This window comes from Diceros bicornis, chromosome 31 (genome assembly GCF_020826845.1).
Source record: "Diceros bicornis minor isolate mBicDic1 chromosome 31, mDicBic1.mat.cur, whole genome shotgun sequence".
NCBI lineage: Eukaryota > Metazoa > Chordata > Mammalia > Perissodactyla > Rhinocerotidae > Diceros > Diceros bicornis.
Window position 1 is genome coordinate 12,876,765 of NC_080770.1, and position 144,179 is coordinate 13,020,943.

A 144,179-nucleotide genomic window follows, 5' to 3' on the forward strand; every position below is an offset into this window, starting at 1 on the left:
ACCATTCTCCTTTTATCTCTAGTGTATTCCACATCTCTCTCTCTCGCCTGTATTGTTCCCATTGGCTTTTAAACATGCCCATGTTTCTCCCATTTCAAAAACAAAACAGCCAAAATACAAATAAAAACTGCTTGATGTACCATCCTTGTCCTGCTCTTACCCCATTGCAAATGAGTTTAATGTACTGTATGTAATGTATGAAGATAGTCTGTAAATAGCAAAGCTTTGTAGATATCCAAGAGGCAAGGTGTTTGATGATATTAATGTACAATATAATGTGGCCCCCAACAAGGGCAATTGGGAATTTTCTTTCTGAACAGAAAGGGGAGGAGGGGACTCTAGTGACTCAGACAGTAAGGGAACTCTAGAGACTTGAACACTCTGCAGATCATCATCAAAGAAATTTTATCCATCTGCTTTGCAGTGTTTGGTCCGATTTTCTGCTCTACAACTAATATCAAACCAAAATGAAATAAAAATATACCAAAAAGAGGCTTATGTTCCTAGTAACGTTTTATTGAGGAAGGGGTAACATTAACAGGAAATTTTGTAACGTTTAGAGCGTTGCAGAGTCATTTTTAGTCCTCTGGTCCTTCACCTTTGCTGATGTGTGGTGGTGGTGTGTAGGAAGACAGTGACTTAGAGATACATACAGTTATCATTAATGACAAACTAAGAACAAATCTCAAACACAGCCTTTAAAGATTGGCAATTGTCATAGACAGTAGAGGCCAGCTTCTCAAGAAGTTTCTGCAGAGTAGTTTCACCCCATGAGACTGGATAATGCTCCTTTTTCTTTTAATAGTTAGTGGCATTAGCTGAGTGGCCGTCAATCCTGGGAGGAGCTGAGGAAGACCATGGTGGCAAGGGACTGGTTGCATACACATTTGGAATAGCCAGGACAGACTGGAAAGGGTGAATAAAACAAGCAGTATTGTTACTACAATCTTATTCAGTCTCTCCCTGGTCCAGTCAATGTCAAGGACAAAGAGCACTCTGGTAAGCCCAAGTGGGTCTTAGCTGACATTTAAGTCCGTATTTCTCTACCACATATTCCGATTATTTACGGAGAAGAGGCCCAACTCACCCAGCTGGTGTTGATGATTGCGTGGCTGGCAAAAAATGCTGTGGTACAAGCTATGCAGAACTCCAAGAGAGAGAAGATAATCAGCATGCCTCAAATTCCGGTCCCAAAAACCTGAAATCAGAAATAAACACATGAAATTTTGGCTAATCAGGAAGGTGTCACACAGGCGTCAAAAAGTTACTGACTCATCAAATGTGCTCTTGCTCAGGCTCAACTTGCTCCGTGATTATTGGTCTATTATCATCAAATGCTTTTTTCAGGGAAATGTGAATTAATTTTGGCCTTTCTTTAAAATTCTGGAAGACTTTCCTCTTTGCCAGTAGACTGTTTTATTTAGAATCATTAAAAAGGAGGTACAAAGAATTAAAAATAGAAATACCCTATGATCCAGCTATCCCACTACTGGGAATCTATCCAATGAACCTGAAATCAACAATCTAAAGAGGCCTATGCACTCCTTTGTTCATTGCAGCATTATTCACTATAGCCAAGAAGTGGAAGCAACCTAAATGTCGCTTGACTGATGATTGGATCAAGAAGATGTGGTATATATATACAACAGAATACTACTCAGCCATAAAAAAAGACAAAATCGTCCCATTTGCAACAATGTGGATGGGCCTGGAGGGTATTATGTTAAGTGAAATAAGCCAGAAAGAGAAAGACAAACACTGTATGATCTCACTCATATGTGGAATATAAACCAACACATGGACAGAGAAAGCTGTATTGTGGTTACCAGGGGCAATGGGGGTAGGGGGTGGGCACAAGGGGTGAAGGAGACATATATATGGTGATGGATAAACAAAAATGTACAACCCCAAATTTCACAATGTTATAAACTATTAAAACATCAATTAAAAAAAGGAGGTAGATTTCTTTTTCTTTGCAATGGCTTTCTTGTTTTTATAAAGATGTTACCTGCTCATTAAAAACAAACTCACTAGTCATCCCAAATGCCACTGCATAGAAATAAGCAAAATTAACATTTGATACCTATTATTTTAGATCTTTATGTATAGGAAAAAGGCAAATAGAAAAATGCATGGAGAGAGCGAGAGAGGGGAAAAAGAGAGCAAGAGAAGGAATGAGAGAGAGTGAGCAAGAGAGAAAAGTGATTCTTTAAGAATGGCATAATTTTCTACTCACTATTTTGAAATAAAAATGTTACTTGATTTTAAAAGAATAAAAAGAAGTTACGTCAAATTAAGTTGGCTAAATTAAAAAAAAAAAGTTTATGAAATCCATGAAGAAGTTGAAGTCATTTTAAACCTGCAAGTTTCAATTTTGGACAAATGATTGTTTATTATTTAAAATGAGGTGATTAGCACTCTCATTTTATCTCTCTCTCATCTTACCTCTCCTCTCTTCACCTCCCATTATTTGGTGGTTATGTCAGTTTTCACTCTTTTTGAGTGAAACATTAAAACATTTATGTTTGGTTTTGTAGTTAATCATTTCCCCACTTGTTGAATCTTATAGTCTTAGATGAATATTTAAATGGTTTCATGCTCTTCACTAATCTCTTTACACATCTTCTCCCTGCCTTTCTGAATTCTTGATTTAATTTACCCCATGTAGGGTTGAATATTATTATTATTTTTTTAGCAGCAGTGCCCATGTATTTTGTTGTTGTTTTACTGAGAGCATCTTCTTGTTGCTTTTATACTTGCATGAGAATTTTATTGGATGTGTTATTCTTTTTTTTTTCTTTTGCAGGGGAAGATTCCGCCTAAGCTAACAGCTGTTGCCAATTTTCCTCCTTTTTTTCCCCCTCCAAAGCCCCAGTACATAGTTGTATATAGTTGTAAGTTCTTCTGGTTCTTCTATGTGAGCTGCTGCTACAGCATGGCTACTGACAGACAAGTGGTGTGGTTCCGTGCCTAGGAATGGAACCCAGGCAGCTGAAGCGGAGCACACTGAACTTTAACTGCTAGGCCATCAGGGCTGGCTCAGGATGTGTTATTCTTGAGTCACAATTTCTTTTCATCAAAACGTTATAGACATTACTCTGTTAGCTTCTCTCATTGAATTTTGCTGTGGTAGAGTCTGAGCCACGCTGATTTTTTGCAGCTTATAGGTCATTTGATTTTTCTGCCTAAAACCTTAAAGAGTCCTTTTCTATACCTTATACCTTAACAAGAGTATATATGTATCTCACTTACTTTGCATTTCTTTCTCCTAGTATAGGTTATTCCCTTTCAGTCTACAAATTCAATTATCTCTTATTTCAGTGAATTTTTTTTCAATGTTTCTAAATACTTTTTTTCTGTACCATTTATTGGAGACTAGCTCAGGGAGACCAATTGTTGTTATGTTGGATCAAACTTGCCTATGTTTCATGTTTATCATCTTCTAATTACTTAATATATTTGTCTTTTTCTTCTATAAGACTATGATTACAGTTTTTCTCTCTAACATTTTTATCTGAGTCCATTCTGTTTCTTGCTGTGTGCGATTTTTTAATTATATCTGTAATAGTGGTTTTTGGTACTCCGTTGGTTTCTATAGTGCTGCATTGTTCTTTTTATTTCATTCTATCAGTTTATTTTCTTATTAAGAGTTTCAATAGCATAAAACGCTCATGGGGAATCTTCTATTGATAATTGAGTGATGTTTTCTTCCATATTGGCTTTTTTATCTGTACTACTAGCACGCTATGGTAGAACATGGCTTGACCTGCTACTTGGAAATTCCCTTTTGTTGTTTATAAGTCTCTGTGTTAAATTGGAAAACTCAATTCCTGGAAACCAAGATGCTAGGTCTGGGTCATGTGGTAATCACTGAGTAGTTTTATTGTTTCATAGGACTGGAATTTGGGCTAGATCTTGAGGATATGGCTTCCCAGGCTAGTAAGGGATCAAACCATGAGAATGAGGAAACTCAGTGTTTTCCTGATTTGTGTGACCCACATCTCCATTAAACCAGGGCACAGCTTGTGAGGTAGAAGGAAGGGACACGTATTTGCATCCATTTTATTATCTGATGTCTTCTGTCCTAATTAAATGGATTGTGGCTTCTACTCAAAATGAACAATAGGCAGCTGAGTGTTTCTGCTGATGCGCTAACCCACAGGACTCCTAGGCTTTCGTTCCTCCTTCTTTTCTTTTTTAATTCTATTCCTTCTTTTAATCACTTTAATGTTTTGGGGTAGTTTCCCTGCCATTTATTTTCAACTTTCTCATTCTTAAAGTGAACAACTCTGTGTAGGCCTTATGTTTGTTCAGATACGGGGTAGGTGACTTTTTCTTGATTCCTATTTCCACTTAACTGAGTCCAATTTGTCCTGCTTGTTTCCAGCTACAGTTTGAGGACTAGGTATTGTTTTCTGTCCATTTTTCTGAATGCTAATCGTGCAGCTGTTGCTGTATGGGAGAGAAATAGCTTAGCCGGCACTGAGCACAATTCTTGCTAGTGAATACGGACTTCACTTTCTCTCTCTTCTGAGAAATGCTCTGTACCAAGGCCTGCTCCAAGGTCAGAGGTACATTCTATTCCTGTGGATTTCAGCTCATGTCTCCACATTAGCAAAGTACACTGGAAGGTGTTAACTCTGGTGACCTTTCCTACTTCTCTTGAGGTCCTGGGGTGCTACACGAGGGCTTTTGCCATACAGGATTTGCTTTATCCTTTTTCAGAATTGGCTGCTCTCCATCTAAGTCTTCTTAGCTCTAGACTGGAGAGCATTAGTCTTAGACTTCTCAGTACTTTTTGGTGCCCTTCTTTCCTCAGTTTTGTTTCTAGGGGATAAGAAGCAGGGCTGGGAGCTGTGCTTTCTTCTGCCACCTTGAGACACAGCAGAAATGCTTGTTTCTTTACTTGGATGCCAACTTAAAAGCTGGTTTTTGCCTAATTTTTGTTCTTTTTGTTTGGTATTGTACAGGATAAATTTTGTGTGCTTGCTTCACTCGACCTTATTTACCAAGAAGTGCCCTCATATTCTTGCCTCCTTATAAGCTCTTCTCTACACTTTTCTCTGCTCCTGAGGTAATAGAATCCGTGCTTGGCCTATAAAATGATAACGAATGGGTGATTCTGTTTTGAGAACATTCTGAGGCATGTGCTTCATTTTGCAGTTGCTTCATTCTTTGTGCTTCACTAGTAAAAACTGGAGGTCTTTCTCACTGCCGTTTTCCTCTCATCCCATTCTTACTCAAAATAAAACTATTCAATGACGTTACTGTCTCATTTACAGAGAATTTCAAATATTTGGAAAATAATATCTGGGTATCTTTAAGAGTCTTCCCCATTGTTTACGTGATCAGCAGTGAGCTGGACAAGTAAGGGATGCCCTTCTGCCCTAGTCCATCTGTAGAGGTAACTCTCCCGTTTTGTTCTATAGTCCTAGAGATCACATGACTAGGAGTAGGGCTAGAATAGAAGAAGAGATTTTCCACTATAGCTGCTACACAGTAGTAAGAGGTTAAAAAATAGACCCGCTCTATGAGAGTAGAAAGATGGGAGGCATGTGGTAGATTGTGGGATACTTACCAACGCCCGGTAGTTTTGGTTGGGTATCCCATTGATGTTCACATCTATCAGCAGCAGAATCAGTCCAAATAAGGCAAAGATAGCACTAACAAGATTCATTCCTAGGCTGCCTTTTATCTAATGGAGACAACAGGATAAAATAAATCATATATAGGATAAATGAAATTAAATGAAATAAGAATCAATTAAATTTAATGGTTCTTAATCTTTGAAATCTTGAAAAAAGTTTTGAAGTTGAAATGATTTTTTTCCCTCTGCCCTTCTGGGTAGTTACCAGGAAAACTATTCTGTATGCAGCCTAAATGTAGGGTATTTCTAAAACCTGTAGAAAAATGTAAATAATGCAAAGCAAAAGCTCATCTATTATATTTGTCTAAATGCCTCATGCACAATAACAATTATATTCCCTTTTTAAAACAACAGAAAACTTTTAGTGAGCATTTTTCTGGGACCGGCACTGTGTTAAATTATTTAAACACATTATCTCATTGAATTCTTACAACTGCCGTATGAGGTAGTACTATACAGCATCCAGTTTTATAGATGAAAAAGTATATACACAAAAAAACTTTGCTGATAAATTTAGGAACTTATGAAAACCCTAAAGTCTTTCTAGGGGCTGGATAAAGAACTCCGGATTTAGAATGAGGAACTTGTCAGAATTCTGTGGGTAGAGGTGTATGGGCAGAGTCCAAAACTTTCCGCAGTTTCTACAAGAAATCGTTTTTTAGTTCATTGGCAGATCCCCGGTCTGCTTTTGAAACAGGAGAAAGAAAATGATTTGCGAAGAACTAGAAACAACTAGAGCAGAGGTGGTTTCAATATTGTATTTAATTTAGCACAAGAGGAAAGAATGGAAAAGTGGAAGCATAGAAGCATGTTGCTCATGCTCTCCCAGGCTAGACTAGACTAAAATAAAAGAGCCTGATCCTGATTAACCACTTCTGTTGTAATCCCAAAATAAAATAAAGCATTCTTTCTATGCATCATTTATGGATCTTTTCCTCTAACTGAGATTATCCAAACAAGGGATCCAGATTGGAAAGGAAGAAGTAAAACTGTCACTATTTGCAGATGACATGATTCTATATTTAGAAAACTCTAAAGAATCCACCAAAAAACTATTAGAAATACTCAACAAATATAGTAAAGTTGCAAGGTACAAAATCAACATACAAAAATCAGTTGCATTTCTATACACTAATAGCAAACTAGCAGAAAGAGATATCAAGAATACAGTCCCATGTACAATTGCAACAAAAAGAATAAAATACCTAGGAATAAATTTAACCAAGAGGGTGAAAGACCTATACACTGAAAACTATAAGACATTATTGAAAGAAATCAAAGAAAACATAAAGAAATGGAAAGATATTCCATGCTCTTGGATTGGAAGAATAAACATAGTTAAAATGTCCATATTACCTAAAGCAATCTACAGATTCAATGCAATCCCAATCAGAATCCAAATGATGTTTTTCATGGAAGTAGAATAAAGAATCCTAAAATTTATATGGAACAACAAAAGACTCTGAATAGCCAAGGCAATCCTGAGAAAAAAGAACAAAGTTGGAGGCATCACAATCCCTGACTTCAAAATATTCTACAAAGCTATAGTAATCACGGGCCGGCCCCGTGGCTTAGCGGTTAAGTGCGCGCGCTCCGCTACTGGCGGCCCAGGTTCGGATCCTGGGTGCGCACCGACGCACTGCTTCTCCGGCCATGCTGGGGCCGTGTCCCACATACAGCAACTAGAAGGATGTGCAGCTATGACATACAACTATCTACTGGGGCTTTGGGGGAAAAATAAATGAGTAAAATTATTAAAAAAAAAAAAGCTATAGTAATCAAAACAACATGGTACTGACAGTAAAACAGACACACAGATCGATGGAACAGAATTGAGAGCCCAGAAATAAAACCACACATCTGCGGACAGCTAATCTTTGACAAAGGAGCCAAGAACATACAATGGAGAAAAGGAAAGTCTCTTCAATAAATAGTGCTGGGAAAACTGGACATCCATGTGCAAAAGAATGAAAGTAGATCATTATCTTACACTGTGCACAAAAATTAACTCCAGACGGATCAAAGACTTGAATGTAAGACCTGAAACCATGAAACTCTTCAAAGAAAATATAGGCAGTGCACTCTTTGACATCAGTCTTAGCAGCATCTTTTCGAATTCCATGTCTATTCAGGCATGGGAAATAAAAAATAAACAAATGGAACTACATTAGACTAAAAAGCTTCTGCACGGCAAAGGAAACCATGAACAAAATGAAAAGACAACTCACCAACTGAGAGAAAATATTTGCTAATCATATGTCTAACAAGGGGTTAATTTCTAAAATATATAAAGAACCCATACAACTCCACAACAAAAAAATGAACAACCCAGTCAAAAGAAGGGCAGAGGATATGAACAGACATTTTTCCAAAGAAGATATACAGATGGCCAACAGACACATGAAAAGATGTTCAACATCACTAATTATTAGGGAAATGCAAATCAAAACTACAATGAGATATCACCTCACACTCGTCAGAATGGCTATAATTAACAAGGCAAGAAATAATAAGTGTTGGAGAGGATGTGGAGAAAAGGCAACACTTATTCACTGCTCGTGGGAATGCAAACTGGTGCAGCCACTATGGAAACAGAATGGAGATTTCTCAAAAAATTAAAAACAGAAATACCATATGATCCAGCTATTCCACTTCTGGGTATTTATCCAAAGAACAAGAAGACACTAATTCGAAAAGTTGTATGCATCCATATGTTCCTTGTAGCATTATTCACAATAGCCAAGATGTGGAAACAACCCAAGTGCCCATCAATGGATGAATAGATAAAGAAGATGTGGTATATATAGAATGGAATACTACTTAGCCATTAAAAAGACAAAACCATGGCATTTGCGACAACATGGATGGACCTTGAGGGTATTATGCTAAGCAAAATAAGTCAGACAGAGAAAGACAAATACTGTACAATTTCATTCATATGTGGAAGACAAATAAACACATGGATAAGGAGAACAGATTAGTAGATACTAGAGGAGAAGAGGTGTGGGGAGGGTGAAAGGGGTAAAGGGGTGTATATGTATGGTGATGGATAAAAACTAGACTACTGGTGGTGAGCACAATGCAGTCTATACAGAAATTGAAATATAATACTGTACACCTGGAAATTGCACAGTGTCATAAGCCAATATGATCTCAATAAAATAATTTAAAAAAAGAAAATCAGTCCTGTCTGAAAAAAAAAAAAAGTAGACCAGGAAATTGCAAAAGGTGGAGTGTTGTGGCCTAGAGAATCGCAAGACCTCTCTCAGTGATTATTTTTATAACCTCTTCATGTGTACGGAGCTGGGTGTTTTTAGCGATGATTTAACGAACTGTAAAACAAAAGTCAAATCTGAATAAGAATGAGAGGTACGTGCAAATAAAAAGTAAAAATACAAGGCAAGGCAGAACTGAGAAATGGCAAATGAATAGTAGAGTCTTTGATGCTGAAGTGGCAAGTGGGGGTTTCCTGGCTCTTGGATTCTTCTTTGGAGTTCCCCTAATGCAGTGTGACCCAACTGAACCGGGGGCCTTTAGGATAAAGCTGAACAACCCTATCTTCACTGATTCCCATTCTTGTGAGTTCAAGAGTAAGAATGTGGAGCTCTGCCGTTTCTGAGTGGCAAATTGTGTGGACCATAGGAGGACACACATGCCATGGGGGCAACCAATAAATATTTTGGGAAAAAGTGCTCCCCTTCGCATGTTCTGAATCCACCTTGTCAATTTTCCTCCCTAAGTAAATTAATCTTTAAAGGGGTTTAAAAAGGAGAAACATTCTGACTTACCAGGCCAGGGGAAAATTGCTTGGATGCTGATACGGAGAGAGCGCCAGTAATAATGAACTGTAGAAATAGACAGATTTATTTGTGAAACGATGGGTTCTTTGATTGTTCCTGGGAATTTCTTCCCTTTATATGAAAGGCTGGTCTATTTATATTCATCTAGTTTCCTCCTCAAAAATTCCTTTCATACATCTCAGTTTTTCCGGACAAACTCTCAGAAGTTATGTCCTTTTGAGTTTTTTTTCTTTCTCCTTAGTTTCTTGCATATAAAGATTCTTCTCTTGTAAGCTTTCTTTGTTCTGGTGACTTCTGAGCTCACTGCTCAATCTCTTCTCATGATCAGTTGCATATTGTTAATTATGTTGCCAGTCACCTCCTTTTGCAACTCTCCACCCAACACATAGATTTCCATCTAAAATGTAGCAGGGAACTAAAACTTCGGCTTGTTGATTACTTATCAGAGTAAAGTTTAGGTTATGAGTTTAAGCTGCAAATTAAAATGGAAAACAAAAGCTCTCCTTTATTTATACCCAATCAGACTTGTTATTTCTCTAAAGTCTCCAGCTGATCAGATGTAGGCCTCATCAAAAAATGAGTTGTGCATAGGCTGGGGATATCTATAACTTACAAACTAAGAAGGAGATGTGTTCTAGCAATATACTCACAGAGACGCCGCGCCAGAACGGATATCCGCCGATAAAAGCAAGGGACGCAAAGGCCCCAAAAATGACATTTTTATAAGTGAGGCATATTAAACCCAAAATAATTCCGAAACCGATGTGCATCAATCCAATCACGATCTGGATTGCCTGAAAAAGGAAAACAGGCGTTTTTAAATTGCTTCTTCATTTTCAGGAACTACTGAAACGTTACTGTCATTGCCACTGCTTATTATTGTCAACTCTGCCAAGAGCCATTGGTGTCATTTAGGTAGACCTCTACAGCAGGAGGTGGGCCATTAAGATTCTGATACACACTAGACCTAAGGCCTCAGCGTAAGGCCTTGTTTGAGGTATTTGGGTAGGCTTGCTGAGGCGACCCGAGAAGAGTTCTTCTGCTACTGCTTGAGCGCGCGTTAGCATTACCCGAGAGCCCCTTTAAAGAATCTTAGTAAAAAATGCTTTAATTGTGACTTCGGCAGCTGTCTTTTTCAAATGGACTGATTCTTTGCCTGAGTAATCCTACCTATGGGGAAAGAATCAATGAAGAAAAAACAGTTTATTGGGCATTAACTATATGCTTGATAATGTTCCAAGCACATTACATTTATTGTTTCATGTGCTCCTCCCAACAACTGGATGGAGACTCAGAGACAGAAAGAAGTTAGGTGTCTGTCTTACTTCGTTCAGGCTATAACAAAATACCATAGACAGGGTGGCTTATAAACAACAGAAATTTATTGCCTATGCTTCTGGAGGCTGAGAAATCCAAGATCAAGGTGGCAGCATGGTCGCCTTCTAGTGAGGGACCTCTTCCTGGTTCACAGCCGGCGCCTTCTCACTGTGTCCTCACATGGTGGAAAGGGCTAGGGACCTCTCTGGAGCCTCTTTTTTAAGGCATTAATCTGACTCATCAGGGCTCCACCCTCATGACCTAAGCACCTCCCCAAAGCCCACCTCCTAATACTATCATCTTTGGGAGTTAGGATTTCAACTTACGAATTTTGGGGGGGACACATTCAGGCCATAGCAGTGTCCAAGGTCACACAGTACTGAGGGGCAGATCTGGGAATTTAATGCAGCACATTGACTCCAGAGCCCGTGTCTTAACTATTCCGTATGGCCTCCCCTCAGGCTCAGCTCAGCCCTGCCTCTTCCACGAAGTCTTCTTGGTTATACCAGTCAATTTAAGCTGTCTTCTTTCTTTCTAAATTTCTGTTGTATCTTATGGTATAAATGACACACCTTATTACTTGGTTTTGTACTCATTTATACTCCTTTTTAATTGCAGCTATGCAAAGATTTTCTTTTTGGCCAAGACATATATTCTGAAAGACAAGGGATTCATCTTTGTACCTCTTAGTGCACCTTCCCTCATCCTGGATAAACAGATTTGTGAGAAATAACTGTTGCTAGATTGGACCCGAAATTAATTGCTGCTTCTCAAGTTTACATCTTATGTGTCCGGGAAGACTGCAAATATAAAGATTGCTGTGTTTATTTCTTTAATAAATAGCTACTGAATACAATTAAATTGTATCATAATTAGAAAAAAAAACTCCTAAATAATGCTAAGAGATTAATTTTTTTTTGAATAATGAAGTTCTTTGAGACTCTGTTAAAAGCTATGAGCCTTCTCCTCTGAAAAACCGTTGTCACACATCCATAGATACACACACCACACTTTTGCATGTAACTTCAGAGGTGTCCTGGGCCTCTTGTAGCCAGTCGTGGATCTCAGTTGAAGGACTCCTGCATTAGACATTGTATTTGTTTTTTACTACCTCTTCTCTAGAGCAGCAACTCCATCATCTGGCTACAGACTTCCTGTCCTTATTCTTGCCATCATCTTGATGAGGAGCAGCTAGATCTTGGATTAATATCAGCCTTCTTCTCTCCTAGTGTAACCTTGGCTGTACCACTTACTGATCAAAATGGCCTCTAGGCCAGACTTACTAATTTGGTCATTTAATTCATTCTGGATATTTGGCCACAGACCCGCTTTAAGTTCTGAGTCACTTGGGGTAAATGCTCCAGTTCCTACCACTGAGGCCTCCGCACTGTTGTGAGGACTAGGGGCTGCTAATGGCATAGATACACAATTTTTAGGGAGAGGAAGTAGCTTCTGCCACCTGGGGCTTTTAAAAAACAAAATTACACTTACCACTTTAAAGTACTTTTATTGTGAGCCTTTTCAGTACCAGACAGAATGCTCCAGTGGCTCCCCATTCCACTCAGAGTAAAAGCCAGAGCTTTCTGTCCTCCAGGCCTCACAGGGTCTGGCCCCCACCACCCTTCTGCCCTCCTTCTGGCTACTCCCTTCCTCCCTCATTATATTCTACTTTATTGGTCTCCTCCTGAGTCTTCAAACACATCACACCCTTTTTCCTCTAAGGACTTTTCTGACTGTACCTGGAAGCTCTTGCCCTGATATCTGCATGGCTCGCCCCTCACTTCATGTCTTTTCTCAGATGTCATCTTCTAAGGAAAGCGTACTCGGACCAACTTGAAATTGCTGCCCCCTCACTGTCTGGCACTTCTTATCCTTTTACATTTCTCTATTCTCTCTATATCATTTATCACCTTGTAACACACTATGTACTTTGATTCTTTATTATATGTGTAGTCTGATTTCTGCCACTAGGTTTTAAGCTCCATGAGGGCAGAGATTGTGCCTGTTTTTTTCTCTGCAATATTCCCAACACTTGTATGGGGTTGGCTATGTAGGGTGCTAGTTTGTCCCCTTTGCTCAATGGGAGCAGAGAATGTCCTCTCTGGCAGGAGGAGGATCTGAGGGGCCAGATCCACAGCTTAGATCTGCCTGCTGAAGGGGAACCAATGCTCTTTTTTACTTTCCTAAAACATTGCAACTTGAAATAGGTAGAAACATGGCTAGAAGAGTTTCTGGCAGATAATGGGCACTCAATATCATTTACTGAATGCTCTAGAAGAGAAGCTAGATGTGCACACAGGAGAGGCAGTACAGTTTGGTGGAATTGCAGTACCTGGAAAGCACAGCAAAGGAACTAACAGTTCTGCCTAGGCAAGTGGAGTCTTCATCTTCAAGTAGGGCGTGGTTTACAATGCCTACGTAAACAAGCTTATGAATGTTTAAAGTAACCTTTATAAAAGTAATGTGGCTGTTAAGTCATAACATCTCCATGGGAGCTGGGTGAGAAGCACAGCAGATGGAATGGCCTCTAATTCTTCCACACTGAGTTTCCCCAGACTGCCCGTTTGTAGTTCCTGCTGTTTTTAAGGCAGCCATCAATGTTCATTTTAATGTGAATTCACTTGTCTTCAAATACCAGGCTTGAAACTAATCCAGAGACAGGATTGAGGGTGCCCCAAATGTCCTTTGCAGAAGTGAGATCAAGCTAGAAGTAGTGGTGCTCCCATAATGTCAATGTTACCGAGTCGTCCCACTAGGAAAAGTCCTTTGTTACCTGTTAGATTCTTGCTTGAATCTAAAATAAAATTAACTTAGAGTAAAGTCTGTATGCAGACTAACTATTTCTACCTAAAAGGGATACAGTTTCCAGAGTAACACTCAGAACTTGTTAATGGTTGGATGTATGTCATGAGATCATAAACTTCTCTCCACCTATAACTTATAAGTACAATAAAACCTCTCAAATGCAATATTAAAATTCTAGTAGAAAATAGACTTACCCCTAATGTCTTTCCTTCTTCTTTAAATTTTGAGGTTGCTGGTACTATAGCTGGATTTACCTTTAGTATATTTCCTTGACCCTGCTGACCGTTAGTGTAGATTCCTGGAGAAGTAGTGAAGGGAGGCTGACCACTCTGAGCTTGGTTTCCCGGGTTTATGAAACTCAGAGGTTGTTGAGACCCAGGAGCCATAGAGTTACTTGGTGGGTAAGGATTGGGTATGGTTTCATACACTCTGGGGTGCGTTGTTGGCTTGGATGACATCCTCATGTCCTAAGTATTTCAAAATGTAACAAAATGATAAATTTACCCATAAAAGAAACTAAAGAAAATTTTATGAAATGTCAGTTGTCTATGCAAATATAGGAGAGCAATGAGCACATAATGAGCAGTGACAATTAATATAAACATGATTCTTATTTGACTCTGGAATCCTGTATATGCTATAGTTTGAAGGAAGTGAAAGAGGGGAAGATGGAGGATAAATTTATTTTCCAGTTCCTGTTTGGTTTTGTAAAGTATTTGTATATATTGATCTTCCCTGAGTTCATTGCATCTAAAGGACAACAGAATGAGGGAAGAGACAGTTGTAGGCAGAACATAGTACACTACCCCTTCCCCCAAAGATGTCCACATTCTAATCTAGGAATCTGTGAATATGTTAGATTATGTGGCAAAGGGGATTTAAGGTTGCAAATGGAATTAGGGTTGATAATCAGCTGACCTTAAAACAGGGATATTATCTTGGATTATTTTGGGGGGCCCAGTGTAATCTCAAGGGCCCTTAAAAGTGGAAGAGGGAGGTAGAAGAGAGTCAGAGAAAGAGATGTGTTGATGAAAGTAGGGTCAAAGAGATGCCATGCTGCTGGCTTTGAAGGTGGGGGAAGTGGACCATGAGCCAAGGAATATGGGTGGCCTCTAGAAGCTGGAAAAAACAAGAAAAATAGATTCTTTTCTAGAGCCTCCAGAAAGGAATGCAGTTCTGCCAACACCTTGATCTTTGCTCAATGAAACCAGTGTTGGACTTCGGACCTACAGAACTGTCTGATAATGAATTTGTATTGTTTTAAGCCACTATTTGTGGTACTTCGTTACAGAAACAAATAGAAAACTAATACATGGGCCAAGAATACAATTGGATGGTAAGAAAGGCAGTCCAAGATTTAAAATTATTTGTTAGTACTTTTCCAAGTAGATAATTCACGTATGGCCAGTTAAGTTGATTCTCTTGTTCTTTAAGAAAAATTCTCTTGAGATTCCCTATTAATTTTTGTCCTTCTGGAGGCACAGAGTATCTCAGGTCCCTTGTGGCCCAGGGGAACTAGATATGGACAGCAATCACAATCTTTAAAAAAATCATGACACTTACAAACATTTGTCTTCAGTGCCCTTACATTCTTTTTTTGAGACCTTCTCCCCACACCATTTTCTTGTACATTATGGATATCAAGAAAGTGGGAGTTCTGAATTCCCTCATCCTTGGTATGCAGTATGAATAGCCCACTGGCACATTGCACACTGGTGTTTTAACAGAGACCCTTATTCAGACAATGGCCTCATAGAATCCTGAAATTGCAGAGGAGGAAAGAGCCTTCCCAATTATCCTGTCCCATTCCTCTTGTTTTACAGAGGAGAAGTTGAAGCTGAGACAGGTTAAATGCCTTGATCAAGGTTGCGTAGAAAATGTGTGGCAGAGCCAGAACTAGAAAATTGAGGTCTTGACTGTTGGCGTGGAGTTTCCCACTCCAGCTACGCTGCACCCTCTGGATGGCTGCAGAGCTTGTCTTCTAGGCGGGCCTTGGTGACAGGGTGATGACTCTGCATCTACAACTGCCCAACAGCAGAACTACTGTCTCCTTCAGGTGAGCTATCCGGAGAGCTAGCATTTCATCAAACACTTACTGTAAGCACATTAGGGGCTGTATTGTGTCATGGTTAGGAACATGGACTCAGGGTTAGAGTCCTGGCTCTGACACCAGCTCTTTGTCTTTGGTAAGTTTGTTAACCTTCTGCCTTAGTTTCTTAACTGTAAGATGAGGATATTAAGAGTACCTTCTTTATAGGGTCACTTTGAGTATTAAAAAGTTATTCCATGTAAAGTTTTTTAGAATGGTGCCTGTTAAAAATTGCACAAGTTGACTATATTATTATTGCTATGTTAATTGGGTGAGATATATTATCTCTCTTAGTCTTTACAAACCCGCATGCGGTAGGTACTAATATCATCCCATTTCGCAGTGAGAGAATTGAATCCAGAACCTACACTCATAACCCTTACTCTAAGCTGCTCAGATGCTAGATACAACTGAAAAGGGTTGAAAGCTTAAGAAAAAGGCAGAAAACACATTTTGAAAACATCCGATGACAAAGAGATTGTTTCTTCAGAGTGGAAACATATTTTAATCCACAAAAGGTTACTTTAGAGAAGGAAAAATAAAGTTCTATATCTGTGATTCTTGGAGTGACTCCCTATAGCTCTGAAATAACATTTGAGAATATGAAATGTTTATATCCGTGGATCTGGTTTCTGTGGCCATTTTGTGCTCAACCCTCCCAGTCTGCTCCTTCACGGACTCTGGGGCCTCGAGCAACTTTCTTAGCTAAATGCCTGTTAGTCACTGTGTCTCAGCTGTAAAATGAGACTAATGATGCCATTCAAAGGGGCCGGTGTGAAGATCAGGTAATCCTAATTCCTGTGAAGCTGTTGGAACAGTGCCCAGCATATGGCAAGAACTGCATAAAAGGTGCCTCTCATTCTAAGAGCCCAAAGTCTTCCATCCCAGTTTAAGCAGTGGATGTGGCCATATGAAAAGTTTATAATAGAGATTGAACTTCAGAAGGTCAATGCCGAGATCAAGGAGAAAGGAGATGGGGGCTCCGGTTACAGTAATTAACCAGAACGAGAATTTTCTTTCTTGAAGTTGTTTTTTAAGTATTAGATTAAGCAGTTACTGTATGTAGGTGATCGCATTACCTCTTTCCTTTGCTATTGGTCGTTGTAATTTTTTGTCTCGGTGAGAAATTTGATAAGAAAACTCAAGGCTTTTCATTTATTTATCAACATTTTTTGATTTCATATCTGTTATTTAGTTTCTGGAGTAAGGCCTATGAGTTCCCTATAGAACCCAGATTACTAATACTTTTATAAAGATGATGCTAGTCTCAGATGCGTTTTTACCAGGTCAAGTTCTGGTTTATAAAAATAATTAAAAAGCTGAGCCTGTCTCAGTCCTTTTAGTTTATACCAAAATAACTTAATGTGTAAACAGCTGTGCTGGTTACATAGTTTGGCACAAAGAGAGGGACAGATGCTTGGGGGAATAACTAAGTATCCTGTTGAAATGAGGATTCTCCTGTAAATGATAGCAGAAAAGGGAAACAAATGAATAGACTCTTTCCATAGATCCCATGTATTTGCGTAGTATAATTTTTCTCTTGACCTTTGGTAAAATATTTACTATCAGTTCTCTTTTTTTCTAAAAATTAGAGCAACTACAGTTATTTTTAAGAACACATCAAAAGAACACAAAGAACACATCAAAAAATAGAAGGTCTGATGAGATCAAAAGGACACGAATGTAGCAATAAGAGGAAAGCTCACCAATTTGCTCTTTGATTAGGTAATTTCAAATAAAAATTGGAAAAATTTTCTTTTTTCTAGTTTCTTTCCACCTCCTTTCCACATTAATTCCACTTTTAACATTATAGGGTAAAGATGACTACTATCTTTGAGAAGACATTGTAGCACGTGGTGAAACATAATAGTAAATCATTTGCACGGTATCACCCAGGACATCCACAAATAAAAATACTGACCTAGTGAAAATGAGTGATCTTCCCCACCTGTTTTTGTTTTTGTGATAAAAAAATGCACCTTAATTAAAATGTATTACAAAACCAAGTGCTACGGTATTTCTACCATGCTGTGTGGTCGTGTGGTAACCACATTATCATCAAATTCTCACAATGGGACGTTCCTTTCTCCTTGTTGATTGATATTCATGGAATGGCATACATTTGAACCTCCTATTTCACCTTTCTTAGCATCATCTTTTGATACTTTTTTCTAGAGGTATCTTTTACCTGTTTTATAACAACTGACATTCTCTTTAATTTCTCTCCTGTTTCATTTCTTTCCTGTTCCGTCCCTCTCGTGGTTTCTTTTCCCCACTTATCTACTTGCCTAACAGAGGGTCAGGAGTTGTCTTCATCTCTCCAGCTTAGAGAGTGGAATGCTGCAGAGAACCCACACAGATAGACCAGCCCAACTGCTCGTGCCCATTGACTTTGGTGAAGTAATAGGTAGAGGCGTTTCAGTGGACTTACTCTGTTCCTTCGGCACCTCTCTGCTTTCTCTGTTTCTCTTCTCCAAGCTCTGTGCTGGTCTGAGATATTTACTGGGATATTGTAGGTAGTTTTTACTTCCTTGCTTCTAAGCCAATCCCTCTCCTGTTTTTATTTAATTCCAAAGTCCTTTTATCATTGACTCTCTTCCACCCTAAGTGGTTGTTTGTAAATCTTGGAATATACTGCGCTGTCACACCTCCCTCACTTTTGTACTGGGAAGTCTTTTCTGACACCCCAAACACATAAGTGCTCATTTTCTCCAGCCCTTTTGCACTTTCTGATACTCATTAGTGCAACATCATATTGCATTTTAATGCCTTTTAAATTAGATAAACAAAATTGGAAAATGTAGATAATAAAAAAGGAAAGAAGAGAAAGAAAAAAACCCGTTCATAATCCCACCACCCATACATAATCAATGATAATATTTTCATTTAGATTTTTAATCTTTTGTATGTAAATATGTATTTTACACAGAGACATATATGATTTTGTAAAATCACCAAATTAGGATCATATTGTTACATAATTTGCAACCAGCTTTTTTAGCTTAATTTCTTATAAACACCTTTTATGTCAATAAACATACTTATTGTAATTCTTAATAGTGGCATGCTATTGCATAATTTTGAAGTGTCCTATTACATTCCAGTTATTTATTTTCAGTCCTGTCTCTCAGATCCGAATGAGTGCCTTTGAGGGCAGAGATCCTTGGGGCAGCGGTCGACATCTACCCCTGGCCCCAGCCCTGTGTATTGCACAGTGTCTTGAACGTGGTAAGACTCATTAAAGGTGTGTTAAATGAGTTAGTGAAGTGAATACAGATTCCTTTTCCATCTTTTTTTCCCTTATGTATTGAAGATTTTCTTTCTCTTGTGTTTTACATTTTTATGTATTTCTCTAATATAGAAAAAAAAGCTACTGAAGATTTATTAATGCTGTGAGCTTAAGAAAGTGGCAATTTCTAGAAATAACATTGCTCAAAGGCTGAAGGTAATTAAAGGAATAAGAAATCAGCATTGTTCTAGAAAGGCCACGGACTAATGGTGACTGTCCAGCAAGGTATCACATGATTGACACCATTCATGCTATCCAGACAGCAGAAAGAGAAAGATGAAAACGAATGATTTTTTTAAGCCTAGAATGCCCTCCCCTCTCCTGTTGGCCTTCCAGATCCATCTCCATGCAGTCAATCTTACTTTAATAAAACTTCTGCACTGTTCTCTCTCATTTCTGGTCTCACAGCTGTGGTTGGCATCATTGGTGGTGTGATTCCTCCATGTATTATTTCGATTCTTTTTTCTTCAGCCACGCTCTAACTTCCAAGAAAACAGGAGGTATAGTGTAATTTTATAATCTCTTTTGCATCACTAGCTCGGGAACATGCTTATAAAACTGAGTTTAACATTAATGAAAAGTGACTAATGTTACTAGTTAAACATTGATTTTTGAAATAAAATGCTTACATTATTTTTATAAAGAAAGAGAAAACTTCTCTCTTAAGTCAATATGGAGCTCATTATTCAGAGTTCAGAGTTCTGAAACAAGGGCTTCCAGGGTCTGTAAGTGTTCTAGAAAATTCATTCCCTACCTTTGATGATCTTATCAACTAGCTGAGAGAAAGTTATATCCATGGTGGTATCCTGTGGGGTTGCAATTATAAGACCTATGACTGAAAGGATCCCCAGGGAAGGTATGCAAATTATATCAGTAGATAATAAACTTCCAAATGAACAGAGGATATTTAATAATAGTTGCTATTATTATCATGACAACGTGACTAACAATTATTAAAAACTTGTATTTTGACATGCCTAGTTCTAAGCCTTTTTCGTAGATTAACTTTCTAAACTGAGTCACAGAATGGTTAAGTAACTTGCCCCGGGATCACAGAGCTAGTAAATGCTGAAAATTGAGGCCCCACTGGTACCACTTTTACCTGTGTTGTAACATCTGACTTTCAAAGCTTAACTGGAAAATTGGGCTGCTCTCTGACTAGACTAATTCCTGTAGAAAAGTAAGCATCAACCCTTTAAGCATGCAAATAGTTTCCTTTCAACATTTTTGGATGGGATTCTCTCAATAGGTTCCCTACCTTGTTAAACAGGGTAACTATGTCATAATCCAAATTTCTTTTGTCTATTACTTTCTTGATCACATCCCTCTCTTTCATAGAAGGAAAATAAAATGCTGATGCATGAATTGCTGAGTTTTATTTTATTAATTTTAATTCTCAAATCTAAGACTAACATGCTTTTTTAAAAGAGTTACATCCCTTTTACCAACAAAATAATACCCTCGCTGTTTTTCTATGAATTTTCAGTGGGATTTCAATTATTCTTCTGTAATTTACATCAACTATACTAATTTCTTAGTCAACTCAAAGTACTCCCTCTATTTCTCTAAAAAATGGACAGTGTTGCATTTAATTTTTCTTACAGAATCACTCTTACAAATAAATAGCCCATCTCATTGGCTTTGTATTGTCACTGAATTATTTTAAAAGTACATTGATCCATGCCTACTTGATTTCTCAAAAACTGAACAATTGGAAGAGTGGTATGGCCCTGGAAGAGAGTGCCATGCAGATTCACAAAGTATGCTGTCTTTCTGGTATAGCATCTGAGCAATGCATCCTGGCTGCTATGGTGGCTTTGTACACCTTTGTACACCTGTACAGAAGGTTAGCTGTTTCCTGTTTTCTCCTGTTTGTTCTTGTATACAGATACCTTGTCATGTATTAACAGATAAATTGCTGGTCCATTTATTAAAGTGCACACATCCAAAATCTTCTAGGATTTATATATAAGTAACCGAAGGAACTTATTTGGGAAAAATATTATGGAAGCAAATGATTTGTTCTTTTACGCAGTGAAATTTTAGTGCGTATGCGTGTGTGTATACTTATTACTACTCTATTGTATAATCTTTCTACTTCTAGAAAGTCCATGGAAATAGGACAGATTCTAAACCTCAATCACTAGTGGTCAAAGGATGGTAGTATGTTCAATATTAGGTTAAGATTGGTTTAGAAATAATGTCACATGCCATTTATTGGGCGCTACTGGCTTTATATTAATCTCCTTTATTTAATTCTTACAAAAATCCTGTAATAGATTTAACTGCCATTTTATACATGGGGAAACTGAGTCTTAGCATGAAGAGCAGTCTGATTAAAATCATACAGTTAGGAAGTGGCAAAGGATCTGTGTTCAGGTGTGTCTGAGTTCAAACCCTGTACTGAAGCAGGGCACCTGCAGGGAGCTGAGTCTGACTGAGTCTGTAGGTCAGTATGAGCCAGCCAGGCAGTGGAGGCAGACAGAGGCAGAGTGCACTCATGAGCGAATGCCTGGGGCTTCCATGGTGCAACTTTTCACAAGGCTTGGAAACTGTATTTGTGTGGTGTCTGAGCCTGAGTAGCAGCCTCAGGTGGCAAGCGTAGTACAGAGAAGTAACTGTGACACGATGATGACAGATCTCACCACCAGATGTCCTTCATGGTCAATCTTGGCTTTTTTTTTTTTTTATTTCTTGTATGTTTTGGGCAATTACACTTTTAGTCTTTTTCTGAAATATTAGGAAGTTACTTTGGAACCTTGGAGAGGCAAGAAAACGTGTTCCTCTGCTACTCCCTCGACATTGTGCAACCCTAGAAAGTGACAAATGGTTGGGACTCATAACAATGCTTGTACGGTATGTCTATTTGGGTCAAGTATCTTGAGCGTAAATAAAGTATTTATCTACTGAACGCTGAGGTGAGTAAAAAATGGTTTTTTACCTTCAAAAAGCTCATATCCTCATGAGAGAGTCAGAGGGTGAAAGTCAGTCACATACACAGTTATCATGAAATCCAGTTAGCCCATAAGATAAGAATTTAAAGTGGTTGGTGGGGAAAGGCTTCACAGGAGAAGTCATGCTTGAACCTGCCTTGAGCAGGACTTCCTCTGAGATGAGATGGTCTGTGGGGTCTCTGGGGCGGAGAGGCAATCTTTGGTTTAAAAGTAGCAGCATGGGGCCGGCCCCATGGCTTAGCGGTTAAGTGCGCGCGCTCCGCTAGTGGCGGCCCGGGTTCAGATCCCGGGCGCGCACCGATGCACCGCTTCTCCGGCCATGCTGAGGCCGTGTCCCACATACAGCAACTAGAAGGATGTGCAACTATGACATACAACTATCTACTGGGGCTTTGGGGAAAAAAAAAAAAAGGAGGAGGATTGGCAATAGATGTTAGCTCAGAGCCAGTCTTCCTCAGCAAAAAGAGGAGGATTAGCCTGGATGTTAGCTCAGGGCTGATCTTCCTCACTAAATAAATAAATAAATAAATAAATAAATAAATAAATAAATAAATAAATAAATAAATAGTAGCAGCATGAGAATTTAGTTTGGCCAATACTATGGGCCATTAGTGGCCTCCTCATACTCACTCACTGACTCTTTCACAGGTCCGAGCCCCACCTTTTAAAAAGGATGAGCGTCCTGGTCATGTTTAGTGGTCATCTTTCATATTCTCCCCTGGGGTTGCAAGTGGGAGAAATGGAGCCTCACCCCATCCCCATGTTAGGAAACAGAGGTGGGGGAGTGAGGAGCTTAGGACTGGTGAGCCCGTATCTCCATCACCAGATGGACCTCCTGTTCACTTCCTCTTCCCCCCACAAGTTATTGCTTTCTGGAGTAAGAGGTGAAGAAGGCATGGTGTGGGCCTAATCTCTAGGGGACCCTGAGTTTTCTCCTCCCTGATCCTTCTCTGATTTTACAGGATACCCCCAAACACATCTTAGCTTTTGCATTATTAATGACAGGTTCTTTTTGTGGGTGCCGTCTGTCATAAGATGTTCATATTTTTCAGACAAGCAAAGCAAAAGAGCTTTTGTAGAAAATGATTTTTTCCAAGTGTTGGAAGGTAGAATATTTTAGAGAGAAGAGCTGTCATCTAAGTGTAAAGAAAATAGAGCTAAACAAAGAAGCCACATCTTAGAAATGTTCTATTCAAGACCCCAAGAGTGAATGTTCTATTCATCCAAGAGTGAATATCCAAATGTAAACTACCTATTATTTTTAAAAATATCTCTGCTAGAATTTCTATCAAGAGCCAGCCATATATCTATGTATTTCATTGAATCTGTCACATCATTGTTGGTAAGATGCACCATTATTTTCTATAACGCTAAGAAAGGAAAATACTACCACTGAACCTGTGACACCATGAGATTTTAAAGATGTTATAATGTGAAAAAAAAGTGAATTATAGAATTCATATAAGATGGTCTATCTTTAGATGGAAGACAGAGATTTTCCTCTTTAGTCTTAAGAGAGACAGTAGGAGAAAGGATGAGGAATTCCTGGTTAGGCTGAAGTTTGAGCCCCAGCTGCCCTCTTACTAGCTGTATGACCTTGGGAAGTGACATTTCTTTAAACTCCATTTCTTCACCTGTAAAATGGAATCACACCCATCTCGACTGGGCTGAGGTGAGGAATAATTAATTTACTGGATATAATGCTCCTACCCTAGTGCCTGTCACATGATGTGTATTTAACAAAAGAGTTTCTCTTCCCCCTGTTTAAACCAATATATTTCTTATATTAATTTAAATCAGTTTCCTCTTGTTTCAGTCCTCTGATGGGTAGGCTTGGTTTTACCTTGAGATGCCTTATAAAGAGGAGTCTTAGTTCCAGCAAAGCACTGCTCTTTCTTACCATCGCTGTCTCCGTGCTCTTTGTTCCTGCCCTGCTGGTTGAAATGTAGACTTCAGTGATTCATTACCTGGACTGCTTTGCACCTAGACATAGCAGGATGAGGTCATTTGTCTCCAGATGTCTCGTCTAGTTCTTGGCTTTTCCTCCTTTTGTAAGAAGATGATCCTTTTTGCTTCCATCTTACCCTCTGATTGCCTGTAAAATCTCTTGTGGGCCCTCTTATTCTCTGCTTGGTTGAATGTCCATATATGATCACAAAATGAGCAACTCTTATTTCTTCTATTGTGGAAAGTAGCTTGGTTCAGCAAGGTTTTCCCCATATTCAGTGTCTTCCTCTTAGATAATGCTATAGAAAGTTGTTAAATATTGCCTTCTCATTTTCTCTGATAACATTCTAATCATATCCTGTTTAACTCATTGTATCTTCTCTGTCACCAACTCTATTCTCTTTTTAAATTACCTTTTCAAAGGGATTCACTTTATTTCATTTCTTCACAAATTATGTCATTCACCTTTTTTAAAGGTGCCCCCTCAAAAAAAAAAAAAAAACAAAGAAAGAAAGAAAAGGAGGAAGGAAAAAGGGTGAGGAGGGAGGAGGGAAGACAACTTTATTCCACCCTGTTTGGGGTCTGTGGTTTTGTATGTCTTACGTCTCCACTGTTTTAAATATTTGGTATTATTAATTTAGTAAAAGCATAAACAAAGATAAATCACATTTTAGTGGGTAGAAAATAGGAACAGAAAATAAAAAGAAGAAATTCAATTAATATATTAGAGTGCTATTCCATTTCGCTAGCAATAAGAAATTATCAAGGGGCCGGCCTGGTGGCGTAGCGGTTAAGCGTGCGCGCTCTGCTGTGGCGGCCCGAGGGTTTGCAGGTTTGGATCCCAGGCATGCAGCGACGCACCGCTTCTCAAGCCATGCTGTGGCGGCGTCCCATATAAAGTAGCAGAAGATAGGCACGGATGTTAGCCCAGGGCCAATCTTCCTCAGCAAAAAGAGGAGGATTGGCATTGGGTGTTAGCTCAGGGCTGATCTTCCTCACAAAAAAAAAAGAAAAGAAATTATCAAGACAACATTCTGCTTAATGAATTAATAAAAGATTATGAAAGGGAGAGTGTAATTTATTCAAATTATTCTAAATTTAGTGAGCAAGGTACACCTATCTTTTGGGGGGACTGTACATCTTAACTACAAACTATGTAGAAAAAATTGTCGTGCATGAAAACAAACAAAATATTGAAATCTCTTTGATTCAATATTTCACTGACTTCTAATGTAACTTCTTTAGTAAAGGGATAAAAGAAGAACAAAACTGCGTGCTCGTATTTTAGTAGATAAATCAAAAGACAGGTATGTTGATAGCTAGCTATATATATAGTCATAGTCAACTTCATTGTTCACCAACGGAGTAAACGGGTAAAATAATTTTGACATTTCTAGTGGTGAATTATCATGCAACCATTAAAATGAGAATATGGAAAGATAAAAATACATAACACAAAACCCTATAAATGTTACGTAGAGAAAAGAATATGCCTGTTGATTAATATAAATACAAGTAACATAAACAGAACTGATTTTCATCATCATCATTCAATAAATATTGGTTGAGGACCTACTGTGGGCCTCATATTTTTCAGGTGCCGGAGTTTTAGTGGTAAACACAATAGACAAGTCCCAGATCTCAGAAACTTGTATTCCAGGAAGGATAAACAAACAAATACGTGATAGAAACATCAGGTTGTGACAAGCAAGTGCCAGGCAGAGAATTAGGATGAGGTAGGAGAGAGTGACTAGAGAACGAGGTGAAATTGGGTGGTCAGAAAAGGCCTGTTGGACCACGTTTTATGTTGTTCTTGTTTTTTCCTGTCATTTCTTCAAAGTTTTTGAAATATAGTCTTTATAATTTAGAAGTATATTTCAGAAGCTATTTAAAGTGGTAAACAGTTATCCTAAATTATCTTAATTATTTGGGTTCCATCGAAAGAATTTAAAATTGTGGTCCTCAAACTCATGCACATTAGAATCACGTGAGAATTTTTAAAAATCCTTCTGCCCAATCTGAGCCCTGATCAATTGTTAGAATCTCTGGGCTGGCACTCAGGCGTCAGGAGTCTTAAAAACTACCCAGGTGATTCCAATGTACAGCTATAGCTGAAAACCAGCGGTTTCAAAAATGTCATACATCCTAGCTTCTTTTAATGCTAAAATGCCTGCACAAAACTCAGTTCAACTTAAATATTCTCCTTTCCCCCCCATTCAGTGACACCCTTTTTTCAAATTTGTCTGTCTCAGACCTTTCCTAATTATAGAACTTTCAAGAGGGCTCAGGAAAGAGAAAGTGTTTAAAAGAATCTCTTGCCGTTCCACATTGACAAACAAAAGGTCTGTAAATAATATGTCCTGGACGCAGCTCAGCTTATTATTTTGACAAGCACCTCATTCAAGTTTACTTAAAAGAAACACATTTATGTGTCTGCTTCATTTAATAAGTTTGAATAAAGATTTCTACCATCTTGTGACTTGGATTGTTCCTGTCATAAACTTAGATTCATTGCAGCTGTTTCCTGCAAAACGCAAAAGCGTAACTCTAACAAGTTTCATTTCCTATACAGATAAAAGCACAGAGAGTTGTGGATAGATCTCTGGGTGGGTCTTTTACTGAAGAAGCTGTTGGAAAATGGTGCCAGAGTTATTTACACAATGAGAGCTTTTTGATGCTTTAGGACCAGCCACTTCTCTCTTCCTTGATCTCACCTGGTCCATGGAGTAATATTGCTCTTGTCATGGATACTGCAGCCCACAAATTTGTTTCTACTGTATTGATTGTTGTATGAGAAAATATTGGTTTGAAGATCAGGAGCATTGTAAAAGCTGCTCACAATTGTAAGTTGTTAGAATGTCAGTAAGTTGGAAGTGATACAACTGAACTCTAGCTCTCAAAAGAACTGAAGTGTCCAAACTTTGCAACATCCCCTTGACCACTCACTGGTGACAGCAGGTTAATGCATCTGAATGATATCAACTCCGCAAAGGCAGGAATTTTTGTCTATCTTGTTCACTGCTTGTATCCTCATCACTTAGGACAGTACCAAACACATAGTAGGTGCTCAATAAATATGTGAATTTGCTAAATGAATGTAGTCCTGTACCAGTCTGCGCCTACAGGTTTTAGACCATTCACCATTCTGTGTAATTCCCTGCCCTGCTTCTCACTCACACCACTGAATCATCTCTCTCCTTCCTTTTAACAACCGAACATCCCCAAAGCAGTCTCTGCTCTCACGGCTTGAATGTTTTCATGTCACATTCATTTTTCAGTGAATTGCAGTCTGTCTTCTCTCCTTAATACTTTCCTAAATTTCTCCTAATACTGCCAGTGACCTCTAATTGCTGAATACAGTGGCCTCTGCTCAATCTTCATTCTTTAGGATTTCTCAGCAAGACTGCTCTGCTGCCTTCTTGCCCTTTGAGACACTTGTCCTTCGTTAGCTTCCAAGACAGGACCCTCTCTTAAGTCTGTCTCCTACTTTCTTAGACATCCTCAACTTCATCGTCCCTAATTTCACTTTCTGTGACAGCTAAATGTGGACATTCCTTGCAAAGTATCACTCTCCCCTGGGAACCCATAACTTATCAATTTTAGGTGAACACTTCACGCAATTCCATTTTCAATTCTGTTCTCTCGTCTTATTTTCAAATTTGCATTTCCAGGTATTTGCAGTACATATCATAATGAATCTTCAATCTACAGTGTAAAATTATAGAACTGGTCCAATCTGAGCTCATAATCCAATCCCATGCTTCTCTTTTCTCAGCTTCCCGTGTCTCTCCCTTAGCATCTCCACCATCTGACGTCCTTCCTACCCCCCATCATCCAAACTCAAAGCTGAGAGATGTCTTTGATTTCTTCCTCTTTTTCTTTATATCTAATAAAGTCCTTCACCTCCATTAAGTCCCGTCTACCCCAAAATATCTCTAAAATATACCCCCCCCTTCTTTATAGTCTTTAATTCAGGTCTAGTTTCTTGTTTACTCCTGCTGTCTCACTTATAAACGATTAATTATAATTTCTTACTTCTCTATTCAGACATCTGCAATGATTCCCTAATGCTTATGAATTAAAGTCCAGATGCTGTGGGCATTTAAGACCCTGCATAGTGTGGTCCCAGCCTTTCTCTACTGCCTGAAGTCTAATTACACCTTGATTTAACCATCATCCATCTAGGTGGTTCTGTCATTGCCCCTGAACACAACTGGAAAGTTTCTGCTTTCATCCCGTATAGCTATGGCTTCCCGTACTCTTTCCTTTTTCTCTTTCTATATAATTTCTACCTATTCTCTAAGATTCACCTCAAATCCCTCCTATTCCATGAGATTTTCTTGTGATACTCTGGCTTTCATTCAGCTCACTCCTATCTTGTAATGTTATTGAGCAATTATTTTGTGCCAGTCACTAGGGCATTTTACTGTTATTTAGTCCTTCCTGGCTGTCTTATATCACTGGTTATCTCTTTTTAAATTATTTTTATTGGAATGTAATTCACATACCATAAAACGTATTCTATATTCACAAAGTTGCACTGCTGTGGATCACCACTATATAATTCTAGAATCTTTTCATCACTCCTAAAGGAAACCTGAATTAATTAGCTATCACCCTCCGTTCTCTCCCCCTCACCCCTCCCCACCAGCCTCTGGAGACCACGAATCTACTTTCTGTCTCTATGGATTTGCCTATCATGGGCATTTCATATAAGTGGAATCATACATTATGTGGCTTCTTGTATCTGGCTTCTTGTACTTAACATGATGTTTTCAAGGTTCATCCATATTGTGGCAAGTACCAGTGTATCATTCCTTTTGATGGCTGAACAATGTCTCATTATATTGGTATACCACATTTTCTTTATCTGTTCATCAGTTGATAGACATTTGAGTTGTTTCCAGTTTTTGGCTATTGTGAATAATGCTCCTATGAACACTTGTATACAGGTTTCTGTGTGATCATACACAGATGATCACACAGAAACAGAGATTTTTAATTCTCTTGGGCATATACCTAGTAACGGACTACTGGGTCTTAGAGTAACTTTACATTTAGCTTTCTGAGGAACTGCCAAACAATTTTTTAAAGCAGCAACACCATTTTACATCACCACTAGCAATATATGCGAGTTTCAGTTTCTCCAAATCCTCATCAACTCTGGTTACTTTCTTTTTGATTATAGCCATCCCCGTGGGTGTGATGTAGTATCTCATTGTGGTTTTGATTTGCATTTCCCTAGTGACTAATGACGTTGAGTATCTTTTCATGTGCTTATTGACAATTTGTATATTTTCCTTAGAGAAATATGTATTTAAACTTTGCCAATTTTTAAAATTGGGTTATTTGTCTTTGTATTGTTGAGTGTAAGCTTTGTTTATACATTCTGGATACCGGACTCTTATCTGATATACGATTTGCAATAATTTCTCCCCTTCTGTTGGTTATATTTTCATTTTCTTTATAGTGCCCTTTGAAGCACAAAAGCTTTTAATTTTGATGATGTCCAATTTATTTTTTTCTGTTTCTTTGTGGTTTTGGTGTCATTCCTAAGAAACTAATGTATAATCCGGGGTTATGAAGTTTACACTTATGTTTTCTTCCAAGAATTTTATAGTTTTAGCTCTTACATTTAGGCCTCTGATCCACTTTGAGTTAATTTTTGTATATAGTGTGAGGTAGGTGTCCCATTTGATTCTTTTGCCTGTGGCTATCCAGTTTTCCCACCACAATTTGTTGAAAAGATTATTTTCCTATTGAATTTTCTGGGACCCCACTGATTATCTTTTAACACATATGTTTTTTATCATCTCTAGTTAGGCACTAAGATTTTTGAGGACAGTGGGCTTCTCTTATCTTTAGGTACACTCCTGTGTACTTAACAGTAAGCCTTACCCATAGTAGGTGCCTGATGGATATTTTACTAATTTCTCTCTCTCCAACCAGATAGCAAGTTCTAAGAGGCAGGGACTCTGCTTGGTTTTGCTCACCAGTAGGCTGGGATCAATAAATATTTTTGATTGAATGGATGAATGATTTCCCAATGATTAGTTTGTGTCTTACTTTTGGATTTTGGTTCTCTCGCAGCAGAATGCTTACTAGGTAAAAGTAATTTTCTTACAGCAAGTCACCAAGGGAAGAGGTGAGTGAGGGGCAAATACGACTCCATAGGATAATCCTAAATTAGTTTTGATTTTGCCACCATATGATTCTACCATATTCATTTTTTATTGCTTGGTCCTCTTTAGCTCAGAGTACACAACCAGGTTTTGAGTTAAAGGAAACTCCTTTAAGGATCGCAGACTTAACTTAGGAAAATTTCTGATATGAACCCTCCCCATCAGTGTTTTGGGTTATATACCAAGAATTTAAAATAAATAAAATCCGTAAATGAACATGCTAAATCAATCCGAAGCTACTATTTCTGTGTATTGGAGCTTTGACTATTCTGTTGTCAAAGTGTAATAAAAATTAATTTCTTGGTTTTTAATAGGTGCCATTACTTCCTACTGACAGACTTAGACAAAACTTGAAGTGTGAAGCAACATTTTAAATAAGGAGAAGAGGAAATATGTATCTTGCTCGTGGTTTCAGCAGCTCCAAAAGCAATTTGCAAACAAACAAAGAAAAAAATTGGAAATACCCTAAGTACCCAATTATAGAGAAATGGTGAATTATTCTCTGCTGATTCAATGAAGTGCTAAGTTGCAACTAAAAATAATACTTATGAAAATTATATACCAATAAGGAAAAATATTTATGGTACAATGTTAAGTGCAAAAAGCAGATTATATTATGCAGTGATTGCAACGGGGTAAAATTATGTAAATTACTATGAACTAGGGCGATCAAGCATCCTGGTTTGCCTCTGACTATCTGGGTTTTTCCTACATCTCAGGAAATCCCTCATTTCTGGACAAACTGGGACGGTCAGTCACCCTACCATGAACAGATTGCCAAAGGAATAATTGGGGAGAAAGTTGTGGCAAGGATTTTCATGCTTCTTTAACAGTAGACCTTAACGGTGTTTCATATTATGAGTTATGTGAGGTCAGTAAAAACTAATTATTTGAGATCATATAAATGAATAAAATAAAATTCTTAAGGAAACCATGGGTTTGGAAAGGGTTCGTCATATATATTTCAGAAGTGGAGAAAATAAGACAGAAATAAGATCTTGTCTCTCTTGAATGTTTTCTCGTTAAATTTTTTCCTTGAGTCTACCATTGCCACCATCTCTTCCCTTTCCTCTAGTTCAAGGCAGGAGTGCCTGCCACGTGTTTCAGTCACGTTCTGGAGTGCTGAGAGGGAGGGGTACGTTATTAATGACCTATTCCATGAAAATTTCCCTTGGGTATGTGTGTGTGTAAGAATACACTGCTGTGAGTAGTCGATATCCTCACATTTCATGGTTCAAACCCAGACTGGGGTTATGTGAATATGAATTTAGGGCTACAGGAGCCTCCCTCAGTCTGATGTGACAAGAGCACAGAAGACTGGGGAAATATCATATTGGAAATCATCTGTTGCGACAAGATCACAAATATAGTTTTATTCATTTAAAGCTAATTTTGAGGACTTTACATAGAGAGAGAAATGTCTTACCTCCTTTTTTTCTAATCACAGGAAATATCTTCCATTGGTGGTCCCTAACGAAGTAGAAATATTACAGGGAGTGGAAATTACATTGCCCAAATACCCGCCAGAATCTGGCAGCACTCAACAAGTAGAAAAGGCTCAAATGTGGTTGATGGATTAGAGTGACATCTTCCTAGGTTAACAGGAATCGAGAAGCAGCGTAGCTATTGCCTGAAATTTGGCATTGTAACTAATTATATTATTTTCAAGCATGATCTTCGTTCTGAGAGTGTCTGTGGCACTTGGTGTCTGTATTATATAGGCTAACAGCTAATTATATATTAATGATGTAAGTAGTTTTGCAAATGTTGTGAATGTCTAACCTGATTTCTGACTCTTTTGTGTCTCTCTCAACACCTGTTTCGTGCTGGTCAGAGAACAGGCGCTCAATAGAACCTGTTGACTTGGCTCTAGTAGTTTATGTAGGCAATTTGGATAGGCAATTTGATTATTTCAAACATTACTGATTTTAAAACAGTAAGAAGATCTAGGTATGAAATAAGGCTCTCAAAATTACTAGCTGTGACCATTGACAAATTACCTTTATTTATTTACAAGTTACTTAGACTCTGAATCATTTGTAAAAGAGGGATAGGGATTTTTTTCCTGATCATGGAAGATCAAATGCAATTATTTGATAAAATACTTTGTGAACTGGAAAATATTCTATAAATACAAATGTTGATTATCATTTGAGATTTAGGTACTCATTACGGCATTTTTCTTTCATTCTTTATTCTTTTGCCTAAAGGCTAAAGGTAGGTAGACTTAAGAGCCTAGAGTAGGAGTTAGGGAAGTTAAGACAGATAGAGACATGTCCATGGATAAGCTGTGCTGTTTGTACAAAGAAAGGGTTGAATATTGGCCACTTAGAGCTTCCCTGATGGGATGTGGAGGCTCTAAGAATATGTCGTGGTGTCAGCCCCATAGAAAGACAGATGGAATAGGTTCTTTATTGCACCTCATTATTATTATTATTTACTTTCCTTAAAACAATGGTGCAAAAGGGACTCCACCAAAAATGTAGATGTGGAAGGAATTACAGATAGTTTAGGGATGGCGTGGAGCAGTCATTTATCTTTTTCAAAAGGTGCAGAGTCTCCCTGTTGCAGAGGGAAGAAATGAAAAAAACTACTACTATTGCTATTACTACAAAGCCTTCTCCAAGGAAAAGGCTAGTGAGAAATCACATTCTGCAGCATTTCTTCTGCTTTTATTTAATGTAAGAAAGGTGCTGCAAACAAGAAACATGAGGACAAAATCTGCTGCAGTGGCTGTATTCTCTGAACAAGGGAGAGGGAGCTGTGGCAAGCCCATGCAAAGATCAGAGAGAGAGGTGGAGAATACATGCAGAGTGCCTCAAGAAAGGGGGGTAGATATGTCTCTTGGAAGCTATGAACACTAATGCTTAAAAAAAAAAGGAAGCAGAAAACAGAAAAACTAGTTTAAGGGATGCTATCATTTTCTATTGGTGAGGATTCCTGATCTTGGGGAGGTTCTGGAAACTTTACTTCTGCTTCTTCTTCTTCTTCCTCTTGGACCGGAATAATTTCAATGTCTTCTTCATTCTTTGGTTGGGAAGATACTTCAGTCATCTCAACCACTTCTTCTTTTATTTCTATTGCCGGTTCCTTTTTTTCTTCAGCTGACAGGAGAACTACATTCTAGAACACAAAATTAAACAAACTTTTCTCGACCTTCACCATTGGCACATTTCTCAACAATCTCTACAAATATTTATCAAATATCTCCTAGTTTTTATGCTACTTATGTTATTTCCTATATGCCTCCAAATACCAGGATTGATTTCCCAAGTGCTCAAATCCTTATCAAATCACTTATCAGAACTCATCTTCAATGCCAGCAGATATTTGCCACTTTGCCTGGAATGATCATGCAGTACTTGGGAAAGAACACTGCAGTAATAGAGGAATTTAGATTCTAGTTTTGATTTGCCTTTATTGGATATAATTGGGAAAGTAATTTTCCCTCTAATCCTATTTTCCTCATCTGCAAAATGAAGGAATTAGTGATGATATCTAAATTTTATTCTGAATCTAACATTCTATGGTTCTGAAGCAGTTGGTAATAGCTCTAGCACTGGGATATTCATATCTCCCAATTGTGGAGCCTCTGTGAGCCTATTGTTTTGGAAGAGAGATTAGATGGAAAGTTAGCAGGGAAGGGAATACTGAGAAATGAGATGGAAGAATGAGATGGAGTGGCTTTAATCAGCCTTCAGCCATCCTGCTTTTACACATTGAGTACGGCATGAAATCAAGATAGATGCCTGAAGGCAAGCAGAACTCAACGTTAGTAAGAGGGTGCACATATTATAGAACTGTATCCTCTCTCTAACTTTTAGAGTTATTTCAAATTTCAAGACATTTTTCCCCATTATTGATGTTTTCTGCTTTCTAGAAATATGCTAACAAGATTTTTCATGAAGCTCCCAGTTTCAAAGTCTCATCAGATTACATTCTCTATAAATGATTCTTTGTAGACATGATTTTCCTAGAGGGAGGTGTGGAGAAAGTGGCTACTACTTACAGCTTTGGGTCTGGAGCACAGTTTTTTCCATTCATTCTCAACAACGCCAGCTGTCACAAGTTTCTGGAAGAAGGCGAAGATCAGCATCACTGCAAAAATGCCCTGAAGAACAACAGAAAAATGAGGGTGAAAATGTAAGAATGGCTTAGAGAATATGGTTGGTGCTCAGTAAATGACTGTTGGCTAAAATTAAACGATTGAAAGGTCAATTCTTCCAGTGAGTAATGTCTAACTGTAAGAACTACTGGTATGTTTATAACCCAAACCCTTAGCACACCTCCTGGCACACAACAGTAATTAATGCTTGTTACTAATAGAAAGTAAGACAGTAATAAATAGTTGAAGAATCAATTCTACGTAGGAAAAAATAGTTACTGAGTCCCACATTAAGTTGCATCCAGCTTTGGGTGGTGTGCTGTCACAACCAAGGAAACCTCTCCACACTTGGGAGACACATTTTTTTCCTTTAAACTCTACACTAAAAACTTCTTGAGGCAAAAGACGTTCATAACAACTTAGGTATTTCTTCAAAGTTCATCTTAATAATAATAATAAATATTAATACCATTAATAATAATAATAATAATAAACATTAAAGCAAACACTTATATAGCACTTTCTCTGTACCAAACACTGTTCTAAGTGCTTTGCATATATTAACTCATTTATCCCTCAAAACAGCCCTACGAGATAGGTACTGTTACCTTCCCCATTTTACGGTTGAAGAAATTGAGGCATAGTGAGGTTAAAAGTCTTGCCCAAAGCCACATAAGCGATAAGTAGCAGACACAGACAGTCTAGATCCAGAGTTGATGTTCATAATAAAAATGCCATATTTCCTCCCTGAAAAGAAACCCAATTTCCCACTTACCAAGAACACAGATCGTATGCTGTCACAATATTGATTAGATAGAGAGTTTTTCTCAGAGGGGTTTACTGGTTCACAGTTGTGTATGTTCATATATGGCGTGGGAACTTTAATAAGATTCAGACTCTCCATTTTAAAAAAATGGGAAACTGTAATATTAAATATGTCCATGATCAATAAAATTATTCCAGAAATGGCAGCAAAGAGGCTCAGTGAGTTCATTATCATTTTTGCTTTGACCTGAAATGGAGACATAAAGATTTATTAATTGGGTTTGATTTACATTTGAAGAATATAAGCTAGGAAGGGATTTCAGACCCCATTCCCCTGATTCACAAAGGTCCTACACCTACACCATACTAAAATTCTTCTCTCAGTTATTTTTAGTCTCTTTGTTACTATAAAGTAAAAACCTTCATCTCTCAGTCCTGTTTCTTTCTCGGGCATCCCCATCTCCTTTTATACTATCACGTCCAGTTAGTTCATCAAGAAAAAATTCTAAGAGTGATCCTTAATTCTATATCTTGTATCCTTGCTCTTCTTTTCACTGCCACTGCCACCATCCTAGTAGGCATTCAATAAATATTAGTTGAGTAAATGAAGATAAATAGTATTCAGATTATATCTGTCTGCATAAGAAGTTAGAGAGAAGATAGAGAAGGAGGTTCTTCCACCGCAATGAAGCAGGATGGTATTGTGTATATAGGAAGGGAAAGAGCAGATAGAAACGTCTAGGTCTGTGCCATCAAGTGGAAACAGCAGCAAGAACAACACCACCACCTGTTGACATAGGTTGCAGTCAGCCCCAGTCAACCATCTTTCAAAATACAATTAGGGGTGATGTCTCTGGGTAGCATAGGTAAGAGGATGTCACTGTGAATGTTCTACCTTGCAGGGATGATAAACGATAGAAACAGGAAAATATGTGTGACAAGTATCATAATGGTATGGGATTATTGATGATTATTTTAAGACAAACATATATTTCATCCCTGGCTATATGACCTATAAATGGCAAGTCAGTAGGACTAGCTGCATTTGGAGAATAAAACAACTTGATCTTCGTAAACAGTTTTTGTTCCTCCCAAACCGAGCTTGTCAGACCACCTCTAGAGAGGAGCCATCTCAATCCACTCAGTCCCCTCGCTTCCTTTGGAAGTGACTCAAATTAGTAATAGCTTAGTAAGTATAAAAAAGTTGGAGGAGGAAACTTGCTGGTAAGCTCTTGATCTGTACAGAATTGGGAGCTCTTCCTGGGTGTAAATGCATCCCTAGGGGTTGTATGAACAAGACCCCTCTGTAGCTCTGTATAGCCTCTACAGCACTTCCATATACATTACTCTATTTCATCCTCTCGAACATTTCAAATGATAGAAAGGACTGCTATCTCCATTTTATAGGTGAAAACTCAGAGGTATATGGAGATAAACTGACTTGCTCAAGGTTATAGCTCAAGGTCAACTAGGACTTGAGTCAATCACGGCCTTGATTCGACAGTTTTCCTAAATGGTGGTCTGAGAGAAATGACACAGTTTTCAAAGAGATCTATTAGTCTCACGCAACGTTTAACATTCATAAGACCAGAAGCATGCTCTTCATCGATCTGCCTTCAATTCTGTTTCCATGGACATGTTTCAGATAGTTTTTCATGAATAAAATCACAACAGCGTTATAGAGGATCTTTTGCTTTTTAGGGTTTAGAGAGAACTCAATGCTACTGTGATTCCAAAGGTCTTTAAGGGACCTTGTTTTTAACCGAAAAAATAGATATTTCTCTGATGCATGGGAAAGAAGAACATACGATTACTTGCCAAACTGTTCCTGGGGTTTTTCTCTGCTGCTGCCAGGAGTGATCCAGAAATGATAAACTGTAAAAAGAGAGGTGGTGGGTGGGGAAGGGCATGGGAGAGATGGGAGAAGCAGCAGAGAGGGAGGGAGGGAGAGAAGGAGATCACTTTTTAACATTGAGAACTGGTTGTAAAAAAGCTATCCACACTTTCAGCCGCTTTCACTAAACTATCCAACCATTTTTATCAGATTCAGTCATTTTTCAGTAGTCACATTTCCCCTTTATTCAGACTCAACTACATTCAATCCATACCTTTTATTCAACCAATTAGGGACCTGTGGCTAGGAATATAATAAGACCAAAGAGGCAGAACTCAGATTTCCATGTCAGTTAATACTCACACTGTGAATTTACAAGTTTTATTTTTAGTTCCTTTTTTTTTTTTTTTTTTTTTTTAATTTGTGGAATTGCTCTTAGGAGTTCACAGTGATTTAAATGGCTTTGATGTCAATGCAGAGTGAGTTGATGTAGAAGGAAATACTTGGCTTGAATGTCATAGGCACTGCATTAAAATGTTGGCTGCTACAGGAAGTGATGATGATTATTTCTCATCTTTCTTTCCTACTGTTCAAGCTGTAAACTGGGGGAAACTCTTATTCTAATCTCTCTCTCCTTGTTTTGAAAATTTCAGTCCTGGGCTCGTCTTTGTGTTAGCAACTATGAAAGTGTAATGGTGATATAAACATCACTGCCCCATACCACACCCAGACAAGGTCACAAGCTTGGAAATATGTACACAAAACAGCCATCAGAAGTGCTGCTCTATTGATAAGTGAAAGGAGATTTATTTGGGATGGGACTAATTTTACCATGTATGATAGTAACTAAATAGAATTGTAGGGAAGAAGGACCAGGTGGGAGGAAGTGGGATGCTCCTGCTCCCTCTTGCTTTCTGATACACCATGCTATACAGTCCAGATGTCTTGTGCCCTCCCCCACCCCACACACACACAGATTGTCTTTGGAGAGATACTGCTTTGAACAACCTTTCTTCCCCGTGTAAATCCATGTAGGGCATCTTTCTCTGAATTCACATGAAGCATGACCACTGACTCTCAACCATGGGATTCACGCTCAATTTAGTCAACCTCTCTTTCCACTAAATTACTTTAACCTGATAACCTATTTCCTACCCATATACTTTCCTCAACACATAAATAATCTGGTATATTCCTGTGGAGCAGTTTTTTTTTTTTTTTTGGGAGGAAGATCAGCCCTGAGCTAACATCCATGCTAATCCTCCTCTTTTTTTTTTTGCTGAGGAAGACCGGCTCTGAGCTAACATCTATTGCCAATCCTCCTCCTTTTTTTTTTTTCCCCAAAGCCCCATTAGATAGTTGTATGTCATAGTTGCACATCCTTCTAGTTGCTGTATGTGGGACGCGGCCTCAGCATGGCCGGAGAAGTGGTGTGTCGGTGTGCGCCCGGATCCGAACCCAGGCCGCCAGTAGCTGAGCGCACGCACTTAACTGCTAAGCCACGGGGCTGGCCCCCTGTGGAGCTATTTAACATTTTTGTCTGCATCACTCCCCAAAGGACTGTTAGTTTTTACTTACCATAATGCCGCCCCAGAGAGGGTACCACACAGTTATACAAATGGGTGCATGGACCTTCAAGTGGGTCATCAGGAGGCCGCCTAGGGCAATGTGGAAGAGCCCATTCATAATCTGGACAGCCTGGGGAGAGAACAGGGGCACTGAACTGAAAATCATCACTGATGGATGAACTGAAATCGTCAAGTCAGAAAGCAAAGGTAAGGCTGGAAGCCCTGACTCCTGACCTGGGCTGTGTAAAATACCCAAAGGAAGTGGTGGAGGTACCAGGACCTTCGTCTTGTTCAGATCCATTTTCCCCACCACCTGGGGCATTTCCAAGGCAGATATACCTGGGATGCTGGCATTGAACTGGCAGGAGAGAACCCTAAATATGCAAACTTCAAAATCAAAAGGGGGCAGAAGATCACCTTGATAACTTCTCTGATACATCCTGATTCAGCCCACTGTGTCAGCCATAAAGGACACCTCAGGTTGGATCAAATACCGCCAGGTTGGATTGAATTCTGTACCTCACCTACAGCATCTGCTTGTGTAGGCCAGAGACTCCCTAGGATATGGAATGAAGGACAGCTGACTCACCCCCAAAGCCTTAGATTCCCTCATGAAGAAGCTTTGCGTCGGGCCCACCACAGAAGGCATCCTCCTAGGAAGTCCTTTTTGAGTAGGATGCATGGCAACAGGGCCTTTCACAGTCTCTGCTGGGAAAGCTCCACTCATTGAATTTCTGGGTGTTGTCATTTCTCTCTCAAAACTCCTAAAAATAAAACAAATGATAAAATGAGGAAAGAAAGAACAGGATTTTCAGCAGTCTTTTATCTTGTGCCATGCATCTGAATACTTTTCTCTGTATTCTCTCCATGGCTGTCATTGAGGGTAGACATGGCCTCTTCCTAGTGGTTTTGGCTCTGAGGCCATGCCCACTGCCACGTTCTGAGACCAGATCCAGAGGGGGCATCTCAGGCAAGGACATATAGGCCCAGGGGTCCTTGCTGGTATTCTTGATGGCCATGTTTGGAGAATCCTTTATCTTTGTAGAGAACACCATGCTCATGTATCTGCATGTCCTATTTGTCTCTCATCCCTGGATGCTTTTCTTATGCTTTAATACTGGAAAATGTATTTTGTATTGACTTGTCCTTGTCTCTTTGCTTATCTGCTTTTGTCCATTGTGATGGGCCAGAGGCCCATGACAGATTATGGTAAAGACTGTCCTTGGCATCAGGAGAGGCTGATTCTAGTCTTTCCTCTACCTCTAACTCTGTGACCTTGAATAAATCCCTTCAAGGAGCCTCTCTAAGGTTGTGTGTAAGACCACCATGGCCTCCTGAGTCCGATTGCCTACGTTTATATCATGATTCTTCTATTTGCTGTGAAACTTCAGGCAAGTTCTTTAAATTCTCTGGGCCTCAAGTTCTTCAGCTGTAAAATGGGAATAATAATATTTCTTGTCTCGTAGGGTTGCTGTAAGACTTAAATGGGTTGATGGTCTGTGCCTGGCTGGTGTCTTTTCATTCAGGTGTAGCTCAGATGTCAGCTCCTCAGAGAAGCCTTCCCTGAACCCTCAATCCACAGTGCATCCTCTAAGTTACTCTCTCTCACAACACCCCATTTTATTTGCCTGATGGCACTTATCACTGTGGGCAATTACCTTGATTATTTGCCTGCTGGTTTATTGTCTCTCTGCCCACCAGAACATAAATTCCATCAAAGCAGAGACCTGTTCTCTCTTGTTCAGAGTCTAAAATTATGCCTGGATTTAGTAGTTTCCTAATAAATGTTAATGAAGAAATAAATGTATGTAAATTAGCATCTGTGTCTGAATAATTATTACCTGTTTTTGTTGCTATTCTTTTTTTAATCATAGTTCTTTGTTCTTTTTTTTAATTAAGGCTACATTGGTTTATAACGTTATATAAATTTTAGGTGTACATCCTTATATTTTGACTTCGGTGTAGACTGCATCATGTTCACCACCAAAAGCCTAGTTTCCATCCATCACTGCACACGTGTGCCCCTTTACCCCTTTCACCTACCTACCCCTCACACCCCTTCCCCTCTGGTAACCACCAATCTGTTCTCTGTATTCATGTGTTTGTTTGTTGTTGTTGTTTTATCTTCCACATAAGTGAAATCATACAGTATTTGTCATTCTCCATATGACTTATTTTGCTTAGCATAATACCCCCAAGGTCCATTCATGTTGTCACAAATGGCAAGATTTCATCTTTTTTTATAGCTAAGTAGTATTCCATTGTGTATATATACCACATATTCTTTATCCATTCATCCATCAATGGGCGCTTAGGTCGTTTCTAGGTCCTGGCTGTTGTAAATAATGCTGCAGTGAACATAGGGGTACACATATCTTTTTGAATTAGTGTTTTCATGTTCTTTAGATAAATACCCAGAAGTGGAATAGCTGGATCATATGGTAGTTCTATTTTTAATTTTTTTTGAGGAATCACCATACTGTTTGTTGCTATTCTCATTCTTAGTATTATTACCTGTATGAACGTTAGTTTCGTTTTTTTTCCATCTGAAAAATGAGAACAATACCCCTTTCACAGACATGCTGTGAGAAATAAGTTAACGTGAAAGTGCCTAGTACATAGGAAGAAAGTAGTAAATGCTGTTTGTTCTTAGAATTCATGATTTATTAATTTCTGCAGTTAGACAGTGATTATTATCAAGGTCCTTTCCAGCTCTAACATTTTAAGACTGTTCAACCTTCTTCATCTTGTGCTTCCTTTTGGTATTCATTTGTTCATGTCAGTTACTTCCATGAATTCTATTGGGTCTTTCCTGGGCCCTGGAAATCTCTCTGTAGGGACACATCTTTGATCTTGTCTTTATTGACTTCAAGTCATTCATGTAAGGGGATTTAGAGACCAGAACTGTCTGTCCAGCTCACTTATCTTACTGAAGTCACACAGACCTGAGCACTCGCAAGTATGCTATAAGAGAGGTGTCTGGGAGTCTCCCAGGCCTCACATTTGTACCCACTTGGTAGTTACAAAGAGATTTCACATCTGGCATGTCATTTGAGCCTCGTAGAGTAGACAAGGGATGAATTGTTGGCCCTATTTTGTAGAAAAGGTAACAAGGGCACAGAAAAGTTAGGTAACTTCTTCAAAGTTACATGACTATTAGAGATTTAAGATGAGGATTTGGTCCTATACAGCGAGGTATCCATAGTATCAGGCTGCTTTGTCCCCTGTGGGGAATAGGAATTCAGCCTTTCACTTATGAACCTCTTCCTACTTCTTCAAATAGATGTGCTATATTCAGTTGCAAACAGAAGGTCTGTCTGGGCCACAGGCTGAAGGGAAGAGAGGAAGCTTTCACTGGGTGCTTCACAATTGATTTCGCCCCAGCTCTAGATTATCAGGTGTCATGTGGTCTCGGGGATCTGCTTTGCACCACAGACCACCCCACAAGACCCCCAACAAAATGGAATATATATATATATATATATATATTTTGTGTGTGTGTGTGTGTGAGGATCAGCCCTGTGCTAACATCTGCCAATCCTCCTCTTTTTTTGCTGAGGAAGACTGGCCTTGGGCTAACATCCGTGCCCATCTTCCTCCACTTTACATGGGACGCCGCCACAGCATGGCTTTCTAAGTGGTGCGTCGGTGCACGCCCGGGATCCGAACCGGTGAACCCCGGGCCGCCGCAGCAGAGCGCGTGCACCTAACGGCTTGCGTCACCGGGCCGGGCCGGCCCCCGAAAAGGAATATATTAATACTGCCCACTAAGGAGTTTACAAATGGATTATGGTCACCAGGCAGGATTTTTGGAGCTAGTCAGAACCTCAGAAACCATTGTGTTCATCTGATAAATGAGGAAACTGCGGCCCAGGGATGGGACATGCCTTGTTAAAGCCCTCGCACTTCGTGACAGAGCCAAACCAGAAGGCAGTCACCAGGGCTCTAAGGCTGGTGCTCTTTCTGCTGCACCACAGGCTAGACCAGCTGAGTATAGGTGTTACTGAGCACCTACTATGGGCCAGGGATATTGTGTATCTAGTTCCAACTCTTCCCACAGCTTCCTCATTAAGTAGGCATTTTGTTGTTTGTAAAGATGTGGATATGGAGGTTCAGAGAGGTTAATTAACTTTCCCATGGTAAGTGTGGAATGACACTGCTCTCCAAAGGGCTCATTTTAGTGAGGGCACTCACTAAAGAGTAAAGGTCGTCAATAATCTGGTCAGAAGGAGATGTTTGGACTACCGTTGTTTTAATTTCTCCCTCATCAACTGCTTAAGGCTGTGTCTGTATTATTGATGAGATAAACCTTTTAATAAGCAGGTTCTACTGAGGCTGTGTCTGTAATGACTAATGGCAGTAATGACCATTGGGGGGAAATATTTTACTTCTCTAGTAACATGATGCCTCATTTTGGAAACTATATTTCTACAAAGCCTTCAACAAATATTACTGTAAAGTAGTTCTTTTTAAACACAAACATACCTGTTTCTATATGCTACTTGCATTTTTTATGGAAGTAATGCGTCTAAAATATTTTTTTTAATGCTAGGGCATTGTAGACTGACTGGGTAATGAAAAATTTCATTCTACGGGAATATATAAAACTAGACCACATACTCCTAAGTATAGGATAGATTCCTGCATCTTTGCCTATCATTAAAAATTAAAAAAGAATGTTCACATTGACTTAGTGTCCAACACACAATTATGCTCAAAGACTTGTTGGTACATTAGTAGGCGTACTGACCATATTGAGCAAAATGTGATAGTAATAGGATTTTATTTCCACTAAGCTATATTGAAATCAGGACTCAGTTTATCAGACACTGCCCCATTTTATTACAGCAACTTCTGCAAATCTTTTTTGTTTTTTTAAAAGGCACCACAGTTTCTGTGTCCATCCCCTGAAGAAGAGCTCACACCTTTTATGGGTTTTGGTTTGAGTAATGATTTTTAGGTCCAATAATTCCATCATTTGCTGAGAAGTTCGAAGCTACTTAGCTTTTGTTACCTCAGCTTCCTCCTTTCCCACTCAAAATAGTTTTGCATTTTTATCTTTTTGGGCCTCTTGCACATTTATCTCGGAGGGAGAATGTTCTTACTTCCTTTCCCTCTGCCTATGCTCCTTAGCCCATCTCTTTCCTCTAAGACCTCAGTCCTTCAAAGAAATTGAAGGACTTGCATCTTCAGTCTCTCACTTTTATTTATGGCAGTGTGGAGCAGAAGGGGCTGGTCCCAGCTCTGTTGCTTGCTCCTTTTGTGATCTCTCTATTCAAAGTATTGTTTTGAGAACATGAGATAATTTGCAATGTATAAAGTACTAAACACTCAAAGAACAATTGTTATTACTGGACCTTTTTTATGATTAAAATGTGCTGCAATGTCCCCAATCCCAAAGCCCCTTCCAGTCTAGCAACGTCCCCAGCCACTGCCCAGTCTCTCCTCTCCTTTAGCCACAGCTTTTTTTTTTTTTTAATTTTTTGTTTATTGCAGTAACATTGGTTTATAACATTGTAAAAATTTCAGGTGTACATCATTGTACTTCTATTTCTGCATAGATTACATCATGTTCACCACCAAAATACTAATTACAACCCATCACCACACACATGTACCAAATTATCCCTTTCACCCTCCTCCCTCCCCCCTTCCCCTCTGGTAACCACCTATCCAAGTAGTAGATAATAACAACAATAAACAAACACATAGGGATAGCCACAGCTTCTTAAAAGCTGATCAAATACTACTCAGCCATAAAAAAAAGACAAAATCATCCCATTTGCAACAACATGGATGGACCTTGAAGTATGATGCTAAGCAAAATAAGCCAGACAGAGAAGGACAAATACTGCACGATTTCACTCACATGTGGAAGATAAACACATGGATAAAGAGAACAGATTAGTGGTTACCAGAGGGGAAGGTGGCTGGGGGTGGTGGGCGAAAGGGGTCACGGGGCACATATGTATGGTGATGGATAAAAATTAGACTACTGGTGGCGAATACGATGAAGTCTGTACAGAAATTGATAAATAATAATGTACACCCGAAATTACACAATGTTATAAACTTATGATTTCAATAAAATAATTTAAAAAAAAAAAAAAAAGCTGATCGATCTTTCCACCCTCCTCTTCCCCGTCCTCACCACCCGCTCACTCCTCAATGCTTCAACTATTCTGCCAGAGCCACTCAACTGAAACTGCTCTCTTTAAGGACGGTACAGCAAAGTCAGTGCCTTTCCTCAGGCCTCATCCCTCAGATTGCTTTATTTCTGTTTCCCCTCTCACCCAGGCTGAAAAAGTTGGAACTGTATTTCACTCCAGTTCCTTTATCTCCTACATTCAGTCAATGGCGAAGTCATGTCGTTTCTTCCTTGTAATATATCTTGTCTTGCATATGGACCTTTTTTCTACTTTCAGTGTTACCCGCTGAGTTTGACTCTCATTTCCTCTCCTGGTTTAAGCACAAAAATCTTGCTTTTCTGCCTTCAGTCTTTCTCTTTTCTAATCCATCCTCCACAAGGCCGCTAGATCAGACTCCCTAAATCACTGCTTAAGTCATGCTCCTCCTGAGGCTCAACTTTCTCTGATCCGTCCTTGCCTTTTGGAGAAACCCTGCACCTGGCTCCTCCTGCCCTTCACGGTTCAGCTCCACATAACTTCGGAAGCTCACACCCAACTGTCCCCACCGGAGCCCCTGGTCTGGACGTGCCTCCTGCTTTCTTCTCTAAATCCTCTCCACTTTGAAGGGCTCTTCCTCCCACCTCTTGACTTTCAGATTCCCCATAAGACATTCACATCACCTGAGGCTGTTCCTGCTCTCCTCACCTGATGGCAGGACTTCTTCAAAGCCCACAGCTCTTTGCAGTCCTTACTTGTCACCAGCTGTTTTCTTTCTACGTCATATTGTAACTTCTCTAATGGGGTGTAAATTCCTTAAGGGAATGTTTTACTAGGATTACACAGGGAACCTGTGTTCTCCATACTTTGAGCTCAAAAAACGTTAAACGGAACATTAAACTGAACTGCTGTCTCAGGGCAGGTTTACAAATGCTCGGGATGTCAGACCAAAAGGTGACAATTTTATCTCACCCGATGATCACTGAGATCAAGCCATTTTACAGGAAACAAGGAAAGCGAATCACATTATATACAGGTGTCAGGAAACAATTAGGACAGGGTTAAAATTCACCTTTGTTTCCTTTTATTAGAGCTTCCTCATCTCCAGTGCCCACTCTCACTCTAGGCTTCTGTGATAGATTTGGGGCAGGATATTGTGCTCAATTTGGTGTCCACTAGTACCCTCCAGAAAATGTTAGCAGCCTGTGAGGCTTAACAACATCTAGGAGGATTTATGTTTAGCGGGAAATCTTCGGAGACAAAAGCATTTAAAACAAGAGGAATGGAGTTGTTTTCATTATAGCCATGACTGATTAGTTATTTGGTACCAGGCGGTTCTAAGAGCTTGGGGATTATAGCTCATTTAACCTTCATAATGCAATGGGTATTATCACTATACCCGTTTTATAGATGAGGAAACTGAGGAACGTAGAGGTTTAGTGACTTGCCGAAGTTTATATGGCTTGTAAGCCATATAACCTCAAAGTCAGGTTTGAGCCCAGCAGGTTAGTAACCATGCTTTAATCTACATGCTGCAATCTGCTACTTTTGTGGAATGACTCACAGTTGATTGGCCAGGGTCATTCTTGAGAGAGAGAGTGGTTAAGGAAGTGGGTGAGCAGCAAGCCTTGGTATCAGCCCTTCTCAAATCATAACACTATCAGAAAACCTGACCAGGGAAGTCCTGGAATGAAAGTCAGGGAACTCCAGTCTCCAAAGCCATCCTATGCCTTATCCATCCATCACTCCTTGTAGTCATTTAAACAAAGCAAACTGATTCCTTACCTGAGTCTCCAAGGCCTTGGGGCTCAAGGGCTGATTTGGATGCCTGCTGCTGTGTTCAGTTCTGCTGCTTCTTTCTCAAGTACACAGCGGGTGAGTGAGATGGGCCGGGCCTGGGATCTCTGATAGCTACCAGGTGACAGGAAATCAGTGGCTTCTGCTACCTTGGGCTTCGCCCCAATTACTTTGGTTTATTACACACTCACCAGAGCCGAAGGATATACAAAAAAGTTTCTGCCTTACCAGGAGGTTTCACTTCTTGAAAAAGACCCCAGGGGACTGCCTGGCATACTTCACATTACCTTAATTAGAAGAACTTTGCAGCCCCCACCCTGTAAGCAGGTGTGGATGGTGAGTCCCCAAGGGCAAGCAGGGCTCTAGAAATTCTCCCAAGATGGGCTGTTAGGACTTTACCTTTTTACTTCACTTTTAGGAGAGAGTAGGTGGGAAGGAGGCATCCATGCAGAGAGATTGAAGAATCATTAAGCCCATCCACCTGGGAGTGTTGTACATAGTCTCCAGATATTATCCTCATTTGTGCACACTACGGTTCTAGTGGGACCGTGTATGTTTTGTGTCAGATTTAATAGAAATGGCCTAAAAATGTACTTTAGTGCTGTAGAACACACACCCCGAGGCTTGAGGCAAGAGTTCCATATTTTGGGATATAAATTGAAATAGCACTTTTACCTATAAACCCACCTTTTTCCTCCATCCGTCTAGTTCCCTTGTATCCTCTCTTTTCAGTCTGGTCTGGAGCTGTGTGGCCATCAATGTTACACTTCTTGGCCATCACCAGGAAGCTGATGGCTAGGAGTGTGTAAACATTTGGGAGATGAATCAAAGAAAGTTTTGCCCAAAGAGATTATACCCCCTGCCCCTGCCAGATTCAACCTTTATGTTCATATGTTGGGTTTTTCATTACTTTTTAATTTCCTTGTCCATTGCTTTATTTCATTAGAGACCCAGGGCTGAAGTTAGGTAATTATTTGTTTGCCTAATCTAAAGGGCTGAAATATGGCAGCTCTATTGATGAATCTGAGGTTAATTCATATCTTCTCTCTCTCTCTTCTCTATTTCTTCCTCTGCCTATCTTTTCTTTAAGATAGTTTGGAATCATAGGGTTAGAAAAAATGGGTAGTAGTAGTTCTGGAGAGGCTGATTTTGGTGCAACATAAAAAGATGCTATCTCCCACCATTGGAGCAGTTCATTAGTGGAACAGACTACCATTTGAATAGAGAACTTGGTCATCAAGAACATGCAAGTAAAAGCTATGCAGTCACTCCTTATCAATGCTATAGAGAGGAGAGGAGTGGAAACATAAGATCTACCATCCATTTAAGATTCTGGTTGTGGGTTTATGAATTTCTGCTCAAGTGCTTGAACGGTTGGTGGCAGGAATGATAATTACCTAGCGTCTGAGTTGTGGATGATTGTGAGGCCCGAGGTTTGAGTCTAGGATGATGGGTGGTTAGAGGTGTGTGTCTTCATTTTAGTGAGCATGGGAGTCGGATCAGAACTTGGCAAATGTATGGCATCGATGTGGCTTGTATTGGGGTTGCACAACCTGATTTTTCATATCCTTTTCTGTGTATAGGCCCTTGTTTTTCCCAGGTCTGTCTGGGGTTGTTTGCTACTCTGGTTTTTGTGGCCAGGGGGCTCACTTAGGTGACTCTGTGTGTGATTCCTCCCGAATACACTTGAATTTGAATGTATATAAATAAGTAAACTTTCACTTTGTCTTTGCTGGTTTGGCTCCATTGACTTTTCAGTGCTTGAGTGTATTGCAATCCTACTACAATTTGGATTTGTCAGGAGCACTTTCTTTGTTCCATTATTTTTTTTCCCGTGTAATGTTTGAGGATATTTTATCAGGTCTATTACACGTCTAAAATTTCTGTCTCTGAATTAAACTTCTTGTCATTGTCTAGTGGCTTTCTTGCTTCCAAATGATGATGTCTTTCTTCAAGTCTACATAAAAGTTTATTAACTAAACTTTTATTTACTTAATATTTGCCTAATAGGAATTTTTCTTTTTTTTATTCCTCCCACCTCCTAGCACTCCGCCTTTATTTTTTATCCTTTAAACATTTGCCTCTCTTACGAAAACTACATTCTACGTCATAATTACTTGTGTTTTTACCTTACACAGCCATTGGTCTATATTATATGTCCCTTGAAAGCAGGGATGATTTTTCTGATTGCTGGGTTCTCTGCAGTGCTCTGAGAGATAATGGTTCTGCTTTGGTTCTTTCTCCCATCCAGATGGTTATCACAATGCTGTCCAGTATCAGGAAGTAATATTACGGTGTGTTTTAGTTGTTCAGCAAGGCGCTGGCACCCAGAGTTATCTGGTGTTGGAAGGTGTTGGTGTCAGAGAATTGGTAAGGGAGATGCAGGGTCCCTCAGAGATGAAATTAAAGATCTTATTGCAAATAGAACTTCGTTACAAGTTGGAAATTCCCACTGTTGTACTTATAATTAATACTAAGGAAATGTAAGTCCAAGTACTTAAGAGCTTTGTAGTTTTTTGAGGTCTTCTTTCTGTTCCGAGGGACTACTTTACATTTTTAACAGTTAGGAAAGTAACATTAGTTGAATATCTACTTATATGCCAAGCACTGTCCATTTACCACCTATAGTATTGAGTCTATTTTGTAATTGTGGAAACTAAAGTTCAAGAAATGGGGGAAACTGGCCTAAAGTAACATAATAAGTGATAAAATGTGATGTTTAGAAAGCAAGAAAACCTCAATTATAAATTTAAAAGAAAACCTACCATTTACTAAGTGATTTTTAAGTTCCAAGCACTGGTAGATCAGTTCACATATTTTATTTAAGGCTCGCGATAAAGCCGTTAGATAGATATTATTATTGCATCTTTGTCTGGGAATTTAAAGTTCATAAAGGTTAAGTAATTTGTTCAAGTCACTAAGCTTTAAATTGCAAAACCAACATTTAAACCTAGGTTTGATTTAAAAACCCTTACCAGGGCCAGCCCTGTGGCTTAGCGGTTAAGTGCGCGCGCTCCGCTGCTGGCGGCCTGGGTTCGGATCCTGGGCGCGCACCGACGCACCGCTTCTCCGGCCATGCTGAGGCCGTGTCCCACATACAGCAACTAGAAGGCTGTGCAACTATGACATACAACTATCTACTGGGGCTTTGGGGGGGAAAAAAAAAAACCCTTACCATTAGGTGACGGGGCCTCTCACCCTTAAATATATCTCAAACCCCACAAGTCTGAACCTCATTCAGTAGCCAAATATTTTTCATCAGAACCTCACTCCACTGGAAATAAATATTTAAAAATAAATATTTTTCATCAGAACCTCTCTCCCCCATCTTCTGCCCTCACACATGGACCTATAGACCTTTCTCCTTCCAGCTTATGGCAGAAATGAAAGCCTGGTAGTTTATTTCTTTGCGTATGCTAAGTTTTTCTATGCCAAAAGAAGCAGAGGATACTGAGATTTGGAGTTAGGGATCTTGATTCAAATCCTGGTTCTAAATCATACTCCCTTTTGTGGTCTCAGAAAAGTTAACCAGTTTGAGTGTCAGTTTTCATGTCTGTGACATAGGCCCATCTCAGAGGGCTGTCATGACAATCAGGTGAGATGATGGAGGTACGATCTCTAATACTTAGCAGGTATTCAGTCAGTGGGAGCCAATATAATATAAGGCAGCTGTACTCAAAGCATGGTCTGGGAATCTCCTGGAGTCCTTGAGACCCTTTTAGGGGTTCTGCGACCTGAAAACAATTTTCATGATAATACTAAGACCTCATTTCTCCTTTCCGTGAGTTTACGGTGGTATTCTGCCCAGGCTACAGAGCATGAGATAGCACAGTAGAATGAATGCAACAGCTGTTGAGAGAAGCCAGTTGTCTTCTGTTAAGCTAGAGAGAGGCTGTGGTTTCCAAACTTTGCTCTGCATTAGAATCACCTGGAAATCTTTACAAACTATCAATGCCTAGCTCTCACTTCATTCTGATTTAATTGGTATGTGGTGGTATGTGGTCCATTGGGGTTTATAAAAGTTCCTCAGTTGATTTGAATGTGCAGTAAAGTTAAATGGGGATTTGTTTTTCAATGGGTATAAAGTTATTGCTATGCAAGATAAGCTCTAAAGATCTGCTGTAAAACATAGTACTTACAGTTAATAAGGTATTGTGCGCTTTAAAATATGTTAGGAGGATAGATCTCTTGTTAAGTGTTCTTACCAAAAAACAAAAGCAAAACTCCACGAAAAAACACAAGGAAATTTTTTGAGGTGATGGATATGCTTAGAACCTTGATTGTGGTGATGGTATCAGGGGCATATGCTTACATTGTGTGCAATTTTTTTTTGTATGTAAACTGTAACTCAATAAAGCTAAAAAAACTAAAATAAAAGAATGTTAAGTAGCCTAAAAAAAGAAATTTGCAAAAATATATATCAGTGCCTCTATCCACACTAATTTTTTATTTTGGAAAATATAGTAGTTTTAATAAAAAATCATTTATATTGGTATGTAATGGGTCTTTAATAATATTTAAGAGTATAAAGGAGTTCTGAGACCTAAAGTTTGAGACGTTGGTATGTTGGTATAGGGGTTAAGACCTTGGGCTCTGGAGCCAGACTGCCTGTTGATACCATGGCTCTGCCATTGCAAGCTTTGTGACCTGGGGCACGCTACTTACGCTCACTGTGCTTCAGCTTACTTGTCTGTAAAATGAGTATAATAATTATTTACCTCTTAGAATTTTTGTGAGATTAAATGAGTAACGCACATAAAACTCTTAGCACGGCGCCTGGAACATTGTAGTGGCTTTTACCAATATTTGCCCTTATTATTGTTACTATTCTAGTTGCTGCATGTGGCTGACATTGATGATCTTGCAGGATCAGTGGAAAATTTGTGGCCAAGCCATTATTTCAACCACCTCATCTTTCCACACAGCAATGGAGTAGGAGCCATTAGGTGGAGTCTCTTGGAGGAACTCCCTGGGCTTTGGTTCATTTCTCTGTACAGCGGCAACACGACATTGCTTTCCTTTGGTTCAATGAATGCATGACTAACAGAGGAAATGACACCCAGGTGACCATGTGATGTGGGCAGAGGAGGAGATGGCATTGCAAAGAGGCAGGATGTGTTTCATCAGCCAAAATGTTCCCAGACCCCACTGCCTTGAGTCGCTGCCGTTTGCTTCAAAGAGTTACCAGCCTTAAGATTCTATGTTCCTTTGGCTTTTCCTCACAGCATAGTTCATCTCTCAATAACATTATAACATCTTTATTCTCACAGTGCTATTCAACATCATTCCTCACAATCACAACAGTGAAAGTGGCTCCTCAAAATTGAGAAAGACAGAGAAATGAATAATTCCATAATGCTGAAGGCCATCAACATAGTCAAAATTCCCTGTAACAGAAGAAGAGAAAAAAAAACAAGAATCCTGGTATTAGCACAATAATGGTTTTTCTGATGACAAGGAGGTAGCAATGCCCAGGTAAGAAAAGCTCCCCAACATGTCTCAGGTGTAGTTGATGCTTAGGAAGCAAATTAGGGGAGGATCATAGAGTATACAGTTATTTTAGCACAGCACAGCACAACATAGCGTAGCCTATTATTTTCTTAGACAAAGTCATACAAAAATAATCCATTTTCTAAATTACATGTAGGAAATACCTCCATTTCATTAATATTTAAAATACAAAGAAATAATATGAAAAGGTAGTCTATTGAAAGAGAAAGGAAGAAGGTTAAGAATCAAGAAAAGAAAGCAAAAATAAAAAGAAAAGAAAAAGGAAGAAAAAATCCACAGGCCCAGAAAAAGAGGAACATGCAGAAGACCCAGAGAAAGAAGCGTAGGCTAATAGTACCATCTTGTGTTCTTTTTATCACTGCTAAAGACCTTTCAGATGTTTTACCCCTGGGCAACTAAGAGCACACATCGGGATACCCACCTGGTTTGTGGCCCAGAGGCTGCGCACACTAGCCTTTGCTGGTGAAAGTTTGTAGAGATTAATATGGTTAACATTCTGTTCTACAACCACATTTGTCTAAATGTTTTGACTATAAGTTGAAAAACTATTTATTTTAGAGGTGCATGGTTTTTAATGGCCACATCATATCTCATGGTGTAGTTGCCATAATTCATTTATTCTTTAGTGATAGAAAATAATTTATTTCTTCTTCCTCCTCTTCTTTTCTGATTTTTTTTTTCCCCACTGTGAACACTGCTGCAGTAAGCGTTCTTGTACACATACCCCTATCTATAGGTGGTTTGATGACTGTGGGGCTGGCTACCTGCGTTAAAAGGTATGCATATCTTTCATATAAGTGTCTCCTTGCTTTCCAAAATGGTAGTAACATTTCACATTTCTACCACTGTTAATACAAGAGCATCCTTTTCACCATTTCTCTGCCATAATTTTTATAACTTTTTAATTTTTGCCAATGTAATGAATGTATATCTTAGTCCATTGTTAATTTAATTGGCGTTTCCCTGACTGCTGGTGAGTTTGAGCTTCACTCTATATGTTTGGCCACTATATTGGCATTTCTGTAAATGCCTTCCCCATGATCTTTGTCTGTTTTTTAAATTGTGTTCTTGACTTTTTGTCAGTTATATTAGCTTTTTGTTTATAAAAATATTAAAACTTTGCTGTTATTTGTTTTAAAAATATTTTCCAATTCTTTTACCATACCAGAGTTTAAATGTGAATACATATATTTTTCCCTTTTTGCTTTCCATATCAAGATATATTATACTTTTCCATCACTCCAGTAAGTTATGTCCCTTCCCAGTCAGCCATCTAGAGGCAACCACTATTCTGATTTCTAACACCATTTATTAAATTTGTCTGTTCATTTTTGTCTCTGAATTTGTTCAATATTGTGGATTGAAATTTATCCATGTTGTTGTGTGTATCAGTAGGGTGTTCTGTTTTTATTGCTAAGGAGTATTCTATTGTTTGAATAATCATAGTTTGTTTAGCCACACTGTTGTTGATAGACATCAGAATTGTTTTTAGTTTTTAACTATTATGAATAGATTTGCTGTGAACATTCTTGTGTATAGTGCTGAGACATAAAATAGGTCTACGCTTAAATTTGTTAAAAACTGCCAAATAGTTTTCCAAGGGGGTTGAACCATTTTACACTCTCACCAAAAATGTATAATAATTCCAGTTGCTTCACATTCCTGTCAGCACTTGGTTTTGCCAGTCCTTGTAATTAAAATCAGTCTGGTGTATGTGCAGTGGTATCTTATTGTGATTTGAATTTGCGTTTCTCTGGTAACTAACAATGTTGAGCACATTTTTACATGCTCACTAGCCATTGGTATGTCTTTCTTTGTGAAGTGAGTGTTCAAATCTTACTCATTTTTTGTCTTTTTATTATTGATTTTCAGGAGTGCTTAATATATTCTGGATATAGGTCTCCTGTTAGATATATGTATTGAGGAGATTATCTCCCATTCTGTGCCTTGCCTTTTCACTTACCTTTTTTTTAATTGAGATATAATTCAAATATAACATTGTGTAAGTTTAAGGTGTGCAGTGTGTTGATTTGATACATTTATATATTGTAATATGATTACCACCTTTGGGTTTGTTAGCTAATACCTCCATCGTTACATAATTATCATTGTGTGTATGTGTGTGTGGTGAGAACATTTAAGATCTCATCTCTTAGCAACATTGAAATATATAGTACAGGATTGTTAACTATAATCACAATGCTGTGCATTAGATCTCCAGAACTTATCCATCTTCTAATTGAAAGTTTATACCCTTTGACCATCTCCCCAAATCCCCAACCCCCCAGCAGCTGGTAACCACCATTTTACTCTGTTTCTACAAATATGGCTCTTTTAGATTCCACATGTAAGTGATATCATACAGTATTTATCTTTTTCCATCTAACTTATCTCACTTAGCATAATGTCCTCGAGGTCCATCCATGTTGTCACAAATGTCAAGATTTCATTCTTTCTTATGGCTGAATAATATTCCATTGTTATATATATACGTACCACATTTTCTTTATCCATTCATCTATTATGGACACTTAGGTTGTTTCCATGTCTTGACTATTGTAAATAATGCTGCAATGAACATGGGGCTGCACCTATTTTTTCGAGTTAGTATCTTCGTTTCCTTCAGATAAATACCCAGAAGTGGAATTGTTGAATCATATGGTAGTTCTATTTTTAATTTTTTGAAGAACCCCATACTGTTTTCCATAGTGGTTGCATCAATTTACATTCCCACCAACAGTGCACAAGGGTTCCCTTTTCTCCACATCCTCAACAACACTTGTTATTTCTTGTCTTTTTGATAATAGGCATTCTAACAGATGGGAAGTGATATCTCACTGTGGTTTTAATTTGCATTTTCCTGATGATCCATGATGTTGAACATCTTTTCATGTGCCTGTTGATGATCTGTATGTATTCTTTAGGAAAATGTCTATTCAGATCCTCTGCCCATTTTTAATTGGATTGTTTGGTTTTTTGCTATTGAGTTGTATGAGTTCTTTATATATTTTATATATTAGCTTTTTTTCAGATATATGATTTGCAGATATTTTTCTCCCATTCCATAGATTGCCTTTTCATTTTGTTGATGTTTCCTTTACTGTACAAAAGCTTTTTAGTTAGATGTAGTTCCACTTATTTTTGGTTTTGTTGCATTTGTTTTTGGTGTCAAATCCAAAAATCCTTGCCAAGACCTATGTCAAGGATCTTAGCACCTATGTTTTCCTCTAGGAGTTTTATGGTTTCAGGTTTTATGTTCAAGTCTTTAATCCATTTTGGGTTGATTTTTGTGTATGGTGTAAGATAGTGGTCCAGTTTCATTCTTTTGCCTGTGGCTGTCCAGTTTTCCCAACACTGTTTATTGAAGAGACATCCCAGATCCTTGGATGAGACAACTTAGTATGTTAAGATGTCAGTACTCCTCATAACTGGTCTACAGACTCAATGTAATCCCTATAAAAATCCCAGCTGGCTTTTTTTCCCCCCAGAAATTGACTGGATGACCCTATAATTCATATGGATATGAAAGAACCCACAACAGCCAAAACAATCCTGAAAAAGAAGAACAAATTTGGGGAACTTGCACTCCCCATTTTCAAAACTTATTACAAACCTAGAGTAATCAAGACAGAGTGTCTGGCTCAAGGATAGACATATAGATCAATAGAATAGAATTGAGAGTCCAGAATAAACCCTTACATTTATGCTCAATTGATTTTCATCATGTGCCATGGAAATAGAATAGGTAAAAAAAAATAAACTTTTCAAGAAATAGTGCTCAGACAACATGCAAAATAATGAAGTTGGACCCTTTCCTCACACCATACACAATAATTAACTCAAAATGGATCATATAGCTAAATATAAGAGCTAAAATAATAAAACGCTTAGAAGAAAACATAGGAATACATCTTCACGACCTATGGTAGACAACGGTTTCTTAGATACAACACTAAAAGCACAAGCAATAAACAAAAAAATAGATAAATTGGACATCATCTAAATTAAAAACTTTTGCTTTGCAAAGAGTGAACCTCAGTGTATGCAAGTTAAAAAAAATCTTTTAGGTGATCAAGGAACCACAGGAAGTGAAGTAGACTGTGACAAAGTATTCTAATTGTATTACAAATATAGGAAATTAGCTCACTGAAGAGGATTGGAGGTGGGAGATGGTGCTTATTGAAGTTACTTTAAAATGAATGGAATCTGTAAGACTAAATGCAAAAGGGGCTATTCATAAGCACTGTTTTCCATGGAGTTATCAGTTAAATATAATTGATATATTTACTATTCATAAGTTCTTTCCCATGGAGGTATCAGTTAACAATTCTGACACCACTATACATGTAAAAACTGTGATTGAAAAATTAAATAAATGGATAGAGGATGGTGAGCATCAGGTTTCTCATTGTTGGAGGGGAAGGTTGCAGATAACTAATGAGGAGACTAAAATGATCCATGCAGTAGTGGATTAGTGTTGTAGACATCATTATGAAACTCATGCCCAGACTAATGTAGATAGTGATGGATACATAAAGAAATATTTATAGATATGTGTATATACATGGGTTAGTGCACACACATATATTTCCTTGCTCTGTCAGCTGAGAGGGTCTAAGAAGCAATGACACTCCAGTAGCAATAAGTACACCTAGTGCCCGTATCTTGATTTCTAATACCATTCTCCAACAAAGGGAACTAGGGCTTCTTGGAGAAATGGCCTATTCCAGGCCTATAGGGCAGGACATATACAAGAGGAGCCTGGAGAATCTTGTAGTGCCGGAAAGTGAGGAAATGCTAAAACAAACAACACCCCCACACACACATAATATAGGGGTATGTCAAAGGACCACAGGAATCAGCTGAAAGAGTTCCCAACGGCTAAAATTGAACAATTTGCTCCACAAAGTAAATAAATAGTTTTAGATTGTAACCCAAAGTATAAAATAAAAACCCATAAATCCATACTGATATAAATACCTGATTAAATAAATAAATAAGTAAGTAGAGGAAGAATAGGCAAATCTCCTGTTTAGAAGAATTTCAAGTAATTTATATAGATACTCTGTCCTCAAGGGGTTGGAGCCTAACTCCCTCCTAACTGTTGGTTGTACATAGTGACTTCACTCCAAAGACTACTGTATGTACAGAAAGGGGGAAAAACAATAGCTTGATACACAGATGTATTCAGTTTATGAAAATTCATCAAACTGTACACTTACTCTTAAATTTTAAAAAGTTTTAAAAATCTGTTGAATATATCAACATTATATCTGTCTTTTCTTGTAGAAGTCCTCATTCAAAGGCTTCCAGGAAAAACTATTGATCATATGAACTGAATTTAAAAATTTTCCTGAGGTTTAAGTCTCAGTAGTATCTCAAAAACATGCAAATAGAGAAGGGCGTAAATAGAGGCTCAAAGGATAAAGTTAGTCAAAGGGTGATCCGGTAGGGATTGGTTAGATTTTGTAAACTAAAACAGCAACTCTATCTTTGAAATACACATCTGTGAAGAATTATATGGGTCTGAATTATAAAATGTTAAAATAGTTTGAGCTTAGATAGTTTATTTTGAACATAAGGATAGACCAACACATGGAGGTCCATCAGACTTCCTTCCAGTTGTTATTTTTCCCGAGGTAACCGTTATTCTAATAGCCTATTTCTTGAAGATAATCTACCTTTTTTCACTGGTTGCTTTAAAATTTTGTCTTTCGTGTTCTCCATTTTTATTGCGGTGTGTCTCGGTGTTTGGGATTCACTTGACTTAGCATATGTGGGCTAATGCTTTTCATTGATCTAAAAATCTATCATCATTTTCTCTTTCTCATTCTCTTCTGTCTGTCTATAACTCTAACCAAGTTTATGTTAGACTTTTTCACTGTATATTTCATATCTCTTACTCTCTCTTCTGTATTCCTTTTCTCCATGAAATATTATTCATTCTGATCTATCTAGTGTGCAGTATCAAATGTGATATCAAATTTTGTAGGAGTTTTGTGAGACTATTGGATGTGTGCCCACCCCCACACCCCTGCCCTCCGCCCCAGAGAGCTTTTGGTTTTGCTTTTGTCAGGTGCTAGGTCACCAAATACCAACACCAAATTCATGTCTTGAGAATTCTTGGCTCACCCAGTTTATGTCTACCAAAGATTAAAATCCCAGTAGGGGTGGAGGGTGGAGAAGGTTGTCAGGGAGTCTAGTTTGTGGCCACAATTTCTCAAGAACTTCTCTCTTTTTTCACTCTGTTCAATAAGTTGTCTCTGCTATTATGGGGCAGAGTACTTTGTATGTCTTTTTGCCCTTACCTGAAGAGTGTAGTAGTCCATCAAGGACCTAGTTCAATGCAGGGAAGGTCTCTTCTAAGTCTTCCTACCTTGAGTGGATTCTGGGCCTTGGCTTCTTTCTCCTTCACTACACTTAGGCTGGGAATCAGATTCCAAATGGGCAACACTGGCAAATGGCCTCGAGGTAGAAGGAGTTTTGTTTCCCTTTGGCATTCCATTGACAGATTTCAAGTTAGGCTTTCAACTAAAAATTGATCTAGGAATTCCAGTTGACTTTTCAGCTCTTCAATGCTTTTAAGGTATTAAAAAAAATTTTTTTTAGTGTAGCATTTTTCTTTGTTTTCAGGAGAGAGTTGATCCAAATAGCCCAAGTCACTACCAGAACCAATCTCTCCATTTTCTTCTCTTCTCTCCTGCTTTCTGTGGTCCTGGTACATCCAAATGCTCAGTATTTCTTAGAATCTGCCATATGAGATATTTTTCTTCTATTGGGACTCCCTTTTCTTTAGGTGATTAGTTTTCAGCTTTATCAGCAGTTTTTGATGGGTCTTGTTGACTTTTTTTTTCTCTTCATGTAGATTCGTATCTTTTACATTTCTTTATATTAATTTTAGTGGTATTTTGGAAATAACAGAAATAAATGCCTGTTTTCAATCTACCATGCTTTATCAGAAGTCCAATCTAAATATTAAAATGAAAAACAAAAAAGTAAAAACACTCCACTCATGATTCCAATGTATGTCTAAGACTGTGAACTACCACCACGCTGCTATACCTGTAATTTTCTTTCAGTATTTCAGTTTATCTTTTCTACGATACTCATTAGTGTACATGTTTTATCTCCTCTACTCATCTGTGAATTCCTGAAGGTAGGGGTTATAATGTGTTTATTTTTCTATTCCACAGTACCTGGTATAATGTCTGTCAGATACTATGATTTCTGTAAGTGTTTGTGAATGAAAGAAAATAATGTATCCACAGCATTATTTGGATGGTGCTTATTGGATGCTTATAAATCTTTATGATTAAACCCCTTACTCCTTACCCTGAAAATGCAGCATACTTACAATGAATAGGGTGGTAACAGCCTGACATTGACTGTCTTCTTCAGAATAGCCACAAAAGTAGTTTTGATCTAGAATGAAGCCAAATGTGAGGAGAATGATTCCGGCGGTTGCTGCCAGGGCACTAAGAAAATTCATTATTCGGCTCCTCTTCACCTGAAAGAAAATGAGAACATAATGACTCAGGCCCAGCCTGAATCTATAGACGAAGCAGTGGATGAGGAGAGTGGAGAGCAGGCTTGTTGTCACAGTCACAGCATTGCAATGGCATGAAGCAGCTGTGTGATCTTATGTGTCACTTCACCTCTTTGGGCTTCAGGCTGTCATCCACAGAATGAGGGGAGCCAGCGAACTTTTAATAACACTTCCATCCCCCAAAATCTGTGCTTAAGTTAACTCCTTTTCAGTTGCGGGGAGGGATGTGCACTGGACAAAAGAGGTACTTGGGGTAGCCATATTGCGTTGCGTTTTGATGCTCTGGTAAAGTCATGATCTATTTACATTTTTGTTTTATGACTCTGTTTAAAGAAACATTGTATTTCTTTGCAATTTTTATTTCTTTCTAAAATTCCAAACCTACAGGAGATGTCCTCTGCTGAAAATAATTTATTGGCTTATTAATTAATATCTCATATCTTTGATTCTTTGAGAAAGCTAAAAATATTCTACTTATAATTTATCTGTAAGTTAAAATTTTGCATTCGTTAACACTGTATTATTTGTTTTGAGATTCTGTTCTAAGGCTTAATTAGGTTGTCTATACAGTGTGCCTGTCAGATGAGTCAAACTAGTCCCTCTCAAAGTATCTGACATGCAGTAGGCACCAAAAATACTTACAGAAAGAATGAATGAGTGAGTTACTGGAGTACGGAGACCCACTCTACCATTTGGCTGAGGAACTTGGACAAATTATTTATCCTATGCCTCAGTGTCTTTGTATATAAAATAAGAATTAAACTGGATGACCTAGAAAACTCTCTTCTGGCACTAATGTTTTATGATTCTATGAAAAAAAGAAGCAAATGCCATTGATTGTCATCAGTACTTGATAGTTTGTGGAATCGTAGTGGCTTAATGATTTCCCAAATTCATTTTCAAGGTTAAATGAATTATTTCAATGTTATATGAACGTTGAATCAATGAATTATTTCAAGGTTATAAATTTTTAATAAAGGGGAAAAATAACTCACCAGAGTTTCTGTTGGTTTTCTTTCCAGTGCAACTAGAAAGGCTCCAGAATTAATGAACTGTTAAAAAGAATAAATAGCTTAGTGGTGGACAAGTTTAGCTGATGTTGAAGAGTGCTCACAGAATGACCTCTACATGTTTCTTTTACATACCCTCCTTCCTCGTTCACACAACCCTCAGGGCAGTCAGAAAGGTGAGATGCCTTTAATGATTGTCCACAAATGAATAGTGGACAAAATACTGGACAAGAAATTTGCTTTAGCCTTAACTACTTATTTGAACATGAGAACTTTTTAACCTTACTGGTTTCTCATCCATCTTCCTTTTATAGCTATTGTGGACTCTGGGTTGATATCATGATACAGTGACGTCAAATCAGTTTACAATCAGTAAGATCAGGTTTCAGCATTCTTATAAGAAACATCCTGCATAACTGTTTGCAATCTACTGTGTTCTCTTGGATAGGAATGTAAGTGGAGTTGCAGCTATGTGGTGGGAATTCTGAAAAAATCCCAAGAATTTTAGTGGAGGTGAGTCATAGGTAGTAGCGTCGTTGTCTAGTAGAAACTTCAAATCTGATTACAGCACATCCGTTTTAAATTTCTAGTCCCATTGCCTGGTATTTCTTCAGCCTCTACTCTCACTCTTTGTGCTGAACTCTGACAGTTCTCAGAATAGAAAACGTTCTCCCTTCCCTTAAGCCTTTTACTCATGTTTCTTCCTTGGCATGCAGCCAGATATCCCTACCCCTTACGCCCAACATCCCCCACCTCTTCCTCTGGATATGTCCTCACCTGATTCATCCTTTAAAACTCAGTCAAGCTGGAAATGTCTCTGGGCAACCTACCCTCTGTTTCATAGGTGTCTTTCCTATAGAGGCAACTTGTGTGTCCTCCATCACCACTCATCACACCAGATGACTGTAACTGTCTGACTCTCCACTCAACCCAGACCTTCAGACCAGGCGCTGCCTTTTCTCGGAATCCCCACACACACCGCCCATTCTCTGGCACTAAATTAGGTGCCAAAATAATGTTTATTCAATGTGATTAAATTGATTAAATAAGTGCCTCTGTGCAGTTCGAAGGTACATCTGAGAAGCATTCCCTGCTTCTCTGACTGCCTGTCTTCAAGAGTAAATTGATCCTTTGTCTTTGCTTACCATAGGCGCTTTCTACACCTCTGTGATTATCGTTTATCACATTGCCTTGAAATGACCTGTTTACATGTTTTCTTTCTTGCTAGACTGACAGCCCTTTGAAGGAAGGGCCCAAAGTATTACTATTTTTGTTTGTTTGGTTTTTGTTTTTTTTCCCCAGTTTTATTGAGAAATAATTGACATACAGCATTGTATAAGTTTAGGATGTACAGCATAATGATTTGACTTAAATATATTGTGAAATGATTATCACAATAAGTTTAGTTAACATCCATCATCTTACACAGATACACACACACACACAAAAATAAAAACAAAAAGGGAAAAGAAAAAATATATATGTTCTTTTTTCTTGTGATGAGAACTCTTAGGATCTACTCTCTTAAAAAATTTCTTTTATATCATACGGTAATGGTAACTATAGTCATCACATTGTACATTGCATTCCTAGGACCTATTTATCTTATACTGGAAGTTTGTGCCTTCTGACTGCCTTTATTCAATTCTCCCTCCCCCAACTCCCAGCCTTTGGTAATCACAAATCTGATCTCTTTTTCTGTTTTTTTTTTTTTTTCCAGATTCCGCATATAAGTGAGATCATACAGTATTTGTCTTTCTGTGTCTGGCTTATTTCACTTAGCATAATGCCCTCAAGTTTCATCCATGTTGTTGTAAGCAGCAGGATTACCTCATTTTTTTTATGGTTGAATAATATTCCATTGTGTGTGTATATATATACCACAACTTTTTTATCTGTTTGTCTGTCGATGAACACCTAGGTTGTTTCCGTGTCTTGCCTATTGTAAATAATGCTGCTATGAACATGGGGGTGTAGATGTGTCTTTGACATAGTGTTTTCATTTTCTTTGGATATATTCCCAGAAGTGGAATTGCTGAATCATATAGTAGTTCTATTTTTAAGTTTTTAAGGAGCCACCATACTGTTTTCCATAGTGAGAGCCCATGTATTATTAACCTTTGGATCCTCATTGCCTTCCTCTATGTATCTGGCTTATAAGAGATAGTAACTCATTTTGAATGAATGAATGGACAAATAATTTCAAGACCCAGAAAAATAATCCCAAAGGAAATTCAAGACCCAATAATGGAATATCAGTAACTCTGATGAATTGATGGGGAAATAATTTCAACAAGGTTGATTTTTATTTTAACTTTTCAAATTATATCATACAACTGAATGTAGCTCATTTCCTAACTAAGAATTCCCTAATATGCTTGTTGGCATGGCTTCAAATTGAACTTGATTGACTATACTCACCAAAATGGAGCTCCAGAATGGATATCCTGAAATAAATATAAAGGGGAATCTTGGGTATGGTTTTTCAAAGGTGAAAAGGAAAACAACTCCAAAAGAAAAGTTCATCAGTCCAAACACGATCTGGATAGTCTGTAAATAGAGGAAGAGGTCATGGTGAGGAGAAAGCAAAATAGTAAGTTCCCTTTTTGAAAATTTAGAAGATCCCCTTTTGGTTAAAAGGATTTGGCAATTATCCTCTTTTATAAATAAGGGAAAGAAAGTAGAAGCACCTTTATGATGTTCCCAGGTATTTTCTTGATCTCTCTATCTGATATTTGGTAATAGGTAAAATGATCTAAATTAATGCTCCTGAAAATGTAGTCCATGGATTGGAAACATTAGGATCACCTGGGAATTAGAAATGTAAACTATCAGGCCCTATCCTAAACTTACTGACTAGAATCTCCAGGTGGGGCTGAGAAGTCTATGTCTTAAACTCTCCAAGCATCAGGGAAATGCAAATCAGAACCATAAAAAGATATCACCTCACCTCTGTTAGAATGGCTATCATCAGAAAGACAAGATAGCAAATGCTGGTAAGGATGTAGAGAAAAGAGAACTCTGGTGCACTGTTGGTGAGAATATATCAGTATGGAAGATTGCTCAAAAAATTAAAAATAGAACTACCATGTGATCCAGCAATCCCACTTCTGGGTATATACCTAAAGGAAATGCAATCACCGTCTCAAAGAGATATCTGCACTCTCATGTTCATTGCAGCGTTAATCACAATAGGCAAAACATGGAAACAGTCTGTGTCCATTGATGGATGAATGGGTCAAGAAAATGAGATATATATGTGTGTATAATGGAATATTATTCAGCCATAAAAAAGAAGGAAATCCTGCCATATGCAACAACATGAATGGATCTCGAGGGCATTATGCTAAGTGAAGTAGGTCAGAGAAAGACAAATACTGTATGATTTCCTTTATATGTAGAATCTAAAAACATTGAACTCATAGAAACAGAGTAGAATGGTGGTTGCCAGGGACTGAGGGATTGGGGAAATGGAGAGATGTTGATCAAAGGGTACAAACTTCCAGTTATAAGTTTCAGGGATCTAAGGTACAGCATGGTGACTATAGCTACCAATACTGTATTATATTCTTCAAAATTGGTATGAGAGTATAGCTTTAATGTTCTCACTGTAACAACGATGACAAAATAGTAGTTATGTGAGGTGAAGGATGTGATAACTAACCTTATTGTGGTAAACATTTTGCAATATATATATATGTATCAAATCATCATATTGTATACCTTAAACTTATGCAATGCTGTATGTCAATTACATCCTAGTAAAGCCAGAAAAAAAGTCTTGATCATATAAATGCTAAAGTTAGAGAAGGACTGAATTCTAAATCACCGTACCAGCCTGGCCTCAAGCAGATATGGACTGTCAGAAAACCCTTCTGTTGACGACCAGTCCTCTGAGCCTGTGGAGGTATTGTCACATCCTTGTACCCTGAGCACTTCCCATCTTTTGTCTTTCTTTTTTTCTCCCCATGCCACACTTGTGATGCACTACAGCTCCAAGCAGTGGTCTGATGAATGCTAAGAAAGACTGAGGAGAATGAGGTGAAGAATGGAAGGTGGACAACATATGAGTGCATGTCCTTTGTCCTCTGCTATTGTCAGTCTAATCTCCTTTGCTCCTATAGCAACTATCATCTTTAAGTGGCTGAGTTGTAAACAGAATCATTTTCTCAACTCCAGACCCACAATTTTAGCTCTTGTCAAACATCCCCACTAAAATGTTCCACTACCACCTTATATTCAATATATCCAAAAACAAGTTCACTTTTCTCCCTTTAAACTTTGTCTTCTTTCTGCCTTTTCTGTCATTATTTATAGCACCATCTTTTTCTTAGGCTTGAAGTCTTGAGGTCTTCTGTTCTTCTAAGGTCCCTTGATCCTCCAGACTCAAAAAGTAGGCAAGCTTTCCTCTTCTCTCTACTTGTAAAATTACAAATATTTGACTTGTTTTCTTTCATTTTTTCTCTTGTGACCATATGCCCTAAGTCCTTCCCGTGTGTAGATACATATGTACAAATGTTCCTGGCCTTTCTCCATCTACAGTTAGTAAGTTTCAAAGAAGGAGTTGGGTCATGAGAACCCAGTTGTTTTCTCTTCCCTCCTTGATAGTGAGCTCTTACAGGGAGCACCCATTCTCTTCTGTTTCTCAATGCTCTAAGTATTCTAGGGGCAAATACTGCTCTTGCAATGAGAAGGCCTGATATTTGGGGAGTATGTTCAACGTAGTAGCCACTAGTCATTCATCTAAACTATTAAAATTGTTTTCTAACTGGCCTTTCTGCACCAGCCTCCTTTTTCTCTATTCCTATGTTGTGTCAGTGCTGAAGTAAGATTGCAAAACACAACTTCAATCCAATTACTCCTCTCAATATGGTTTGAAACATAGCTCCCAAATCTGGTGGTCATCAAATTCACTCAGAGAAGTGTTCTAAAAAAATAGATTTCCAGCCCCTCACCCCCTGAAAATTGCAGTTCAGTAGTTCTGGAATGAGGTCTGGGAACTTGGTATATATTTTATAAAGCTCCTTGGGTCATTTTATTGATTTTACAGATTGGAAACTACTTGTCTACATTATAAAATCTAAGAATGGGATATAAGATTCTTGGCAATTAGGTCTCCAAATTACCTTCCTGGCTGTTTCTCTTCTTTTCCCCTCTAGTTTCTAAATATTATTTTTCTTATCGTAGTAAAATATACCTAACATAAAATTTACCATACTTACCACTTTATTTAAATTAATAGGCTTCATTTTTAAAAGCAGTTTTAGGTTCACAGCAAAATTGATTGGAAAGTACAGAGTTTCCGTATATCCTCTGTCCCCCTCCCCCACTGCCTTCCCCACTATCAACATCCCACAATGGTGTGGTACATGTGTGACAAATGATGAACCAACATTGACACATCATTATCATGAAAGTCCATATTTACATTAGGCTTCACTCTTAGTATCGTACATTCTATGAGTTTTGGCAAATGTATAATGACACGTATCCACCATTACATTATCGTACAGAATAGTTTTCCTGTCTTAAAAATCCTCTGTCCTCCACCTGTTTCTCTGTCCCTCCTGCCTCCATCCCCTGGAAACCACTGATCTTTTTATTGTCTCCATATTTGGCTTTTCCAGAATGTCATATAGTTTGCAGCCTTTACAGGCTGACTTCCTTCACCTAGCAATGTGTATTTTAGGTTCCTCCATGTCTCTTCATGACTTGATGGCTCATTTCTTTTTAGCACTGAATAATATTCCGTTATATAGATGTACCATGGTTTATTTATCCATCCTGATTGTTTCTTATTTTGTATTTTTTAATCATCTCATATCTTTTAAGCCTAGTGTCTCTAGTTCTCTCTCAGCTCTCTGTTGCCATTCCCAAACTATACTACCAGGAGCTTTTGTTCATGATGCTTTCTCCATCTAGAATATTCTGCCTCCCTCCTCTCCCTTCATTTCCACTTATTAAAATTCCATCACTTCTTCAGAGTTCAGATTAAATGCCAAATTTGCCATGATGTTGTCTCATCCCTTTTAGCTGGAAGTGACTGTTCTCTCTCCGAGTTTCTCTGTCACACCACCAACACCATTTATGGCTCTAGTTTGATGCTACATTGAGATGTAGTTTCTAATCTTTTCATTTTATTACTTATAAACTATATATTTTTCTCCTCAATGTGAGAAACCAGGTTGTGTTTATTTCTGTAACTCCCACAGTGTTTAACATAGTTGCTTGCACATAGTTCAATACATATTTGTTAAAATAACTTGAACTCTTTAGCAGAAGCTTGGCTACCATTATATTTGAATAGATGCTGAAGCAGTTTAGACTGATGGCCCTCTTCTGCATGTCAGCGGGCCATCTTTACTTCTCTGTTTTTTTTCTGAAAAAATATTAATTTCTTTTTATTTTCCATTCTTGGAGGCTGAGGATTGAAAGGATAAATATTTTCTAAGATATGGGTGATATTACAGCCTCAAATATACCTGAATCCCTACATTGTCTGACAGGAAGATTGGTAAATAAAAGATAATTAATATTCATGAAGTGGGTTGACGGATGGGTGGAGAGATGAACACTTATAGTACTAAGGGGATTTTCTGCAAAAGCCCCATATATAAAAATACCATGTCATGTTGTCAAACTGTATTCTGAGTTGTTTTTCTTTTTTCTGTGTCGAAGATTAGCCCTGAGCTAACATCCATTGCCAATCCTCCTCTTTTTGCTGAGGAAGATTGGCCCTGGGCTAACCTCCATGCTCATCTTTCTCTACTTTATATGGGACACCGCCACAGCATGGCTTGACAAGCGGTGTGTCAATCCGCTTGTCAGGATCCAAACCTGTGAACCCTGGGCCACTGAAGCAGAGCATGCAAACTTAAACACTATGCCACTGGGCCGGCCACAAATTCTGAGTTTTGCTTGGGAAAAGATAGAACTGTAGAACTCAATAACCCTCAGTAACCCAAGATATAGAATCTAGTCTATTAACTTCTGCTTGATTTTCTCTTTCCTTTCTTTTCTCTGAACTTGACAGAAAAAAATCTCATAGGTGGTCAGTTTGGAGATTTTTACTTTAACTGTGACCTTTAAGAGTCCAGGAGCCTTAGCTTATTCATTTTCTATTTTCCTTTCCACAGATCTTTGTACATAATTGTATAGAAATGTGGTGCCTACTTCCTGAATTGAATGGAAATAACAATTGGAATTGGCTCCTGCCTTAAAACATTGTGCCGCCAGATATTTTTTCCCTTTTCTTCTCCCCCATCTCCTATCTTAGTTCAGGCTTCTACAACAAAGTACCATAGACAAGGTGGCTTATAAACGACAGAAATTTATTTCTCACTGTTCTGGAGGCTGGAAGTCTGAGATCAGGTTGCCATCATAGTTGGGTTCTGGTTGCAGACTGCTGACTTCTCTGTTGCATCCTCACATGTTGCATCCTCACAGAGAGCTAGCTCTCTGGCCTCCTCTTATAAGGACACTAATTCCATTCCTGAGAGCTCCATCCTCATGACCTAATTATTTCCCAAAGGCTCTATCTCTGAATACCATCATATTGGGATTAGGTTTTCAACATATGAGCTAGGGGACCACAAACATTCAGTCAATAACATTCTGCCCCTGGTCCCCGCAAATTCATGTCCTCCTCCCATGGAAAATACGTTCATTCCATTATAACAGCCCCAACAGTAGTAACTTGTTGAAGCCAGCACCACCTATAAAGTCCAAAGCCTCATCTACATATCATTTAAATCATATGAATGAGACTCAAGGTACAATTCATCCTAAGGCAGAATTCCCCGCCAGTTGTGAACCTGTGAAACCAAACCAGTTAGGTGCTTCCAAAATACAATGGTGGTACAGACAAAAAATGGACATTCCCATTCCAAAAGAGAGAAACAGGAAAGAAAGAAGGGGTGATGAGTCCGAAGGAAGTCCAAACCTAGCAAGGCAAATTTCATTAAGTCTTAAGGCTTGAGAGTAATCCTCTTTATCTAGAGATTTACTGGGGTGGTGGTTGTGCCTGTAGAACCCACTGGGGTGGTGGACCTTTCCCCACAGCCCCACTGGGCAGAGGTTAGGTACCCAAGGCTCTGGCTGGCCCTGTCCCCATGGCTTTGGGTATCTCTTCTCCCCTGGCTTTTAGCAGAGGTCACCTGGCTTGTTAAAACCCCGGTGGTGGCCTTGATGATCTCTCTTTGGGGTTCTTCTTCCCTTGTCCTGAAGAATAATGCACATTCACAGCCCAGTAGCTCTATTGTCTCATCCCGCCAAGCCAAGAAGTCTGACAGCCTTCCTTCATTCCTTCCCATCGCCTTCTCCTTCAGTTCAAACTGGGAAACTGCCAGGGTGGCTGATTAAATCCATGGTTCACACCCAGACGGGTCTCCTTATTAAATGGCTGCTTGGCCACACCTTTTGTGTTCTCTTCCCAGCATTCTTGCTCAGTTTTTGCAATATGGGTAGGCTGAGAATTTTCCAGATCTTTAAGTTCTAGTTACTTTTTGCTTAATAATTCCATGTTCAAGTCATTTCTCTCTTCTTGGATTTTACTATAAGCCGTCAGGAAGAACCAAGCCACTCCTTCAACCCTCTGTTTAGAAATGTCCTCAGCTAAATGTTCAACTTCATTGCCTGCAAGTTCTACCTTCCACAAAACACTAGAACAGACACACAGTTTAGCCAAATTCTTTGCCACGGTATGAAAAGAATCTCCTTGTCTCCACTGTCCAGTGACATGTTCCTCATTTTCATCTGAGACCTCAGCAGAATGGCCTTTCCTGTCCATATTTCTACCATTATTCTGTTCATGATTACTTATGTGTTCTCTAAGAAGATGAAGCTTTTCTCTACAGCTCTCCTCTTTTCTTTCTGAGCCCTCACTGAAGTTGTCTTTAAAAACCCCTTCTTGATGATCTCAGCTTCTTCTAGCATGGCCTCAAAACTCTTCTAGCCTCTACCCAGTTCCACAGCTGCTTCCACATTTTTAGGTATTTGTTACAGCAGCACCCCTCTTCTTGGCACCAATTTCTGTCCTATTCAGTTTGGGCTGCTATAACAAAATACCGTAAACTGGGTGGCTTATAAACAACAGAAATATACTTCTCACAGTTCTGCAAGCTGAAAATCTGAGGTCGGGGTGCTAGCCAGGTCAGATTCCGGTGAAGACCCTCTTCTGGGTTGCAGACTGCTGACTTCTCTGTTGTATCCCCGTGTGATGGAATGAGCTAGCTTGCTCTCTGACCTCTTCTTATAAGGGTGCTAACCCCATTCATGAAAGCTCCACCATCATGAACTAATTACCTCCCAGAGCCCCCCCCTCCCAAATACTATCACGTTAGGATTATGGTTTCAAATATGAATTTTGGGGAAGACAAACATTAAATCCATAACACACCCTCAGTAGAGTTTACATTGGGGGAAATCTTACTTACCCCTAAGATTTTCATTTTTGTAGCAAGTAATTTTGGAAAGGGACTGCTAGACTCATAGGTTGTGGGTGTAATGTCCGTTGACTGGAATTCAGGAATGGTGACCTCTGGAGGAAATATCAGAAACACAGGATTGTGTGGAGGGTTTGAATCCATGATGGTGTAGTTGATATTTTGAAGTGAAAAAAATGATTTAGTTGGTACTTCGCTCTAGACCATGTTCTTCTCCTATACCAAGGCTGTCTGGAGCACTGGCATTATTATACTTGGTCTTGGAATTATAGAACCATAGAGTCACAGAGTCATGGAATAGAACCATAGAGTCACAGAGTCATGGAATCTCAACACTGGTGGAGATCTCAAGAAGGTTAGTGAGTAAAAGGTCCAAGACCAGGGGTTGGTGGTTCAGTCAGGAACTCACTATGACGTTGGGCAAGTCACATCCCCCTCTCTTTATTTCAGATTCTTTATATGTGCATTGATCAGGTTGGGCTAGATGATCTATAAAGACATTTCAATTCAAAAATAATGAGTATTGTGAACATTTATTCTAGTTCTCTATCTTTGGATGGTAGAGGACAAAACCTGATCTCAGGCCACAGAATTAATTAGCCTCTTCTTAAAGTAGACATAGTGTCTATTTAGCCTGCCACTTTTGTTTTTTGCCACCTGATTTTATTAGCTTTAGCTGTGAACAAACCATCCTAAAACTTAGTGGCTTCAAACAATCACCATTTGATTTTGCTCTCAATTCTGTGGGTCGTATGGGTGGTTCTACTGGTCTAGTCTAGCTCAGCTCTTCTCTGTCAGGTTCTCTCATGCATCTGTGGTCAGCTGGTGGAGTGACCAGAACTAGATAATTTAGTGCGGCCCCAGAACTAGATGATTTAGTATGGCCTCAGTCTCATATCTGGCAGTTGGCAGACTCTTTGTTCTCTGAATCACAAATGTTTTTCAAACCTCTGCTGACTCGTGTATGCCAATGTCCTATTGACCTAAGCAAATTGCATAGACAAACCAGATTCAAGTAAGGAAACAGACTCCACATCTTCATGTGAAGATCTGCACTGTTATATTGCAAGGACATGGATGAAAGGAGGGGAAGAATTTGTGTTCTTTTATACACTCTATCTTATCATCCTCTGGTGTTTCCTAATAAGATCATTGAAATCCTGATGTGACAGCCTCTAGCCACTTGCTAGTTAGAACATATTAAAGGACTACCCGCCTTACAATTTCTTTTCTCTGAATTTACCTGCTCTTAATGCAGTTTTCCACAGACATAGAATCCTAATGATGACAATCCTTCATGAAAATCCTCTGATGTTGGGTTAGTGTTCTCTGAGTTAAGCAACTCTGTTCCAATATACTTTATAATATATCATTTCATCCTTGTCACTCATGTTTTAGCATTCCTGTGGACCTTTTCCAGTTTCACTCTCTCTCTCTTTTTTTCTCTAAGCATGATGACTGGAATAATGTTGTAATAGCTATCTGAAAAATGGTAGAAAGATAACTTTAACTTTTTATTATGTTTTAATTCATGCAAGCTAATTCTGGAGATGCTGTGGAAGACCCAATTCTTGGAGCACAAAAACCTAAAATTAATTCCAGGCCCTTTTATTTACTAATTATGGGGTCTTGGCTAAGTGATATATTAACTTACATATTTATATTAGCTTACATATTTGTTAAAACATTGCATTTCTTATCCAAAAGTGGGAATGATAAGTGTTACCTTGTACAGTTGTTGTGAGTGAATTATAAAGCATCTAGCATATAGTGGATGCTAAATAAATTGTTATAATAAAATTAATAGCAATAAGTATTATTTCTATTATTATTACCATTTTAATCATGGTGGCCAGATGCTTTGTTTTTCTTTCTGTTTGCATTCTTTCCAAAGTTTGTTTCTGTTGGTTCTTTATCAGCTAAATATCCTATGTATTGCTATAAGAACCTTGAAAATGTCACACTGAGTTAGTACAGAAGTTATTTTGTACTAACTCATTTCTCCTCATTTCTCCACTTCAGAGTGGCTGTGGAACTCCATGGCCTCCTGCTAATAAATCCCCTAGGCCCATTGATACATGGATGATGTGCATTTGTGCACTACTTTTCTTTCTTCCCATATCTTTATATTTCTTCTTATTTTCCAATCTGCCAAAACCTACTCCTTTCATGGGAATTACTCTAGCCTTAAGGTGGTTTATGGGATAATGTATAATATCCCTGTATTCTTCAGTGTTCCCAAATCAAGCTTTTATTTCAAGTTTCTTATTGCTAGTATTCCAGGGAGGTCACGATGCTCCAAGTGATCAAAGTTCTCTGATTCATAGTCAGTGGGATTAGGCCTCTCCTTCTCACTGCTTCTCCTCTGATTCCTTTGCTAGATACTTCCAAGAAAGGCTGTCTGTGCTCTTTCTCTTATTCTTCTTTTCCTGCAGCTGAAGCTCAATTTCATTTGTTTTTAAGTTTCTCATCTTTCTCTCTGTTGCAAAGTCTCCCCCCTTTTAAATATCCATGTCCATACTCTGGAAAGTTCAATGGTAGCAGTCAACCAGTGTGACCAGATGTCACCTGCTTATGGGTTCCCAAATCCTCTAGTTTTCTCTTGCTCTTTAAATTATAGATAATAATGGCTCTAGATCCTATCCCATGAGTGATGTTCCTCCCAGATATATTTTGGAAGGGGCTGCTGGATATGAGGGAAGGGGAGCAACTAGGGCTTCTCTTTTGCCTAGTAGTCTCAGTCTCTTGATTTTCTGCTTCTATTGAATGCTTAGTTTTCACTGTATGTCTGGGCTTCTATGTAGGATGATTCTTTTCCTCATTGCATTTTCTTGCTGGTTATCATCCTGATTCTTCACTCCCCTAGAGTATTGTGAACACAGTATTGCATATATAGCATACTTAAAAAAATAATAATAGCAAGCACTTCTATAGTATCTACAAAGGTAGGCACTGGGGATTTCCCACCCGCTGTGTCTTCTGACATAAACTCTAATTCTTGTTCTTTGCCTTATGTATAGATATTAGAGCTTCCCTTTTTGACTCTTCAAGGCTTTTATTATCAAAGAAACAAGGATACTTTGTTTCATGTGGTCAGATGGGCTTTTTATCCCCTCACTCCTTTCCCCATCCTCCAAGAAAGAAAAAGAGTGTGTATTGGTCTTCTAGGACTGCCGTAACAAAATACCATAGTCTGGGTGATGTAACTGACATCAATTTATTTCTCACACTTCTGAAGACTGGAAAGTCTGAAATCAGGGTGCTGGCTATTTCAGTTCCTGGTGAGGGTTCTCTTCTTGGCTTGCAGATGGCTACCTCCTCACCATGTGAGCACTTCAGTGTGTGCACTTACAGAGAGAGAGAGCAGAGCAAACTCTCTGGTGTTTCTTCTTATAAGGGCACTAATCCCATAATGAGGTGCTCCACTCTCATGACCTCATCTAAACCTAATTACCTCCCAAAGGCCCAATCTCCAAACAGCATGACATTGGGGTTAGAATTCTGACTATGAATTTTGGGGGGGCACAATTCAGTCCATAGCAAGGAGATAATTTGTATAATTCAAAATAAAGAGAGGGGTACTTTGTTGGCATAAAATAGATGAAATTTATGCCATGAGAATCAGTAATTACTAGTAAGATAATTTGTTTTATAGTTGTTTCATTATGGAAAAAAATTGAGTGCCTGGTCTGTGTCAGATACTCTGTATGTGGATTAATTATTCAATCTTTACAACAATCCCATGCTGGGTACTATTCCTATTCATCTTTTATAGATGGGGAAACTGAGGCACAAAGATTTTAAGAAACTTTTCCAAACTCTCCCAGCTAGTAATGTTGCAGAGCTAAAATTATGAACCACTTGGTTTAGATTTATATCCTGTGGACTCAGTTTGATACTTCAGAGCTTTGCCTTGAGGACCTAAAGCTTTCTGAAGTGATACATAAAACCTTAAGTCTCTGACCACAACTCCACACCTGGATCTTATGGGAAGGCAGAGGGGTAGAAAAACATGAAGGGGACCATAGGGAAGGAAAGGGATATGTATGTGTGTGTTGGTGAGGAGAGCAGAGTGAGAGATGGTAAGTACCACATGCCCAAAGTGTACCTTGTGAATTGATGAAGAATTTAATGGGTAAAAAGGCAATCTGCACCCTCCTCAGGACTCTGTATCTGTGTGACCCACCAACAGTCAGGTTGGCTTTTGGGTGATGCTATGTACCTACATGCCCTCCTAGGCATTATAAGCAAAAGTGAGGCGTTATATAAATAGAGATAGTTCTTTCCAAGAGAGCATCTCTGCACCACGTTTCTTAGTTCCTTGCTATCGACAGATCTCAATGAGGGTTTTTTGGGTGTATATCTGTATCTTAGAGCAGCAGCTCTCCTAATCTAAGCAGGTGATTTCAACTAAGGGCCTTCCCAGACTGTGGCCCCCTGTCAGTCAGCATGAACTAGATGTGATGGTTAATTTTATGTGTCAACCTGACTGGGCCGTGGGGTGCCCAGCTATTTGGTTAAACAGAATTCTGGGTGTGTGGGTATGTCTAGATGAGATTAATACTTGAAATGGTTGACTCAGTAGAACAAATTGCCCTCTGCAATGTTGGTGGGCCTCATCCAGTCTATTGAAGGCTTGAATACAATGAAAGGCTGAGCAAAAGAGAATTTTCTCTCTCTGACTGATGATCTTTGAGCTGGGACGTGGGTCTTCTCCTGCCTTTGGACTTACACTCAGGCTAGCACTCACGTTGAAGCTGGGTACCTGAGGGTTACTGTAAATATTCAGTAAGATTACCTTTTGACCTTGTTATGAAAAGAAGTTAATCTTGTCAATTTGCTGTTTTCCTGTTTAACCTGAGGGGTAACTCAAGGGTCACAAGGATTTATGAGCTTGTTTTACAGAAAAAAGAGAATGCCTTCAAGGATCACCAGATAACCAGCCCCCAGCTGCCATTGACACCCGGAAGTCAGATTGCCCAGGGGCTTATCTGGAATGAAAGAAACACAGATTACCCCTTTGTTTCTCAAAAGCTCCTTCTGCCACACCCCTTAGCTCTATAAAACCCCCTGCTTTATTCTCTTGTTAAGGCAGCTTTGAGAGAACCCTTGCTCCTGCCTTCTCATCTTGGCCAATTCAAATAAACCTTTCTCCATCTCCAAGCACCAATGTCTCAGTGTTTGGCTTACTGTGCATTGGTCACATGAATTTGGGATTAAGAGGTTCCATATCAACATCAACTCTCCTGGGTTCAACTTACAGATCTTGGGACTTCTCAGCCTCAGTAATCATATGAGCCAATTCCTTATAATTAATTTCTCTCTTTCTTTCGCTTTCTGTCTCTCTCTCTAGATATAGGTAGATATATAGATAGATCCTATTGGTTCTGTTTCTCTGGAGAACTCTAATGAACCCTAATACAGGTTTTATGGAAAGTGGTACCTAGAGGAACAGAATTTTTTTTGTGTGTGAGGAAGATCAGCCCTGAGCTAACATCTGCCATTTCTCTTCTTTTTTTTTTTGCTGAGGAAGACTAGCCCTGAGCTAACATCCATGCCGATCTTCCTCCACTTTATATGGGACGCCGCCACAGCATGGTCTGACAAGTGGTGTATCCGTGCGCACCTGGGATCCGAACCCAGGCCGCCAGCAGCAGAGAGTGTGCACTTAACCACTACACCACGGGGCTGGCTCCTAGGAACAGAATTTTAAGGATGTGTTTTCTGAGTTGGTTCTGAGGTTTCTGAAATTTGCTCTGTAATCTTATTAGATTTAAAGATGCTGATGACTCTATTTCCAGTAGTAAAGAGAGCACTGATATCCATGGCATGATCTGGCAATAGAGATAACACAAAATAGTGGATATTCCTGTCAACCACTTATAAGAAGCAAGGAGCTGGCTGACTATATATGATGCTTTCAAACGTTTTTGGAAAACTAATGAATGTAATGAGATTGGTTGGTTGCTCCTATTGTCACTGGACGAAGTGGTGAGATATCAAAATGATGAACTCAGGGATTGAAATTCCTAGCTCAGCTGCCACATAAATGACCTGACAACTTCTGTGTGTGCCCTGAAGGAGACCCTGATCTCCTATAGCCGCAGGGCTAAGATTGTTGAAAATCAAATGCAGAATCTTATTCAAGGACTGGGTGAATTATGATGTAAATTCAACTCCCAGCCTCCCAGGGGGTCTGCTGTTAAAGTGGGGGCATTGATTGGGAAAGAATGGGTTCCTACAAGTTGAAATGGGGATATTTTGGAAGATCTTAATAAACCTAAGGACAATGAGGCTCTGAATTCTGATGAGTCTTCTTTGCCTGTGGAAGAGACATCTCTATCCCCAGTGGGAACAGCCTCCCTACGCCCAGTGGTAGAGGTTTGCCTAACCCCGTTCAAAGGGATTGTCTCTACATTGCCTGAGTAAACTGTGATGGCCTCCACTCAGGCGGTTTCCACACAAGACAATGCTGATTCTCCTCAGGACCCACGCCCACCACCCCTCTTTGCTTCTAGACCTATAACTAGACTCAAGTCTCAGCAGGCCCCTAAAGGTGCAGTGCGTATGATTTTCCTTTTGGTTATTTTTTGGGCTTCATTGAGGTCATTGGGGTTGTGGATTTATGGTTTTCATCAAAGTTGGAAGTATTTCTGCCAATAACTCTAAATATTTTTCTGCCACTTTCTCTCTTCTCCTTTTGGGACTCTGGTTACATATATGTTTAGACTACTTGACATTGTCCCATGAGTGACAGATGCTTAGTTCAACCCTTTCCAACATTTTTTCTCTTTCATTTAGAATAATTTTTATCGATTATCTTCAAATTTAGAGTTCCTTTGTTCTTCAGTGTTTATTCTGTTGTGAAACCATCTAATATGTTTGTTTTTTTTTAATTTCAGGTAATATTGTTTCAGGTAATAATATTTCTCAGATCTAAAATGTCTACTTAGTTTGTTTTTATAGTGTCCATTTAAATTTTGTCTCCATTCTTTCCATCTTGTCCTATAATTCCTCAAATATATTTTAAAGAGTTATTTTAAAGCCCTTTTCTGTTAGTTTCAATATCTGGGTCACTTGTAGGTTAGATTCTTTTCATGATTTTCTTTAACTGTGGTTTTCTTTTTCATGTTTTTTATTATTTCATAAGAGATATTGTGTATAGAAAACCAGTGGAGATTGAAGAATACTGCATTTTTGTTTTTGCTTTCCCGGAGAATGACAGCTCTTCTCTAAGGCTTGTGGCTAATGTGAAGAGATGATCATTCCAGTTTTATTGAATGTTAAATTGATCGGGAACTGAGCTGCCACTTTACGAAGACTGAGGTCACCTCTGATTGACCAACTCCAACCTTCCTTCCTGCTGTTGCTGCCGACACTGGCATTGCTGCAGCTGCCTAGAAGCTGGTCTTTGTGTAGTGTTTGAGTCTGGATCTGGGAGAGTGACAGGATGCAGTGTTGCCCAACACAAGAGTGTATATACTGGGCACATTCTTTCTCCTTTGCCATCCCACCTTTGTCTTCTCAGCAAATTTAAGGGAAGTATGAGGTGGGAGTTAATTGTCATAGCAGAAGAATTATTGCAAATTTGCAGGATATTCCAGATTCTACTCTATCTCGCTTGCCTCTGCTGAAGCTAATAGCTTGGCTAGCTTCTTGTTAACTAGATAAAATTTCTTTGTCTTGATCTGTCCTGCTCTTTTGCCTCCCTGCCCCCAGACTTAGCATTTTCCCCCCAAAGTTGCTGTAGGCTGATCACCTAAGAAATGCTCGTCTCTCTGGAAACCAGCTCATAAACACTTTCTTGCATCTTTTGCTTCTTTTTTTTTTCTGTGAGGAAGATAAGCCCTGAGCTAACATCCACTGCCAATCCTCCTCTTTTTTGCTGAGGAAGATTAGCCCTGAGCTAACATCTGTGCCCACCTTCCTCTATTTTCCATATGGGATTCTGCCACAGCATGGCTAGATGAGTGGTGCATCCATCCACACCCGGGATCTGAACCTGAAAACCCTGGACCGCCGAGCAGAGCATGCAAAATTACCTGCTACGACACCAGGCCAGCCCCACATCTTTTGCTTCTTGAAAGTCCATAGCTATGTGTGAGGTTTGTATTATCCACAATTTCTTTGAGAGAAAAAGTCTTCTGTTCTTCTCACATCCTAAACTTGAAGTAGAACCAGTTTCTGACTATTTTAATTGTGGATTAAAGGGGGAAATAAAATCATTACCCAGGACATCACACAGGTAAAAATATGCAATATATAAGAAATTAAAGAGAAATAATATCCCTGAATACTAAAATTTAGAGTTTCTTAACCAGTGACACAGCAAGTTTATCCAATACTGAAGTTTATCTAACATCTCACAGATGACGAATGCTGTCTGTGTGCTTCCACCTTCCAAAAAACTTTTCTCATATTTCCTCCTCTACCATGTGAGCAGACAACCAACTATTACTAGAAATCTGAGGAAATGTGAAATATAAAGATCAAAAAGAAAAAGAAAAAAATCACAGACTATGTAGAAGAAGAAAACTTGACAAAAAAGAATCCATTAATACACTCAGAGGCATAGGAAGAAATATTACATCCATGAAATGAGAACAAAACACTATAAAATGGAAATATAGAGAACAAATAGATCTCTTGAAAATAAAAATGATAGCCAAAAAGGAAATCTCAGTAGAAGGGTTGGGATATTAAGTAGAGAAAACCAGAATGTAGAAGAAAAGAGCAAGATAATAGAAAATAGAAGAGAAAATATAATAGTAACAAATAAGTAAAATATAATGGTAATACTACTAATATGGCTAATTCAGGAGGTTCATAGCAGTTACCAAAAGAGAAAAGAGAAAAAAACAGAGGGGAGAAAATAATTTAAAAATTTACATTTGAATACCCCCAAAAATTGATGAAGTTAGAGCCATATGAATAAATCTCAGAAGAGTTGGGACGAACGAAACATTCTTTAAGATTCCAAGAGCAAAAAATATCAAGTCATACTTATAGGACTGGAAATAAGAATGGCTTTGGACTTTTCAACAACAATACTGGAAATGAGAAGACAATGAAGCCTTAAACGTTCAGAAGGAAAATTGTTCTAATGTAAAATTTTGTAGCCAAGACAAACCGTCAAACTATTGAGGGGATATAAATTAAAACATTTTCAGACATGCACAATCTCCAAATTTCATCTCCCATGTGCTCATTCTCAAAAGGCTACTGGAAACATGAAAAGTGTTCAGATTCATTAGCCATTAAGGAAAATGTACATTAAAAGCCACAATGAGATATTACTACAAATTTATTAAAACAGTTAAAATAGAAAAGTGATAATACCAAATGCTGGTGAGGATGTAGAGAAATTGGATCTCTCATACATTACTGTGGGATGTAGAAATAGTAAAGCCACTCTGGAAAATAGTTTGGCAGGCTATTACAAAATTTTACATGTACTTACCATACAACTCAGCAATTGCACTCTTGGACATTTATCCCAGAAAAATGAATCTTTATGTTCATGCAAAAACCTGTACATGAATGTTTCTAACAGCTTTATTCATAATAGAAAAATTCATGAAACAACCCAAATGTCCTTCAATAAATGAATAGTTAAACAAAATCTGGTACAACCATACAATGGAATACTACGCTGCATGAAAAAGAACGAACTGTTGATATACACAACAACATGGATGGGCCTAGAGGGAATATGCTTAGAGAAAAAAAACTCAATCTCAAGAGCTAAATACTGTATGATTCCATGTATATAACATTCTTGAAATGGCAAAAAAACAGAGAGGGAGAACAGATTAGTGGTTGCCTGGAAGCAGAGATAGGGTTGATGATGAGGTGTTAATACAAGCAGGTAACATGAGGGTGTTTTTTGTGTTTATGAAACAGTTCTGTATCTTGACTGTGGTGATGGTTACAGAAATATATACATAGGATAAAATTGTATAGAACTAAACACATGCATGCACACACACACACAAATGAATGCAGGATAAAAGATGACGAAAACTGAATAAGGTCTGTAGTTTAATTAACTGTAAACTACCAACATCAGTTTCCTGGTTTTGATATTGTGCTACAAGCTATGTAAGTTGTTACCATTGGGGGAAGTTGGGCAACAGGTACATCAGACTATCTTTGCAGCTTTAAAGAATTTTGAGTGCGTCTATAATTACTTCAAAATGTAAAGTTAAGGGGCCGGCACCATGCATAGTGATTGAGTTCAGTGTGCTCCACTTCAGCAGCCAAGGTTCAGTTCCTGGGCATGGACCTACATCACTCATCAGCAGCCATGCTGTGGTGGCGACCCACACACAAGACAGAGGAAGATTGGCACAGATGTTAGCTCAGGGCAAATCCTCCTCAGCAAAAAAAAAAAAAAAAAAATTGTAAAGTTAAAAAAATATTTTTACAGAGCTTGGAAAATAAAAAATACATATTGAAGTATGAAACAAAATAAAGTACATGTGTGTATTCATTTTTATTTCTATGTTAGAAAATTATCCAGAAAACAGTTCTTAGGAACATTAAAATCAATAAATATGTTATACCCATATATGGAGAAAGAGGGAAAGAAGGTACGGGAGTATTGTTTTATTTATTTTTTTCAGAATCAGGGAGGACAGCCAGAGAGAGAGATAAATTAAATATAAAGTAAAAGAAGGACTATGAAAAAAAACCCCGGATGATGGAAAAGAGATCCTGGGATGACAGCTATGTACCAGCAATGGAGCGTGTGTTGGCCGGGCATCTCCAGTAGAGAGTCCTTCGAAATGATGAAATTGATATGATTCGTAATGTGAATCAGTGTGTTAAGAGGAAATTTAGAAAACTGGTGGAGAATTTGGGGTTGAAAAACAAACAAAAAAAGACACAATTCCAGGAAATAAACACTTTACAGGAGAAAGAGAAAAAGATTGAACGGCTCAGCTCTAATGGCATATATAGTCATAAAGATATAAAAATTACATGTCTCTCTGCCCAAAATTATGAACTTTATAGAGAGGGTGGGGGATGGGAAATGTTCATGTGTATGGTGGTTGGGGTTTGGAAAGAGGAAAGAGTTAAATCTGGATCTTCCATAGTGAGAAGACAGTGTTTCTCAACTTTTTTTGCATAAAGGCATTCATAGAAAATGATATTTGTCTGGTACGTGGCTGAATTAGAGGTATTTAGAGTTCCAAATGGGACTTCTTGCTACTCAAGATATCTTGTATTACTAGTGAATTTTTTAAACCATATGAATATATAACTATGATTATTGAAAGCTTAAAAAATAACTAGTTTGGTTACATGTGTAACAAGGCAAGTTAATGTATTAAAAGAAAAAATAATACATCAAAATATATTGAATCATTTTTCTTTTCTCTTTATCACTCATAGGAAGAGTTATGACCCCCAAGAAAATACTACACCCTAATTCCCAAGACTGTGAATATGATGAGATATCACACCCATGAATATGTTACCTTAAATGGCAAAAAGAGCTTTGCAGATAAACTTAAAGTTACTAAGTTTACTTTAAAATACGGAGATCATCCTGGATTGAGTGGGCCCAGTGTAATCACAGGACCCCTTAAAAACAGAAGCAGGAGACATTTGAGAAGGACTTGACAAACCATTGCTGGGTTGAAGATGGAGGGAACCACATGAGAAATGCAGGTGGCTTCTAGGAGCAGAGAGCAGCCCCCAGCTGACAGCCAGCAAGCAAACAGGGCCCTCAAACCTATAGCTGCAAGGAGCTGGACTCTTCCAACAATGAACGGGCTTGGAAGAGGATCCCAAGCCTCAGAACCACAGACCTGGCCAGTACTCTGATTTTAGCTAAGTGAGACTGAGCAAATAATCTAACCAGGCTGTCCAGGACTTCTGGCCTACAGAAACTGAGAGAGAATAAATCTGTGTTATTTTAAGCAGCTCCGTTTGTGGTAATTTGAAACACAAGGGGATGAAGGTAAGGTTCTTACCATTTTGAGCAAAATTTGAAGTTTTTAACTTAGTGACTGTATTATTCAGAGTGGGCTAACTTCTGTGACAAAAAATTCCATGCTTTCCTTGGCCTAGTACTATGAAAAATCTTTCTCTTAGGTCATACCAACTGAATGTTCAGCAATGGATTCAATCTATGCAGTTATTTATGGACTAGGCTCAATTATCTACAGATCTCAGCAACTTCTGGGTCCTGGATTCTCCATCTGGCCAGTACACGAGGGAAGAGAGATTATGAGAATAATGCAGGGGATTTTAGGAGTCTAGCCCGGAAGTGGTGAGCATCACTTCACCAGCATTCAATTGGTTATAGTCACCTTCTCATCTTCTTGGATGCAAGGGGGCTGGGAGCTGTAATCTAGCTGTGGAATATTTAACCTAGCAAATGAAAATGCACTTATAAACAACCAGTTCATTTTTCCCACAGGGTTTTGGGAACTGTAGGTATAAGATAGTAGCATCAGAAAATCAACTCTTCCCAATTTTCCCAAAAACAAGCCTAGCAGATTCTAGGAAGGACATATTCCATATCTTGGAATAAGATAGTTTAAAAAAAATTAGATTGCCTTTAAGAAAACCATAAATGTTCTGGCTCTCTACGCGTTTTTGCACCTTGTCTTATAAAGAGCTACTTCACACATTTGCATTCCCATATTGGCTCCTAAACACATTTGATTTTGTCAACTCTAGATGCAAACTCATTGATGGGACAGTATGAGCTGTCTCAGAAAGCAAAGGTAAGGGGGAGAATACCTTTGAAAAGCAAAGAGAGAAAAGTGGGATTCTTGCAGATTGGAAAGGTGACTGTGGGTCGGGGGCCACTAGAGGATTCTGACTTGCTCCCTAGCATCATTCCCAGTGGGATGGAAAAACCTCAGAGAGGATGGTTTTTTACATTCTTACATTTTCACATTGTAAATCTAGACCCTAGGCACTGTATTCTTGCAATTTTGGAAAAAAATTTTGTGTTCCAAGTGTGGTACAGAAGCATCAAGTTCATGGACACATAGGGTCCAATGTGAAGTGGGACAATGAGTCTTTCAGTGCTAAGTGGTGTGGACTACTCACTGATGACAGGAGTCGCCTCTACAGTGACTTGGAACTATTTAAGACCCCAGGACCCTTGTGCATGTGTGCATCAATGTGTATGTGTGTGTGGGGGGGATGACTATGGGACTGAATAGCAGGAATGACTGCATGGGTTGGATTCTCAAAGAATTTGATTATGAACTGCAAATACATATTTCCTGAACACCTGAGTTTGTGGCCTGAAAGTTAAACCCATTATACAAGCACCATACAAATGTCTGCTAATCTAGCTGAAGCAAAAGGGGGAATTATTAGTATTATTCAGAGGAAGTTGAATACAAAGTGGTAACCATTTAGGAACTGGAGGCCAACTCAGGTAGAGACCCTACGAAGGTCAAACAATCTTGGGAAGCTCAGGACACTAATCCTTCCTATAGAGGCAAAGGCAACAAGGAACAGATAGCCAGTCTCTCCAGCTCTATGCCTCATTATTCCACTATACATAACTTCACTCATCTCTAGGTGGAGGGTCCAGGCTCTCATTTATGCTTTTAAAAATGATTTATTGAATGCCTAAGAGAAGCAAGCCTTTTTTCAGACTTGTGTAGAAGACACAGATATGATACACTCTGGGGTTATTCACAGGAATATGAGAGAACTACGAGAGTATATGTGATTTCAAAAAAAGAAGAAAGTTAGAGAGAGATCCCTGGAAATACTTATTTTAGACTTTTTGAAACAGGAAAAGAAAAACACAGGAGCCAACAAGGATGATGAATATTACAGAAAGAAGGGATGGTTAACAACTGCACCCAAGAGATCAAGGAGAAAGAGAATTGAAAAAAATGTAGTTAGGCTTGGGGGATGGAGGATAACTGATGGCTTCTGATCACACAATTTCCTTTGACCACTGGGGATGAAATTATATGTCATAAGGGTTGAGAAATTAGAAGCAGTGAGTGCATTCACTCAATATATTACTGTCTGTCATACTTTCTATTGTGACACCTGCATCTCTGCCCTTCCCTGCCTCCTACTTTTTTATCTCTAGGTATGTTTTATTCTCTCCCTATACACCACATTCTGTACTCATTGCCACATTCTACCTCATTAATAATTGAACAAATTTAGAGTATATATACTCAACATAGATTTGGGGAGAAGGGAGTAAATTGGGTGATTGGAAAGAACTAAACAGGGGAATAGTGGGATTGATTTTTATTTCTCACTGACTCTTTTGGTTCTTTAGCCCTTAGAGAGCCTGCACAGATTCCTTCCTGGTTGATTTACTGAGACCCTATAATACACAAAGGAGGAGGCAAGAAATATTAGCACCATAGAAAAGTAGGTCCTTAAATATTAAGTTGTAGAATGAATTGATGATCATAAACTGAAACACTAACATTGATAGCAAAGAGTTTAAATGTAAATTACTCCTTCACCCCCAGAAAGTTCTGATATAGTGTTAATATTTGTCACCATTTTATTTTAATTAAGGACAAATCCTTTGAGTGTTCTGCATGCCCTTCATTTTCTGGTGAGCGAATAAGGTAGCAACCACCTTTGAGAACATAGGTTGGAAGAGACTATATTGTTTTTCCCTAATTTGGTTCCTTAATTGGGAGCAGTGTGGTATTTGTGTAGCTTCTGCGTGTTAGTCAGAGTCTTCAGATTGCTGTTGATCTTTTGGAGAACATGAGGTAGAAGTTAAGGATGGATCTTCTTTGTATGAAGTTGAGCAAATTGAAATGTTTTGTTGCACATCTTTTTCTGAATCTATATTGGACAAATAGGTGAAATACGTGTCTTGTATTGAGCTTTGGCAGGAGGAAGAGTGAAAATCTGGCTTCGTGTTTTCTGATTGCAGGTCACTTGGGTTTTGGTACTGACTTTTCATGTCCCTTGGTTTGATATCTCTTGTTTGCATAGTGTCTATTTGCATATCTTCTTCTTGGACACCTGTGGATTGAAAGTCTTGTTGATCCGTATCTTCATACTGATTGTCTTGAAATAGAATGTCTTGTAATTGCGGAACTAGGTGATGTCGAGTTATGGCATGTACCATTTGGGCTTCTTGGAATAGAGCTTTCTGCTTTAGGGATTCTTTCTGTAATAGATCTTGGGTTTGCCAGCCTTGGGATCCCCAATTTAGGGAATGCTGCATTTCAAATTGCCATTCTTGTGCTTTGCAATCTTTGTTTCTCCAGCCTTGGGATTGTTGGGTTTTCCAGTCTGGAGACTGCTTTCTTGGGGGTTGCCTGTCTTGGTATTCCTGGATTTTGGATTGACAATATTGGCACAGCTGCTTTGGGAATTTCTCCTCTTGGACCTGCCACTCTTCAGCTTGCTGATGTTGGGTTTGTTTCTTGGAGGATTGCTTTTTATCAGCCTGTTGATCTTTATCTTTTCCATCTTTGGACTGTTCCTTTGGGAATAGCTCCTCTTTGCCCTGTTGGTTTTCACCTTGTACATTTTGGGATTGTTGCTTTAGGGATTGCTCCCCTTGGGTCAGCTGATCTTCAGCTGGCTGATCTGGGGGTTGCTGTGTGGTTTGCTTAACACAGACTTGCTTATCTAAAGAGTGCCTCTTGGGGAATAGCCAACTTCGGATGTGCTGGTCTAGGGATTTCCTTTTTGGAGATTGCTGATCTTGGATTTGCAGGTTTAGGGATTTACGCTTTGGAGATTGTAAGCCTTTCCTTTGCTGGCCTAAGGAATGCTGCTTTGGGGATTGCCCACCTTTGCTTTGCCTGTCTAGAGAATGCCGCTTTGGGAATTTCTTGCCTCGGAGTTCCTCCACAGATTTCCATTCTTGGGTCAGTAACATAACTTCTGATGTAATGTCTTGATATGATACATGTATAAACTGCTGGTCTTGAGGTTGGATGTTTTGTAGTTGAAGATCTGGGGGTTTCTGATCTAGGTGTTGTGTATTTGGGGACTGTGCAGCATGGAATGTTGGGGCTTCAAATAGCATGGTTTGTGCTGGCAAAGCTTGTACTGGGTAAAGTATATTTTGGGAAGGCATGTCTTGGGTTGGTGTATTTTGGGATAGCATGTCTTGGGATGATGGGTATTGAGATGATATGTCTAGGGACTGTGTGTCTTGGGATGGCATGTCCTGGGATTGCTTGTCTTGGGATGGTATGTCTTGGGATGGCATGTCTTCCGATGTCAGTCTATGAGACTGTGTGACATGGGATGTTGGGGCTTCAGACAGCAGGGCTTGTACTGGTAGAGTTTGGGCTGGCAGAGCTTGAGATGGCAAGTCTTGGGGTGGTAACACTTGAAGTTGTTTTAGAGAACGGGGTGGAAAAACTTGGAGTGGTAATGCTTGGGCCTGCAGCAATTGGGTTTGCCTTTTTGGGGGTTGTAAGATAGCAGATTTTAGGTCTTCATCAGTCAATTGTTCAGGGTGCATAATATTTTCTGAGGGCCTTTTCTCTAATGTGGGAGGCAAAGGTTTCAGCTCAACTTCTTCCTCGTAAAGTTTTAAGGGTGGAGGGATACTTTTCTCTTGTTCGTCTGGCACAGATACAGATGTGTAGTAACTATCGCTGCCTCTCTTCCCTAAACGTTGGAAGGCTAAAGGATTTCTTAAGACTCTTAACTTGAAGAAAGTATAGCCTCCAAAGAAAATAGGTTGTATGTTTGTTATTGAATCCTCACTGGAAGACTCTTCTTGAAGCTCAAATTGTATTACAGCATTTTCTTCTGGAACAGAGAATTCACTGTCTTGAGTAACATCCGTAGGCAAGAAAAACACAATCTATAAAACCAAGGGATGGGGGAAACATTAATATAACAGGATCATCTTTGATGTTCTTTCCTTCTTGTATTCCCAAATTATTTTTCATCTCTGCCTTAAGACAGTAGATAGGAAATAACAACTACATGAGGAGTCAGAAAACATACCAATTCTGCCTTCACCATCGACTCATTGGTTTTATTTTGGACAAGTCATCACCCTCTATTATCTCAATTATTGAATAGGAGAATTTGATTAAGATTGTCTCAAATATTCTCATACTTAATACTATAAATCTTCTAAGACATTTAAAATCATCTACTTGCTATTCATATATTCAGGCTTATAATGATTTATTGATCACTTACTAGATGAACTAGATGCTGGAAATCAAAGATAATTATATGTGGGTTTTGCCCATAAGGTGCTCCAATTATAGGTAGACCAAGATATAAATAGATAACAATACAGTTTAGCAAATGCTATTATAGAAATAGGTACTAAGTGCTTTTTGGGAATGTAGAAGGTGATCTAATTCTGAGAAAGCCAGGAAATGCTTCATAGAAGAGGTGATATTTGATCTACGTCTTGATGGATGAGTAGGAATTCCTCAGGCAAAAAGGTAAGATGAAGTAAGATAAGAGTCAAAATCCAGTTAGAGGAAACAGTGGGTACAAAAACACAAGGTTGTTGTAGAGTGTGATGCAACTTAGTGTGATGGCAGATGGTGAGCAGTTAGATTTTGTTGGATGGCATGGTACGTGCTATAAACTGAATGTTTGTGTCCCTCCAAATTCGCATGTTGAAAGCTAATTTTCAATGCGATGGTATTTAGAGGGAGAATCTTTGGGAGGTGATTAAATCACAAGGGTATTGCCGTCATAAATGGGATTAGTGCCTTTATAAATGGGACTCCAGCGAGCTCCCTTGCCCCTTCTTCCATGCAAGGACACAGTGAGAAGACCTCTGTCTATGAACCAGGAAACAGGTCCTCACCACACTCTGCATCTGCCAGCACTTTGATCTTGGACATCCCAGCTTCTAGAACTATGAGAAATAAATTTTTTTGTTTGTTTAAACCACTCAGTCTTTGGTACAGCAGCCCAAACGGACTAAGACGGAAATTGGTACTGAGAAGCGGGAGTGCTGCTATAACAAATACCTAAAAATCGTAGAAGCAGATTTAAAATGGGTAATGAGTAGAGGCTGGAAGAGTTTTGAAGTGCATGCTAGAAAAAACTTATAGTGCTGTGAATGGACCATTAAGGGCGATTCTGGTGAGAGCACAGAAAGAAAAATGGAGAGCTGTAGAGAAAGCCTCAGTCTTTTTAGAGAACACGTAAGTGATCCTGAAAAAAATGTTGGTAGAAATATAGATGATAAAGGTCATTCTGATGATGTCTCAGATAGACATGAGGAACATGTTATTAGAAACTGGAGGAAAGGTGATCTTGGCTATAAAGTTGGCACAGAACTCAGCTGAATTGTGTTTGTGTTCTTGTGTTTTGTGTGTGGTAGAATTTGCAAGCAATGAAATTTAGCTGAAGCTACTTCTAAGCAAGGTTTTGAAGGTGAGGCTTGGCTCCTCCTGACAGCTTATAGTAAAAGGTGAGAAGAGAGAAATGACATAAAGATGAAATTTTTAAGCAAAGAGGAAACAGGACTTAATGGTTTGGAAAATTCTCAGTTTATCCATATTGCGAAAAATGAGACCGCTAAGAGTATGACCAAGTGACTGATTTGAGAAGGAAATTGGTATGGATCAGCCATCTCAACAGTAGCCAGAAACTGTTCTCCAAGACAATGGAAGAATGACCCCAAAAGCCATTCAGAGATCATCAGGGCTGCCACTCCCACCAAAGGCCGAGAATGCAAGGGTCCTGAAAGAAAAATGGTTTCAAAGGATGGGGCTGACTCTCTGGTTCAGGCAGAGCCAGGATGCCCCCATCCAGTGCCAAAGGAGTGGGCCTGCTGCAGAGAGCTGCTGCATGGGCTGTGCCCAGCAGAGGCAGGGGAGTGTGACTGCCTCCACCTGGATTTCAAAAGAAAGAGCCACTGGACAGAGCCACAAGCTTGGGACCCTAACCCAGCATAGCCACAGGCATGGGAGCCCTGATGGGGAGGGCTCAGGCAGAGAGCTGCTACAGGGGCAGAGCCCAGGCAGAGAGGGTCTTCCTGCTGAGCTGTGGGGGTGATGTCACCACCCATGTGCTTGGAAGTCAGAGCATGGAGCTGAAAAGGATTATTCTTGAGCCTTAGGGTTTAAGTTGTTTGCCCTGTTAGGTTTTGGCCTTACTTGGGACCTGTCCTTTCTTTTTACGTATTTCTCCTTTTTGGAATGGTAATGTCTATCCCAGGCCTATCTCGCCATTGTGTTTTGGAAATTTGATTTCATAACATGTTTGTTTTCACAGGTTCACAACTGGAGGGGAATTTGCCTCAGGATGAATTATACCTTGAGTCTCACTCACATCTGACTTAGTTGGTATTTAGATGAGACTTTGGACTTAGACTTTAAAGTTGATGCTGCAACAAGACTTTGGGGGCTATTGGAATGGAAAGAATATATTTTTCCTGTGAGAAGGACATAAATTGGGGGTGGGGCATAAATTGAACAAAATATGCACAAGACTTATGCCCTGAAATCTACAAAATATTGTTGTAAGAAATGAAAGGAGATGTAAGGAAGTTTAGACATATTCCAAGGACATGGATAAGAAGATTAAATATTATTAATGAGTAAATTTTTCCTAAATTATTTATAAGTCAGTGAAACTCCAATCAAAATCCCAGCAAGATTTTTGTGGAAATTGATAAACTGTTTCTAACTCTTACATGGAAATCCATAGGACGTAGAATAGCCAAAAATGATTTTGAAAAAGAACAAAGAAGATGTATGCTACTTGATTTTAAGAATTATCCTAGAGGAACCTCAGGGAAGAAGGCAGAATAGTCAGCTCCTGGAATCTGTCTGTTTATCTACACAACAACTGTACTAGCAGAAACTATCTGAAGTAACTATTTTGCATCTCTGGAGTCAATTTGAACACTTGTGGCTTCTGGGGGAAAGCTTGGCTGGTAATATCAGCCTTCAGTGTGATAGTGACTACCCGGATCCCACTCTTGGCCTCTGGCAGGCAGCTGAGGGACGGCACCCATTTTTCTGGTGTGGCTTGCTGCAGCCAGGGTGGGCGATAAGGACCTTGTCTTCCAAATATCAGATTTCTGTGTCCTGATTGAAGATTTCTTCTTCTGATCACTCCTGTGCAGGCGCAGAGTCTGCATGTCATTGGTTCAACCCGTACTGGCTGAGGCAGCTTCCAGAGGAAGCTATTTCAACTTCCAATTGCTTTTTCTTGATATTCAAAAACAACTGTGTATGTGGGAGAATGTAGAAACCCACCATGTGTGCCCAGGAAAAGACGCAGGCTCAGAAAAGACCTGAGAAGACCATAAGCTTTCATCTCAAGTTAATCTCTGGCACAGAGATGCACTACAGTGATAAACAAATAGGCAAACAAAAAAAACCCAGCAAACCCTAAGGAAGGAGGAGAATCTGATTTTGAGAGTTAACACATTATAAGATTCAAATATTCAGTTTTCAACAAAATAAATCACAAGGTACACAAAGAAATAGGAAAATATGGCCCCTTCAATGGAAGAAAATAAATGAACAGAAACAGTACCTGAGGAATCCCAGACTTTGGATTTACTAGACAGACTTTAACAGTATTAAAGATGCTAAAAGAGCTAGAGGAAGTCATGGGGAAACATAGGAAAATGATGATGAACAAAATGCGAGTATCAATAAAGAGATATAAATTATAAAACAGAACCCAAAAGAATTTATGGAGCTGAGAAGTACAATAAAATGTACACTAGAGAGGTTCAAAATCATATTTGAGTATTCAGAAGAAATAACCAATGAACTTGAAGATAGGACAATTGAAGTTATTGAGTCTGAGGAACAGAAAGATAAAAGAATTATGTGAACAGAGCCTAAGGGACCTATGAGATACCAACAAGTAAACCAACTTATACATTGTGGAGATCCAGAAGGAGAGGAGAGAGAGAAAGGGGCGAGAATAATATTTAAAGAAATATTGACTGAAAAATTCCCAAATTTGATGAAAACATTCATCTACACGTCCAAGAAGCTCAATGAATTCCAAGTAGGATAAACTCAAAGTGACCCACACAAAGACACATTATAACCAAACTGTTGAAAGCCAAAGACAGAGAATCTTGAAAACAGCAAGAGAGAAGTGCCTCATCACATACAAGGGATCTTTAATTAGATTATTGGCCAATTTCTCATCAGAAACTTTGAAGGCCAAACAGCGGTGAGGTTATATATTCAAAGGGCTTACAGAAAATTCTATATTGGGCAAATTGTGAAAAAAAAGGAAGAAACTAAAACATTCCAAGATAAACAAAGGCTGAGGGAGTTAGTTGTTACTAGACCTGCCGTGCAAGAAGGGCTAAAGTGAGTCCTTGAAATGAAGAAGCTAGACAGTAACTTGAAGCTGAGTGAAGAACTAAAGATCTGCAGTATAGATAAATACATGGGCAATTATAAAAAAACAGCTTTTTATTTTCTACATTATTTATAAGACAAATGCATAAAAGCAATTATTAACCTATGTAATTGGTAATTCAGTGTATAAAGATGTAATCTGTGATATCAATAGGGGAATGGGGCTGTATAAAGGTACAGTTTTTGTATGCTATTGAAGTTGATTTGGTATAAATTCAAATTAGATTATTATAAATTCAAATGGGTGTTAAATGTAATCCACATGGTAATTACAAAGAAAATGTCTGTAGAATATACACGAAATGAGAAGAGAATCAAAATGTTTCGCTACGGGAAATCAACTAAACACAAAAGAAGGCAGTAATGGAGCAAATGAGACAAAAAACTATAAGGCATACAGGAAAAAATAGCAAAATGGCAAATGAATTTCTCTTTATTAGTATTTACTTTAAATGTAAATGGATTAGACTCTCCAATCAAAAGACAGAGATTGACTGAATGGATAAAAACAAAACAAAAACATGACCCAACTATATGCTGTGTACAAGAGACTCATTTTAGATCCAAAGGTACAAATAAGTTGAAAGTGAAATAATTGAAAAAATTATTCCATGCAAATAGTAACCAAGAGAAAGCTGGGGAGGGGGCTATACTAATATCAGCTAAACTTTAAAAAAGGTTATAGGAGACAAAGAAGGACTTCATGTATTAATAAAAGTTTCAATAGAGCATGAAGATATAACAATTATAAACTTTTACACATCTAATAACAGACCTTCAAAACATATGAAGCAAAATTGACAGGGTTGAAGGGAGAAATGGACAATAATAATACAATAATAATACAATAGTAGTTGGAGACTTCAATACCCCACTTTCAAAATGGGTAGAACAACCAGACAGATGATAAGTAAAGAAATAGAGGGCTTGAACAGCCCAGTAAACCAATTAAACTTAACAGACATAGACTGAGCACTCCAACCAACAACAGCAGAATGCACGTTCTTCTTAAGTGCACATGGAACATTCTCCAGGATAGACCACATTTATGCCACAAAACAAGTCTCAATAGATTTCAAAGATAGGTATCATGCAAAGTATCTTTTCTGGCCACAGCTGGATGAAGTTAGAAGTTAATAATTGAAGGAAAACTGGAAAATTCAGAAATATGTGGAAATTAAACAGCACATTCTTAAACAACCAATGAGTCAAAGAAGAAATCAAAAAATAAATTATAAAATACTTTGATATGAAGGAAAACAAAAGCACAACTTATCAAAACCTATGTGATGCAGCAAAAGCTGGACTACGAGGGAAATTTATAGCTGCAAATGTCTACATTAAAAAAGAAGAAAGATATCAAATCAATAACCTAACTTTATACCATAAGGAACTAGAACAAGAAGAGCAAACTAACCCAAAGCCAGCAGAAAGAAGTAAATAATAAAGATTACAGATAAATAAAATAGAGAACAGAAAAACAAAAGAGAAAATCAATGAAACCAAATGTTGGTTCTTTGAAAAGATGAACAAAATCAACAAACCTTTAGCTAGACTGAAAAAGAAAAAAATAGAGAAGATACAAATAACTAAAATAAGAAATGAAAGTGAAGACATTACTACATTATTACAGAGATAAAAAGGATTATAAGAGAATACTAAGAACAATGGTATGCCAATAAATTACATACCCTATAAGAAATGGACAAATTCCTTGAAACACACAAATTACCTGCACTGACTCAAAAAGAAATAGAAAATATCAGCAAATCTATAACAAGTAAAGAGATGGAATCAGTAATAAAAAAACCCTCCCAATAAAGAAAACAACTGGACCAGATAGATTCATTGGTAAATTCTATCAAAGATTTAAGGAAGAATTAATACCAATCATTCTCTAACTTTTCCAAAAAATTAAAGAGAAGGGAAAACTTCCTAACTCATTCTATGAGACTGACATTACCCTGATACCAAAGCCAGATAAACAGAAAATTACAGACCAATATTTCTCATGAATGTGAATGCAACAATTCCCAACAAAATATTAGTAAATCAAATCTAACTGTATATCAAAAGGATTATTCATCATGACCAAGTGAGATTTATGCCCCCCAAATGAGGATGGTCCAATATAAGAAAATCAATAAATGTAATACATTACATTAATATAATGTAGGGGAAAAACCCTCATGATCATCTCACTTGGAGCAGAAAAAGCATTTGACAAAATCCAACACCTTTTCATGATAAAAACTCTCCGAAAATTAAAAACAGAGAGAAAATTCCTCAACGTGACAGGGTATTCATGAAAAATCCACAGCTAACATCATGCTGAATGGTGAATGACTGAAACCTTTCCCCCTAAGATCAGGATCAAGACAAGAATGCCTGCTTTCACCACAGCTACTCAACATTGTACTGGAAGTTCTGGTCACTAGTATTAAACAAGAAAAAGAAATAAAAGTCATCTAAATTAGAAATGAAGCAGTAAAACTATCTCTGTTTGCAGATGCTGTGATCCTATATATAGAACATCACAGAGAATCCACAAGAAAGTTGTTAGAGCTAATAAACAAATTCAACAAGGTGCAAGGGACATGATCAACACACAACAATCAGTTGTATTTCTCTATACGAGCAGTGAGCATAGAACATCACAAAGAATCCACAAGAAAGTTATTAGAGCTAATAAACAAATTCAGCAAGGTGCAAGGTACAAAATCAACACACAACAGTCAGTTGTATTTCTCTACACCAGCAATGAGCATTCTGAAAAGAAAATTCAGGGAGCAATTCCATTTAGAATAGCATCTAAAAGAATTAAATACTGAGGCTAAATATAACCAAGGAGGTGAAAGACTTCTGTGCTAAAAACTGCAACGTATTGCTAAAAGTAATTAAAGAAGGTCTGAATAAATGGAAAGGCATCATGTATTCATCATAAGAGCACAATATTGTTAAGATGTAAGTACCACCCAAAGCAATCTACAACTTCAGTGCAATTCCTATAAAAATTCCAATGACCTTTTTCTCAGGAATGGCAAAACCAATTCTCAAATTCCTATGAAATTTCAAGACGCCCTGAATAGCCAAAAAAAAAAAAAATCTTGAAAAAGAAGAATAAAGTTGGAGGAATCATACTTCCCAACTTTGAAACTTACTATAAAGCTACAGTAACTAAGACAGTATGGTATTGGCATAAAGGCAGACATATAAACCACTGAGATAGACTACAGAGCCCAGAAACAAACCCTCACATATATGATCAATTGATTTTCAACAAGAGTGCCAAGATCATTCAGTGGGGGAAAGGATAATCCCAATAAATGGTGCTGGAAAGGTGGGTATCCACATGCAAAAGAATGAAGTTGGAGCCTTACCTTATACCATATATGAAATTTAACTAAATGGATCAAAGATCTAAATCTAAAAGCTAAAACTATAAATCTTATAGAAGAAAACATTGAGAGAAATCTTCATGACATTGGATTTGGCAATGATTTCATGGATATGACTCTAAAAGCACAGATAACAAAAGAAAAAAATAGATTAATTGGACCTCAACAAAATTAAGAACTGTTGTGCACCAAAGGATACTGCCAAGAAAGGGAAAAGGCAACCTACAGAAAGGCAGAAAATATTTGCAAACCGTATATCTAATAAGGGATTAGTACCCAGAATACATAAAGAACTCCTACAATTCAACAATGGCAAAAGACAATCTAATTAAAAATGGGCAAAGACTATAATAGACATTTCTCCAAAAAAGATATACAAATGGCCAATAGGTACATGAAAAGATGCTCAACATCACTAATTGTTAGGAAATGCAAATCAAAACCACAATGAGATACCACTTCATACCCATTAGGATGGCTATTAAAAAAAGAAAGAAAATAACAAGTGTTGATGAGGATGTGGAGAAATTGGAACTCTTGTGCACTGCTGGTGGGAATGTAAAATGGTGCAGCCACCGTCAAAAACAGTTTGGCAGTTTCTCGAGAGGTTAAACCTTAGAACTACCATATGACCCAGGAATTACACTTTTCGGTATGTATCCAAAAGAATTGAAAGAAGGTATTCGAACAGATATTTGTGCACCATTGTTCATCGCATTATTCACAGTAGCCAAAAGGTGCAAAAAACCTGTGTCCATCAACAAATGAAGGGCTAGACAAAATGTGATATATACACATAATGGACTACTGTTCATCCATAAAATGAATGAAATTTTGATATATTCTACAACATGAGTGAACCTGGGAAACATTATGTTTAGTCAAATAAGACAGATACAGAAGGGCAAATAGCATATGATTCCACTTTTGTGACTTATCCAGAATAGGCAATAGATAATAGAAAGTAGGCAGAGAGACATAAAGTAGAATAGAGGTTACCAGGGGCTGGAAGGAGGTGGAAAGGGGAGTTATGGTTTTATAGTACAGAGTTTATTTTGGGATGATGAAAAAGTTTTGGGCATAGTTAGTGGTGATGATTACACATCATTATGAATGTATTTAATGCCACTGAATTGTACACTTACAAATGGTTAAAATGATAAATAGTATGGTATGTATATTTTACTATAATAAAAGAGAATTACTCTAAAGCTACAGAAATTAAGACAGTGTGGAATATGTGGAAGGATAGACATGTAGATCAATGGGACAAAATAAAGTGTCCAAGAGAGACCTATAAATAAGAGGTCAATTGATTTTCAACAAAGGTGTCAAGGTAATGGGAGAAAGCATTGCATTTTCAACAAATAGTGTTGGAACAGCTGGATTGCTCCATGGGTATGGGGGGCAGTACATGACTTTCTAACTTTACCTCACAACTACACACAGAAGTTAACTCAGGGGCCAACCTGGTGGCGTAGTGGTTAAGTTTGGCATGCTCTGCTTTGGCAGCCCAGGTTCACGGGTTCAGATCCGGGAAGCAGGCCTATACCACTCATCAAGGCATGCTGTGGCAGTGACCCACATATAAAATAGAGGAAGATTGGCACAGATGTTAGCTCAGGGCCAATCTTCCTGAAACAAAAAGAGGAGGATTGACAACAGATATTAGCTCAGAGCCTATCTTCCTCAAACACACAAAAAAAGTTAACTCAAAATCTATTATAGACCTAAACATAAAAGCTAAAATTATAAAACTTCTACAAGAAAATAGAGAAGAAAATCTTTAGAATCATGGTGTAGACAGAGCTTTGTTAGAACACCAGAAGGACTGACCATAAAAGAAAATAAATCATAAATTGGAATTCATCAAATTTGTTATTTGAAAGAAGCTATTAAGGAAATCAAATGGCAAGCCAAGGCTGGAGGAAATATTAGCAATATATATATCTCATGAAAGGACTTTTGTTAGGAATCAATTAGGTTCTTATAACTCAATAAGATAAACAATGCAATAAAAGTTGGCTAAATATTTGAACAGACACATCTCAAAAAAAAGATATGCAAATGGACAATGTACACATAGAGTCTCATTATCATTTATCATCAGGGAAATGCAAATTAAATTACAATGAAATACCACTACATACCCACTAGAATGGCTAAATTATTAATACAACTGACAATTCTAAGTGTTGGTGTTTATATTGGAGGAACTGTACCTCTCATATATTGCTGACGAGAATGCAAAATGGTATAGTCACTCTGGAGAACTGTTTGGCATTTTCTTATAAAGTTAAACATCTGCTTACCATATGACCTGACAATCAAGTCCTAGATACAGCACTCCAAGAGAAATGAAAACATATGTTCACACAAAGATGTGAACACAAATGTTCATGGCAATCAAATGCCCATCAAGAGGGAAATGGGTGAACAAATTGTGGTGTAACCTTACATAAAAGGAATGAACTATTGATGTATGCAACAGCATGGATGCATTTCATAAACATGTTGCTGAGTGAAAGAAGCCAGACACAAAGAATGCTTACTTATGACTCCGTGTATATGAAGTTTGAGAAAGTACAAACTAATCGAAGTGATGAAGATATTGACTGCAAAGAGGTTCCAGGGAACCTTTTGGGATGATAGAAATTCACTGTTATCTTGATTGTGATGGTAGCTAAACAGGTGTATACAATTTGTCAAAACTCCTTGAATGGTACACTTAAAATGGTTGCATTTTATTTTTTGTAAATTATACTTCTATAAAGTCGATGTAAAAAAAAGAAAGAAAACCCTACCTAACACGGAGCCTGGAACTGGTATTTGGGATTTAAAGAGCAGGTTCTAGAGGCATGTTACTTGAGTCAGAATCCTGATGTTGTATGATCCTGGAGAGGTTACTCTTTGTGCCTTAGTTCTTTCATATGTAAAATAAAGGTGTTTTAATAGTTGTCTTAAGATGAGTAAGTTGGTGCTAAGTGATTATAACAATGACTGACAGTAAACAGTCAGTAAAAGTAAGCTCTAACAATTATTATAAATAATATTAGTATCACTTAAATATTTTCTCTCTGCTTCCTCTCTGGTGAGGGAATTGTCTCACACACCCTTGTGACCCAGTTATAAGCTCCCCATGTTTCAGTGATATGGGTTCCCATTAAGTCTAGTCTTTCCTATATTTTGGCCGGGAAATATGGAGCTATGTCTGAATGGAGATGACTGTGGATAGCAGATAGGACAAGAAAAAGAAGCGTAGTTTTCTCAAAGGGTGGAGGGAGCCTTCAGTTTTAAACTTGTCCCTCCTTGACCTTCCTAAACTTGGAAGTTTTAGTTCAGTATCTGAGAATACTACTCTGTCCACTAATGGGCCAGAGGTCACCTTGGAGTGTCCCAATAGTAATCCGCTCTCGTAGCAACATTGAACGCACCTCATTTGACTTTGTCCAGCACTTGCTCCTAAAGGAAACGATAGTCACAGAGATGCTGAGTTCTACTATGGTGATGATCAGTAAGACTGACAAAATTCCCTGCAAATAATGAGAATAAATATATGGCATTTGGAATGAAAGCTGTATCATTTTAAAGATATGGGCCAAGGACTACTTACTCTGTATGACCAAGTAAGGGAAAACCCATATTTTAAATGCTTCTGTAGCCATCAGTGATTAAACAATTTTCATCTCATGTCTTTCTGATAAGCACGGGATAACAAACTCAAATGCCTATAGGGGCCAGGCGGCCATCCCAAATGAGAGAAACCGTTAAGAGGGGAGACAGTAGAGAATAAAGATATTCCTAGGATGCATCCATTACTCAGTTCCAGGCAACAGTTGCCATGTGGGAATGTGGGCCCAGGATGCCTGGTCTTTTTTCTTTCCTAAGGAAGCTGGATATACATATTTTTAATTTGAAATTTTCCAGTTATTTATTCACTTGTGTGAACCAAACAGAACATATCTTCAGGCTGGATATAGCCCACAGATTGCCATTTTGCACAGCCTGCTTTCAGGTAATGTTTAGATCGAGAAGCAGCGTGGAATAGGTGGTGTCCGAAAAGCTTAGACTGTGGAGACACAAAGATCTGGGTGCAATTAGGTCCAAGTTTACACTTAACGATGGACAAGTGGCTGAGTCTATCTGAATCTTGGTTTCCTTGCAATACATCCAAAAGCTTGGATATTTCCCATTTGTTGGTAAAACTGAAGTACATGAAATACCTCCTATAAATTTACTGCCTTCAGCTGTTGAAAAAGATAGACCTAGTGTTGGTCTTTGTGGAATTTCCATCATGGTAAGGGAGGGAGACAGTAACAAATAATTAGACAGTTACTTACTTAACTAGGTTGTGGTAAGTGCTATGAAAAAGTATTGGGAACTATGCGCTACTCTAATGGGAGATCTGACCAGGTCTGCACTGGGAAGGGTAGAGATTTGATCAGGAAGGACCTCCTAAAAGAAGTGATGTTTAAACTGGGACTAAAGAATGAGGAGAATTTAACTGGGTAGATGGAAAAGAGTGGGTTGGGCTCATACATTAGAAGCAAGAAAAAGCTGGTCTTATGGTCCTGGGGGGCAGTGGGTAATTGACACATTAAGGAATTCTAGGAAGTAGCAGGAGAGTGGAGTGAGAAGGATAAAGGCCCGGAAAAATGTTGGAAAGGTAGTCAGGATAGGTGCTATAGGGCCTTATAAGCCTTTTAAGATTTGGCCTTAACAGGAAGCCATTGAGTAATGTGTTCAGATTTGCATTTTGAAGTGATACCTCTGGCATCACTGTAGACAATGGATTCGTCTTTGGGACAGAGGTCGGTCCAAGTGATGTCTAAAGCCCACTGTTATGGCTTTTTTTGGCTTATTTATGATATTTGGTTTGCAGCAAGGAATTCTGGAGTTGTACAAGGGAGGTCTTGAAACAGATTCTCCATGATTCTGTATGCAGAAACTAATCCTGCAATACCCATCCATGTGGGGAAGGAAGTAGACAGCAGAGTTTCATTTATTTGGAGATTTAACCCTTTCAAGATACAATTTCTTCCTGGTATATACTAAAATAATGTACAATAATGACCACATGTCCACTAGGAAAAAGGGTAAGGATTATAATGTTGTATCATATTCTTGGCACAATTAGGACAGGATTTTGTCTCTTATATTGGTTTCTGGCTCTCCGTAGTAACCTTTTATGAGTCTAATTCTGGAATTTATCTCAGAACATATGGGAATGTCCTTAGGCTCATTTTAATGGGTGATTGTGAGGACTAAATAAAATCTCATATTCAGTAACTGATAGCTCTTTTTCCTTTTCTTCTTTGTTGAGGGAGACAATTTCCCATGATTCCATTTCACTTCATCCAGACAAGTCAAATCTCATTAATATTCTAGGACCAAAACCTTCAAGATGTGGCTGATAAAAATAGAATGAAACCCCAGGATTTGCATGGAAACTTAGAGAGAAAGGGCTTTTGGCATCATTGACATACATAAAAATAATGTCATTGAATACTTATTAGATAAATACTTAAAATTACACCTACAATTATATTTCTTGGTAAAGATACATCTCATCCAATTTAATGATTAAAACTGCTACATTTATATAAAATGATTTCTCTTCTAAAATTATTAAAATACTTTATTAATTGCCTTAAAACTTTCTCCCACTATATTTTGTTTTTACTATTAATTGAGTAAACTTTTTAGATCATTCTGTACCTCATTAATGCTGAAAAGGTAAAATTTAACCTAATCTATGTCAATACTAATAGTAATCACTAAACTCATTGACCATTTACACTGTACCAGGCACTGTTCTAATTTAAGTAATCCTCACAACAACCCAATGAGGCAGGTATTATTATCTTCATTTTCCAACAGAGGAAAACTGAGGCTCAGAGAAGATAAAGTGTTAGCCTAAGGTCACAAGCTTATAAATGACAAAACAGGGATTCAAGTCCAGATGCTATGTCTCCTGAATCACAATATGCTTGTCAACAGTCAGTTCAAATGCTGACACCGCTTTGATCATTGGAATCAAAATTAATGAATCGATGCATCATGAATATAGTTCAGATACGAGTATAGAGATTCATCTCACCGAAGGAGACCACTTACATTGAAAAGGATTCTACCTATAACACATATTCCTTCAACGGAAAGCGTCTGGCAGTACTTGTGCTGATATCTGTAGCTGACAATGGTGAAAGTAATCCCAGCTACTGCAACCAAGGAGCTGATAACATTCATGACCGTGACGCCTTGTCCCTGGAAAATAGTTTAAAAAATAATAATGAAATAAATAAAAACCAAACCAAACCAAAAATACCTTGTAAGAAATTCTTAGTGCTTTTATCTTTGCAGATACCCCTCAGGGATGAATTGCTCCATCAGGTCAGTATGCTTGAACGGCTTGATAAATCCTGATTTAGCTAAGTCAGAAGACAAACCAGGTTTTAGAGTAAGCCAGGAATCCAAGAATGAGAATGGGTAGAGAAGGGGTGCTCTATGGTTAATGCTAAAGAAAATGTTCATTTTATCCTAATGTACCATCTTTCATAATCTATAAGCAAAATACCATTAGAAATAATGTTGGCCTTGTCATTAGACCTGATTTTGAGTCCTAGTGAACTAGGACCTTGTACAAGGCAACTAATCTCTTGTAATCTCAATTTCTACCTTTAAAAATGAGAGTGATATCACCTAGTTTTAGGGCAGTATCCATTTATTCATTTATTTTAGTAAATATTTAGTGTGTACCAACTATGTGTCAGGCACTGCGTTAGATCTTGGGACACAAACATGAACACAATAGATGAGGTCCTGCCTTCAGGTGGCTTACATCCATTCCCCAGGGGGATTCAAACAATAACCAACTAAATCACTAATAAATTTACAGATGGCAACAGATTTGGACTGGGGTTTAAAGGTTTCCTTTCTCAATTTTAGTGTTCCAACATGGACAGTATAAGAAATTCAGATTGCCCCTTCCAATGCCCTTTACTCATTCCTATTTTTTTTTATATATATGTCTGACTTCCTTTGAAGGAAAGGGAATGTCTTATTCATACCTACTCCCAGCACTGCTATTGCTCTTTTAGAGGAAAGACAAAAAAAGCCCTCACGTCTGAATTTAGTGGATATTTACTATGCCTTGATTGTGTTACGTCTGTTGTGGTGGGAAATGCAATGATGCATTTACACAGCCTGTCCTATCCAGGAGCTGGTAGCTTAGTGTGGCAGGACTTGGAAGTATACACATGACTTAATGCTCTCTGCAAACACAGGTCTTTACTATAAACAGGCATTTTGGCAGAAAATGCACAGGAGCGTACAGATACGCCATCTCTCTCAATCCTCAGTCCTTTGCTCTTTCAAGGCTCTATTTTGGCTCTCCTAGGACATTTAATGGACTAAAGTCTCTAAATAAGCAATCCCTCATGTATATTTTGCTTTGCAGTTTACAAAGAATATGCCAGCCTTGGTCTCATCTGATCCTTATTACAGTTTTGTGATGGAGGCAGATCACTTGTTATCCCCACATTACAGATAAACAGCGTTCGGTGATTAAGTGATTGTGAGTAATTCCATAGTTGGTGGAAGAGCTGTGATGGAAAGCGAGACCTTCTGACGCCCAGTTTAGAGCTCCTGCTGCTGTGACATCCTGCCAGCCTCCATCTACATAGCGCTCAGTGAGTCAGGAGTAGGTCTGCCTTACCCTTAGTATATTCCTCAGCTCTGAAAGGAAGTCAATACAGAGAGAATAACAGCATTTGGGGCTTCATACGCATTGTCTGCATTTATTTCCACAGGGAGAGAGAGATGGGGGCATTCATCCCCCAAGAACTTCCCTACGGCTTGTAGCTGTCCGTAGAGGAAACTGGCAGAGGACCATAAGAACAGGTTAAAATGGCTTTGAGAGAAGGCCCACATGTCCAGGTCCTTAAACAAAAAAAACATCAGAGTGGTTAGAAGGGAGTACAATGGGGCCGGCCCAGTGGCGCAGCGGTTAAGTGTGTGTGCTCCACTGCGGCGGCCCAGGGTTCGCCGGCCTGGATGCCAGGCGGGCACCGATGCACCGCTTGTGGGGCCACGCTATGGTGGTGTCCCGTATAAGGTAGAGGAAGATGGGCATGGATGTTAGCCCAGGGCCAGTCTTCCTCAGCAAAAAAAGGAGGAGGATTGGTGTCGGATGTTAGCTCAGGGCTAATCTTCCTCACACACACACACACACACACACACACACACAAAGAAAACAAAGAAGGGAGTACAACTTTTAAGTATCTTTTATATGTAGTGTCTTATTAAATCCTCAAAATAACCCTTTGAAGTAGATACTTTTTCCGTCAAGTTGACATAGCAATGAGTGATAGCTTTAATTCAATCCTTGAATGATCTTGGGTCGATGCCAGGCTCTTTCCTCCAATCCTAGGGCAGGCCCCAAAGAGAAGCCTCTTTTGTTGTTAGTGGTGGTGGTGGTGATGGGTCGAGATCCTGGGATTGGTTTTGGTTAGAGTAGGGTTTCTCAACCTTGGCACTATAAGCATTTGGGGCTAGATCATTATTTTTTGTTATGGCAGACTGTCCTGTGTGTGCATTTTAGGATGTTTGGAAGCATCCCTGGCCTCTACCCACTAGATGACAATAGCACCCCCCCACTCAGTTGTGACAACCAAAAATGTCTTCAGACATTGTCAAATATTCTGCGGGGGAGGGGCAAAATTATTCTCAATTAAGAACCATTGAGTTAGAGAATATAGAATGGTTTCCAACAAGCAACTCTTTCAGTTTACTTGACCAGGGTATGGGAACCAGTGGAAGGATGTAAGGCAATAACAAATGGCGGCATTAACAAATAGGAATGACCTGAACTGCAAACTTGATGTGTAAGGATTTTCCTGGGAGATCTTTTATTACTAAACACTCTATACACAAAGATGATACGAAGCAAGTAGAAGATTTTAAATTACATAAAAATCACAGAACTGACTTACCAGAACTGCAAACTTGGTGTGTAAGGATTTTCCAGGGAGATCTTTTATTACTAAACACTGTATACACAAAGATGATACAAAGCAAGCAGAAGATTTTAAATTACATAAAAATCTCAGAATTGACTTACCAGACATTTTTCCTTGTTGTTGATTCCTGTGAGGTATCCTGTAATAAAAAACTTTTAACAAGAAAAGAGATAGAAGTTAACAGGTGATGTGTTTGACCACCTTACAATGTAATTTCCTTTGGAGATTATATTGTAATCTATATGTATGTGAATCTCCCAAACCATCTAGTCTTTCCACCTGAGCGTCAGGAAGCAGGAGAGTAGGCACTGATGTAAGAAGAAATACTGTGCTGGACGTGCTCAGAGCTGAACAAGACCTCATTGCCAGGGTCAGCTGGGAGAGGCAGGCCCCCTAAGGTCCAAAAGATACTACCTAGATGTTTGGTTCAGCTGGGCTCCAAAAAGAAAGATAATCCTGGGCTCTGGGCCTGGAAGAGGGAGGGGTGAGCTGTGTCTGCTCTGAGCAGATGGAGGGAGATTTTCCCAGGGCAGAACTCTCTAAAGGCTAATATGGGGGCTGGGATCTAGTGTAGTTATCTCAGCCACTTCTTTTTCTGGAACATAAAGAGCCTAGTACCACCCAGGGAAAATGAGAACTCTGTCATCCAAAGTGGAGCCCCTTACTTTTTTTTAATGTTCTGGGGACCTCTCCTGTGGGATTGGTGTTGGACCTTGAGGCCATCTGGGTCTTGGTGTCCAGGGATGTCAAGGTGACATGCAGAGATGGGAGAGTTACCTTTGATAGCTCCCTCCACTTCACTGCCCACATTGTATCACCATCGGATTAGTTCTACCTACAAGTCGCTCTCAAAGCTATCCATCTCTGTTTATCTCCACTGATGCCCAGCTACATCAGGGCACCATCTTTCCTCCCCTGGGTTCTTGCAGCCTCCTCCCAACTGCTTCTCTCAGCTTGCTGTTATCATCCTTGAATTAATTTCTCAGAAAACAAAATGATATTTTAAAGATAATAAGTCTTCAAATGCCACGGCCCTCTTTAAAGATTATCAGTGGATTCCTCTTGCTCTCGTATTAAGATTCCACATTCTTAATATGACCACAAGGGCTGGCACAACCTGGTTCCAGCTTTCATTTTTGGCCTCATTTTGTGCCTCTACCATAGAATCATTGGTCTTCTTTCTGTTGCTCTTTCTCACATCAAGCTCTTGGCTCATGCTTTGTCTTTGCCAGGGGATGTTTTCCCTGCACTTCACCCATGAACACCTACCTGCAGAGCACTTCTCTGACCTCCCAGGCCAGATGAGTCCTCCATTAGACCTTCACATGGCACCTGGAACTCCTCTCTTAGAGTGCTTAGCACAAGTGTAATAACATATCTGTGGAGTTATTTTTACTTTTTCATTTCTAGCCTCCCTATTAGATGACAAACACTGTCTAATTCTAAGAAGAGCAATTCACCACTTCTCTCAGAGAGGGCCTTGTTTACCAGTATTCGCAGCATCTAGGACACTACTGAAGATATAATATGTGCTCAGTAAATATCTTCTCAATGAGGAGTGGAGTTTTAAAAAGCAGCATGCCAGAACCCCATTAGAATTCTTGCATGCAGGTCACACAAAGTCAGAAGGGGAAAATTACATTGTGAAATGGGGAGGTGAGGAGTTGGTCTGTTAGATTTTTTACAGTGTGGCATGTGTAGTTTGAAAATCATGTTCAATATTATATTATTTATATTTAGAAAATGAAAATACTACTAGTTGTTTTTGAAATGCAGATTATAGAAAAGGCATGGAATATTTATGTTTATCAAGAGAGCAGGGTTTATAATAGAGATAATAGTCTCATTTATTCATTATTTCATCCATTTGTTCATTGAATGATTCCTTAATTCATGTCTACTATGCATTAAGCATGATTCTATGTTCTGAGAATATAACAGCAACTAAAGCAGACAATATTCCTGCTCTCTTGGGTGTGTATGTTCTAGTAGGGGAAGCTCTAATGAATCTCCCCTTAAATATTATGGTACAAGATTAAGAGCCAAGGCTGTGGTGATTGGCTGGAAATAGCACTCTACTAAGAATTATATTTATGGCTCTATTATTAACCAGATGAGTGACACTCATAAAATTGTCTCTGGAGACAATAAGGGAGTTGAACCATAATAATCATCTTTAAAATTCTCGTTAAGCTATGACAGTCTGTGATTCTATGAGTGCTAGCTAGGTATGTTTAAATTACTACCTACTCTCAATCTCAGTTTCCTTATTTGCAATGGGGAAAGTAGGACATTTGCTCATCTAATCTCCCAGATTGGTAGTAAATGACTTACTGTACACACAAGGGCTTTGGAAACTTTTAAACACTGTATGCCTAAGAGTAGTTATTACTATGATGATGGTGGTGCAATGACCAAATGGAGTCACTTCTCTTGCCATGGAAGGGACTGGCTGTCTGGTCTCCTTGAGGATCGTATTCATGGAATTCAGTGTCTAGGACTTGAGGCAGTTCAAACCAGTCTTTATAGTAATTTCTCAAAAGCCCCTAAGTGACAGTACTCACAATAAATGCTCCCCAGAATGGATATCCTGTGAAGAAAACGAGGGGAAAGCTCTGGGAGAAATTCAAGTAATTAAATGCAAATATAATTCCAACGCCTGCAATGATCAGGGCAAGCAGGATCTGGATAGCCTGTGAGGAGAGAAATGGGTACATGAGGTCACAAGGGCCCCAGCTTCTTTGGACTGTCCCAGTTCCCTTGGGCATCCCTCTATGCTTATGTCACATTTCCCTCCATCTGAATGCCTTCCTCTTCCATTTACCAACCACTCTCAGATTTTCAGGAGGCCCAGTGTCTCTTTCCTCATCACACTTGCCTGGGTCCTTCAGGCTCCAATGCATTACTCTCGTCCTTCACTACTTGCGATATCACCTGGTATTCCCAGTTTATCTTGTTATCAGACAGATTGAGTGTATGTCTGAATCTACGCCTACATTGCAACCTTCTTGAAGACAGAGACTACATACTATTGCCCTTTACGTCTTTTCCCCTTCTCTAGCACCAGCATCCTATTATTATTCTCACCCCTCAATACACACACATTTTCCACATTCAAAACATGCTTTTGGAATTGAGGCTCAGCCCAGTTCTCCAAAAGTTTATGAAGTTTGCGCATCTAGAGCGGAGAAGCTGGGTGAGGTTATGTCTCATCTCCTCTTCATCCAAGGGCCTGACTAGAGCTGAGAGTAACCCAGTGGGCTTATCAGCCTGTTAGGAGTCTGCAGAGAGAGGAACACCATGGTAGTTCTCAAGGGTCAGGGCTCTTCTCAGGGCAGCCCTTCTCCTCTATCATTCTGGGTTTTTTCTCCAGATCACACCTCTGTGGCATTGCACCTCAAGTTTTTTTTTTTTTTTTACTCTTATACTGAAGATAGAGGCTGTGTACGCAGCTCCCCTCTAGGTACGTTTATGACTGAAAACATTTTTGTGTGTATGTCTACATTGTGGCTCATTATGGAGCTTTGATTATGGTTTTCAAAGAACTCCAATGCCTGTAACAGCACAAAGGGAAGTGTAACCTCTCCTCTCATGGCTTTTAGCTCCAAGGGAGGGGCCACCACACCCTGAGGTCACCTCCTCAATAAGACATTTGGAAAAATTACACCAGTTTCTCGGATCTCTTCTGTTAGGATTCCAAGACCAGTATTAACTCCTCATGAAACAGCCCTAGGATTTCCTCAGGGTTAGGGGAGTTATTAATTACAGTTAGATATTCTATTCCTCGGAGTTAAATAAGTCCTCAGAAGCATTTCTGAGACATGAGGCAAACTGTGCAAGTTTCTAAGCAGAACTTTCATTTCTCTTGTTTATCAAAATCTAGGGAAATGGTATTATTGGCTACACATTGGCTCATCTACTGCTTATCCAATTATTTGTAGAAGCAAATGACTTAGAAGTACTTATGATTAATCAAGGATACATTGTAGATGAAAGGTGGGGGGGGGAAAGGGGATCAACTCACTTCCTGAAAAACATGTCGACAGACATACATGGGGAAATAACTTCTGTTGTCCCTTCCAGGAAGACCCATGGATGGGAGAGGACTTACCCCCAAGACTTTCGGCTCTCCCTTCAGGAAATCCAGTAGAGAGCTATGGGGTCCATAGGGAAATGCAGTCAATACAGTTTCATTTGGTTGTATAGTGATGACGTGGGTCGATCTTTTGACCTTAGGTGGTGACTCCATGATTCAACGGCAAAACTCTAATAAAAGAACTAGTGAGTGAACATTGCAGCCAAAATCATGGTCTTCCATCAGTCTCACATGGAGTCCTTAGCAATGAGCCCTTAGCGATTACTCTACTCAGTCCTAGAACCACAGAATCATAGTCATTGAGTCATAGAGTCTTAGAATTCTAGAACATATCCAGCCCCCTATCTTCCTGATGAAGGATCCGGTTATCCAGAAGACTTACTTTCTTGTCAGTTTGTTTATAAACAGTTGGTAAACACAAAATAAATGAATGATATACATAAAAACAAATCCCTGTACCTATGTTTATGAGATATAAGGGACTAACACCTATGGACTATTCACTACGTTCCAGGCACTGTAGAAGGTGTTTTGTTATAACATGTATTAACATTTGTTCTTTCACCAATTCTATAGTGCTGAAACTGAGCTACAGAGAGGTTAATTTGCCCAAGGTCACATGCTAAGGGACAGGGGAAGGAGTCAAACTCTGCTTGTCTGTCTCCAAAATCTGTGTTGTTTCTATTCAACCATGCGTCCATCCTCTTTCAAAAGGAGTTTCCCACTTGTAGGTGATGTATTGTCTCACTCGTTGTTTAACCATATTCCTTTGTACTATAAATTAAGAAGTTATAGGACCAGATGTAGTTGCCACTTTGGTAGAGTATATTTTACCTTTCAAAAGACAAATAAAACTAATTCTACTCAAGGCTTTCTTGGTTTAAACTATACAAACATAATTAGAACAACATAAAATGCCTTTTGGAAGCTTGCTTTCCATGCTAATCCTTTATATTCCTATATTTGTTATGATTTTAACTATTAAATCATAAAAGCAAATGGTTTCACAAAGCCAGAAAAATACATGCAAATATTACCTTGACTGTTTCCTAGTTTGTTGCAACCATAGACGGCAGGGTTTCTCAACTTTGGCGCTGCTGGCATTTTGGACCTGATGATTCTTGGCTGTAGGGTGTTGTTCTGTGCTTTATATGATGTTTGGCAGCGTCTCTGGCCTCTACTCATTAGACACTAATAGCACATTCCCAGTTGTGACAACGAAAATTGTCTCCAGACATTGCCAAATGTCCACTGTGGAGGAGGGCAAAATCACTCCAGGTTTAGAACCAGTGATGTATAGAAATAATTACAGACTGTATCCTCTTTTAATTTTTTCCTGATAGAATGCCTCTTTTGTTTTTCACACCCAAACTTGAGAGAAGGTATGTATTTCTCAATACAACATTTTTCTGCCAGTATTTATTCAGGTAAATTTTAATTTGTGTACCTAAAGTACAATGCAACATTTTAAACAAAACAAAGTGTGGAACGGGTCTGTATTCAAATTCTAAGCAGAACTAATAGACCATTAGAATCATGTAGAGAAGTTTTGAAAAGTATGCTGTGTCAATAAAAGGGAAGTACACCCAGAATGATGCTAAGTGCAGCCACAAACTGCAAACAAAGCTTCTGTGTGTTACCAACCATTGTGATTATTTGGTGATCAAGGAATTACAATGTTTTCAGCCTTTTCTAACCTAACGTTAATTTACTGCTCATATATGGGTATTTTACTGCCTTTTACTTACATTTTAGGAAATCGGATAGGAGTTTGGGTTGACGAATAGCATATAATTTTTTTTTCTTTAAATTGATGGAAAAGAATTGTCTTCATGCAGAATGCCTAATGTTTAGGAATGAATTACTAAATTACTTTTTACTAAGATGGAGAAGCTTATAATTCTATCTGCCTTGGTTATTTCAAAATGCATCTCATTTTATCATTTCAACTAGGTTATAGTTGTCAGCCTCTGCCGTTTTCCCCTGCTTCTGACTTTCAAACTTCTTAAAGATGGACCCTCTGATATTTCAATATATGGACTCAGACCAGAGGGTGGGAATCAGGCTTTCCCTGGAGAGGTGAAAAGACAGAATCTTTATGGGGCAACTACAGCAGGGTGATAGTCTTTGAGTAGAAATGATATTCCCTTTTGCTTTCAGCCTGCAGAAGACCACCCTTCCTTGAATTTGACTTAGTACATGCCATTGCTGCTCTAAATAAAATGAGATATTTACTCCCTCATTAAATTCATCCCTCTGCATGTGCTGTCGTGTCACTCTTCCAACAACCTTAGGAGGTAGGTTCTATTATCATATCCATTTTAAAGATGAGGAAACTGAGGAACACAGTTTCTGCTGATAAGTGATGGAGCTGAAATTTGAGCTTGGCTTTTCCTCTTTCATTTTCCATGGAACAATCCAGTGTGTATTAGTTTTCTATTGCTATGTAACTACCACAAATTTAGTGGTTTAAAATAACACACATTTATTATCTTACAGTTTTCATGTTCAGAAAACTTTTTGAGGCATGGCCTAGCTGGGTGCCTCTGCTCAGGGTCTCACATGGCTGCAGTCAAGGTGTCAGCCAGGCTGTGTTTTCATCTGGAGGCTCAACTGGGGAAAACTCACTCCCAAGCACATTCAGGTTGTTGACAGAATTTATTTCCTTGTGGTTGTATGACTAAGGGCCCTGGGTTTTGCTGGCCATTAGATCCTAGAGGACACCTTCAGATCCTTGCTTCCTCAACATGGCTGCTTACTCCCTTCATCAAGCCAACAAGGAGAATCTTTCACCTGAGTTGGCTGAGATCAGAGGAAGAATTGGAGAGTTTGTAATAAGGATCTGAGTATGTGTAGCTCAGCCACTAATTTTGAGTTACCTTTTTGGGGAACCTGCATTTTTTTAAAAATCGAGGGTGAGGACTCAAGAGTTCTAGAATTGTATGTTAAATACTTGCAATGTCTGGTTGGACTTGGTTAAAACCATTCACTTTCTTTCTTGCCATGAGTTTATTGGACCTTCCTGTTGGTGGTTCTTGCCCTTGGTTTCCCGAAGTGAATGTGGCAGAGGAAGGGGCCGGCCCGGTGGTGCAAGTGGTTAAGTGCGCGCACTCCGCTGCAGCGGCCCAGGGTTCACTGGTTCACATCCCAGTCGTGCACTGACGCACAGCTCGGCAAGCCATGCTGTGGCGGCGTCCCATATAAAGTGGAGGAAGATGGGCATGGATGTTAGCCCAGTTAGTGATGTTAGTCAGTCTTCCTCAGCAAAAAGAGGAGGATTGGCAGATGTTAGCTCAGGGCCGATCTTCCTCACAAAAAAAAAAAAAAGGAATGACTCCCAAATTTCTGACTTTAGAAACTGAATTGATGGTTGTGCTATTTGTGAAAGACACCGAGGCTAGGGGGCAGAGAAGAGTTACAAATGAAAGATGCACTGTCTTTAACCACACCTTCCATCAGTTTGGAATATTATTCTGATTATGTTCCAGATAATATTATTAGGAATATCATTACCGATAATTCTGAATATATTCTGAAGTACCTTTCTATTAACAGCAAAAAACAAACAAGATATAGATCCTGGATAAAATATAATTTTATTGTATTGCTTGGCTTATGGGATAAGGAGGAATCTCCAAGGTCCTTTATCCCCAGTTTAAAATATTGATACGGACACACACTCACAAATAGGAGCTGAAAACCTCAGCAAAGAGTAGTAAGTAAGCACGCTAATGTAGCTTACAGACTAGTGGGGGTAGACATACAATTAACAAACACACAAATAAAATATATAGTACGTCAGATGGTGGTAAGTGCTATGCAGAAAAAATAAGAAAGTGAAGGGGTAAGAGGGTTACAATTTTATGTAGGTCTCTGAGTGAAATTTCACTGAGGCTGACAGATTTGAAGAAAGACCTAAAATAAGTGAGAAAGCAAGCAATGCAAGTAATTGCAAGAAAAGCATTCCAGATAGAGGGGCCTGCCAGTGTGAAATTCCTGAAGAAAGAGTATGTAGAGTGACAGCAAAAGGCCACTGTGACCAGAGTAGAGGGAGCAAGGGGGAGTAGTCAGAGAGAAGATCAGAGGGAATGAGAGTTCAGATCCTGTCAGGGCATTTAAGGACGCTGGCTTTTATTTGGAATGAAATGAAATGCGTTTGAGCAGAGGAGTGACATGATCTGATTTTCGATTTAAAAAATCCCACTGTCTGCTATGTGGAGAATAGACTGAGCGATGTGGGGGCCCAGTTGGTTGCTCTTGCGGTAATGCCAATGGGAAACGATGAACCAGAGTACTTGTGAGATGGTGCGAAGTAATCAGACTCGATATATTTCGAAGTTAGAACCAGCAGGTTTTAATGATAGATTAAATATGGTGTGTGGAAGAAAGAGATGAGTCAAGGATGGCTCCAAGGTTTTTGGGAGATGACGTTTTAAAGGCATTTGACTATAGCAAAGAAGTGAGGGATGGCTCAATAATTAGACAGTTGTCAGAGGTCAAAAGTAGCTTTTTAAAAATGTTTTTATTCAATTATAACATATCAACAAGAGAACACAAGTCATATATGCACAGCACCCCTCCAGATCAAGGAAAATAACATTTCCAGGAAGCCACAGGCCCTCTGTGTCCCTCCCAATTACTACCCCCAAAGGTAACCACTATCCTGATTCTAACACTACACGTTATTTTTACTTGTGTTTAAACTTTACTTTATATACATGGAATCATACAGTATGTACTGTTTTATGCATGACTTTTTTCCCCCTGAACATTATGTTTGTGGGATTTATCAATATGGCTGCACGTAATTGTAGTTCATCCAGTCACATTGCTGTATAGTACTCCATTGTCTGAACATACCACAATTTTTGTTTTGTCTCTTCTACTGTTTGTAGGCTTTTGGATAGTTTCCTTTTGGGGGCTATTGTGTGTATTACTTCTGTGACCATTTTTGTACGTGTCAGTTAGAAAACATATATATGCATTTCTGTTGCACATTCCTCTCTGGGATAGAACCCAAAGCCTAGACCCAAGGGGTAATATTAGGAACCTCTATTGGGTAGGTCATGTTGTTTACTCCAACACAGTAATAAAGTTGATATTATTTCTATATGTCTAATTTCTTATTTGGTCTAGAACTTGGGAGAAAGCGTTGTGATTAATTATAATCTTTGAATCAAGATAGTCAAGAATAAGGGCCAACCCGGTGGCATAGTGGTTGTGGTTGGCATGCTCCACTTCAGTGACCCAGGTTCGCTGGTTCAGATCCCAGGCACGGACCTACACCACTCATCAAGCCATGCTGTGATGGCATCCCACATACGAAGTGGAGAAAGATGGGCACAGATGTTAGCTCAGGGCCACTCTTCCTCAAGCAAAAAGAGGTTGATTGGCAACAGGTGTTAGCTCAGGGCCAATTTTCCTCACCAAAAAAAAAAAAAAGATAAGAATAAACTCATTAAATGAGACTGAATATTGTCGTATTTAATTGACAGAAATTCAATTCATTCAATTGACAGAAATGGAGCCATGTATTTTCCAAGTGTTTTTAATTAAAATGTTTTTGCAATTTCTAATATCTAATATTTAAGCAATATAAGTATAAAAATAATACAGAAACAGGGCCTGCATAGCCATATGACTTAGCCAATTCACACTAGCAGAAGAGTGTACATTTTCTCTTCTTATTTATGGATAAACGAATCACTTTCTGTTCAGTTCACCCAGAGAAGTTTATAAGTTTATGGCCATCTTGGAAGAGTGGCTAATAAAATTTTACTGACCTGGGCTTCTGAGAAATTGTTTTCAAGAGCAATAAAATTAGCCATACTAAGCAAGTATAAAACAAAAGCTATTTTTTTTTTTTTTTGGTTTCTTTCTAAAGTAGAATTTCAGAAAAGTCTAATCGCACTTTGCCGTGAGCACTGGATTTCTCCTCCTTTTTTCTCTAAGGCCAAGAATTACTCATATCCATGACCTTGAAGAATTCTTTTTGACATGTTGGGTGTGATCTTGTGAGTGAGGCAAGGATAACGCACTCTAGAAAAAATGAAATTTGTTAGTAGATTTTTAACTCTGATTTTGGAGGCTTTTTTGATACGTATTTGTAATGCATTCTCCCCAAATGTTGTACCCTAGTAGCTCTTCGAACTCTACCATAATACATCATTGCATCAATATTAGTTCAAACAAAAGACATTCTCCAATCTGCTAATCATGTTACCGTTTTCTTATAAGATCATAGTTGAATCATAACTTATTTAGTCCCTTTAAAAATTTTCTTTTTTTTTTTTTTGCTGTAGCTTTTAGAGGAAAGTATTTTAAAATTATAATGTCAAGACCTAAGAGGAAGTAAGGAAGAACACAAGAGAGCATAAAGAGAACAGAGATGTCCTAGTAAAATCTCATCACATGAGCAAGGGTACTGGGCTTTGGAGACTCTCTAAGGAGGCAGGTGGCTGTATTCATGACAAGAGTGACGAGATACAAGTTCTCACTCTCAGCCCATTAGTCTGTATCATTCATTCACCATATGATTTTGTCCAAGCCTTAGCTCTTTCGTAAGGGGTTGGGCCAGGTAATTTCTGAAGCCATCTAGCTTCATATTAAGCAATTCTGAAACTGGTTTGCTGCTCAGGAGGCACCAACCGATCTCAGATGACCGGAGTGTCATCATGAAGGAGCCCATTAACTGAACTCGTTTCTCACTGTAAAAGTCGCCTTCCCCTTGTACTTCATGACCAATAACTGACTTCTCTTTCTGCCACTTTTTAGACCTGGATCATCATAGCTCAAATCTTGGGACCCAGCAGGTATCACATGACATGTTGGTGTACTCACCCCAGGGTTCTCCGAGTAGACCTGTTTCCACCAAAGGACAGAGGCATAGGCAGCTAGTAAGAGTTCCAGCACAGTGAAGGTGAGCATCACCAGCAGCACACCCTGAAAATCAGGACAGTAATGGTCGGTGCCATAGGCTAGGTCTTGTGCCTGACTGAGAGGGGTCTGGGGGATAAAGCCTCTAGCAGTGGAGAGAATAAGGGACAGAGAAAATTGTTGAATTCCCTTTGCTGCTTTCTCTTTTGGATCTCTTAACAGAAAAAGGAAAATAAGCAGCAACAGTTTCATCTCAAAACCTTGGTATCCTACATTCTGAGATAAGAGTAATCCTTCATTTATCTCTAGTTTCTTTTATTATTTTCTCTTTTTTTGGGGGGTGCTTTTTATTGTCATGATGTTTCTAGGTGTGGATTTGTTTTTATCTATCCTGCAGCAGTCTCAGTGCATTCCTTCAGTCTGAAATCTCATGTCTTTTTTGAATTCTGAAAAACTCTCTGTTATTTCTCTTTGTATGCTCTCCCAGGCTGTCCAACTAGAACTCAAATTAGATGTGTGTTGAAGCTTTTCACTTCACTGTATCCCCTAGGCCTTGTAACCTCTCATTCATGTTTTCCAAATTTTTATCTTAGTGTGTTGTGTCTTGTGTGATTTAACCAGACGTAAATTTCATTTCACTGTTTATTTCTTTGGATATGTTGAATCTGCTATTTCACTGATACGCTAAGGTTTTAATTGAAAAGATTATAATTTTCATTTCATTTTTTTTTTTTTTTTGTGAGGAAGCTCAGCCCTGAGCTAACATCCATGCCAATTCTCCTCTTTTTGCTGAGGAACACTGGCCCTGGGCTAACATCTGTGCCCATCTTCCTCCACGTTATATGGGACGCCACCACAGCATGGCCTGACAAGCGGTGCGATGGTGCGCGCCCGGGGTCCGAACCCGGGCCGCCAGCAGTGGAGCGCGCGCACTTAACCGCTATGCCACAGGGCCGGCCCCATATAATTTTCATTTCCAATCCTACTATTTAGTTCTTTTTCAATTCAACTTGTTTTTTTTTTCTTGCTGTCGTGTTCTTTCATTTTGATTTCAATTCCTTTTTTATGTCTTTAATCATTTAAAATATATTTTCATTATAGCCTTTTCAAATTATTATATAATCTCCAATTTTAGGGCAACTGACTTTCATGTTTGTTCCATTTGCTGAAGTTCTCCATTTTTTCCTTATTTTTTCAAAATATTTTTATTCTTACATAATTTCAATGTGTGGGTGTGGAGGGGATTCTTTGATACATAGGAGACCCATAAGTTGGGTTTATGGACATATTCCTAGATGGTAGTTTTAGGTTTAGTTCTGATAGAACCTTAGGAGTTTCACAGATCCAGGAACAGTTTTTAAGTTAATCCTTTTATTTAAGGTTCCTCTATTTTATATGTAATTTTGGATTTGGATATCATACGTGCCCAAGGCTTGGTGAGATAATTTCATCCTGGAAACCTTTATGGCAGAGTTGCTTGAAGTTTCTTGGGATGTTGGGCAGAGTTTTCCTTGTCTTATTTTCATAAATAGGGTAAATATTGAGTCTCAGCTTTGAACATTTTTGCAGGGCACTGAGGGAGAGCTCTCTGCTTCCTGTGGGCCTGAAGAACCTCAGATCCCATCGTGGGCATTCAAATTCCATGATCCCAGCCTCTAACACCCATGTTCCTATCCAAGCCTCCCTGGTTTTCTGGTCTCAGCTCTTGTTTGGTTACCTGGCTTTAGAATCCTTCTTAGACTCTGGATCCTAAGATGTCTTTCTTCCTTGATTTTTTCCTTCCTTCCACCCTCCCTTCCTTCCTTCTTCCAACCTTGGGTATATATTTTTCATTTTTTTACTATTGCCCAGATTACTTTTGTGTTAACAAAGAAAGAGTGGACCTTTGGGGTCCACTTACTCAGCCATGTTGCAACTTCTTTGATGTTGCAAAAAGTTCTCTTTGGCTTGAGTTATGTGAGAGAGTTTGATGTATTGAGATTAGTTTTCATTAAAATTAAACCCCCAATATTCCCAGCGGAGGGGATGCCTCTCCCACTCTCACTGCTTTGCCTGACATCTGCCCTGCACCAGGGTCATACTATCTCCAAGGCTCCCTCATGCTGATTTCTAACCAGATGGCTTTCTGTGCTCTTTCAGTTCCTCAAGCTCCTGGATCAAAGGGGTTGCTTTTCATAATCTCTGGATCACATGGGCAGACTCATGGAAGGCTATGAGTCCAGAAACTTGCAAATGTTCTCTGAGATTCATGAATCAGATAGATCCAAAGGAATGAGAGATATTGCCTTTGTCTCCCCAGCTCCTACTAGGAGGAGTCACAAAGGAAGAAATCTTTCTCCTTAAAGGGCCAAAGTTTATGGTTTTAAAACTATGATCCTGTATAAGGGATTGACTAAGCCAGGAATGTCGCCATCAACAGGTGGTCACTATCAAGTTTGGGGGAAAGGTGGCAAGAAAATGCTGCCCAGAGATGGCATTTCTGCTAGGAGTCAAATCCATTGGTGGGCCATCTCCCATCCCCCTCTGACTCCCTTCCAGCTCTACTGGGCTGAAGTATAACAATTATGTGTTTGAGCTTAAAGTTCAAGTTCTGTGCCTAACTTAATGTATGATACATTAATCCTAAATCAAATAAAATTCATATAATGAAGGAAAAAATGCCTGGTCAACAAAGGGAGAACTTGGAGAGTTTAACCTGTTGAGATTGGAATATGTATTATTTAATAAATACTACTGAAGGGATAGACTACACACAGCCCTTCTTGATTTCCTTTTTTGACTTTGCACAATGTATCTCTCATATTATGCAGTCTGCTGACAGGCCTCTTGCAACCATAATTTTTTTTTTTTTCTGTCTGTCTCCAGTCATTCAGACCAACAGGATTAGACTGGTGAAAAAAGCAGACATTATGCAAAGGGGAGACACCGAGATTTTACATGACAGGATATTCAATCTGAAACTACTTACTGTTAGACTGACATTGGCCAGGAAACAGTCCTTGACTTCGTGTATTGAATAATAGTACCTCAAATAAGGCAATGAGGATAGATATTCCTTGTCTGAGTCACACTGTTGAGAGGCAGTCCCCAGGGCCACCAGGCTGTGAGCGAGGAGGAGGAGGCCTGCTCCAGCAGCCACAGAGCTCACTGCATTTGAGGTCAGGCTGCTCATGGCCTGGAAGAGAAATTCTGCATTGAGATCTCATCACAGAAGCAGCATGCGATGCTGTTATCCCTCCATCCATGGCACTGCAATGGTGCTTCCCTATCCGTTTCTCTAATCTGTGTGTTCCTCAGGGGCACAGGCTGTGTTTTATGCATCTCTGTGTCCCTCCTCACTATCTAGTTTCTCACCTTATATAATTAGTAAATGTTTGTTGGATGACAGAATGCACGGATAATTCCTCCTTAGAGATAGAGGTTCTGGCTTCTTGACTATCTGCAGCACTGAAGACAGAGATGGTACTGCTCAGGTCACTGCCAGCATCTCCCTTACTTCCTCAACAGCCTTAGAATCATTCTGTTGCTTTAAGGTCTTCTAGAATATGGCCTTTTGTTCCTCCTGGGAAGACCAATCTGTCTTCTCCTTCCATAAAGAAGCAGCTTCAGAGAAAAGGCTGAAGCAAACTGGAGAAGTTGGAACACTTACCTGTAGGTGGACCAGGCCTATGAGAACCACATTCACCACACTCTCTCCTGAGTCATAGTCTACACTTTGCGGTAAAGGGCTCTCACAGGATATGATTCCTCTGCAAAGACACTGATGTACCAGGCTCTGTGCCAGGTTCCCAGCATATGTTATTTTCTGTTTGAACATCATTGTAGAATACCATGTATTGGAGGGATAGTTGCCCTGCTCTCTTCCCCATTAGCCCAGTAGCTATATGGCTTCGAGTGCTGAGTCCCTGAAGGAAGAGCAGACTGAATGGGCAGTGCCTTTGCACAGAGCTACCATGCGGGCAATTGAGCCCACATATTGTCTTGTGTCCTGCATGTGGAGCCCACATCGTGTCAGGTCATCCAAGTATAGGTTTCCCTTTCAGTGTATTCAGAGCACTTGGGAAGCCACCTCTGAGATCCACATGTTTATCTTCCACATGTTATAAATGAGAAACTGAAGCCCAGAGAAGGAAGGAACTTTTTCAAGCACACAGATGGGTCAGTGACAGCGCTGGGGTGGGAGTACATATTTTCTGATTCCAAGTCCAGAACTCTGACCCCATCCAATACTGTAAACTCTTCAAAACTCCATCCACTGATTCTGGGGTTTAGACTCTAGCTTCAAGTGTCAGGAGCACATACCAGCCTCATACACCATCTTATGTGCCCTCACCCATGGCTAACCAGACCTTGGATCTTCCTGAGACAGGATGTGGCTTTTCCCTAAGTCATCCTTGTGAGTGTGTGGCCTGGGAGAGGGAAAGGTTGCTATGGAGAAGATCAAAGGCCTCAGCTGCTTCCGCCACCCTACTCCTGACCTTTGTCAGGAAAATGGCTACAGTCTAATAATTCCTTGTTTCTGAGGGGGTGGAGAAAATAGTCACAGGATCTAAGCCCACACACCTCTGTCTCTGACCCTGCCATCTAGGAAAATTGACTCATTATGAGGCAGGTTTTTCTAGAAAAATGATCTCTAGGTTCTAGCTGGGATGGTCATCTACCCTATTCAGGGCCAAGATAACAAGCTGTAAAGAGTCCATGGTATATTTAAAATTTTCCTCTGTTTAAACAACTGAGGTAAACCTCCGTCCAGCTTGAAATATGATCCAGGAGTACCATTTTGTAGGGGAAAGAACAACGGTCTAAAAGGCAAGGAATCTGGGCTTTACTCTTAGTTCTGCCAATGGACCAGGGGGAGAACTTGGGCTCCTTCACCTGCTCTGAGCCTTATTGCCCTAAACTATCAAATGGAGATTTTGAACTAGAAGAATTAACTCTAAAGTTCCTTTTATTCCAACCAGCTGAAATTTGATGGTTCTTATACTTACAAAGGGCTTAGTTGATTTTTTCCCAGAGATAATTGAGAGGGATCCAGTAATGGCAAACTGCTCAGAAAAGAGAGAAATGATCAGTTCAGTTGTCTTGTGGAAATGCATCCACAATGTTACTGTCAATCAATCAATATGTAATGTGAAACTCTTAGGGACATAACACTGTGGGAATGGTGTGGGTCCATAGTGATAGAGAGGCTTGAGTTTCATCATAGGGTGCTTACATTGACTTTGAAGAATAGGCAGATGCACAGAGGGGAAAATGACCTTTTCATTCAGTACCTGATAAATGGATTATTTTTAAACTGGAGGGCATCCAATGGCCTCATCAAATCACCAAAGAACGATGTGAAAAATCTTCCATTTTTCCAGAGGTATGCTGTAGGGCCAGGTATGAAATGCTGTCCTGGTATGCCCATTGTTTTACCTTCCCCTCTTGCCTCCTGCCCCAACCAGTCATGCCCTGGGATGCTCACACAGGAGGATGGATTAAGTCCCTCTACTGCTCTTTCCGAACTGAAGGGACACGATGTGGGATGATAACAAATGGAAAGTCTGAGGCCTTGGCCTTCCTCTCCTGTCTCCCTGCCTCTTGGAACTGAGTCACTCCATGACTTAGCACCGAGTTAGCATTTGTAAAGCATATCCTCTCTTGGTGACTCCACTCTACTCACACACAGAGCTCCTCCAAATGGGTACCCGGACATCAAAATGGTGGAAACTGCTGGGTTGAAGTGGGAAGAGTAGGGAGCAGAAACCAAAATGGCCCCCAAACTTGAAATCGCCAGGGAACACAGGATCTGGATAGTCTACAAGAGACAAGAGGGAAAATTCTAGAACACACTTTAAACAGATGAAAGTGATTATTTGAATGTACGTTGTGAATTATAAAGAGTATAAAAATATGTTATAATTTGTCATATTAAAAAGGAAAGGGCCGGCCCCGTGACTTAGCAGTTAAGTGCTCACGCTTCGCTACTGGCGGCCCGGGTTCGGATCCGGGCGCATACCAACACACTGCTTCTCCGGCCATGCTGAGGCCGTGTCCCACATACAGCAACTAGAATGATGTGCAGCTATGACATACAACTATCTACTGGGGCTTTGGGGAAAAAAAAGAAAAAAAGAAGGAGGATTGGCAATAGATGTTAGCTCAGAGCTGGTCTTCCTCAGCAAAAACGAGGAGGATTATCACGGATGTTAGCTCAGGACTGATCTTCCTCAAAAAAAAAAAAAAAAGGAAAAAACAGTGTTACAAGGAGTCAATAGGCATTCTCTAAGACAAAGTCATGTATAACTAACCTCTTTTCTTTTCTGAAGGGATTATTAAACTAGCAAATCAGGAAGTGATCATACATACATTTTAACTTTATTTTGAAAAGATAGCTGACAAATATTTTCGGTTCTAAGAGAAGCAGATGGAGAAAATTTTTCTGGACAACAGTCCTGTTAGATGGATACAGAAAACAAACTTATCAAAGGAGTATTAAAAAAGGGTTTAATTTCAATTGAAATAAAATAGAGCGGGAAGTCTTTAGTGCCATAATTCATCTTATCTTATTCATCATCAGATTTTAATAATAATTATTATTTTTATGACACCAATGATAATAGTAACAGCCTACATTCGTTGAACACTTTCTACATTCTGGCTATTCATCTTATTAGTTGCTGATGAGAAAAATGAGGCACTGAGAATTAAAATAATGTGTGCGAACCCACACAAATGGCCAACTGGAAAAACTCGGATTTTAGCCCTATTACTAGAGCCCACACTGTTACTCTCTGTTTCAAATGCATATGCAATTGAAAGATGATGCAAACATAGGAGAGATAACTTAAAGTCATGAGAATTCAAGCATTCATATAATTAGTATTTATTAAATATCTATTGTATGCCAGGCATCAGGGGAATAAAGTAAATGAAAATCACTGCCACTGGACATGTATTATGTCCTTTACAGTTAAGTTCCTTGGAAAGTAGAATGAGTTAAGAGCAAAGTAGTAGAAAATGAGGCCTGAGAAGTACAGGGGGCATGGTGCAAACTATCTAGGGCTTTGTAGGCTATTTTACCAACTTTGCCTTTCATTCTGAGTAAAAAGCAAAGCCCACTGGATAATTTTGAGCAAAGAGATTACATGATATAATTTATATTTTTAAAATATCATTCTACCTGCTGTGCTGGGAATAGATTGTAAGGAAATGGAGAAAAGAGATCAATAAGGAGGGTATTGCATAAATTCACATGTGAGATGATGTTGACTTGAAAGAAGATGATAGTAGAGGTAATGAGAAGTAGTTGGGTTCTAGATGTATATGAATATTAAACCTATAGGATTTGCTGACAGTTTGAATGCAGATTATGAAAGAGAGGAATGAAGTTTGCCTCCAAGGGTTTTGGCTTGAGCATCTGCAATGATGGAGTTGACATTGATCTGAGATGGGGAATATTGTATGAGGAGTGGGTTCGGGGAGGAAGACCAGGATTTCAATCTGGGACAGGTTAAGGGGGAGATGTCTAGGAGATATCCAAGTGGAGATGTACATAGGCTGTTGGATATTTGAGTCTTAAATTTGGAGGAGAGATCCGGGCAAGAGATACAGTCCTTTTTTTCTTTTTCCCAGGTCATAAGTGAAGATAATATTTAAAGCCATATTACTGGATGAGGTTGCCATTGTAGCAGATATAGAAAGCGAATGCAATCAAGAATGAGCTATAGAGCACTCCAAATTTAGGATCAGAGAAATAAATAGAAACAGTAAAGGAGCATAAAAGGAGCAGCCAAGAAGGAAGGAGAAAAACCAGAAGAATGTGATGTCCAAGAAGCCAAGTGAATAAAATGTTTCAAGTAGGAGAGAGTGGTCAACTGGATCAAACACTTCTACTAGTTCAAGAAAGTTAACAATGGAGACTTGGAAATTGGGTTAGTAATGTGGAGCAAAGACAAATGCCATTGGATATGATTCAAGAGAAAATATCATTCAAGAGTAATTGGAGATATTGACTTCCTGCCCTTTAGAGGAATGTTGCTGGGGAGGCAAGTAGTGAATGAGGCATTAGCTGGATGGTGTGTGAAGTTAAAAGTATTTGTTTTTGCTTTTATGCGTTCAAGATGGGAGAAATTGCATTAAGATTCTGTGCTCATGGATTGATTAAAAAAATTTGCAGAGATAATGGGGAGAATTACTGGAATAAGTGATAAAGGATGGGATCTACTGCACAAAGGGCAGGTTTTCATTAATTAGAAGATGGACATTTTATTCTTAATAATGGGAAGGGGAGAAAGAATATATGGTCACAGATGTGGGTAATTATAGATGTGTAGCAGATAGCAGATGTTTTTTCCAGATTGCCTCAATTTTCTTAGTATTATAAAGAGCAAGGTAATCAATAGAAAAGGAAGAAGCATTAGAAGTTTGAGGGGAAAGAGTGTATGAAATAGTGTTCTGGGGTAGTAGGAAAGTAAATGAATAAAAGAAATATCATGTACTTTTTATGCAGCTTTTACAGTCCATTTGAGGTTATGATCCTATATCTAAAGTGGTGTGTGTGTCTGTGTTTTCAGCTGTTAGTTGCATGGATTCAGGTATAGAGTAGGCAAATGGGCACAGAGTTAGAATTAAACCAATGTTGCAGTTGGGCAGAGTTAGAATTAAACCAGTGTTGCAGTTTTTCCTGAAGAGTGCGCTCTAAGGAGATGAGGACAAGTCTGTTGAGGGCATTCACAAGAGAGAGTGAACTATGGGATCTTGGTGAGGTGAGGCAGGAAGTGGGCATAAGAGGAAGTAAGGCTCTGTGAGAAAGGGATATTATCAATCAGTCTCAGTAAGGTTAAAGAAAGAGTCAATGTTGAGTCACAGGGAGTGATCTGGAAAGATTAGAGTTGGTGGTTGGAGTATGGGATGCTTGAAATGTAGATAATACTGGGTTTACTGCTACTAGTATTGATAAGGTTGTGGGTACAACTACGGGAATGTTTGTCTAAGGAAGGATAGATAAGGCATTTGAGGAGAAGAAGTCAAAGAGCTGAGAGGACATGGTATTGGAAGGATCATAGACATGGATATTGAAGCAGCCAAAACTTATGATAGAAACTCTCCTGGAGGGAGTGATGGTGATTGAGGAGTCATTATCTTGAAGGGAAAGAAGTGAATGAGCTGGGAGAGTGAAGGAAGTGGAAATGCACAGAAATTTGTCTTTGCCTCTAATTTCCCACAAGGACTATGAGAATGGGGCTCTTTTTGTTCACTGATTATCCTAAGCTTATGAAATAGTGGCTGGCACATTGAAGGTCCTCAATAAATGATAGATGAATGTATGAATTAATAAACACGTTTACGATATGTATTATTGATTGCTGAAGCAAACAATGAAATGTGTTTGTGCTTCTGGGCTACATGTAAGCTAGCTTGTAGAGTTCATGGGCAAAGGGAACAGGGGATTTCTTCAGAGGCAGAAAGGCAAGTCAGCATGGAACCAGTTATTTGAAAGAAGTAAATTAAGGAGTGAATATTGGTAAATGATAGAATGACAAACATTAATTGGTTTTATTTTCAAACAACATATTCCTCAAATGATTTTTATAAAGATGATCATTTTTCTAATTTGCCAAAATATCATTTAATGTTATTTTCTAAAATACTGATTATTTTTAGGTTTTTAAACTAAACTCAGTCTTCTTAAATTTTAATTTTCTTATCAATTCTCAATTATTTCTAAAATTAGAATTACCTAAAAGAAATCTTTTGCAGTTTATGACTGTCTACAATTACTTGAAATAATTATTCTTTTCCAGTGTTCAAAATATAAATAACATTTTAAAAAATCTTTTTTGGGTAGAAGACTGAATTAGGATTTCTTAAATAATAAATAAAAAGGACAATTATGTAACTTGTAAAAAAGCTACAATTATGTTGCTTTTTTTAAAAAAGTGGGAGTGAATTACCTAGTAGAATGACATGAGATTCTAAAGTGGGAGTTTTTAGAGATGAGAGAAAAAGATTGTCCCTGGGAAGCAAAGATACTGCCTTCACTTCTACTCCCAGAAGTGAGGGTTTCAGTGAAAACAGTGCTCTTGGGAGCTGGATTTCTGTTTGTACAATAGGTGAAGAGGCCTTTGAGAAAAAATTGGGGGATAAAGAGGATTATGTTAACTGACCCTGAATTTCAGAAGGTGCAACTGGGCAGATCTCCAAGGTTGGGAATGAGTAGGAATTGGGTCTTAGAAGGGAATGTTCAGAACCCTGTGGGAATTAAAGTCCTAGATATGCAAGATGATGACCTAGGACACTTGGGTGTCTTACAGTTATGTTAAGTCAACGGGGAAAAAATGTATAGTGAGATTAGTCAAGGTTGTCTCATCTCAAATGTTTAAGAAGTGAGCTCAAAATAAGAAGATCTAATTTAATCATATTGAGTAAAATCATATGGTTAAATCCTATATTAAAGACAAATTACAAGAGACTTTATTGTGTAGATTTCAGGTGGCAAAGACCTAGTGGTTTTAGTTAATTTACAGAAAGGCCTGAGGAGGCTATAGTTTTCTCGTAAAGCCCCATTTCATGTCCCAGTTAGTCTGGAGTCAGACAGAAAAAACCTGAACAACTCTCCCAGATCCACTGTAGATCTGTAGTCTAGATACATTCATAATGTTTTCCTGAGTGTTCCCATTATAATGAGATGGACTTACTCCAAGAACCGTGGCTTCTTTTTGCAGACCATCCTGCAGGTTATCTTCTTTTTGGTAGATGTGTTCAAGTTTCTCTTTTGGGGGGATATTGATACCCTTTGGAATGAAGGAGTCAAAGGCTCCCTTGGTCTTGGGCTGTAATAGCATGATGCTGATGATTCTGGAAGAGGCGGTAAACTCAGTTAGGACTCAAGGTTTGACTTAAGGTCTGAAACTCCCAGGGACTAGACTTTGCAGGAACTTAAGATTTTTCTCCATCACCCAAGGGGTGACTTGTCTTTTAGGAACAACACTGAATATGGGGAGCAGTGGAAGCATTGGAAAGCTAGCATGCTTGGCACAGTCCATCCATTGTGGACAGGAAGCATGTCACTGGGAGAAAACTGTAAACATTTTGAGGAGTCCCACAATTGAGATGCAAACAATTCACATAGAACTTGCTTTGCAGCCTTGAGTGTATCCACCTCACTCTTCCTTCTTCTAGTTTCCCTTCCTTACCCCTGTAGCTCTGCTTCATGGCACATTCCCACACCACACTTCTCAGTATTGTACTTTTATGCTACACCTGTTCTGCTCATTCTTCCATCATAGTCTTATTTTCTTTCCATTAAGATGTTGATTCATCCTGTTCCATATCCCTTTCCTGTATAGGGCTTGTCCCACCTAGAATGACCCCCTTGCCTATATTAGCTTAATAATTGTTAATATGAACATTTACTTAGCTCCTGCTGAATTCCAGGCACTAGGCCATAGTAGCTCTAATCCATATGACAACTCAGATGTTATTAAATCACTTTATACATTAGAAACTCAGGACGAATAAGTTCAAGTGATTTTCTTCAAATGAAATAGTCACATGAAGCACTTAGCCTGTCATATGGGAAGTGTTTAATACATGGTAACAAATACGATTATTATTAGCCTGTATTTGCATAACTGGAAAGTATCTGAACAAAGTCAATCTGGCCCAGAAGCTTGTGATATTTTTCTCAATACCACATTAATTCTCCTCATCTTCCCCCTTCTTCCTTCCTAACATTGGCAGTTCCAGTGTAGATTCAAGGAGCAAGTTGTCTGCTGTCCACCAGCTCAGCAGCATTGTTAGGCCTCTGTGGTGTCAGCAGCAGGGTTCAGCCACTGGGATACTTCCCAGATCTGTTCTTAGCACCACATTCTCCCTCTTGTAGGCCATAGTTTGGATAAAGTCTTGTATTAACCTGATGGTGTCACAGTTCTGTTCCCTGACACTTCAACTCAATGTCTTAGTGTTTTAGGAATGGTTCCAGGCTCTCTCAGATGGAGTGCATAACATGCAAAGATTGGAACTCACATCCACAGTCTCATTACTAGTGGAGGCGATGGGAAAGGGCTCTGGGCTGGGAGTCCGATGCCTTAGCGTCTAGTTTCACACCTGAGTGTGTGTCTTGGAGTCCAGTCCTATACTCATATTCTATACCCACCAATTATTACTAAACTCAGCATAGACAAGTTATTTTAGCTACTTCATAGGTTCCTGGTGAGGGTTATATGAGATGGTGTATGTAGTGGGCTCAACATAGAGCAGGGCACGTGATAAACTCTCAATACATATTTGTTATATCTAAAACTCAACTCTGATATTTATTAGCTCGCCACAAGAAGGTAATATCCCCACATTCATCCTCAGTTTAATTACCTATAAAAAGGGATAATAATGCTATCATGAAGGACTCTTGTGAGGCTTTGAATGAAGTGATGTACATGAATGCCTTTTGTCATGCCTCTGTGATCTTTATCAGGTGTTCCATAATACTCAGTAAGAAGTTAATGACCTCCACTCCATTTGTACTCCTAGATCTATGCCTTGGTCGAGTTTCTCATACTCTCCGGGCATCAAGTACCTTATTTGAAGAATTACTAAAAATAAAGGTCTTGTCTAAGGTGCTAATTTTCATTTCAGGGAATTTTGGAATCTGGGCAGAAGTATGGATGATTTGCGTGAACAAGGATGGGAATAGTGTTGACACTGAATCCTTGCAGTAGAGCTGGGGCAAGGATGCCATGGATGGTTCCAGGCCCTTTCTACTGAGCATTCCAGCACATCTTTAAAGCCAGAGAAGTAGAAAAAGCATCAGGTTTGAGAAGAATCTAAGTTTCAAAATCAAACAGTAGTCTGATAAAATGATAATTGCTAACATTTATTGAGCACCCACTATGAGTCTGGTACTCCATTAAGAGCTTTGTGTGGAGTTTCATTCAGTCTACACAATGACTCTCAGAGATAGGTGCTATTATTACTTGAAATCTGCAGATAAGGAAAATAAGGCTTAGAGAGGTTAAATAGTTTGCACAAGATTGTATATCTAGTATGTAGTGGAGGCAAGATTGTAACCCAGGAGGCATTATGCCAGAGCTCTTCTATATCCCCTGTAGGTTTGGGCATGCCCATCTAGCTACACATGATTCTCAGCCCCTGTATCCTTCCTCCTTGGTAGCTGAAGTCCATTGGCTGCCGCTCATCAATTCCATATTCACCCACAGGAACATTTCTGGTCTTAGGGAATGTGGTTGATGGTCTTTCCAGAAATGTTCCCGTATTCTGACAACTTGGCTTCTGCCTTGCTCCTTATGGTTTATTAGCCCAAATTGTCAAGTAGACTCCTTCTTTCTAGTCATAATACCCAGAACTCAAAGGTCATCCATATTGTCACATACTGCAGGATTTCCTTCTGTTTTAAGGCTGACATTGAAGACATTGTGCTAAATGAAAAAAACCAGTCACAGAAGGACAAATACTGCATGATTCATAAAGTACCTAAAATAGTCAAACTCATAGAAGCAAAGATTAGAATGGTAGTTTCCAGGATCTGGGGGAGGAGGAAATGGGTAGTTGCTGTACAACACGTATAAAGTTTCAGTTATGCAAGATAAATAAGTTCTAGAGATCTGTACTACGTTGTACTCTTAAAAATTTTTTAAGAGGGTAGATCTCGTGTTAAGTGTTCTTACCACAATAAAAAAATAAAATTGGAAAGAAATAAAAGAAAAAGATTGACCTCCAACTTAAGGATTAAAAAAAAAAGTCTCTTGGGGCGGGCCCAGGGGTGTAGCGGTTAAGTTTGCCCATTCCGCTTCAGCGGCCAGGGGTTTGCCGGTTCAGATCCTGGGCATGGACCTACTCACTGTTCATCGAGCCATGCTGAGGCAGCTTCCCACATAGAAGAATTAGAAGAACCTACAACTAGGCTATACAACTGTGTACTAGGGCTTTGGGGAGAAAAAAGAAAAAGAGGAAGATTGGCAACACTTGTTAGCTCAGGGCCAATCTTCCTCAAAAAACAAAAAAAGTCTCTGTAGTTCTGGATTCCTTTCTGTATTTTTCAGTTCTCATAGCCAAGGACTACAGGATATGCTTGATTCTAAGCCTGGAGCTAGGACCTGGAAGCCTAGCTGATACCCTCTAGCTCACCACACTCTCAGATACCATGTAAATTTATTTTCTTTTCTTATTTTTTAATTATCTGTTTTGTTTAAAAGAGTGCATAACGTAGCAAATGCAATCAAAAAGGGAATAAGATTTGAAGAAGAAAACAAAAATGTTTCTTAAATCTCAACTACCATGCAATAACCACTGTTTCATACATATCCTTCACATTCTCTTTTTTGTCCTCTCTCATTTTGTCTCTTTCCTCTTTCTTTACGTATGTTTACACACATTTATAATTCTACATAAGCAGAGTCAGTCTATCTATGCCATTTAGAAATATTTATTTTTGCACCAATATTATTCTGTGGGCATCTTTGACACTAATGAATATAGATCATAAAAATCCTAAATTTAAAAAGCAAATGATAAATTCTACACATGCTACCACATGGATGAATCTTGAAGACAGTACGCTAAATGAAATAGGCCAGTCACAGAAGGACACATATTGTATGGTTATACTTCTGTGAGGCACTCAGAGTACTCAAATTCATAGAGACAGAAAGTAGAATGATGGTTGCCAGGGGCTAGGAGGAGAGGGGAATGTGAAAGTATTGTTTAATGGGCATTGAGTTTCAATTTGGGAAAATGAAAAAGTTGAATTTCAATTATGGTGATGGTTGCACAAGAATGTAAATGTACTAAATGCCACTGAAGTGTCCACTTAAAAATGGTTAAGACGCTAAATTTTGTGTTATGTATATTTTACCACAATGAGAAAAGCCAAATAATGTATTCAAATGAATAGATACTTCAAGATTCATTTAACCAGTCACATATTCATGGTTACTTAAGTTGTTTCTATTTTTTACCATTATGAACAATGCTATCATGAACATCTTTGCAACTTTGTGGTGCATCATCTATTCAATTATCTCCTTAGAGTAACGTTTGGAAGTGGATTCACTGAGTTTAAGCCTATGATGTTTAAATTTTGACACATATTGCTACTTTTTAGGAGGAATTCTGTATAACCAAGATTCTTTATGGCTTCAAAAGAAGCCTCCAGGCTGATGCCATCATCTCCAAACTCCACAGTCTGAGACAAATGCTTTGTCTTTCTGCATTCACCACGTGGAGACAAACTTGGGCAGGCCCACTTCAAGACAATTCTAAAATCCTCACTTTGGGAAAAAATCCTAGCTTGGAGGACAACTGCTCTGCACGCAGCAATTTTTTCTATTACGCTAGACTAGAATTAGAATAGAACAATGAGGTCCTAATACAGGGTTCAATCTAGTTGCATGGCGTCACATTTGTTGAGAGTGTATTCTGTGTAAGACCGAGGGTGATACTAGGAAATGCAGAGAATTGTAGAAAATCATCACCTCAAATCTTGAAAGAAACCTAAGGATTGTCTCACCCAATTCTCTTATTTGGAAAGTGAGTAAACTGAGTCCCAGAGAGGGAAATTGACTCACCAATTCCTGCAGCAGAGACAGGATGAGAATCTGATTCCTGGCTGTCTGTTCAAAAGACAGCAATCTCCCCTCAAAATTCATGATCCAAACCAAGCCGCCTACCTGTTCTTGTAGCCCAGTCCTGTGCGTTGTGGCTGGTGGGCCAGCTCACCTCTGGGGAGCGCTCAGCCAGAACCTCCTACTGGCTGTTACTGCCAGAATGATCTTGCTGCTCTGCTCTCCAACTTCAGAGACTTCCTGTCATTTTCTCGGAGTAGTATTTATGATTACGTAAGATATGAGTTTTGCTGTACTTACAGACAGTTGACAAGAAAAGTGCCCCTGCTTCCTCTTTCTAAATTTTAAGGTTTAGAAAATGTCACAAAATAGAAGCAACACATAAGAGAAAGAGCTTGTGAAGACTAGTGAGTTGCATCATCCTGGTTAAAATTAATTTCCCCCATTCCTATAGGTAAGTCAACTAGTTCATCTCCTTTCAGTAGAGTTTTATTAATCTACTAAATGGGGGTGGATAATAATAGTTACACTGTAAGGCTGTTGGGAGAATTAAAAAGAAAGACTATAAAGAGCTTACAAAAAGTAAACACTCCAATAACTCATGATAATAATGATGTTAATTTTGAATTTAGGAGAATTTATTTATTTTCCCATTTCCCAAGCTCTTGGCAAACTGAAAGCAACCTGTGGAGACTCGCTGCCTAATTGTTACGTCTTCATGCTCAGAGAGGTCCAGCCACATCTCGAAAAGGATGTCAGCGGATTGGACTCGGAGGCAGAGCCATCAAGGCTGCAAACAAGCTCCTATTCTGGGAAGTATGGAGACATTGTTGCCACTTTCACATTCCTTTTAAGGCTGCTTGGAGAAGAGCCTTTGCTCAGAAAGGCTGACCAGAGAGGGGTTAGGATGGCACTGGGAACCGCAGCCTATAGCAACAGCTGGCAGCATGACATGCTCCATACTTTCTCAATTTCCTGAAGGCTGGCAAGGCTGTCCCCTGAAAGCAGAGCAAATCTAAGCCAGGAGGACTGAAGAAACTAATAAAATACTTGGAGAGAATTTTAGTCCAATCCTTTTCAACTGCAAACGAAGTGATATTGCTGAAGGAACCTACCACAGACCACACGTCAAGTCTGTAGAAGAAGTAGGACTAGAATCCAAGTCTCTTGGCAACCAGGTCCAGGCTTGCACCATGGAAGCAGTCTGTCGTTTTGTCATCATCTTCATCCCCGTGACCAACATCATCTTCATTTAAGAAAACCCTCATGGTCCAGATCTTCTGCTGGGTCTGTGACCTGCTTTGAACAAACTGCCAAAGAAGAATCTTGGCCATTTGGGCTTCTCTCACATCCCTTCTGAGTCTGAGAAGGAATTTGTGGGAAAATCAGTTAAATATCCAGTCAGTTTTCTCATATATAAACTGGTAATAGAAAGGTCTTCAGAGTTTTTGTGAGGATGACGTCATATATAAATTCATGTATATAAGTCATATATAAAGTGACCAGTGTAGAGTCTGACATATATTAACATTCAGAAAAATCTGTATTCCTTCTCCATCTTCTCCCAGCCCCTTTGTAGAAAAGTGTATTTTGTCTTTAGATCGATCTCTGTTCTCTATGTGTAGTTTTTCTACATTTACTCTAAATCCACCCTCCTGCGCATTGATTGGAATAGCCTCAGCCTCTTTCAAAGAGTCCTGGTGCTCTAGACTAGCAGTGACTCATGCTGCTAAGATTGCTTCAAGGGCACAGTCTAGAGATTTCCCAGTTTCCCACCCCCCATCCCACGCTGACCATGAAGCTAGTAAAAGTGGAAGTGCGTCTCAGATCTCCACTGACCTTGAACAGAAATTTTTTTTCTTCAGAAATAGAAGATGCAGGGTCTGACTGTCCAGGACACATTCTCCAGAGCGCAGTTCACTGTCCTCTTTGGTGTTCAACTTTGGTTATTGACTCCACGCATGGGTTTTTTTTTTTTCCCCTCTACTTCTTAGAATCTCACATCATGACAGCAGAATGAAAGCTAAAGGATCTTTTTCCCAGAGGTTACTCAGGGAGTTAGTCATGGCTGGAGTGGTGGCTGATTCATGCAGTTTTTATCTCTATGATATGCTAGTGATTTCTTCATGCCTTTTCAGTTCTTTAATGCCCAGTTAATGCTTCTTTATGGCAAGTGATCTCTGTTAAAATAACTTAGGAGGTTTCTGTCTCCAGACTGATAACCTACGCTACAGAGAGGTTAAGTAACTTGGCTCAGGTCACACACCTAGTAGTCTGTGGAGTCTAAATTTGAATCCCGGTAATTGGACTTCAGAGACCATACTCTAATTACTCTGCTGTGCTATTAGTCCTGGAACGTGCTTTACTGATCCTCTTGACTTGAACAGCTGAACTCAACCCTACTGTGAAACTCTTTCTTCCAAGTGAAATGTGAGCAAATGCTTATTTGGTAGTGGCCTTGATGTCTGAGTAAAACACAGCTGTTGGGACTGACCATTCAGTGGTGATGAATAGGTTGAAAGAATGAGATTGTCTCAGATGGCGATGAGGCTGGGATTCTGTACCTTTGGCTTAACTTGAGGACAGACATAACAGTATAGTGTGGTGGGAAGATGCATAATGTGCAGTCTCTTTTCACCTCATCCTCAACAGTTCTGCCAGGCCTCATGGAACTTTATAGAAATCTCCTCCCTGAAGAGATGTGGGGGCACAGTCTTCCTTTAAATAAATTCTAAATGGAAAAATAATGGGCCTCACTTTTCATTCAACCAGTTTTCGAGGGCCTCTTCTGTGCCAGGCTGTGTTCTAGGGGATGTGTTATGGACTGAATTTTTGTGTCCCCCAAAATTTATATGTTGAAATCCTAACCACCAATGTGATGATATTTGGAGGTGGGGCCTTTGGGGGGTAATTAGGTTTAGATGAGGTCATGACACTATGGTCCTCATGAAGGGATTAGTGTCCTTATAAAAAGAGGAAGATACTAGAGCTCTCTCTCTCTCTCTCTCTCTGCCATGTGGGGATGCAGCAAGAAGGTAGCCATCTGCAAACCAGAAAGAGAGCTCTCGCTAGACACCAAATCTGCTGGCACCTTGACCTTGGACCTCCCAGCCTCCAGAACTGTGAGAAATAAATGTCTGTTGTTTAAGCCACCCAGTCTATGATATTCTGTTATAGCAGCTTGAGCTAACTAAGACAGTGTATATCGATGAACAAAACAGCCAAAATCACCTGCTTTTGTGGGGCTCACCTTACACTAAAACAAAAGAGTAATGAAGAGAGACTATATGGCCATAGTAATAAGACTAGTGAGAAGGTGGTGCAAAGAGAGAAAGAGACCAGTGGAACAGAGCTGATGTTAAGAATATCATTTTCTTTCTTTCTTTATTTTTGTGAGGAAGACCAGCCCTGAGCTAACATCTGATGCCAGTCCTCCTCTTTTTTGCTGAGGAAGACTGGCCCTGGGCTAACATCCATGCCCATCTTCCTCTACTTTATATGGGACCCGCCACCACAGCATGGCCTAACAAGCGGTGCGTCGGTGCACACCTGGGATCCAAACTGGTGAACCCCGGGCAGCTGCAGTGCAGCGCGTGCACATAACCGCTTGCGCCACAGGGCCGGCCCCCAAGAATATCATTTTAAATGGATCTCATGAGGTGAATAAGATTGAACATACGTTGAAGGATTTATTTAAAAATTTGTTCTCTGGCCCAATGTGAGAATCCTGAAGCTGGTCTGGATGTCAGTCCTAAGCTGGAAACAGTAGGCAATGCTTGGAAGGCCTGTAGCTATGGAAGCACGCTTGACATAAATTGTAAACTCTGTGCATTTGGTGACAGTGTCCCAGGAGAGAAAGAAGAAGAAAAGAACAATAGAAAGGGCAAAGACGAAGAGGACTGCTCTGTACCCAGCAAGGAGACAACACCACCATTTCAGAAGGAAGCCGGTCATCATGCAAAAAGAACATGAGGAGAAGGACCATGGGAGGGAAGACAGTGCCTAGACAGCTCCAATGAGGAAGTGGGTGATCTTACCAACGTTTTGACAACTAACGATGGTGCTGAAGGAACAGTTGAAGAGCAGATCAATCTCCTGCTTTATTTTTTTGTAAGAAAAAAAGGAAGAGGGTCTTTTAGACTCTTGACAAAGGAGTTGTTGCAAGAGCAGAAAAACTGGGTATAAAAGCCATGACAAGTTCCCTTGTTTTGACAGGAAGTAGTTTTCTTTTTTTTTTTTAATGATAAGATTAGAGAACAAATTAAGAAATATGGGTACCATTTTCTACAGTTTTGACATAGTAACGACAAAAGGCTCAGGAGTTCCTTCAGGTTTTGGAGTATATAGTAACAATTCTTTAAGCTCAGGTCATCTTTGTCATTCTAAGTATTTTAAAGGAGAAATAGGTCACAGGGCTTTTGGAAGAGGAGGTTACCATCAGCTGGTTGGAAAAGACTTCTAAGAAATAGGTCTCAAGAGGACTACCAAACAAATTACTGTCCAAATAGAACCACTTATAAAATGGTTGAAGAAAGCGGAGGAAGAATAACCTGGAAGCGAAGAGGTAGAATGGAGACAGGAATATTGCAGTGAGTATCAAAGATTGCCAGCATACTTAAAGCTGAAATTGGGAGTCTGACCACGGGAACAGTGAAATTATGAAACTAATGCTACTTTAAAATGAGGACTCAACGTCACTCACCAGGTCATGCTGCAAATTTTTCTGCATTATCAGATGGAAGGGCAAAGTATATTTACTAAGGCTAAAAGGCTTAATTTCATGCTATCCTTAGTATAAAAGTTTGTGGTCTGAAAATAAGAACACAGAAGATTCTAGGGAATCTATGCACATTATTGAGCAGATGTGGTTTGTTTGTTTATAGTACACCTCCTTTTGAAAAATTAGCAGTTGACACATTTGGATTTCATTTATGCAGCTATAAAAATAAATAATTTTTTTCCTAAAAACTTGAATACAGTTTGCATCGGGTGAGGCAAACACTTTGCCATCTAGGTTACCAATTCTATCCTCTCTGTATTCTCAATAATCTTGTAAAAATATTATTAATTTTAACATATCTTCTATATACTTATACATACACACCAAAATTAAATATATTTAGATGGCAATATAATTTAGAACATTGCATTTTACTTTTAAAACATGAAAGACATTTTATCAAGCATATGACAATGGTTTTTCTATATTGATTTTACCCTCTAATTTGAATGCTATGAGGAATAGAAATGCTGAATATAGCCACAAAACTGTAGTGTGGCAGCTTTTGCTTTCTTTGTATCTGTGAATTTTAATTTTAAAAATGTTCATGTTAACAGGGTCAGCCCGGTGGTGCGAGCAGTTAAGTGCGCGCGCTCTGCTGCGGCGGCCTGGGGTTTGCCGGTTCGGATCCCGGGCGCGCACCGATGCATCGCTTGGCAAGCCATGCTGTGGCGGTGTCCCATATAAAGTGGAGAAAGATGGGCACGGATGTTAGCCCAGGGCCAGTCTTCCTCAGCAAAAAGAGGAGGATTGGCAGATGTTAGCTCAGGGCTGATCCTCCTCACAAAAAAAAAAAAAAAATGTTCATGTTAACAAAGATTATTCATTAATTCCTTATGTTTAATATTAGACCATGCTTTTAAAGTAGGGACCTTGTAGTTACATTTTAAATTAAAGAACTCTATTAAAAACTTGTGAGAGATAAATGGTCACTGAAAATTTAATCAGCTCCTGAAAGTGGAGTAAGGGTGTATCCACATAGTTTCTAGTACTTGTCTGAATGAAAAAGAGTCCATTTTTATTAAGGCATTAGTCATTACAATCCAATTTAGTTTAACACAGTTGTTCAAATTTACAGACTCTTAAATGTTTGGTGTGAGTAGTGCTCATTTATCTGACTTAGAAGACATGTAAGGAATCTTAGGAAGCTTCAATTAACTGAATTCCCAATCCTTAGTAATATCATCATTGAACTCCTCAAACGTAAAAATATTGACAGGCCCCTGTCATTTTTTGTTCTGTGATAAACTTGGGGAGAGGACAGATAACTGTCTTTAAAATTGAATTGAACTAAACAATCTATTCCAAGAACTTGCCATAATTAGGAGAGTTAAGTAAATTTTCCACATACATTTTTTTTCAAACCAGGTTACTATTAATGCTGTTATAAACTTCTGATGTTAATGTCTGTTAGAAAAGGGCTTAATATATAAGGATTTCTTAAAACTGTCCTGATACCAATGAGCATTTCTTATCTTCACAAGATGGCTATCCACATCCCTTAACTAAAACACCATTGTTCCTTTCTGCACACTTTGTTTTTCTCCTTTTTTCCTCTGCGAGTCCCTAATACCTATTATTCTAAGTTTTTACAAGCTCTTATAAGTCTCCAGAAATCAAATAGAGCTCCATTACATTTGAGAGCCTTTATAACATGTTAATTTCCCTCTAGAGGTAGGTAAAAATGCCTTTTCCCTTTCTTACATTTGTTTGTTCCACCAGGTATAACTCTTATACCACTAATGAGAAAACAACCCACAACATTATTAGATTATAAATTTTATTTCTCTAATTCTTTGTAGGTCATCTCACTATCCATAGCACAGGAGAGTCTCTTACCCATATATCTTCACAAGAGAAAGATCATTCTGGTGACACTGGGTGGATTCTGCCTTCATGTCAAGGAGGATCTATTATTTTGAACCAGAAGTTCTGGAAGCATGACAAAGTCACACATCTGATTACTCTACATTTTCATATATGCAGTGAACAAATGGGAAGCCAATGTCTAGTCTATGGCTAAAGAATCTACCTGGGCTGATGTGACCACTATAGACATACAGAGACTAGCAGAACCAAAAAGACAAAAAATACAGACACAAATATATATGTAAACAATCACCCCTACCAACAAAATACAACAGAAATAATATTGCTGCCAAAATTTTCATGTGATTAATCACACAGCTGGTAACTGTACAAGCTAGAAATTGAATCCTGTTCTTTATACTCTAAACCCATTGCATTTTCCATACATGAAAGCTTCACAAAAACAAACTGGGGTGTCCCTAGTCCTAGCACAGCAACTTACTAGCTAAATCTGTGGTCTCTCTAACAATTGCATTTGAAAATAATCACCCACATCTGTGATCCATTTATGTCCAGAGTCACTGTAAGACTGTGACTGTTTTGCAGTTATAGGTAAAAGCGTTTATGAGACCCTAAGAATCCAAACTGGTGTAATGCTATCACTCTTGCCTTTGAGAACTAGTCCATTTTTGTGTTACTGATACATGTTCCATTATTAACTAACCTTGCTTCCCTGAGATAGTAATAGTTCTGTAGAGTATAAACAATAAATGGAAGAGAATAGGTGATATGGACCCCTGTAGGCAACACAACATGTAAGAAACAGCACTGGTCTTGGAGTTAGGAGCTCTGCATCTGAATCATAACTCCGTAGCCCAGTTTCTCCACCTGTTAAATACTAGGGATTGACGAAACCAGAGGCTTCCTAAAGCCTTTCCAACTATTACATTAAATAATGGTGCATCCCAAAGTGTGGGAAGAGGTATAGGAGGTAATTACTAGTGAAGACACATTTTGAATCTCGCTTTTCACATTAAGATATCTTGAGGTTTATTTGCTCATTTGTACAAACTATATTTATTCTTTCTATAAATGTTTATGTTCGTCTATCAGAGATTGCATTTAATTCAATGCCACCGATTTCTGAATACCAAAGCTTAGGAAATTGGGCTTATCCAGAGGCTATCTAGAGCTAATGGGGAATATCCATGATATCATTAATGTTTTCAGCTCCTTCAGTCTTTTGGCTCAGCTATCCATAATGTGGGCTTCCATCCTCACGGGAGCTGTATGGTAGTTGGATGTTCCACCATCAGCTTTCCATTCTCCTTCCCTGTAGGCAGAAGAAGAAAGATATGAAGAGGAGGGGTAGCACCTAAATAAGAAATTGACACATTCCCAAGAATCTCCTGCAAAGTTCTTCTTAGGTCTCCTTGGCCAGAACCATATCACATTGCCATTTCTATCCACCATGAAGGCTGGAAAATATTGTCTCTCCACTGTGCACTGTACCATTCCTGAATAAAATCACCATCCTTTTGCAAGAAAGATAGGGAGACCAGATAATGAAGAGTCAAATTATTTGTTTACAATCAGCACTGAATTTGCAAGATAATTTCTCTTGAGGTGTGTGTATTCATCTTGGTCAACTGGGTTCTTTGCATAGTTCAGATAACCTGGTTATAAGCTCATTTGAAGATTTAGCTGAAAATATTTGAAAAGTTATGAAATGACACATTTAAGACTTGGTAAGATTTCTTCCTAAGTATTTTTCTTAAACCAGATAGTAGCAGTGAATGGATATGGAATCATTTTACCATCACTTTCCAGATATCACTAAAATACATTTGGAAGAATTTTGTATTTCATTTTTAAACACACACACACACCTATATTATATTAAAATTTAATGACATTTTAAAGTCATTAACAAAATTTTTTCATCAATTTTTTCCTATAATTGTGGCTATCAATTAATTTTGAGTGTAAAAGGTAAATATTTCTAGGAAATAAATCAAAACAGTGTTGTGTCTCATTAAAAACTTTTCAACCCAATGAAGCTGATAAAAAATTAGAAACTTTGAAGAACAGGACTTGTTTTAAACAACTCATTTTCCCCTTCCAGAGTGCTAGTTTTCAGGCTTCAGTTTGCATAACCACTATGAAATGTCCTTCTTACCAGGTGGAAAACCCCTGGCTTTCCCCTTTCAATGAATACTTAATGAATTTCCTCTCCGGGTTGTTTCCTCATAGGGAACACGTATAAACACAAAAACTCAGCTTTATTTATTGATTTATTTTTGTAAGCTCTAGTGTTATTTATTTTACTCTTTGACGTGTCAGAATTTCAGATAATGGGATTAAAATCTTATTAACCTTCTGATTCAATACATATGTGATTTAAGAGTCTTAATATTGGTTAAATTTTTAAAAATAACAATTTGGTTGATATAAAATGTCATCTTTATTTTAAGTAAGTGGTATTCAGACAAAGTCCCTTCATTACTTAACCAATTATAATCACATTAATTCTTCTCATTAAATAATTAACTAGATTTATTGTTACAGATGTTTCTTATTTATTTAAAATGTAATTATTTTTTAATTTAAATTACATTTATAGTTACCTTTTATTGTCACAAATAATACTGCACAAAAATGTGCAGTGATGACATTTTTTATTTTTAAATGCATTTAAGTAGAAAAAGTGGGTTAGTTAAAATAAGCAAATAATACTACAACTGGTTTACAGTTATGGTTCTTTAATTATAGAATATGGGGATAGAGCAGTTTTCCTAAGATTGAGCACTTAAAAATATCCCAATTCTTCTTTAAGGAGCATCACATGGTGTTAAGGAATTGAAAAGCTCAATTCCTAAAGCATGAGTATATGCAATATGGAGAGCACAAAAATAATATAGTGCTTTTTCTATTTGGGTTTTCAAAATCTTTATAACTTGTACTTGAATAAGTGGGACTCATGGAATTCACAGAAACCTACCTGATTCCTCACAACTGTCCTTTTCACACATCCTCAGTGGGGCTAGTTCTCCTTAGCTTCTTATTTAAAATATAAGGTAAGTTACTGTCAGCAAGTGAAGAATTCTCTGGTCACTTCAGTAATTAAAATGTCCAGTCTTATGCAACAATCAAAACTCAAATGTCCTTTACAGTGACAACTTCTTCCTTCCCTAGTTTGGGTCTGCCTTAGACAGAATGTCTATCATGGGAAGGAGGAGAGAGTGTTCTCTTTTTTTCTCTAACCGTCCTTCCTAACTTGCTAAGAGGGATTTCTGATCCTTGCAGAGTCAATGGCAGGATTGAGGAGAGCTGAGGAGCAGAAAATGTCTTCCTTAATTGGTACTGTCCTAACTTGGTGTCAGGCTGGTAGGGGTTGAATGTTTTCTGGCTCCGTTACTGGGATTCATTGGCTGTGATTCTCTCAGTATTTTAATGCACTTACTCAGCTGATTGCTCAGTGTTCCTCCTATGTCCTACCCCTGAGTGTCCCTCAGAAAATCTCCAGCCTCATTCTCTTCAAGGTCTCTTTGCTCCCTCCCGGTGTCCTTTTGGAGCAAGCTCTAAGACCATCTGTGAGAACTTGGTTTACATGTAGAAGTACAGGCCATCCCAATACAACCTACTCTTGCTTAGCTGTGGCAGACAGACTTCATGTCTGTCTCATGATTCCTGCCTCTTGGTGTTCATGACCATTTGTGATTGCTTCCCCTTGAGTATAGGCAAGAGCTGTGGCTTGCTTGGAATGAATAGAATATAGCAAGGGTAACAAGCTGTATGTCATTATGTCAATGTGATTCCATGATTATATTGCAGAAGATTGTAGCATCTGTCTTACTGGTGTCTCTCTCTCTCTCTGCCCTGCTGGCTTTGAGGAACCAAGTAGCCATGTTGGGGAGCTCCATGTGGCAAGGAACTGTGGGCAGCCTTTAGGGATTTAGAGTGGCCTCTAGCCAACAGCCTACACCCAGCAAGAAAATGGGGCCCTTTGTCCTACAACTGCAAGGAACTGGATTCTGTCACCAACAGTGGAACCTTGAAAGTAGATCCTTTCCCAGCCAAGCCTCAGATGAGATCAAAGCCCTGCCAACACCTTGATTGCAGCCTTGTGAGACCGTGAAGCAAAGAACCCTGTTAAGCCATGCCCAGAGTCCTGACCCACTGAAACTGTGAGATAATAAAAGTAAGTTATTTTAAACCTCTAAGGCTGTGGTAGTTTTCTCTGCAGCAATAGATAAACACACTGGCCATCAGAGTCGAAAGCCCCAGCCTTAGCCTTTTGGTTCCTTGGAGCGTGTTAGACTCAAGTCTACTGTCTTCCCCAAACTATGAAGATCTACATTAAGCTCCCCACGTGGTCCCATTGCAGCCTCTGTCTCTGAGCTTAGAGATGAGGCTGAAGTTCTTCCTTCCTACTCCTATAGCGGGAGGAGGGGGAAAACCCCACCGAACTTCAACAGTTTTCTTCCAATGGAATTCTCCAATCAAGTTCTTAAGTGATAATCTGTTTCTAATGAAATTCTCTGAGTTCCAACTCAGTCTTTAAACTTCTTTTAAGCTGGTTGAGAAAACCATTTTGGGCTAGCTCTCTTGTAATTTCTGCTTGGGCGAATGGCATCTCATTTTGTAAATTGAGAACAATTGTCAGCTCCACAGCAAATCAAGAACGAGGCGGTCCCTCCAGGTGCAGGCAATAAGGGGAAGCATTGTGTGTAGAAACTTTTAAAATAATAATAAAACTGCCATCTGCCTTTTATCATCCATATGTAAGCAATTCTAAACAATATCAAAAATAAAATACTCCTCCTCGGAAAAAATAAACCTTTGTTGGTCTAAATTCTAATCTAAAAATGGCCTTTTCCTGGGTCACATCCCTCCCACTGCCCCACCCTTGGCATGACACTGTGTTATCTATTGTCTCTTGGCCTCAGATGAAACCGAGCAGAGTCTCTTGCCTATGTAAGTCCTGTTACAGCCAGATGGACAGTTTAACCTCAGATTTTACAATACCTTCCAAGGCTGAATTAGAAAAAGCTGCCCTTTCTCAGGATACTTTGCTGTCATCTGCTGGGCAGTTGTAAAAAGCGCACATATCCATGATGGTTGCAAAAGTGAATGGAGCCTCTAAGATTTGTGTTGTGTTCTACCTACACCCTCATATGTGGTGGTATTTTGTATGTGTGTATGCGTGTGCGTGTGTGAAAGTGCAACTGTCAGAAAACAGATGGAACATTTAGCATTATCTAAGGTATAAAGAATTAAGATGCAAATTTTCCACCAGATATTGCTTTTCTCTTTGTTTGGTCTAGCAGAAGTGGTACCAGAAAGTGACTTGGGTGGGCCTGTGTGTGAGTGCGTGGTGGCAAAGGGGGAAGGAGGAGGTTGGGGTCTTTGGAGAATATAAAGGAGTCAGGCTCTGGAAGGGTGGACTAGCTTAGTTGTCTAGGAAAGTAAGGCAGGGAGACATAGAGGAAGAGGAGGAAAAGGAGTATGTGATGAAACAACGCTGTGTCAGGCACTGTTCTGAGTGTTTCATGTATACCTTCTCTTCCTATTAGTATGCAGTGTTGTAACCGCACAAAGGGCACAATCTGCTCGCAGCAAGACAAAAGCCAGTCATCAAGAGGCAAGATGGTGGAAAAGAAAAGGCTATTTATTACAGCTTGCTGGCAAGGGGGAAGATGGCCCACTAACGTCTCAAAGAACCATCTTACAGAACAAAGACTACAGGCCAGTTATGTAGAGGGCTGGTTTCTGAGTGGGGGAGGCATCTGGTCCCAGGGTGGGGGCATCCATCTGATTACTGGGTGGAGGCATCTGGTGTCAGGGTGGGGGCATCCATCTGGTCTTAGTTCCTGGCAGTCTTATGTTTTACTTGATATGCATCAGAGACTGGAGCAACACCCCATACCCTGATCATTCAGTTGTCATTGATGATGGCTATCAGCATAGACTCTCTGCCCATCGCATCACATTCCTAAGGAACTCAAAAGAGCAAAGTTATCAACTTATAGCAGCTGGGAGGGGCATAAAGTCCAGAGTTAGGTCATTCCAAGTCACAATATGGCTTCCCCTCTACAATATGGCTTCCCTTATGTCAACCCTGTATTGAGCCAGTACCAGCGCTATTTTACGTGTAACTCTCCCTGTTTGCAGACAAAGAGAAGTGAAGGAATTTGCTCAAGGTCAAGTTTTTTGTGTTTGAGGAAGTAAATGAAGGGGCTTCTGGAGGGACAGTTCTCAGGCATCTGATCTTCAGGGTTAGACATGTGTGCCTCTCTGAGCCCACGCTGACCCTCAGCTCCAGGGGCAGACAAGTTCCACTTGTGGCAGTGCCCAGGTCAGTGGCCCTAAGCTCCAGGATAGGACTTGCCCACACAGCAGCCTCCCTGCTGCGGCTCCTGGGCACTGCAGTGGAAACTGCAACTTTTATTTTCTGTGAGTGGATATGGGGACTTCCTTAGCTTCTGCCCTCAAAAATAAAAGTAAGAATAAATCTTCCAAGCCAGTTGCAGCTCTACCATTATTGCTAACCTTGGAGGTCACAGCAGAATGCCACCTACTGGTCACTGCATGAGTCGGTGACTTAGGTCTGTGCCTCCCAAGTTTGCAAAAATCATTGATAGTATCTAAACATGGGGTGAGGAGGGAAAGAACACGTCTGTGTATAACTATTGGGAAATGGAAACTTGATATGTTTATATGAGATTTGTCTTTTAATTACTTTCTTTCTTTTTTTTTTTGTGAGGAAGATCAGCCCTGAGCTAACATCCATACCAATCCTCCTCTATTTGCTGAGGAAGACTGGCCCTGAGCTAACATCCGTGTCGATCTATCTCCACTTTATGTGGGATGCTGCCACAGCATGGCCTAAGAAGTGGTGCCTCCGGCGCCCAGGATACAAACCCAGGCCGCCAGCAGTGGAGCACATGCACTTAACCGCTATGCCACGGGGCCGGCCCCTTACTTACTTTCAATTTGTTTGAGACAAAATCTACTGCTTGATTAATATGAAGTATCTCTCAGGCTGAAAGCTTTCCTTCCCATCAGTTCTGGAGGGAGCAGTACCCCTGCCCTTTATGATTCGTCTGCATGACATCTGGTCCTGAAAAGAGTACTCAGCGTTGTTTGAGGGGCTACATTGAAACACAGAGAGAAGAGAGGAAGAAAGAAGATTAAACAAGAAGTGTATATATATTTTTATATTTAAATATAATGTTTCTTATATTTATGTATTTCATATATATATGAATATATGAATTTCATATTTATATGTGCCACTCAGGGACTTTGATAAGCTGCATAGCTGTATAAAAATGGTATATTAAACAATAATGAAATAGCTCTGAGGTTCATAGAAGACTTACATCTTTTTCTTGAGACTTTTTTTATATTGCTTCTGAAAAGATCAGGTCTCTGCTTTATACAATGGTAGGATGATAAATGTTTCAGAATAATTTTCAACTTTTACATTTTAATTGTGAAACTTATGAAATATAAATAAAAATATAGAAAATAATAAAGCTGATATCCACATATTTGCCCTAGAGATTCAAGCATTCTCA

General features: G+C 38.9%; 5 protein-coding genes across 5 annotated transcripts; all 5 read right to left on the bottom strand.

Moving 5' to 3' along the window:
- Positions 1-730: 730 nt before the first annotated feature.
- Positions 731-14,027, bottom strand: MS4A12 (membrane spanning 4-domains A12). Its single transcript, XM_058527399.1, is given in 6 exon segments — positions 731-906; positions 1,088-1,198; positions 5,579-5,695; positions 9,436-9,492; positions 10,098-10,241; positions 13,764-14,027. Coding segments are annotated over 6 exon segments (801 nt in total). The 3' UTR covers positions 731-798.
- Positions 14,028-31,931: 17,904 nt separating this feature from the next.
- On the bottom strand, positions 31,932-46,389 carry MS4A1 (membrane spanning 4-domains A1). Its single transcript, XM_058526758.1, has 7 exons — positions 46,213-46,389; positions 38,892-39,066; positions 38,313-38,432; positions 36,719-36,775; positions 34,911-35,147; positions 34,040-34,141; positions 31,932-33,153 (listed from the first exon to the last, which is right to left on the bottom strand). Exons 2-7 carry the CDS (start codon positions 39,048-39,050, stop codon positions 32,935-32,937), a joined length of 894 nt encoding a protein of 297 aa, XP_058382741.1. The 5' UTR covers positions 39,051-39,066; positions 46,213-46,389; the 3' UTR covers positions 31,932-32,934.
- Positions 46,390-51,506: 5,117 nt separating this feature from the next.
- Positions 51,507-69,878, bottom strand: MS4A5 (membrane spanning 4-domains A5). The gene is made up of 5 exons (XM_058527227.1): positions 69,726-69,878; positions 62,713-62,841; positions 60,277-60,333; positions 59,090-59,242; positions 51,507-51,611 (listed from the first exon to the last, which is right to left on the bottom strand). The coding sequence occupies exons 1-5, from the start codon at positions 69,876-69,878 to the stop codon at positions 51,507-51,509; spliced, it is 597 nt and encodes a 198-aa protein (XP_058383210.1).
- A 14,542-nt stretch (positions 69,879-84,420) lies between these two features.
- MS4A14 (membrane spanning 4-domains A14) lies at positions 84,421-107,718 on the bottom strand. The gene is made up of 6 exons (XM_058527228.1): positions 107,581-107,718; positions 106,034-106,162; positions 103,571-103,621; positions 100,567-100,716; positions 97,884-97,982; positions 84,421-86,535 (listed from the first exon to the last, which is right to left on the bottom strand). Exons 1-6 carry the CDS (start codon positions 107,716-107,718, stop codon positions 84,421-84,423), a joined length of 2,682 nt encoding a protein of 893 aa, XP_058383211.1.
- Positions 107,719-113,046: 5,328 nt separating this feature from the next.
- Positions 113,047-130,197, bottom strand: MS4A7 (membrane spanning 4-domains A7). Its single transcript, XM_058527400.1, has 7 exons — positions 130,113-130,197; positions 125,124-125,283; positions 120,107-120,241; positions 119,430-119,486; positions 117,410-117,616; positions 114,406-114,507; positions 113,047-113,604 (listed from the first exon to the last, which is right to left on the bottom strand). The coding sequence occupies exons 2-7, from the start codon at positions 125,268-125,270 to the stop codon at positions 113,530-113,532; spliced, it is 723 nt and encodes a 240-aa protein (XP_058383383.1). The 5' UTR covers positions 125,271-125,283; positions 130,113-130,197; the 3' UTR covers positions 113,047-113,529.
- Between the last annotated feature and the right edge of the window lie 13,982 nt (positions 130,198-144,179).

Bases quoted from the DNA above. Each gene is read 5' to 3' on its own strand.
- MS4A7 (XM_058527400.1), bottom strand. From the start codon at position 125,270: ATGCTATTACAGCCCAAGACCAAGGGAGCCTTTGACTCCTTCATTCCA. The intron at 114,508-117,409 runs GTAAGTAGTTTC...CCTGATTTTCAG, and splicing joins TGGCCAATGTCAGTCTAACA to GGTGTGCTGCTGGTGATGCT. The intron at 113,605-114,405 runs GTGAGTACACCA...CATTTTTTCTAG, and splicing joins TCTACTCGGAGAACCCTGGG to AGTGCGTTATCCTTGCCTCA.
- MS4A1 (XM_058526758.1), bottom strand. From the start codon at position 39,050: ATGACAACACCCAGAAATTCAATGAGTGGAGCTTTCCCAGCAGAGACT. The intron at 36,776-38,312 runs GTAAGTAAAAAC...CTCTTTTTACAG, and splicing joins CTCTCTGGGGCGGCATTATG to TTTATCATTTCTGGATCACT. The intron at 35,148-36,718 runs GCAAGTAATCGT...TCTCCATTTCAG, and splicing joins AAAACCCCAGGAACAGTTTG to GTCAAAGCAAAAATGATAAT.
- MS4A5 (XM_058527227.1), bottom strand. From the start codon at position 69,878: ATGGATTCAAACCCTCCACACAATCCTGTGTTTCTGATATTTCCTCCA. The intron at 62,842-69,725 runs GTAAGTAAGATT...CTCTATTTACAG, and splicing joins CAAAAATGAAAATCTTAGGG to ACTATCCAGATCGTGTTTGG. The intron at 59,243-60,276 runs GTGAGTTATTTT...ATTTTCTTTCAG, and splicing joins GAAAACCAACAGAAACTCTG to GTGAAGAGGAGCCGAATAAT.
- MS4A14 (XM_058527228.1), bottom strand. From the start codon at position 107,718: ATGGAGTCACCACCTAAGGTCAAAAGATCGACCCACGTCATCACTATA. The intron at 100,717-103,570 runs GTAAGTCAATTC...ACTATTTTCCAG, and splicing joins ACAACAAGGAAAAATGTCTG to GGACAAGGCGTCACGGTCAT. The intron at 97,983-100,566 runs GTAAGTGGTCTC...CATTATTTGCAG, and splicing joins TAGGTAGAATCCTTTTCAAT to GGAATTTTGTCAGTCTTACT.